The sequence below is a fragment of the Pseudorasbora parva genome, chromosome 18 (assembly GCF_024679245.1).
Source record: "Pseudorasbora parva isolate DD20220531a chromosome 18, ASM2467924v1, whole genome shotgun sequence".
Lineage (NCBI taxonomy): Eukaryota > Metazoa > Chordata > Actinopteri > Cypriniformes > Gobionidae > Pseudorasbora > Pseudorasbora parva.
The window spans coordinates 40,397,241-40,541,419 of NC_090189.1; the positions used below are offsets into that span (position 1 = coordinate 40,397,241).

Here is a 144,179-nt window from a genome sequence, read left to right on the forward strand (position 1 = left end):
CGGGTGTGTGTGTGTGTGTGTGGCTTACCTGAGGAACACATGGCCCCAGGATGCACTATGGGAAGAAGGCGAGCCGGCGGAGGCAGTGTGATGCTTTGGGCAATGTTCTGCTGGGAAACCTTGGGTCCTCCATCCATGTGGATGTTACTTTGACACGCTCCACCTACCTAAGCATTGCTGAGACCATGTTCAGCCTTTGATGGAAACGGTATTCTGGTGGCTGTGGCTCTTCCAGCAGGATAATGCTCCTGACACAAAGCACAAATGCTTCAGGAATGGTTTGAGGAGAACAACAACCAGTTTGAGGTGTTGACTCGGCCTCCTGATTCCCCAGATCTCAATCCAATCGAGCATCTGTGGGATGAGCTGAACAAACAAGTCTGATCCATGGAGGCCCCACCTCGCAACTTACAGGACATAAAGGATCTGCTTCTAACATCTTGGTGCCAGATACCACAGCACACCTTCAGGGGTCTAGTGGACTCTATGCCTCGACGGGTCAGGGCTGTTTCGTCTTTAAAAGGGGGACCAATACAATATTAGGAAGGTGTTTGTAATGTTATGCCTGATCAGTGTGTGTGTGTGTACACACATTATATTTACAAACTGATATGTTAGACATGATTAATCGATTCAACAGCACTATTTCAAAGAAATGCAAAACAGTCATTTTTTTAATCATATATGTTTTATTCTCAATACAGCAAAATACAAAGATGATTCGCAACAGACTCAGAAAATCCATTAGTAATACTTACTTCACCAAAAAAAAAAAAAAAGTGTTTAAATTACAAGTTATTACAAGTTTGGATAATCGAGGCTCATAAGAGTACCTTTTAATCATAGATCATATTGCATCCATATACGAATATATATATGTAGATTTCTTTTCGTCAATCTCTCGTCAATACTTTTAAAACTAAATTGATCTTATACTGTTTGCCGATGAATGCTTTGAGACCACTATCAAACGAGAACGACACACAGACGTCTAAACAGCTGGAGATCCTCGACTGCATCTGGCCCATTTTAACCTGACCAACATCACATTTGAACGACAGGAAGCTGTGTTCATATAGCACAGGAAACTGACTGACATTACCAACATACAGTGTTCTGTTGAAAAACAAATGTGCATTTAATATATTCACATTCTATGTACAATTAATACAAATGTTAAATCGTTGTAAAAATTTACCCTAAAAGAGATTTTTATGTACATCTGTACAGCTTAGTATTTAAATAGAAACATGCGAGTGTTATTTTTCAATTGGATGAAAGAATAATAATAATAATAATAATAATAAAAAGTATCTCACCCTGGGAAAAGTTATGATCGCCAAGAAAATTAAAGACGAGTTCAAATCAAATCCTAATCCTCTAAAAGCACTATCATGAAGTCTAGTAGAAAAGATAAAAACAGAGGGGAAAAGACACAGCACAACAACTTCATGTCTCGAGAAGCAAAAAAAGGCCATGGGAATATCATTTCAGCCAACCGTATTCATCTGCAGTCGCCTCCTCCTCGCCAGTCGGGTGCGGAAAATCACATTAGTGCACGAGTTCATTTACATAAAAGCACGTTTAGCAAACCTCTTGACAATCGAAACCAGATTTGTTCTGCATTAAACGTCCGGACAAACATCTGCATAGACGGATCAAATCAAAGCCAAACGGTTCGGGAGCCAATCGGAGGAGAGATCCTAGTGCAAGAGACGATATGTTTCCAGCATTTCATATGTTGGGGATTGACGTTTCACCTTCTGCGATCTGATTTGGGACAGCGCGAGCCGGTCTGCACTGAGATAACTGTAATATGTACATATATAAACGGCTAATCTCAACAGAACACATCATAAATATATCCTTACATGACTGATTTCTTTTAGAAGAACTGCAACACACAGGTGACTATGACACTATAAAGGCAACCTCAAGACTCACATTAAATATTTAAATATGATATTTTCATATACAATAGAAATACGTCTCTCATCTCGTATTGCAACCCTGTATCCATGCCGAAAATCCAAGAGTGAAATCCAAGTTATCTAAATAAAATCTATATTAGACCAGACGCGGTATTAAAATACTCCTGCGTTTAATACCAGAAACCCCACGCCGAGAAACGGACACCTATGCGAGCGCTACATTTCGGATATAAAAAGTCTTGGCCTGGGTGTTTTGTAGTAGCGACGAATACGAACCTGACTGGCTGGAACGGACTTCCTCGGATGTGTGCATGAGCCAGGCCGAACGAAACGAAACTCAACACAACACATTACGCAACACAACGCCTTGATATGATGCCGAACAGTCTTTTGGTCTGAGATCTCGTCTCTGCATCCATTAGAAGTTCTCGCCTCCCGTTCACAAGCCTTTGGCAATCCTCATCTCAACCTTTCCAGATGTGTATTTTCAAGATATTGTGTCTCTTAGTTTCCTGTATATCAAATACAAGGCACAATAAAATGATAAAAGGAGAAAAACCTCAATTTTTAAAGCACCTTTGGTTAAAGGGAGGTACTTTGGTTGAAATAAAAAGCTATAAACATCCAATTATTATTCATGTTTGCTTACAGCTAGCAAAACAACAGAACCCATTACAGTCAGAGAAAGTAAGAAGAGAGGCTTTTTTTGTGTTTGTTTTACCGAAACGAGCCAATGATATGAGCAGGACAATGAAGGCTCGGCAGACAGACATGCGATCTCCTCTCGTATAGGGTCTGTGGAGGAGGAGCGGGCCGCTGAGTGTTTTCGTTTTTTTGGCAAGCTGGTGTAGAAACGAACACAGTGTCACAGATGTCTGAGGCAGATCGAGTGTGTGAGTGTTTTGCGTAGGCATAGAGAGGGCTACGGGTGAAGCGCCGGGGCTCTATTGGACCAGCTTGGCGTCGAGTCTCAGCCAGTGCAGGCCTTGCCGTGTGAACCGCACCAGGTCCGTCATGCTGCTGGTGTTGAAGAGGAGCGGGCCCATCGCCTTGTCCAGTTCGGCGAAAAACTCTGTGAGAAAGAGCAAGAAGAAGCACATGACACGCTGTTCTTAAGAGCAAGAATACAGATTCGATAACGAATAACGTTTCACCGCTAGAGGTCATTATTCAAAACAAAGACGGCCCGTTGATTGGGCGGAGCTTTTATTCTGTCAGACGAGCGCTTCGGCTTTGTGTGTGCGTGGTAACGCAGCGCTGTTTTATCACATCACACACATCTTGCGCGATAGCCAGAAATATGATCAGAATAATAATCACACTCTGTGTGTTAATAGGCCAGAGGAGAACTGAGTCTGGTTTCTCCAGAGGTTTATTTTTCTCCATCATGCCCTGATGGAGTTTGGGTTCCTCACTGTCGCCTTTGTCTGGGTTGGCTCAGTTGGGGACACTAAAGCTTCGATGTAAGTTATTCAACTAAATATCCGAAAAGTTAATTTATTAGGTCTTATTTAATTGTATAAACTATAATACTGATCTGCCAACATTGTCGCTATATGATAAATTAAAATAAGCTGCTAACATCACTGTTCTCTCCAAAACGACTGTACAGCTGAATCATTATATGTTGTAATATTGTCCTGCTTAACACTGAAGCTGCTTTGACACAATCGCCATTATAAAAGCGCTGTATAAATAAAGCTGACTTGACATTTGAGTGTGTTAAAGTGATGTTATAATGCTCCTCTGGCGCTACTATGAGACACTCGTTCACACTGCAGTGAGTGAGATCATATCAGGCGGTAAAACACGGTACTCTGTGCGGTAAATCAAGAGATTTAAACAATAAGAATAACTGTGTTGAGCTGGAGAACAATCACTAGTTTCTGTCCATGAATGATCCAAACAGTTTGGAAAAAAAAAAAAAAAACAGCCAGTGTTATGCGTGCTTCTGTGTGTGTGTGTGTGTGTGTGTGTATGTGTGTGTGTGTGTGTGTGTGTGTTTGTGTGTGTGTGTGTGTGTGTGTGTGTGTGTGTATGTGTGTGTGTGTGTGTGTGTGTGTTTGTGTGTGTGTGTGTGTGTGTGTGTGTGTGTGTGTGTGTGTGTGTGTGTCTGTGTCTGTGTGTGTGTGGGGGGGGGTTAAATTAGACCGTTTTTAATCTACAGAGACACGCAGAACATTATTCAAATGATAAATGCTGCTTTGACACACTTTAACGTGGCGTGACTGATCACTGTACTTGTGAACGCGATCATCTCGTCATAGTCAAAGAATAAACATGAGTGAACATCTGAAGGTGTGTTGAGGATACACTAAAACTGAAACACAATGTGTGTGTAATCGCTCAATCAGTGTCTCAACGGCGGAGAGACGGCAATATAACAGCCTGAGAACAACGCGCATTTACCTCAGGAGTCGTTCAGTGTCCACAGCTGAGAGTTCACGAGAGAAATCAACTCTATACCTCAATATATGACCTCTATTAGCCTATATATTCACTATATTAGCCTATATATTCACTATATTAGCCTATATATTCACTATATTAGCCTATATATTCATTATATTAGCCTATATATTCACTATATTAGCCTATATATTCACTATATTAGCCTATATATTCACTATATTAGCCTATATGTTAAATTAAAACCACCGCGTAGCTTGCAGCATAGAGCAGGGGTTTTCAAACTGAGGTCCTCCAGAGGGTTCTAAGGGGTCCCCAGAAAAGTTCAGAAAATTAAAAAGACAAAGCAAAAATGGATAAAGTCTAGATATCATTCTGTTTAATTTCTAAATGTTTCTCTCTTTTCTTGTTGTACACATACTTTCCAGAACTGTATGTTTGCTTTGTGTCTTTAGTGTGTTTTTCTCACTATAGTCCCCTTTATCGTGCGCACTGGGGTTGTAAGGCGGTATTCTTAACGCAGTATGCAAGCTGCTTTTATACATTTAATGTGAAAGTTGCTTATATAAATTATTTTGAATTGAAAATATTCTTCTTCAGGTTTAAGATCCAACATTAAGTAAAGCCAATTTACGTTTGGAAACAATATGTTGTATTTATAATGTCACTCTCACTATTTATATAACGTCGTTTTTTTTCTAATACACACAAATATATAGATTAGGAAGAGGATCCCTTATAAAAGATTCATCATATTTGGGGCTCCTTGGCATCATAAAGTTTGAAAACCCCCGGCGTAGAGGATACGGCGTAGGTCCATCGCAGAAGTATAAATCAGACTTTAGAAACGAGTGACTGTGGAGGAGAGAAGGGCTGTGCGATATAGGAAAAAAAATGCGATGTGCAATATCTTGTTAAATAATGCGATATTCGATACGATATTGCTATTAGTGTGTAAAATCTATTATATATTATATATATTACAACAATTATTTTAAAATTGAGAATGATACCATTTATGTGTTTCCCATTCTCTCTGGGTAAAGAAAGCGTCGCTACAACTTTTTTAAACGTTTTTGCAAAAATGCATGTCATAAATCTGACATTATAACTTTAACATCAATATAAACAAACAAAAAATGTAATGGCAATATTTAAATACCAAAAACTCTTTGCTTGACTTGATAATATATAGTAAAATCAACGTAAAACTGAACATCAAGAACATCCAGATAAACAAAGAGTCCTGATCGATGGACGATTCAGTGGACGATCATTTTTATTTATCTTTGTTATTAAAAATAAGAACTAAAAACAGTAGTCTTCACATGAATTAAATATACACTTAATAAAGCTACAAAAGTTATTCGGCCGAGAGCGCTGAGTAATTTTCTCTTGTTCTTCTGTTGTTTGACAGACAGCGGCAGGTTTACTGTATTAGCCGCCTGTCACTTTAAGAGCTAATGCACAGATCCCATTGACACACATTCTTCCCTAAACTAATATGGTTCACTTAAAGCATAACTGACTGAGTTTACATGAATACTCATCAAGACAGCTGTTTTGACATAACTGTGTGTGTATATTCACAATGTTGAAGTAGCCTATTAAAATCATTCAGATATTGCACGCTGTTATGATTTACAGTAAATAATGCGATATGATAATTGCGATATCTTGCACAGCCCTAGAAGAGAGCCAGAAAAGGTGAGCACCACGCACCTCTCTGCTCTTTGGCGAGCTGCTCCGCCTGCTCCCACACCTCGGTGGCGTAGAGGAAGTTGGAGGTGACCTGCACGTAGCTGGCGGCCATCTGGTGTATGCGCTGAGGGATGGTGACGGAGGAGCTGGAGCTCTGGCTGGAGCTGCTGGAGGAGTAGCTGCCCGCGCTGCCGGGAGAAAGCTTCGGAGAGACCGGAGACGGCATCCCTGCGGTTTTACTGACAGAGAACAGGCCAGATCAGTCTGGGCATCAACATACAATCTGCACATATACATGAGATCCTGTCATGACAAATCCTGTCCGCTTATAGGACCCAACTCGACCCAGCTCGTATATAACTTATATACTTATATAAGCACTTATAGCTTCAGTTATATACTACTAGTATATGAAACATGATTTGTAAGACATCAAAGACTATCTTAACACAATTTAAACAACAACAAAATCAAAACGTGTATTTTGTAAGAATTGTAATCAGGCTCTGAACAGATTACCCATTAACAGTTCTTTCAGCCAATAGAATCGCTCTGGGGTCCTAAGCGGACACGATTTGTCGTGACACCGCTATATAACAGTGGAGCCATGTTACACAGTGCTGCATTTTTGTTACTAACTCTTTCCCCACCAGCGTTTGTAAAAATAAAATAATAAAATGCCAGCCACCACCAGGGTTTTTGACCATTTTCACCTAAATGTAATAGCCAATAAAATATTGTTTTATGAATATCTGAGCATGCAATATATCAGAATAAAGAGCAGACCCTTTTCTTCTAAACAACAACAAAAAACGTTTCATTCTAGCTTCTTGCATAACACTTGAATATGGGTAAGTTTCATAAAAAAAGCAACATTATGAACAGTCAAAGGAAGAGGATTGGTCCTGAACATTCATAACACATGAGAAAATCAAGCTTTTGTAAAAGACTGACTCCAGATCAGATTCAGAGATGATCAGACACAGATGAGGAGATCGAGTCCATCTACACCTCTAATGCTTCAGTCCTGCTCCTCATCCTGCTCCTCATCTCATTCTCTAACATTAGATAGATTAGATTTATATGATGATTAATGATCAGAGATGATCAGACACAGATGAGGAGATCGAGTCCATCTACACCTCTAATGCTTCAGTCCTGCTCCTCATCTCATTCTCTAACATTAGATAGATTAGATTTATATGATGATTAATGATCAGAGATGATCAGACACAGATGAGGAGATCGAGTCCATCTACACCTCTAATGCTTCAGTCCTGCTCCTCATCCTGCTCCTCATCTCATTCTCTAACATTAGATAGATTAGATTTATATGATGATTAATGATCAGAGATGATCAGACACAGATGAGGAGATCGAGTCCATCTACTCCTCTAATGCTTCAGTCCTGCTCCTCATCTCATTCTCTAACATTAGATAGATTAGATTTATATGATGATTAATGATCAGAGATGATCAGACACAGATGAGGAGATCGAGTCCATCTTCACCTCTAATGCTTCAGTCCTGGAGCTCATCCTGCTCCTCATCTCATTCACTAACATTAGATAGATTAGATTTATATGATGATTAATGATCAGAGATGATCAGACACAGATGAGGAGATCGAGTCCATCTACTCCTCTAATGCTTCAGTCCTGCTCCTCATCTCATTCTCTAACATTAGATAGATTAGATTCATATGATGATTAATGATCAGAGATGATCAGACACAGATGAGGAGATCGAGTCCATCTACACCTCTAATGCTTCAGTCCTGGAGCTCATCCTGCTCCTCATCTCATTCTCTAACATTAGATAGATTAGATTCATATGATGATTAATGATCAGAGATGATCAGACACAGATGAGGAGATCGAGTCCATCTTCACCTCTAATGCTTCAGTCCTGGAGCTCATCCTGCTCCTCATCTCATTCACTAACATTAGATAGATTAGATTTATATGATGATTAATGATCAGAGATGATCAGACACAGATGAGGAGATCGAGTCCATCTACACCTCTAATGCTTCAGTCCTGGAGCTCATCCTGCTCCTCATCTCATTCTCTAACATTAGATAGATTAGATTTATATGAGGTTTAATGATCAGAGATGATCACAGATGAGGAGATCGAGTCCATCTACACCTCTAATGCTTCAGTCCTGCTCCTCATCCTGCTCCTCATCTCATTCTCTAACATTAGATAGATTAGATTTATATGATGATTAATGATCAGAGATGATCAGACACAGATGAGGAGATCGAGTCCATCTACACCTCTAATGCTTCAGTCCTGGAGCTCATCCTGCTCCTCATCTCATTCTCTAACATTAGATAGATTAGATTTATATGATGATTAATGATCAGAGATGATCAGACACAGATGAGGAGATCGAGTCCATCTACACCTCTAATGCTTCAGTCCTGGAGCTCATCCTGCTCCTCATCTCATTCTCTAACATTAGATAGATTAGATTTATATGATGATTAATGATCAGAGATGATCAGACACAGATGAGGAGATCGAGTCCATCTACACCTCTAATGCTTCAGTCCTGGAGCTCATCCTGCTCCTCATCTCATTCTCTAACATTAGATAGATTAGATTTATATGATGATTAATGATCAGAGATGATCAGACACAGATGAGGAGATCGAGTCCATCTACACCTCTAATGCTTCAGTCCTGCTCCTCATCCTCATCCTGCTCCTCATCTCATTCACTAACATTAGATAGATTAGATTTATATGATGATTAATGATCAGAGATGATCAGACACAGATGAGGAGATCGAGTCCATCTACTCCTCTAATGCTTCAGTCCTGCTCCTCATCCTGCTCCTCATCTCATTCTCTAACATTAGATAGATTAGATTTATATGATGATTAATGATCAGAGATGATCAGACACAGATGAGGAGATCGAGTCCATCTACTCCTCTAATGCTTCAGTCCTGCTCCTCATCCTGCTCCTCATCTCATTCACTAACATTAGATAGATTAGATTTATATGATGATTAATGATCAGAGATGATCAGACACAGATGAGGAGATCGAGTCCATCTACACCTCTAATGCTTCAGTCCTGCCCTCATCCTGCTCCTCATCTCATTCTCTAACATTAGATAGATTAGATTCATATGATGATTAATGATCAGAGATGATCAGACACAGATGAGGAGATCGAGTCCATCTACTCCTCTAATGCTTCAGTCCTGCTCCTCATCCTGCTCCTCATCTCATTCACTAACATTAGATAGATTAGATTTATATGATGATTAATGATCAGAGATGATCAGACACAGATGAGGAGATCGAGTCCATCTACTCCTCTAATGCTTCAGTCCTGCTCCTCATCCTGCTCCTCATCTCATTCACTAACATTAGATAGATTAGATTTATATGATGATTAATGATCAGAGATGATCAGACACAGATGAGGAGATCGAGTCCATCTACTCCTCTAATGCTTCAGTCCTGCTCCTCATCCTGCTCCTCATCTCATTCACTAACATTAGATAGATTAATTGATCAGGAGATTCAGTTCACATTCAGAAGATGTGTAATAGCGCCCCCTAGTGTCTGGCAGTGAAAACACAAAATCACGTTTTTGGCGGGTAAAGAGTTAAAACGGTTTTAAACGTGTTGCTCTCATACCACCATCTATCTATACCACAATACATGAACCAATTTAAGGAACTTACTTTGCTACTCCAGGAGATGGTGCTTGCGTATTACTCAACGAATTCTGGGGAAAAAGACAACAAGTTTTGTATACATTATGTTCTTATTCTATTCGAAGACCTTTAAATAACCTCGGCACACCGTCGTAATTTAAAGGACAGGATATCACGTTACCTTCAAGTGTTCAGTGAGCGTTTTAGAGTATTTCAGTGCACTTTCTTTCCGTAGCTTGAAAAGCCTCAAATACAGGAGCGCCTGGCACCTCAGGCTGCAGAGAAACACACAAACAGATCCATCGGTTACACACACACACACACACACACACTAACAGCTTTAACACGGTTTACTGCTATAGTCAGAGTCAAAGGAAGATGATTAGTCCTTAACATTCATAACACACACACACACACACCGAGTACGCACTAACAGCTTTAACACCGTTTACTGTCTTAAGGAAGACGATTCTTACGAACATTTATAATACATTTTAATGCAATTCTGTTGGGAACATTTTATATAGTACGAAAAGTGGCATTGCTTGTTTTTAAGCCATTTTGTTTAACAAGGATTGTGAAATGACACTACAGTCCTGTTCACAGCTGGTGTTAAGATGCGTTTTGGTGGATCGGATCAGACACATTCCCGTCTCGTTTGTCTTGTTTCTAGTCAAAATATGTAACTAAATCAAGATGCATTTACTACTTAAAACAAGCAAACTGATCTGCCAATGGGGTGAGAGAAATAATCTTGTTTCTGATTGAAATCTTGTTTCTTGTTTCTGTCCCAAACAGAAATAAGATTATTTTTCTCACCGCATTGGCAGATAATTCTGCCTGTTTTAAGCCAAAACTCACGTCATTTTGATATTTTTCGGCAGAAAACAAGCAAAAATATCTAATGTCATTTTACAGATCTATTAAATGCATCTTGATTTAAGAATATTTAGATCTTTGGGCTGGAAACAAGAAAAAAAAAAACTACATAGGAAGAACATTTTTTGCCATGTTTAATGGATTTTAAACACAGATCTCTCCTCTTGTGTTCATTGAGAGGAGCCTGGCGTGATGCAGAATGATTGCGTCTCCATGCGGATACGTACCACAGCACCGCTAGCCTTTTGTCTGCAGACGTTGCATCTGGCGCCATGTAGCTCTTTAGCTTCATAGTGTACCTACACAACAAGCAAACAAGCACATTTGTGAGCAAACTCATGACTCCCAAAGCATTACACTGCAAAAAAAGCTCTTCCTATTTAGTATTTTCTTTCTTGTTTCCAGTCCAAATATCCAAATATTCTTAAATCAAGATTCATTTATTAGATCAGTAAAATGACATTAGATATTTTTGCTCGTTTTCTGGGGAAAAATATCAAGATGAAGAGAGTTTTTGCTTAAAACAGGCAAAATGATCTGCCAATGGGGTGAGAAATATAATCTTATTTCTGTTTTGGACGGAAACAAGAAACAAGATTTCAATCAGAAACAAGATTATTTCTCTCACCCCATTGGCGGATCATTTTGCCTGTTTTAAGCAAAAACTCTCTTCATCTTGATTTTATTTTTAAGAAAACAAGAAAAAATATAATGTCTTATGTCATTTTACTTATCTAGTAAACGCATCTTGATTTAAAAATATTAAGATATTTGGACTAAAAACAAGACAATTTTTTTTTGCAGTGTATATGAAGAGATATGCGTCTCAAATACGCTGACGTCTTACTTGATGAGCTCCACGGTTTCGGCATACATGGGGAAGGGGGACTTGGCCTCCTGGGCACTTTTCTCCAGGGCGTTTCCACATTCGATGAACGACACCACAGCGTCCAGATAGTACACGGCTTTCTCAAATCTGTCCATCTGTGGAACGGAGGACGCATGTGAGGGGGAAAACAATCCGAATCTGGCACTAGCGCACAGAAACTCAAATAAATCTTGCCATTGGCACAAACAGCACTGACCCATGAGTTTTAAAGGACAACTCCGGTGAGAAATGACCCTAGGGGTAATTAACAGATGGTTACCGAGTAGATTGGTCTCTGGGATGCGTTTTTATACATGTAAAGAGTTTTATCTCTAAAAACAGATTAGCTTATAACGCTTGTCTATGGGGCACAGAGTAAGTGAAGTTAAATCGCTAGTTAATGCCACTAACACGGCTCAAAATAGCCTCACACTAACACGGCCGCATCATGAGGGTCCCTACATGCAAACCGAAGCATTGAGAACTTTGTAAGAGTACAAACAGTTTAATAAGAAGATATCGACGAATCGATCTAAGAGCGCTGTGCTAAGAGATGAACTGTGACCTGGAGTCTCATATGGTCCGTTGTTTCCGGAAGCAAGCACTGAATGCAGCAAAGAAAATAAAATAAAAATTTAAAACGTCCATGTAATTCGATTTTACAAACTCACTTAGCACAGCGTTCTTGGCTCGACATGTCGAGACTGTTTTCCAAGATGGCTGCTGTCTGTAAACGCGTAATGGACTGTCTTTATAAAGTATCTTCTTATTAAACTGTTTGTACACTTACAAAGTTCTCAATGCTTCGGTTTGCATGTAGGGACCCTCATTATGCGGCCGTGTTAGTGTGAGGCTATTTTGAGCCGTGTTAGTGGCATTAACTAGCGATTTAACTTCACTTACTCTGTGCCCCATAGACGAGTGTTATGAGCTAATCTGTTTTTAGAGATAAAACTCTTTACATTCGATTTCCATGAAAACGCATCCCAGAGACCAATCTACTCGGTAACCATCTGTTAATTACATTTCTCACCGGAGTTGTGCTTTAAACATCGGCTCCCGTGTGAGGAGAGCACCTGTTGTGTCGCTCTCAATGGAGGAGTAACACAAAAGGTCAGGGGTCACAGAAATATCAAGCAGATTAACTGACACAGACGTGGAGAACCGTAATCCAGTAAACTAACCCTCACCAGAGCATCCGCGTTGTGTTTCAGCTTCTTCGCTTCTTGAAGGTAATGGTCAGCCGAATGAACCCTGCAATTCAGACGGAGGATTGGCCGTTACACTCACAGAACGAGCCACCAATGAGCAAGAGGACATGCATGAGGCTTAAAGGGTTAGTTCCCCCCAAAATGAAAATGCTGTCATTAATTCTTCTCCCTCATGTGGTTGGCCAGCCGTCAGACCTCCGTTCATCTTCACACACAGATGAAGATATTAGTGTTGAAATCCGATGGCTCAGAAAGGCCTTCATTGACACCAATGTCATTTCCTCTCTCAAGACCCATAAAGGCACTAAAGACGTCGTTACAAAGCCCATCTCACCACAGCGGCTCTACAATCATTTATGAAGCCACGACAATAGTTTGTGGGCAAAAAAACCCTAAATAATGACTTGTATAGTGATGGGCCGATTTCAAAACAATGTTTCGAATGGCTATGAATCAATCAGTGAACTGATTCATGATTCGGATCGCGTGTCAAACTGCTGAAATCACGTGACATTGGCGATCCGAATCATCGGATTTCAACACTAATATCTTCATCTGTGTCTGAAGATGAACGGAGGTCTGACGGGTGGCCAACCACATTAGGGAGAGGAATTAATGACAGCATTTGAATATTTGGGTGAACTAACCCTTTAAACTTGGGTCCAGATTATGGGAAACCAATGATAATTCTCTATTCACTGCTAAAAAAGTATTGTCGGAGTTGTAAATAAGTTACAATAATAGACAATCGGGACAAAAACTGATCTTAGAAAATAAATGAATTGGAGAAAAGATGAAAGTGTTCATACCGGTCCTCAAACAGGAGTTTGGATCTAGATTTAGATCCATCGGAGAGGTGCGGCACTGTGACGGGATTTTCGACAGCCGTTTTAGAGCTTTTCTCCTGGTAAAAACAAAACAAACATTGAGAAATGAGAAACTGGAAGTTCATAATGACCAACTTTGATGCTGAAATAAACTCTATACAATACTTTTGAATAAGTTCAATGGTTTCTGCGGGTCTTGTAAGGTAATTTAAAGAAAATGTAAGGAATAAATTGAAGGAAACACAATGAGTAGCATTAGGGACCATATCATCTAACAGTCAGGGAAGACGATGAACATAACATTTCTCAAGGGCAATTTTTGAAGGGGACAAATAAAAATATTAGCCTGGCTCTGCCCTCCTACGTACTTCCGCTCAATTTTCATTTTCCTTCAGTACTACGTCTGGGACTGCTGTGTAGTCGTAGGTTTTCTCCGAACAATTTTTTACCGGTCCAATCAGCGAACAGAGGGAGTGGCTGAGAACGATGACGTTGATGTCGAGCGCTAGTTGGAGATGTAACGTTAGATAATGGCGGCGGAGAAAGATGCAAACTAAACCATTCATTACATTGTGGGACCGCTGCCGAATATCCAAAAGTTAAAGCCGGAGCAATAACAGTCTTTGCTGGGGCTTGTTGGTGGCCATGATGTTGGGAGGGTAACTGTTTCTCGTGGGGTCGGAAGGTATTGCCATCATTTAAGTTACAGGGACTGGTCAGTTATTTTATATCCGTCTGTCTCTCAACACCCGAGTAAAAATCCCCGGCCGAGTTACCCAAGTTACTGCTTTTGACAAACGCAAGGCCGTGTTGATGTAACAGCAGTCCGAATCCACATCTCTGAGTTTTCAACAATATATCACTTCAAACTTCACTGTTTGTAATCATTTTTGACCACTGCAGAACACCATACGGTTGCTTTGCTGTTATTTGGATGCATTTATAGACTTATATTTCCTTAAAACGCTGGCAAGTATTTAAAAGAGCAATATATTTCATCAACGCTCAAACAAATTAAAATAAAAGCACTTAAACATTTGAATTGGTCCGTTATTTATAGCAGAATTTATTATCATACCAAGCATATTACATTTTATTTACAGCATACAATGATGTTACGGAGCACGTGAGCGCCGCGTTCCTGATCACAAACCTCTCCTCTCGACCGTGGCGTGAATAAATCACAATCCGAATGCACAAGTTTTAGGTTTTATCCTATAGTATTATTACTGAGGTGGCCTGCACATGTGCACTTTTATTTTGTCGGATTTCCATGAGTGAAACAGGCGAAGGGCGCATGACATACGTCACGACCAAATGTTAGCGATTGGTTATGGCAGATCCAATAGTTTTAAACCTCAACAGGATGCCCGCCTTCGCGGAAATAAACCCTCGTCAATGGAGAGTGGCCAGACTCTATGTACAAATGAAATGTACGAGAGTCTAGTAAAACCAGGCTATAAAAATATAGCCAAAATTGTACTTGTAAGGAAATGTGTGGCGTTTTTTCTTTTCTTTGTCGTTTTATCTGGCCAGCAACACAAAGCAATAGTCGTTAAAATATGAGTTATCATAGGTTCACTATGCGGTAATATAATTATTAAACGATGCTTCTTCCATCAATCAAAAAAGTGGACTAAATCTACACAGCCTAATATTAGTTCACTAATCGGCTTATCATCGTGTTAGTTGTAGTGGGTGACTTACAGCAAGCTATTAAACAACAATCGCTAAAACATCAGACTTGTAGAAAAATGTGTGTGAGTGTGTCCGTGAGTGAGCTGCAAATGAAACCACGCCATGCACCATTCATTCACACAGAACATGCAGGAGTAATATTGAAATAGTAGGGGGAAAATAATACTATGGAAGTCAATGGCTTCAGCTAACTGTTTGGTTACTGACATTCTTCAAATGATCTTTCCTTGTGTTCAGCTGAAGAAAGAAATTCGTGCAGGTTTGAAACAACTCGAGGGTGAGTAAAGGATGACAGAATTTTCGTTTTAAAGTGAACTATCCCTTTAAAGATGTGTGGAAAAGTGCAGACAGCAAAACATTGTATTATCATTTTGTCTGCGTCCAGGTCGCTTTTAAAAGATGATGTAAGCTTGTCGTCAAAAAAAACAAACGGATATAGTCACCAAATTGGACCTAAAGTTCGGACCTAAAGCATTAAGACAACGTTTAAATGCAGCCAATGTGTCAAAGTTTAGTGAGTAGTGATAGTAAACCTGCGTGTCTGTATGTACACGATACAGGATGTGTGAAGACGGTAAACACAGTGTGTGAAGGCGTGAGAAAGTGTTTGCTTGTGTAAAAGGGGTGGGGTGAGAAACTCAAACACACCTTGTTATCCCGGCGTAAGGGCTTGTCGTCGCCGCTTTTGCGGTGTTTGGAGTTGGAGCTGCTCTTGCTGCTGTCTTTGCTGCTGGGTACGGAGGCGGAGGACTGGCTCAGGGTGCGCTTGCGTCCCTGGTGCTCAGATTTGGGTGTGGCCTGCAGTGTGATGGAAGGAGAGGGCGCAGACTCCTTGTCCTTATCCTGAGCGCGCTTAGACGAGCTGTGGAAAACATTTGGGTTTAGTAGGGATGCCACAACTCTCAATAAAACATTGAACTGTTCGGTACAGCATTCACAGAACAATACGCGCTTGTGAATTGCGTTTTTTTCTTTTTTTAATAATTAATTTAATTAATCATTTCTCTTCGTTTGAAATATTTCTCTCCGTTTATTTCGGCTCTTTTTGAGTGTGCCTGTGAGTCTACGCGCTGATATCAGCAAATATCCAATCATATGCACTAAAGTTAGGGGGTGTTTAGTTGCGTTTTAAAGCCTTGCCGGTAAAACATTTCATTCGCGTTTTACATGCGCTGAGCGAACACGCGTGATTACTGACTGAGTCTTACTGCGCTAATACTGTCAAATATACACAAGGTTAACATATATAAACACAGTCGGTTATGTCTAAAGAGAAAGTAAAATCGTGTGTCTGTATGCGAGATGTGAGCAGATCTTAGCAGCGCAGTGATTGTGAACACTTGTCCTAAAAGGGACAGTTCACCTCTAAAATTGTGTTAATAAAACAACTAAAAACAAAGAGAACAATGTCACGTGATTTCAGCAGTTTGGACAATATTATAAGTCAATCCGCTGATTCATAACTTTGTTTTGGAAATCGGCCCATCACTATACAAGTAAAAAAAATTTTTGCGTACAAAAACTCTTCTGGTGTCTTCATAAATGATTGTAGAGCCGCTGTAGTGAGATGGGCTTTGTATCGACGTCTTTAGTGCCTTTATGGGTCTTGAGAGAGGAAATGACATTGGTGTCAATGAAGGCCTTTCTCAGCCATCGGATTTCAACACTAATATCTTCATCTGTGTGTGAAGATGAACGGAGGTCTGACGGGTGGCCAACCACAGGAGGGAGAATTTTCATTTTTGGGTGAACTAACCCTTTAATGACAGACATCTGACCCAGATCTGAATTGCATCTCATTTACTCACATTTGGGACATTAGACATTATAACATCTGTATAGTGTCCATGTGACACATTTAACTCTAGACAGCGATGTAATGTAGTATATCATTTAATATATCATTTAACAGTCCACACTCGTAAAGTGTTCGCTTGTGTGTGTCGACAGTTACAAATAAAGCCACAAGGTGATGGAGGGAACTTGTCAATCATATTGATGGACGACGTAGAAGAAACTGACCAATAAGAGGACAGTTGAACTCACATGTGACTTGCGTGAACACGTTATGGTACGCTTGAAAGGTTTCCTTGTGAAAGCGAACCAAACCAAGAAGAAAATGCAGTATTGTAAGAAATTAAGTCCCTGTTTCGGATACCAAAAACCAACGATATAAAGGTGTAAAAATTCCCTTATTTATTCCGATTGAAGAGCCAAACAGTTGCCTCATTCCCAAAAACACTGCACGTTGTATAAACACCAGTGTTTGAGGGGGAAAAAAATTCCCCTCAAGAAAACATGACAGTTGGAGAGAAGTATAAATTTGATAGTAGTCGGCAATATATAATATGAGGATTGTAAACATCGCGAGCAGCATTCGTTTAAGCATTAACACTTACAGTGCAAATAAAGAAGTAAGGGTTTAGGACTGTACAGTGAGAAACGTCAGTTTATAAATGCACAGGATTATTTGTTGACCCTAGGTAAACTGTGGGTTTGAAATGTAAAATAATGCACTGACAAGGTTTACCGATAATATTAGCATTTTTATGTTATACAAAAAAAACCTGTAAGCTGGGTAAAATGGGCCATTTTCCCCATTTCTGATCGCTGCTTAACAAAACTTTCCCGGTGCATGTGGGAACTCTGTTTAATGTGGAGGTCCTCAAACTTTAGGATTAAAGCAGAACAAACTCACTCTTTACTGCTGGACTTGTGCGAGGACTTCTCATCCAGTTTGGACTTCTTATTGTCTGGTTTGATACCGTCGTCATCATTCTGTGGGAGAAACAGAGGATTCAATTAAAAGCTACACTCTACCTTTCAAAAGTTTGGGGTCAGTAAGATTTTAAATGTCTTAAAAATGTGCATCTAGACATAGTGGAGGAAACAGAGTGAGCTGATGCAGGAAAGGGACATGATCCAAGTGCCCAAAACATGAGAACTGTTTACTTTAAGCTTCAAGCGAATGCAATAGTTTAACACACCCTGTCATGCGCTTTGACAGATGTGTATGTGTGTGTGTGTGTGTGTGTGTGTGTGTGTGTGTGTGTGTGTGTGTGTGTGTGTGTGTGTGTGTGTGTGTGTGTGTCTCCTCAGCACAAAACGTTCATTTTACAGGTTATATCCACTGATCTATATAGAAAAGCGTTATATCCTCATCTGTAAATGCTACTAATTCACGCATGTATTTCCATGTTGCATCAAAGCACGTCCTGACAGTGTGTTAAACTTCACTAAACGAGCGTGTGCATGCACGTCAAACAGACGAGAGAGAGACGGTTAATATTCAGTGCAAAAACATTAATTTAGCTGAAATATCTGCTGTTGGACGCTAAATTTAGGTTTCAAAGTCAACATGTAACTGAAGTATTTTATGAGAGTAGCGTCTGTAAAGGGATAAAGGCGTGTAAGTGAATATAAATGTAATTTCAGTAGGGATGGGAATTTGTGTCACTTTCTCATTTCGATCATCGATAGGTTTTAAAAACGACTACTTGATTAACCGTGGACGGGGCTTGTGCGGGTGTCTCCGTGATGGAGGTATAAAAACTATTTTAAGAAAATTGACATACAAACATGAGATGTCTATGAAATCATGAATGTTTTCAAATCCATAATGAGAAACAACTTTAAATACAACAGAGGTCTACTGTTAAAAAACATGAGAAGAAAACGCCACTGCTGCATTATCATCATCATCAATGATTTAACTAAAGAAGAAATCGCCTATCTAATAAGAATAAGACTCAAATAACCCAGAGTCGATAATGTCGGGCTGTTCGCATTTGAGCTGAAGCTGAAGAGAATGAACAACAGCGGATATAACGGCAGCGCTTTGCTTGCTGGTTATTAAACTCAACCAAACGTGTCCGATATGAGATTAATCAGATATAGACAACATAAAAGTAATCTTACAACTTTACAAAAGAAAAGGACTGACCGCTCTAGTCTGATGTAACTCATTGTGGATTTCTAAAGGAACTGAAGCACAGAGAATACAACATTATATCTCAATCGTGTTCTCATTATAATTATGTTTTTGACAGATTGGAGCTGCACATCTTGCACTATATTTCATGATCATTCGGTGCTTACATGCATCAGGCTACAGTTTCACTTTATTTCTCTGATGTGGAAGGCGTGCTGTCTAACGCTAACCAATCAGACCGCAGATACCGGCCAAAAGGCCACAATAACCAATCAGAAAATAGACAAATATATTTTTTTAAGTCAGGGCGATGATCATGATCAGTCGTTGCTGTCACATTCGAGTACTTGATCACTGTTGCCCATCCCTACAATTTGAATAATGTTTTTTGTCAATAAAATAAACTGATTAGATCGAATAATAATTGGCCAACTTATCCATCAAAATAATCGTTAGTTGCAGCCCTAGTCAAAACGCATTATTCAGCAAAAACGCATTAAATTGCTCAAAAAGTGACAGTAGAGACATTTAAAATGTTACCCAATTGTGATTTGTGAAAGCAACGTTACCATCTACCAAATTCACATCTCCACAGTCTTGGTGAAAAACACATTTTTTCACTGAGGTTGTTGCGATTGCATGTAAAGGATGCATGTAACGATCATGCCGTCTAAACTTCGGAAGTTTTCATTGCAGAAGTTCATGCTGTTCAAATGTGGCTTGATAGGATTTAGAACAGATCTAATATATCGTGTTTAAAGGTGACATATGCTTTTATATATTTTACCTTTCCTTCAGTGTGTAATATCGCTGTGTGTGCATGTAAATGATCTGCAAAGTTATCAAGCACAAAGTCCACAGCGAAGGGAGTGAATCTGTCTAACAGAAAACACCTGCCTAAGACTCCTCGTCTGTAGTCCTGCCATTGTTTCCATTACTTCACTTCATCAACATGTTTTTCTTTCACTACAAGGGCAAAAAACATTGTGTGGACTTCCACTTTAATTACCCTAAATATAATACTGTTTAAAGTGGCTCATGAAGCCTTAGAAATTGAAACTCAATTATGGTATAATTATGGGCGTATCATTTCTGACGCATGGTCTAAATGCCTGTTCACATGTAGGACGATATCGATACAAGTCGAAGAATCGTTCTAGATGTCGTCGAACTATATCATTCTCAATGTTTAAAAATTTCAAAGGGTGCCATGAGTGAAAAAAGGTTGGGAAACACCGTATCAGCAGACCTAATGTAAATAAACATAGTATGGGTATTTTCAATGCTACCCACAAAAACATCTCCCACCAACCTTGTGTTTAAAATACATTTGGGTCCAAAAATAACAAAAACTACGACTTTATTCGGCATTGTCTTCTCTTCTGCGTTTGTTTTAAATCCTCAAATAAAGATTCAAACGGTTATGAATCAGCGTATTGATTCATGATTCGGATCGCCAATGTCACGTGATTTCAGCAGTTTGACACGCGATCCGAATCATGAATCAATTCGCTGATTCATAAACGTTTGAATCTTTATTTGAGGTTTGAAAACAAACCCGGAAGAGAAGACAATGCTGAATAAAGTCGTAGTTTTTGTTATTTTTGGACCCAAATGTATTTTGGATGCTTCAAGAGACTCTAATTAACCCACTGATGTCTCATATGGACTACTGTGATGATGTTTTTATTCCCTTTCTGGAAATGGACAGTATAGTGTGCATACACTTGCATACGCTCTCGGACTAAATATAAAATATCTTAAACTGTGTGTGAAGATGAACGGAGGTCTTACGGGTGTGGAACGACATTAGGGTGAGGAGGTAATGACATGCATTTCATTTTTGGGTGAACTAACCCTTTAAATGCTACCCACAAAAACATCTCCCACCAACCTTGTGTTTTCTCTTCCCCTTGCTGGCTCCCTTTTCTCCGGGCTGCTTCTGCAACTCTTTCCCCTCGGCAGGCGAGCTCCTCTCCACTTTCAGCTCCGCTTCCTTGTAGAGTCGTCCTGGGACTCTGGACAGCAGGTTGAGGTCGATCTGAACCAGCAGTCTGGGCGGAAGCCTTCCTTCCGGGTCACTCAGAGGCGAAAGCATGGGCGAGATCAGGACAGACGGGTTTTCGGCGTATGGCTCTCTCGGCGTTTGCGAAGATGACGGGACGCTTGTGTTGCCATCAGAGTCCGATGATGAAGAATCGACGATCTCGCGGGACTTTTTGGGTGGTTTCTTGCGTTTGTCTGGTGCCGGTCGCGGAGATGAGGTTTTGGGCTCCTTTTTGATGTTGGGCTTTCGGGGGCCCTTATTGGCTGCACGGGCTCTTTGCGACGGGATCTCCGGCGAGGGTTCCGTCTCCACTTTCAGCCCTCCCTTTGGCTCCTCTACCACAGGCGGCTTTTCAGGCTTTTTGGGCTGCTTTTTGCCCACGACTCGTCGCCCACCCTGACTTCCGCCCTCACTTTGAGCCGGAGACTTCTGATTTCGCCTTTGCCAGCTTTCTGACCCCTTCTGGTTGGGCCGAAGATCACGTCCGCTTGAGGGTGTCGGGTCTTTAGATCCCTGGCCGCTGTAGACTCTGGAATCTCGGCCCTCTTTCTTATACTTTGTTGGCGTCGTGCTGTTCTCCACTGGAGAAGCCGGAGACCATTTGCTTTCTTTCTTGATCCAGTTGTCCAGCTGCCATTTGTTAGCAGGTGGCTGTTCCCGCTGTGATGTCAACCGAAGAAACTTGCAATGAGTGCGACATCAAACTCAGTTAAGCACAAAACAATTCTGGTTATGGATTTAATGTTGCATAATTGATCATAGGGGTGTGCGATATATATCGTCTGCGATAATATGGTAATTGTTGTTTTAACGATGTGCGATCTGACATTATCGAGTATATCCCTCACGCACACACCCAGAGTGTGTGTGTGCACTGCTCGCATACACTACGTGATGTAGTCTTTAATTGACTAGTGCGGTGACACGCTTTCACTGCATGTGAGTCTATATAATTTATAATTTGGTCAAACTTACGCGATCATAGAATATATTATGTAGATGCCTCATTCGGTCGATCCGCACAGACACTAATGAAGTGTCTGTCTGTCTGTCTGTCTGTCTATCTATCACTGCACCAGTTTGACCTTACCAGACAGAAGTAATATCGGATGGGAACACTACATGAGATTCGTCTGGATATGAGGTAAAGAATAACATAAATACTGTTGTGTTTCTCACAGAAACCGATCGGTCCGTGTCTTAAGACATCAATGTGTCGTCAGGAGCAGCAGGGTTTTTGTGCATGTTATCCAAGCATGTTTTTCCCTCTCATAAAATTGTTACCCACTCGCATGCATTATGACTGGTAGACTGAAACGGTTGAGTTAAAAATCTTCATTTGTGTTCTAACTGAAGAAACAAACACACCTACATGTTGGATGCACTGGGGGTCAGCAGATAAACATCACATTGTGTACAGTGTATAATAGTGAAGCAGTGCTCCTCTGTAGTAAAGAGTGTGTTAATGAGAAGGGTGTGTTTGAGCGCCTCACCTCAGGTGATGCGGTGCGAGGCGGCTCGTTGGTCTCGCTGTCTGTGGAGCTGCTTTCACTCTCGCTGTCTGAGCCGGAGCTGCTCTCGGAGCCGCTGTGACTGCTGGTGTCCTCTGGTTCAGCTCCCTCGCTGTTATTACTGTTGTTACTGAGGCAGACATACACATTTATTACCTTCTTATACTACGGGGCCGTTGAATGCTTGAATCAGCTTGGCTGATGAACGTTCTGAGGTGTGCAATTATTTTCTGGGAAACGCACAGCGAATGCAGTTCCAGGCAGCTCCCTCGTCCGCACTACAGTTCCAGATCACTTTGCATAGTTAACTGTAATAACTGAAACTTAAAGGACTAAAAAAACCAACATAAAGCAACTTAAAGACTAGAAATTACATTTTTTCACTAGCGAGGTAATAACAGTGCTGTTTAGAGACACACAGAGGTAGCCTTATTCACACAATCTCTCTCTCTGTCTATTTCTATTTACTTCATTAATAACTGCAGTAGAATGACATCAACAGCTCAAGCCTCCGTTAACAGCTTTAAAATGGCGTTTCGGAACTAGCAAAAGAGCCGCTGGATGAGGCGCGAAAGAAATAGTCCTACTCACAATAGCGATTTAAGTACAAAAAAACAGGCGAATCCCTTTAAATATATCATCGGATCGATGTCTTGAGGTGTGGTAACTGTAGTATAAGTGGAATATACTACAGTTGCTCCGCTTCCCGTCGTGACCACATCACGACCTTGGGTGTGCATTATTTTTCTAATAATTAAACGGCCCGTTGTCCATCATTCCTTACTTGTTGGCTGCATAGACTACCAAGAACTATGGCTGGGCGATATAATATTAGCGATAATATCGCAATAATTTTGACGACAATGTCAAATTTGAAAATATTGTGCATTATCGTGAATATCGAATATTTCAAATTCAACATGCTTTCCCAAAGCACGTTACCATATAACGCAGAGGTCAGCTTCCACCATTCACTAAACATGAGAAGCAAAAGCATTTTATTATATATATATATATATATATATATGTGCAGCGCATGACAACGAAAGCAACAGAAACACGCGCGCATGAGAGAAATAACGGGGACGAGACCTGAAGCACGCACACACACCTTTCAGACAACATGTGATCGCAGATTCAGTTCTTTCGTGGATTATTGGTTTCAATGGTCAAACAAATGTAAAAATGCACATCCTGGCGAGTATTCAGGTAAACACAGGAGTGTGTCTTTAAGTCTAAACAACTTCAGTGTAGCCTAAAGTTAATTTATATAGTTTAGAGTAGTTTTTTTTAAAATATATATTTGATATGTGATTTATTTCTTGACTTGCTACTGTTAAATAGACCTATAGCTGAAGAACAAAGCACTGTTTTTGTCATTTTGTTAGTAATTTGTTTATTTTTAAAATTAAAAGATCAAATTAAAAATCTATATTGTAATTATAAAAGTATATTTAAAAAATATCGAAATACTCGTATCATGATTTAAGATTTTGGTCATCCCAACCTGTTCAGTCAACGTAAACATTTTGTATTTAACTTAGTTCTATCTAAATAGTTTTTTTTTTTTTTTTTTTTTTTTTTTTTATGGGGGCAAAATAAAATATATATTTTTTAAGTTAAAAGCAACAGCAAACATATCGAGATATAAAAAAGCAAGTTAATTCCCCTAAAGCAGGATTCACGTTTGGCCTGTAGCACAAGTAACAACATAGCTCAAGATTTGACGTTACAACTTACCCACTACAAGAAAACGGCAACCAAAAATGTTTCTCATGTAGATGTCCATAAAAATAAATGTGCAGTCACCTCAGTGGTAAAACTTGTGCATTCGGATGGTGATTTATTCACGGTGAGTTTTGCGATCCTGCTCATGTGGTCAGTTGAATGATTGACTGCTGTTAAAATGTCATATGCTTGGAATAATAAGAATAAAATCATATTTAATTTAATAATAGGAAATTATGATTTATTTAAATATCCTGTTTAAAAATAGAAAGATATCCCTTTAATGAACACATTTTTGTAAAAACCTCAACTTCGACCAGAATTTACATTTTTTACTCGTTTTGCCAGCACAGCTCACGTATGAAGCCGTTTAGTCAAAATTTTCTGAAGAGACTCGATTGATTTATATGATTAAAAGCCTAAATTCAAACTGTTCTTTACATATAAACATTCATGCAACTCACACTTATGATACGACAATTGAAAGCTCAAGCATGCTTGCTTAATGTGTGAAACATTGAGTTTTGTTCTCGTGTGTTACAAAGCTCAAACATGCTGCACAACACACAAGAATAAACCTCTATGAACTCAAAGCTGTAGTTGTGTGGACGGTCAATGGAGGGGTCAGAGCTCTCAGATTTCATTAAAATGTCTTCATTTGTGTTTTGAAGATGAACGAAGGTCTTACGGGTTTGGAACGACATGAGAGAGTGATTTACTAAACTACCAGTGCATTGAAGAAATGTTTTATTTTGTCAGCCTGTCCCATGGACTCAAACTAATTAGGTATACCATCTCTCTAAATATCAGATGTAGTTTTGAGTGAAAGCAAACATAGGTGTGTCACCTTGCTGAGGTGTTTCGGGGAGTGTTTTTGGCAGGATCTTGCTCTCCATCACTGTCTTCGCTGGTGCTGAGCTTCAGATCATCCTGCAGCGTGCTAAAATGAGAGCAGGACGTCAGTTAAACGCCAGAGATATCTACATAATATATGTAGATATCATAATACATGGTGAAATCATCACATCTATTAGAGATATCTACAAGATAAAAACTGATTTCACCAAGATATAAAGCTACTGTAAAAACTACTGTAAGATATCAACACAGGATATATTCCGTTAGGACATTTCCAATTTCTATTGAAGGAATATCCCATGTTTTCTATGCCATGCTACAGCTTAAAACTAATTATAATTTAGAATAATTAAAAAATAAATAAATTCTGTTGTAACCAAAGATGCAGTCCACAAAACCGGACCTGAATCGCATAACACTAGGGGCCACAGGACAGGACAGGCTTAAAGTGATAGTTCACCCAAAAATGTAAATTCAGTAATTAATTAACTCACTCTCATGTCGTCCCAAACCCGTAAGACCTTCATTCATCTTCAGACACAAATGCAGCAAAAACAGCATTAAAATAGTCCATGTGTCTCCAGTGGCTCAACCCAAAATGCCACAAAAGAGACCATATCACTCCAATTTTACATTCCTTGAACTGGCTGCTGGTCCGATACCATATCGGCTACAAGATTTTGATATTCGTCTATAAAGCGCTCTATAATATATCTCCTAAATATCTCTCCAACCTGATTATCACGTACAATCCATCTAGATCACTTAGATCCTAAAATGGTTGTCTCTCGGCGGTATTTAAATTCATGTTAAAAACATTTTTTCCCCGTGCTTTTAATTCTTTGTCATTCGTATGTGTTCTCAGGCATTTATCTTCTCTATGTACAGCACTTTGGCTAACTCAAGTGATTTTTAAATTTGCTTTATAAATAAAATTGAATTTGAATTAATATTATGAAGTGAAGAAAATACTTTTGTGTGCAAAAACAAACAAAAATTATGTCTTTATTTAACAATTTTGTTCTAGCCTGAGTCAGTCTCCTATGCGATTCACTTTGTAAACTGCAGTGCTCTGGAGATCAACGGCAGCCAAACGGCTCACATGAAACAGGAGCTGCGCTGTAGTTACTAGGGGTATAACAAATCTATTTAATCACTTTTCATTATTTTATCACGGTTTTATGGTTACTGTTTCAGTGTGGTTCGGTATGTGCTATGTTATAAGCTATATTCAGCTATCAAATGAAAATTAGAACATATAATTAAACTACAAGCAACAACACAAAGTATTCAGTGCTTCACTTTATCCACATTTTATGTTACAGCCTTATTGGATTCAAATATTTTCCCCAAAATTTTACAAACAATTCCCCATAATGACAATGTAAAAATTTAGTTAGAAATCTTTGCGCATTTATAAAAAAAAAAAAATCACCATGACACTTAAAATTGATCTCAGTTGCATCCTGTTTCCACAGATCATCCTTAAGATGTTGATTGGAGTCCATCTGGACTCTCAAACCACGAGAAACAAGATTCTCTGGTCTGATGAAACAAAGATTGAACTCTCTGAGGAAACCAGGCACCGCTCATCACCTGGCCAATACCATCCATACAGTGAAGCATAGTGGTGGCAGCATCATGAAGTGGGGGTGTTTTTAATCAGCAGGAACTGGGAGACTAGTCGGGATCGAGGGAAAGATGAATGCAGCAATGTACAGAGACATCCTTGATGAAAAGCTGCTCCAGAGCGCTCTGGACCTCAGACTGGGGTGAAGGTTCATCTTCCAACAGGACAACGACCCGAAGCACACAGCCAAGATAACAAAGGAGGGGCTACGGGACAACTCTGGGAATGTCCTTTTGGCTCAGACTTGAACCCGATTGAACATCTCTGAGGTCTGAAAATGGCTGTGAACCGACGCCCCCCATCTAACCTGATGGAGCTTGAGAGGTCCTGCAAAGAAGAATGGGAGAATCTGCCCAAAAACAGGTGTGCCCAGCTCGTACCATCATACTCAACAACACTTGAGGCTGTGATTGGTGCCAAAGGAGCTTCAACCAAGTGCAGAGCAAAGACTGTGTAAATACTTATGGACATGTGAATTCTTTCGGGTTTTTAAAAAAAATAAATCTGCAAAGATTTCAAACAAACTTCTTTCACTATGGGGTATTTTTTGTAGAATGTTAAGGGAAATAATGAATTGAATCAATTTTGGAGTAAGGCTGAAGCATAACAAAATGTGGAAAAAGTGAAGCGCTGTGAATACTTTCTGGATGCACTGTACAATAGAGCAAAAATGCACATAAAATAAACAGTGTTTATCATGTACAGAAACTGAATAAAGAAATCAAACAACATTGCATATTACAATCTTCACTGTATAAATGAAATAAAGATGGATCATTATTGAAGTTACAAAAGTAAATTGAAGTTTGTTGTTTGATTAACATAAAAAAAAAGCAGACACGAGGGAAAGGCTTCTTTCCCTTTAAGACATAATGCACGTATGCAGCACATACAGTTACACATGAACACAGGTCTTTCTCAACTGTTTACATTTTACTGAAGACATAACCTTCAATGTTTGCTAGGATACTCGCCAAGATGGGCACGTTGACGTTACTTTGAACATTTTTGTGTGAATGTGTCCATTCAAGCGCAAGACTTTAAAGGGAACTCAATATTTGTGCGCTATCTGAGATGCGCCGTGCGCGCACTTCAGATGTGCTCTCACACACACACACACACACACACACACACACACACACACACACACACACACACACACACACACACACACACACACACACACACACACACACACAATGTGCAAGTTCTCTTTCACATCTTGCTCTTGAATGTTTAAACTGGCAAGGCTTAAAGATGTTTAGTTTAAACAAATAGCTCTGTTTTTGTGTGTGTGTGTTTACACAAACGTTTACACGACAGCAGTGTTTTTGATCATCGCTGTTATAATGTATTGGGAAGCCAGAATGTGTACCCATTGACAGAAACACACATTAGCCTAACTCTGTCTGTCTGTCTTGCGCATTATTTTCAACAAACCATATTATAGATGCGTCACCAGATTTGAGATGAACCGTGGGTGGGTAAGATTTTTTTAACCAATAACCGTTACACCCCTAGTATTACAATATAAACGCATAAGAGACTGACTCAGGCTAGAACAAAATTGTTGAATAAAGTTGATATTTTAGTTTGTTTTTGTGCACTAAAGTATTCTCGTCTCTTCATAACAAAGGCTGAGCCACTGGAGTCACATGGACTGTTTTAATGATGTCTTTACTGCCTTACTGGACCTTAAAAGTGTTCTTCAAATTGCTGTCTATGGTGGAGTCAGAGCTCTCAGATTTCATTAGAAGCCTTCATTTGTTTCTGAAGATGAACGAAGGTCTTATGGTTGTGGAACGACATGAGAGAGTTAATTAATGATTGAATTTACATTTTTGAGTGAACTATCTCTTTAAGCCAATTGCAAATCTAAAATGAATCTCAGATTGGTCTAGAATAATTGTTGAGATATTAAAACAGATCGCTCGGGTGCTTCTGACAGAAGAGGAAGATCTACTTCAGCGTATCAGAGACTCACGTGGACTGGTCGCTGTCGCATGGCTTCGACTGGTGACTGGTGGATGCGCTCTTCCCTGAGATTTTTTCTGAGAAAATGAAAATAAGCACAAAAATTACATCTCTATAAATGACTGAAGAAGCACTTTTGTCTCGTAAAATGATTGCTAGAACTTACTTTGTGCCCCAAAAGACAGGTGCTGGGCATCCTACAACAAAACAGGAACAAGTTGAATACACATATAAATCACAAATACATACAGTCAAACCAAACATGATTCAGACACAATGTTTGACTAGTGTGTGCAGGACACAATCGTTCATTTCTGTAAGTGAGGAGAGCAAAGTAAAGTAAACTGTGACTTATACCCAAACAGAGAGCAACAGAAATATTTAACGCATGCGATGTTCACAGCTCGCGCTCCATCCACGGACTGCCCACTCTTCAGCGTGCGTTCTGCCTTAAAGGAGAAGTACCCAATTCTACTTACATGCTTATTTTTCGGTTACTAATCGGGAGCTAGCGGGACAGTGATAAAGATCTACCAGTCGTTCGCGATCGAAGGGTTGACGGCCACTGATCTAGGCTATGTTGATAATGAAAAGTGCAGAGAAGGTCAGAAATTATTATGACCACTTTATTAACCCTCTGGTACTCTTCGTTTAGGGGTTGCATTGGTTTTCTTCCCGGTCATAAGTGACCGGACACCTAAAAATTTAACTTCCTCCACCCCAGTAGTCTCAAAGACTATTTATTATTTATTTATTTTGTTAAAAATGGTGATTTTTTTTTTCTGTGAATTTTTGTGCTTTTGCAGATTTCCCATTCATTTCCTAAGGTGGTCATATATAACCGAAGAGCACAAGGGGGATAGCCCAAAAATGAATTTGTGGGTAAATCCTACAAAACCTAAAAATTAATATGAAATTAAAGGGGTCATTACATGGATTATGTTTCATATGTTCCTTGAGGTTCACTTATAATGAAACAATATGCTGAAAAATGTTTTTTTAGGCTTTCCAGTAAACACCCACTGTTATGATTGGCTAAAGTTATTGTATTGGAAACAGTATCAACGCACACTCGCTATTGTATGCGAGTAAGTGTTTTGTCTGTATTAGGGTTGTGTGGTAGCCTGACAAGCCTGACCCACATCAAGATGTTTGGTCTGGAAACTCACCATTGACAGCTCAATCTGAGGGGCGGATAAACGGCCGTCTTTCAAACTCCCTCTGCACGCGATAGGATAGCGCTACAACCAACCAGAGCAACGAAGGTGAAACGGGGCTCGTTGACAGATTAAACATTCGCCGTATCCGGTCGGCTAAACTCCGTACACATCTTCCCTTCTTAAGAATGACTTCAGTGCCGTTCTTTGTTCTTTTCTCAGAGAAAAGCTTAACTCCAAGTCTTCCAGAGTCGCGGTCAAAGCTGATTCGAAAGACCGCCGCCGTTCGCCAGTTTCTGTGTTTACTAGAAGCATGCAAACGCAACTCGGCCGTCGTCATTATGGCCCCGCCCACCAACTCTATACACGATGTGATTGGCCCGGCAAGATTTTGGCGTTTAAAGCTCAGAAGGGAATTAAGAGTTGCTAGACGACACTCATGGGCAGATTAGATTTGCTGCCGCTAGGGTGCATCTAGATTTCTAGGCTACAAGTGGGAGTATTTTGTTTTACAACCATTTAGCATGCTTGAATCATGCCCTCAATTTTTTTGGTGTTTACAGACCTAATGCTAGAAAAGTCACCAAGTTACATATTCTGATGAAGCTATGATTTTTCAAAATTCCCAAATGTGATTCATAGGTTCAGTTTTTTTATAGGTGTGTGTGTGTGTGTGTTTGTGTGTGAGTGGATATGTCAGTAACACTCTTGATGTTTAAGAGTGTCACCCCTTTACTGCTGTGTACTTTTTTTCAGCACTGTGGTTAATTTGTACATTGTACACACAAATATTTGGAGAATTTTTGTATTTTTGACGATTTCCCATTAATTTCCCATGGTCGGTCATTTTTGACTGAAGACAATAAACGCTAGTTTTTTTTATTTTTTACTACAATTAGCATGCTTGAATCATGACCCTAATTTTTGTGTGTGTTTACATACTTAATGCTAGAAAAGTCACCAAGTTTCATATTGTTCCGATGAAGCTGTGATTTTTTTTTAAATTTCAAAACAGAAAATGTTCCAGTCAGAAATGACCGAAGAGCACCAGAGGGTTAAGTTTTAGTTTTATAGAAAGCCTTTCTTTAAAGTAAAATTCATTTTGTATAAATTGTATCTTAATTTTAATCAATGTTTCATCAGCCAATTGCCTGAGTTTAATAAACAAGAACCAAATAAGATGATAAAGCAGACAATAATTGTGACATGGAAGCACGAGAGCAATCCCTACGTTGCACATGAACTGGAGCGCGTCTCATAAATGATCCGAAACTCAACGTATAGGGTACTTGGCTACTTTTCCCAACTGGACTATTTGCCTTTATTTCCCCTTTACAACCGAGTTCCCACGGGATTCAGGACGAGACTACAGCTAGCCGTCTAAAACACTATTTAGCTGAATTTAAACAATGGCTAAGTGGCTAAACGCATCTCGCTGTCATGTGAGGGCCCTGTTCATGTTGGACACATTTTAAATGCATTTTGTGTCTGTTAAGAGGCACAAAGACACCCGTTACGTTTATGCCCCCATAGCTGCCGTTTTAGCTGAGGGGGGGCTCTGGGTATTAAAGAGGTCCCGTTCTTCGCGATCCCATCTTTCAAACTTTAGTTAGTGTGTAATGTTGCTGTTAGAGCATAAATAATACCTGTAAAATTATAAAGCTCAAAGATCAATGCCAAGCGAGATATTTTATTTAACAGAAGTTCAGCGAACGGCCGGTTAGGACTACAGCGCTGCACTTCCTGCTGTAATGACGTCACTAGAACCGTTTGTTGACGAACCCTCCGCCCACAAGAACACGCAAAATAGGGGGCGTGGTCTCGCTGCTCTCCCACGTGGAGAAGAGCGCGCATTCAGCGCTTGCATCTCCCCGTTATGGTAAGAGGCGGGACCTTTCTGGGCAAAGTGCGCTAAGCTGCTGTCCAATCACAACACGGGAAGCGCTGGCCCAATCAGAACTCGTTACGTGTTTCTGAAGGAGGGACATCATAGAAAAAGGAAATCATCAGGCTGTTTTTAGGACAGAGGAAACAGCGCTGTACAGATAAGTCAATTGTGTGAAAAATACAGTTTTTTTTCACGTGAAACATGAACTCATGTTATATTGCACACTGTAAACATAATCAAAGCTTCAAAAACACGCGAAGAACGGGACCTTTAACTGTAATAACTGTGTTGCCAGCACCAATATGTTTTTTTCTATAGACGGTACTCACAAAGATATAACAATCAAGATTAACTTAAAAATTCCCCGGAGTTGCCCACGATTTGGCGTCTGAGAAAAAATTATCAAATCCTAAAAGATTCCTCTGATCCTAGGCTAAAATCTGACGTCTTTAATCGTTAGTTTGACATGTTCACCGGCAGCCGATTAATGACCACTGCGATCAAATTTGACCTCAGATGAAATTCTGGCAGATTTGGCAAACAATCCTGCAGTGTGACTTCTACGACGGCCGTCAAATATCTCGGTTTTTCAAGACAAACTATGACCAAAACGAGAGCTAGAGATTTCTCTGTAGCCTCCATTTCAGTCCCGCGTGTAATGCAGCTCAACGCGACATTGATTGATGATATTAAACTCCGGACGAGTTTTCTTGTGTGTGTCCATCTTTACCGCGTCTTGAGTATCATACAGTCTGACATTAATGACAGCTGAGATCTTACAGTGTGGCTTACTGCGGAGATCATGTTCGTACAGTCTGACAAGCAACATTCACAAAGGATTTAAAAAAATAATAAATATCACTGTGCAGGACCCATAATCTGACCTTAGAGATGGAGAAGGGAAACTTGGAGGGCTCTGTCTTGCAGGGGGTGTGAATGGCTGTTAGTGGAGGAGGCCAGACCTGAGTCATTTCCTGGAGAAGAAAACACAATTGAATTGCAGAAAACAGAGATCAAGCTAGTGCATTTTGACACCATAATTTCTTCGGTCTGACTGTCTTCTAATGCATCTCAGCACCACTTACACAATACATGACAGTTCACAAACACATCTACAGCAGTCCTGCAACGGGTCAGGTACACACGGATACCCGCATAAAAGTGGCTAAAACGGGGGGATTGTGACATTCCTAAAATTCACACTGAAAAAAAATACTCTTATTTAGTGTAATTTTCTTGTTTTTTTATTTTCCAAATATCTAAATATTCCTCAATCAAGATGCATTTATTAGATAAGTAAAAACAAATTTTTTCTTGTTTTCTGGGGGAAAAAATATAAATGAAGTGAGATTTTGCTTAAAACAAGCAGAATTATCTGCCAATGGGGTGAGAAATAATCTTATTTCTGATTGGAAACAAAAAACAAGATTTCAAAAAGAAACAAGATTATTTTACTCACCCCATGGCAGATAATTCTGCTTGTTTTAAGCAAAATATCACTTCATTTAGATTTTATTTTCAACAAAACAAGAAAAAATATCTTATGTCATCTTACTTATCTAGTAAATGCATTTTGATTTAAGAATTGTTAGATAATTAGACTAGAAACAAGACAAAATGACTAAGTAAGAAGAGCATTTTTTGCAGTTTACGGGCAGGGATAATTTTACATCCTTGCGGGCGGGTTGTAGTGCGGATTAAAAATATGTGCAATATTTCTATGTCTAAATTACCATTACACACACGGAACGATTTGCCATTTGAGCCATCACGTCACCGCCACTGACACTTTTGCTGATGCTCTCGTAGCCCAGATGGAGCGAGCGTTGCAGGAGTAGCAATGGATGAAGTAAAAGTAAAGCTGGTGAGTGGAGTATATGAAATTGTTGACAGCGAGTCTTTAAAGCTACACTGTGTGATATTTCCCCCATCTAGCGGTGTAAAGGTATATGACCATCCAGGGAATATTAGTTTCTGTTCCACTCAATTCAGATTTCGTTTTAACTCCTACGGTGGCCGATTTAGTCCAAGATTAACATGGCAATCCCCCTCTTCACATTCGACACGGTGCCATCGAGTGTTAAAACGCGAAAGGCAAAGCTTGAATTTTCGGGTATGTCCCTCTTTGGCTACTGTACTTTCAAGATGGAGAGGCAACATGGCGATCCGCATTCGAACCCTTCACCCGTATGTATTTTCAATGGTACTTTATTATACTTTATTACTTGAAAGAAGTAAATATACATATTTTTGAAAGAACTAAGTGTTTTTAGCTAAGAATAAACTAAAAGAGTTACACAGTGTAGCTTTAAAGGCACTTTAGCCTGTTTCATTAGCCCATTCATGACGCTGTTGATGTTGAGAGAAGTGCAAGATAAAAAATAAAGCATTTTAATTGGAATGATTTTAGCACGTGAGATTTATCGCGGGCACAGATCGGGTAACGGGTCAAATATTAACAGGTATTTTATTATTTAATATATAATAAATATTACATTTTGATATTTTCATGGGGCACGGGCTGGATCTGGAGCTGAACTTTGCGGGTACGAGCGGGTCTCCAAAAATGGGCCCGTGGTAGAGGACTCTGATCTACAGGACCATACGTTACAAACATTAATATTTAACGCAAAAGTGCTTTCTGTCATTTCTAGCAGTTTATTGCTTTACTATCCCGCTGTGAAGGACAATGGGAGAAAAGAGTTTGTATCTTTAGGGAGAGTAATGAGAGTGAACCAGATAACTAACAAAGCCTTGTCTAAAGTTAAAGTAAAATAGCTTTAAGATCAAAAATCACAAAAACCCAGACCATGGGAATATTTTAGATCCCATTAGACTGCTAAGAACCCAGATTAGCATGTTTTACCTTATTGGTAGCAATGTTTGGATGTTTTAACACGTTAACATGTAGCATTTTGCTAAGCGTTTCTAACATGTCACTAAACACTGCTAGTCCGTTGTCAACATTTCAACATACTGTTAAGCAAGTTAGCATATTAACATTTACCATATTGCTAAGTGTTGCTAACATGTCACTAAACACTGTCAACATACTGCTAAGCATGTTAGCACTTAACATTGCTACATGTTGCTAACATGTTTCTAAGCATTGCTAGTCTGTTGTAAATATATTTTAATATATTGCTAGGCATTGTTAACATTAAATATTTTGCTTCATGTTGTGACATGGCGCTGTTAGGTTGTTACCATTACCATTCTGTTAGCATTTTGCTAAGTGTTGCTAACATGTCACTAAACACTGCTAGTCCACTGTCAACACTTCTACTGCTACTGCTAGGCCCTGTTAGCATTTACAATGTTACATGTTGCTAGGCTTTCCTAGTCTGTTGTCAGCATATTTTACACGCTAACATAAGATTATTAAATGTTGCCAAGCAGTAACAACAGTTGACAGCATATTTTTAGGCCTTGTTAACATCTTTTAGCATTTAATATTTTGCTTTCTAACAGGTTTTTGCTAGTCTGTTGTAAAGATATTTTAATAAGTTGCTAGTAGGGGTGTAACGGTTCACAAAATTCACGGTTCGGTTCGATACGATACACTGGTGTCACGGTTCGGTTCGGTACGTTTTAGATACAGCAAAAAGAAAAAATTGGCAGAAATTACCTTTTTTTATTATTATTTTATTAAAACTAACAAAGTATGATTTTTTGTTGTTGTATGATTTTACCCATCTTCTATGTAGTTACAGGAATAAGACATTAGCTCTTTACATTAGCGTGTGCGGTGCGTGTTGCGTTGCGTGTGCGTTGCAGGAGCCCCACACCCTGTAGTGCTTTACATATGCTGCGTTTGCAGTCCGCAACTGATCCGCTGTTGCACACCACAAACACAGCATTTATTCATTATTTTTTATTTAAGATCCAAAAGTTTTTACTGAACATGCCTCATCAGAATTCCAATTCTCTTTGTTTACTCTTTAATAGAAGTCAGGTTACGTAGCCTACTACATTTAAACAACATTTTATTAAATTCATTTATTCATATTAATATACTTTAGATTTAGCTCACACAAGTAGCAAAACATTTAAACATAGGTTATAGCCTTCAATCAAAAACATTTTAAATTAGAAACTTACAATAGTCTATTCAAAAACAGCCGACTCTCGTCTTTTCTTTCATTTTTACACCCAGGTCAAAAAGAACTTTGCTTTTCACCTCCAAGAAAGTACGAGTGCTCTCCATTATGGCACATTTTTTTAACCTAAATGCCAGGTAAGGTGTCGTTTTGTTGCTTTACTTGAGAAAAAAAAAGCCATGTGTTGACTTTGAAACAAGAGTATATTTTAAATGAGATGCATCTGTGGTGAAATTACTAGATTTTCGTGTCAGTACATGTTTATTTTAATGCGAGCAATGTTCTACCACTTTAATGCAGCAACGCAACGCAGCGCAGCAAAAAAATAGACTCGGTACGAAAACGATCCGTGCTCTGCTGCAGACGCAACGCACCTGGAACAGACTGACGGACCGCATCCGCATGCAGTGTGAAAGCTGACATCCGTTAACATGGGTACGGGAAAAAATACGCACCGGACACGCACTGCAGACGGAGTATGTGTGAAACGGGCGTTAGGTCTCATATCCGCGGCTATAAATGGACCACTCGCCGCGGTGATGTCTTTTGCCATTTGAATAAGTTGGAAATGTCTGTCTAAATGCTGCGGGGATAGTTTGTGGGATAGTTTGTGGCTGTTTCTCCTTTTTATCGTCTTGTTGTCGGCTTTGATTGACATGACATGAATTATTCCCGCTGCTGTACCATCAGCAAATGCGACATACCGTTGTTTTTTAATCCATCAATCTTGCCAACAACATCATAGCTTACCAAGAATCCAAAGTTCACCCAAACACCAGACCTGTTGGTTATTGGAGGATCTTCTATTTCTGGTTTGTTAAACGCAATTGCCATTTTGCCACGAGCATTCAGCGCGTAGCCTACTGAGTAAGCGAGCACCTGACTGAGCAGCCTAAAACATATTTGGTGTTTTTTTTTTTCTTTCACTTCGGCGGTGTCAGGGGCATTGCCTGTTATGTCGTTTTGGTTATTGGGCTACCTTGTTGAACGCATATTATTATATTTCACACACTTTTTTATTTTCCAAATCTAATTAATTAGTCCAAGAACCGTTCGGTACATAATGCGTACCGCGTACCGAACCGAAAGCCTCGCACCGAACGGTTGAATACGAATACGCGTATCGTTACACCCCTAGTTGCTAGGCATTGGGTCCATTTACATGCACACTAAGTGAGCTGATATCTAAAAAAAAAAATACAGCTTATTGAAATAACCAGTCTTCACCGTTTACATGCAAACCAGTAAACCGACAACGCTAGTAAACAGCGTTTACATGACTTTATTAATAAACCGCTTATTTCCTTGTAGTGCCGTCAGTAATAATAATGTCCGTATCTGACTCTGAGTTTTCCTTTATGTTTCGTCAGTTGTGATGTTAATAAAGCGTGTCAGCGGGAGATTTACGGCTCATATTATCCCTCATCAGCTCCAGATGCAGCGTTTAGACTGAACCTCTTCTACTGCCGCATGAGATGAGAAGAACACATCTTTACAACTGTCTGGGTCTCAAATGAGTCTGCGTTTGAGATAGATGTCCTTATTTCAGCCAAAACGCTCGCTCGCTCTGTCTGGATGTGTTTAAAGGTGGGATCAGGGCCGGCGCGTGCCTATAGGCGAACTAGGCAGCCGCCTAGGGCGGCGGCTCAGCCAGGGCGGCAAGAGAGAGAGAGAGTGTAACTGTAAGCGAGAGAGAGAATTAAAAAAAATATGTATTTGTTAGTTTTACATTAGGTAGGTTACAATTATGGCACTTATATCAACAACATTTTTTCCCACTCCATTAGTATAAATTTAAAAATAAAAATTTCCGCCCGGCCGCGCCCCCACCTCACTTAGAGCGGCATCGATTAGTATATGCGTGCAAAATACGCTCGACTGGCCATCCGTTCCGTGGAAGAGCGCTTTTCGCTGCTTCGAGACCATGGGCGCGTATTTGGGTTTTTATATGACATCACATCTCTCAAAGAAAAGGAGAATAGCCTACAATAGTTCTTCAGGATTGCTTAAGACTGGAAAAGGCCCTGACTCATGGAGACTCACGGGATGTTGATAGGTATAAATAGTTTGAAGAGCTGACTGCTTTGGGTAGACGCCTGGTTGCTGGATCTAAACCACTGGATGCGCTTAAATTCATCTATGAAAAAGGGATGGAATAAATTTTTCTGAGCCCGATCTCACGAAAATGCATAGCCTATAAATAGTTTTCAATCTCGTGGAATGTATACGCCAAAATGAGTTTTGGCATGCATATGGTAGGCTACGTGGTTTTTCGCGTGCATATGATACGCACTTTATGGCGTATTATATGAACCGTATTATTAGGGTTATGGCGTATTATACATACGCATAAAGTGCGTATCATATGCACGCAAAAAATATTTTACACTCTAAGTATTTATACGCATGACCATGAGATTGTGTTGATTTTTCCCAATGTTTTTATAGCATTGAGAGTGCTTCTCACTCTCCCCGTCACTGTGAGCTCAGTTTCTCAAAGCTTAAACTGATTAAAAATTATCTCCGACGTACAATGACACAAGACAGACTCAATGGACTAGCAATTGGACTACTAATTGCAATTGAGCACGAACTAGCTGAAAAAGTTAAACTCGAGGACGCAATCAAAGCCCTTTGCCGCTGCGAAAGCCCGACGAGCACGCTTCTGAAATGTAGGCTATTATGTGAATGTGTGTTTGTGTGTATCAGTCAAGAAAAAAATCGAAACCTCCAATGAGCTAAATATTTGTTTGCATATTGCATATGTTCTGCTGGTGGAAACAACAGGAGACCATAATAGCTAACGCGACTGTCAAGATATGGGCTGCATTTCCCGAAACCTTCTTAACTCTACGTCATTCTTAAGTTATACCTTAAGGTATCCCTTAACGTTAATATGTGTTTCCCGAAACGAACTTAGTTAAGAATACCTTCTTTAAGTCATACTTTCGTAAGGTTGGTCTGGACCACTCTTAGCTATAGCCTACCTTATCACTATTAAAAGTTAATTCCACTAGTGGCCACCACTGTGAAAAAAAGCTTCTTTATATGTCAGTCTATCCGAATATAATTCCGAAGTTGTAATATACACCCAGTGTTCAATTAGGCTAGTTGAATAGTTTTTTTTTTTTTTTTTTTTATGCAAGGATTAAAATTGTTATACGAAATTTCATAAATTTCTTTGTCATAAAATTTCATTACAAACACTAATGGTTGTTAGCTTTTTAATGATATTATCCAAAGGTACATCAGCTGGCAAACCATTAGACAGGAAAGGCTTAGGAGCCTATTTAAAGGGAATGATTGTGGAGGGGAGTTTAGTCAAACTTTGGCAGCGAGGCAGCGAATATAATTGTGCTAAATCAAAGACGGCGCTGTCCGCGGAGCCATTTAGTGTATGTGCACTATTTCATATGTGAAAACTTTAGTCCCTGGCTACCATGTCAGAAGCTGCTATTAAAAATTAATTTCGCCTACCACGACAGCAAATTCAGCAGCTTTTAGATCTTGTTGGATCAACTTTGTCGAGACAAACTGGACGGAGCTCAGCTACTAAAATCAGCTGCTGGCGGCTCTTCTCTTCTTTATTTTTTCTCCGCCATATAGTAGCAGCTGATTATATGTTTTGCGTGTTGCGTTTTTATTGAGTAGGCCATCTAATAATATAAATTAGTTATTTACACAATAATGTGATGCAGCTGCTGCATGGTCAATCATCCCTGGTTGTGGATTAAATCAAGACACTATGGAAAATATATTGTAATAATTTAAATGACGCGTGATGCTCATGAGAAGGGCTCAAATGGTGGTTGAGCATGAGATTCCTGGTTCGTGCACTCATTTCAGAATTATGTAAAATTTAGGTGCAATTTTGTATGATAAATGAAAGTTCAACTATTTCTGAAGTGTTTCTTTTATAAAGAACATAATTTTTCGCATAACACAGTGAAACAGCCCCTGCATAGAGTAAATAATCGATTCTTGAGCCATTGATAGAAGCCAATTCAGCACCGCCGCCACGAACAGCACCCGCTAACGTCGCACTTAAGAAGGTATACCTTAAGCAACCTCCTAAGGTATAGTTCGGGGAACACACCTAGAAATGGTATACCTTCAGTTAAGTTATACCTTTAGAGTCTTCGTAGCGCGCTAAGAGACAACGTTATCGGGAAATGCAGCCATGGCTCGCACAGTGTTCAGAGCATAAGTTCAGAGTCCGCGCCAGCAGCAGCAGCGCGCGTTTCTTGTAAGCGTGGCGTTTATGTTGCGTGTCATCCGTGGGGCGTCTGCTGATATTAATGTACAGGGAAGCCCTATACTTCATGTTAAATATAAATATATTGCCGATTGATACAGCAAAGACAACGCCGGCAGTATAGCCGGCCCATACCATATCCATGGTATTGACGGCAAAAGGCTACAGAATATTTCGTTCTGTATTGACTGGTTTAATATTTCAAAATCGATAATTATATTGTTTTTTATTATTACAATTCGGCCTATATCTGCATTTATGTACAGACTTTCAAACATGAAAATGTCATTTTTATTAATGTGTATTCGTGTCAAAATGGCATATACACATCTTTTCCTATTATATTTCGCCTGGAAACGCTTCCAACACGCTCGCGTGTCGCGTGAAAATAGGCGTAGGCCTATCTTCTATTTGAAGCATGCACGTATTTTCCGCGCGGCTCGGACCGACGTAGGCAGTATGCAAGCTCTAACCGTTTAACATGGGAGCCGAAATAAAAACGGACACGCCACGCAGCCGAGATGCTCACGACACGCTTGCAGTGTGTCCCCGGCGTTATGGCCTTTTCACAACTGGTTCCTTCATTCGTTATTTATAACAGGTATTTATCTGATTGCGAAATGACTAAATTATAGTGCGCTTAGGTCGCGCTCTCTCATATGTGGTCTTTGAATTTGAAATGAGCTGCTGAATAAAATGCATGTAATCTTGTGCTTTCGTTGCTGGCATACCACGGGAATTGAAGATCGGATTTATATTCATTTTGCGTAGGTGTAAGGTAGGCTATAAGACAACCTGCATGTTCTTTTTTTATTTTTATTTGTTTAGCTCCGTTTGCGAGAGCCGCGAGCATAGGCCTAATCAGCCTGCCGTCAAAATGCCTTTTACTGTGGTGGTAATAGTAGGCGAAATTAACTAACATTGTGATGCTTGAAGTGTTTTATATCTAGGCCTATGGATTTTATTATAGGCAAGACAAGCCAAGAGTTGATTTGAGAGACTAAATCGATTAAATATGCGGTTAACTCACTGTCGGCCGCTGGCCGCTTGGTCGTCACTTAAAAAAAATAAAACTTTAATTTAACAAACAAAAAAATGCTCTAAACATTTTTCTAAATTAACTTAATAAAGAAACGAAACGAAATATATCTACTTTGACATTAAAAACAAAACAGAACTGTTTTAATGGCTGCAACAATGTAAAAAAAAAAAAAAAAAAAAAAAACCCGGCCTCCAGTCGGTCCGAGAATTTTAATAAGCCTAGATTTGAGGCCCGTGCAGGGCTCTAGTTTTATTCTGTACACTGTCTATTATAAAACAGAAATGATATGCAGCTGTAGCACTGTGTACTTTTTTCACGTTGCAGAATGAAAAATAAAATCTGAAAACATGCCTGCACGTTTTTATTTTAGTGTCATTTCATAGATAAAGAACATATTAATTCGTATGTACATGCATCTTAAGGATACCTAATTGTGAGTGTGAGGTGGGGGGCGGCACGATCGTGCTCTGCCTAGAGCGGCATTTGAGCTTGCTCCGGCCCTGGGTGGGATAAGTGTTATTTCAAAACCGTTTTAGAAAAATGACTCGGGCCGAGTGGAATAACAAACTTGTAGCCAATCAGCAGGTAAGGGGCGTGTCTATGGTGAGACGAGAGCGCTCAGTGCACGTCATTATTCAAAACACACGAGTCACAGAAAGAAATAATATATGCTGCTTTTGCTTGAATATGCTCGTCATGTTCACTTGTTTGTCCATTTGCGATCATATTGTCGCTCACTTCAGCAATGATAAAGACCCGTTCATTTCCACACCGTATGGAGCATCTAAATCCCCTCAGTGTTTCAAGGGTTCAAGCGTCAGCTCACACAATGTGTTCGACAGGTAAGATACTATACTCCTAATATACCGGTATATTTGTTTCCTCATTACATCTATATTACCCATCCGGTCATAATTGTAATATGACGTTAGCTGGACTATCGAGCTTGTATAGCCTACTTACTTTATCGAGTTGTTCATGAGAACGGTTTGTGTTTTGTGATCGCTATAACTCTGATCTATGGAGGACCAACCCTGCACAAATTAAAAATAAATAAATGAATGAATGAATAAGTAAATAAATGAATGAATAAATAAATAAATATACACATATGTAAATTAATAAAAACATAAATAGATAAATAAATGTGATAATAGGAAAATAAATAACAGAATAAACAACTTGATAAAATAAATATGATTAATTTTTAATCAAATACAATTTTGTATTATCTTTCCCTTCATTTATTATTTTCTGCTTTTAAAGATATATATATTTTTTACCTTTATTTATTTGTTTATTAAATGTAACATTTATTATTATTATATTTATTTTTATATTTATGCGTTCATTTATTTTTCCCTCATGTATTTATTTTTACATTTATTGATCGATTGATTCATTTCTTTTTCTTTTTCCGTGTGCAACATGTAAATGAGGAGGGCGGTCCTTGTGGAGCTTCAGCGCATCATTGGTTGAGAGCTCACCACAGTCTATGAAGCTCACGCCCGCAGATCAGACCAGCTGAGGAGAGTTGTCAGTAAATGACGGCCGCATGGTTCTTTCACTAAACAAACGTATCGACGTTTCCAGCAGTTTGACCCATTGAGAGATACGTTTCAATGGTACTTATCAGAAGAAATGGCGATGGTTGTCACACCTTACTACCATCTGACTCACAGGTTTTGAATGTGCTGGGACACACAGTGTTTTGCAGCGTGTCTATTAATTATCACGGCAACATTTCAGTCTTTACTTCTATATCCATATCGGAATCTAACCCTCCTAAAACATCGATAAGCACATCTAGTTTTAACAACAGTAATTTGATGCGTTGTTTTCGACTTCATTTGCTAAGTAGCACAACTCTCTAACTAACGTTAGCTGATTGTGAAACGTCCGCCATAGTATACACATGCAAGAGCTGAACTTACAACCTGTCGAGTTCAAAATCACTACTATAAGGACCATTGAAACGTATCTCTCAATGGGTCAAACTGCTGGAAACGTCGAAACGTTTGTTTAGTGAAAGAACCATGCGGCCGTCATTTACTGACGACTCTCCTCAGCTGGTCTGATCTGCGGGCGTGAGCTTCATTGACTGTGGTGAGCTCTCAACCAATGATGCGCTGAAGCTACACAAGGACCGCCCTCCTCATTTACATGTTGCACACGGAAAAATAAATGAATCAATCGATCAATAAATGTAAAAATAAATACATGAGGGAAAAATAAATGAACGCATAAATATAAAAATAAATATAATAATAATAAATGTTACATTTAATAAACAAATAAATAAAGGTAAAAAATATATATATCTTTAAAAGCAGAAAATAATAAATGAAGGGAAAGATAATACAAAATTGTATTTGATTAAAAATGAATCATATTTATTTTATCAAGTCGTTTATTCTGTTATTTATTTTCCTATTATCACATTTATTTATCTATTTATGTTTTTATTAATTTACATATGTGTATATTTATTTATTTACTTATTCATTCATTCATTTATTTATTTTTAATTTGTGCAGGGTTGGTCCTCCATACTAATCTGGTCATAATTGTAATATGTCGTCAGCTGGACTGTCGGCTCATGTTCGAGTTGTTCATGAGAACGGTTTGTGTTTTTGTGATGGAAGGGGGGACTTTTTCATTGAATATTCGACCTGGATTAGTAAAACACAGATTCTGCCCATAGTCATTGGCTGGGTTACGTATGTGTGGGACGGAGCTATCAATATAGGGCCGAGACCCTTTTTGGGGGTAGGGGCGTGTTAGTTTTGGTGATTTGAAATATCAACAACGGTTACCAGATAGTACTTGTGCCACCTTTAAATCTGCTGTGAGTTTGTGTTTTTGTCACCCATCACATGCGCACTTCAATAAGTCAACAGAAAGCAGGTTAAAGCGTTTACATGCAGCGCAAAATCAGGGTAAGAGGCAAAAAACTCCCTGAGTCGACCGGTTTATGCTTACGCCGTTTATGAGCTTACTCCGATAAAAGAAAATGGGTTACCGCGTTTACATGACCGTGATCATTGTCCGCTTATTAGGCTTGATCGGCGTAAGAACGTGCATGTAAACGCACCCAGTGTTAGCATGCTTTTACGCATTGGTAGCATTTAATATTTGCTTTGTTGAGTAAATTATCAACTTCCATTTTTCTGTGTTCTGTTACTATTGAGAGCAAAGAATAAAACAATTCTTACCTTCAAAATTTCATCAACACAGCTCGCGTCTCCTCCCATTGAACCCTGCAATGAATGAGAGAAATCATGCAGATGTTTGCAGAGCAACCGAAGATTCAGCAAACGTACAGAGATGTTTATGACGACAGGTCAAGCATAACTTAATATCATTAAATCAATTATATTTAATCAATTCATGTCTTATTATTCTAATATCAGGTCCTTCTTATTTCCCTAACAGCTCATGTTTAGGGGCACAAAGTCAGCGAGGTCTTGCTGTGTTGTTGGCCAGCTGCAATAAATCCCCAAGACTAAACAAAACAAAACGGCCTGATGGCATTTTTCCCTTCCATGCGGTGTGTGATCCAACCAAATGGCCACATTTATACAACTAATTCACTACATATACACAAACACAATCTGAAGGCGTAAAAGTCATAACACTCGTTATTATGTTATTTATGGACACATCTGGAGTGTCTAACGGCATGTCATATAAACATTTGAGTGCGTGCTGGATAGCGTGTTCAGAACGTGGGTCAATGACGCCATTTTTGCTGTCCAGACCTATTATTTTAAGTTAAAAATCCTTGAAAGTGTAATTTTCATAGGTTGTAAAATGTCATGTCTGTCATGTCTTAGCTCAAAATAACGAACTGGTTTGATTAGAGCCAACTCAAATTAAACAAATTAGTTAATTAATTTATTGAGTATTTAGAACTTTCAATCCGAATTGGTTCATTGGTTTGAGTTTTACGACTTGTTTCTTTTAAATTTAGACAAACTTAAAGGAAACTGGGCTGGGATTTCGATTTCCCAGCATGCTTTGCCATGAGACTCAAAAGGGAGAGTAAATGCCAAAATGAAGTGTTATATAATGTTTTTTTTTTGTGCACTATTAACATTAAGTGGGATGTTTAATGTTTCGTTATGCTAATTTACAGGAGTTTCTGTTATTTGGGGTTTTTGCAGGGTTTCCATCATGTGACGAAGAGCATGAGTTTAGTTTGAGAGCACATTTATGATAAATGTGTTTTATTGTTGTCCTCATTAAACAAGTGCTATGCTAATGCTACCAAAGGAAGGTGTCATTTATTGAATTAGCTAGTTAAAGCTGGCCAAGTTTCCACTAGTAAAGTTGAGACTACATGATATTTTTAAAGTTAAATGTATGTATTAGCTAACTTAAATATTTTATTTTATTTTATTTAATGAGTACAAAATAAAAGTTCTGCTCGAGTTAAACCTTTTAGACCGAGATGTTTTTGCTGGCTAGTTTCGACTTGGGTGCACTACAGGATTCTGGGCTCATCCCAGAAATTAAAAATGAAATGAAACATACGACTTCAAGAGACTCGCAGAGCAACTGCTTTTCTGCAATCATAGCCTGATGGTGAAGTATACATATGGTTTATAGATCATAAATCGCTGAAATTAAGAAAGTCCTACATGACCTATACACAAAAAACATGGAATATCTGAGCAAGTAAGCAGAACATCTGTTGTTATAGTAGTTGGACCTTCTTAAATATATATAAAAAAATATATTAAAAAAAAAAATCACAAAATAACACATTATATACAATGATAAACCTCAGATTTCAGCCTAATAAATAAATGTTATCGTTGTGAAATTTTTCTGGAAGACATTTGGGTGAAAGAAATACATAAAATGAAGAAAAAAGCCAAATATTAAATATCACAGATGTATTTTGACTGAGTTATCCCTGTTTTTGTTGAGTCGGTCAAAATTACCATTTTAACATTTAACCGTTCAAAAATAGGACATAAGCACTTCTTGTGTTATTTTCCCCAAGTTTGCCTGCATGTAACTCAAGAAGTATTAAAGATATTTTTATATCCTTTTAGATTACCGTTCTTAAAACATTTTTCCTTTCGATTTCTAATGATATGGGATCTCAATGTGGCTCCATGAGTAATTTGTTCACATTTTTAGTGGTCAAAAACAAAATGTGGTTCACTTTTTATTCAACTACTTATATTTTATTCTTTTAAAGAGGAACATCTGAAGAACTAATAAACTAAAAAAATAATTCTTGCATAGAACATGTCTCTCTGAGTGCCATAAATAATATTATTTTTTAAAGGTTGTGTGCCTATAACTCTAAACATATTAAAGATATCTCATTATTAACAAACTCTTCATTTTAAAGGCCCCATGTGGTTCAATCCCAGAGATTTGGGGATCTAAATCTTACATTTTGCCCATTTTCAATGGCTAAAAAAAAAAATTGGTTAATTTTTCAAACAGATGATACTTAGTGAGTTTAAAAAGGAATGTCTTACGAACAAATAATACTGAAACTAGAAAAACTAGACATGTAACTTGCTTCCCTTCAGGGATTTAACAATTGCATACAACAATCTGAGCCCAAAAATAGGCCTAGCTAGCTTCAGAAGCTGTTAAATCTAATAAAATACTTTCTGCCAAATATCTCTAAAACTGATTCAAATATAGATTCTTATAAATACAATATTGAGCATCGCAAATACATCCACTAATGTGCATCAATTTGACCATTTCAGTTTTTTTGGCACTCAGAGAGGCATGTTCGGTGCAATTGAGCTGATAGGGACATTTTTTAAACATTTCTATTTCTAACATTATTTGTTCTTCAGAAGTTCCTCTTTAAATATAAAAAGTATCAGCTGTTTCCAAAGTGACCCACTTTTGGTTTTTGACCCCTGAACATTTTACCAAATTTACTCTCCAAATTACATCTCCAGAAACTAACCATTTAAGGTTTTACAAATGAAGACACCAGAAGAAAAGTTGATTAAGAACCAGAAACTAAAATGATATTAAGATATATTTAATACTTCTAGAGTTACAGGCATACAAACATGGGGAAAAGATCACAAGAAGTGCTTATTTCCCATTTTTGAACGGTCACCGGTGGCATATAATGCAGCAAAGCTTGATAAAGTCAACAGATTTCACTAATAGAGCTACCAATCTCTGTGTGAACATAAAATAATGATGCTGCCATCTTTCTAAAGTCATGTTTACCTCCTGTAATTTGGCTCCAAATCTCAGGTGAAAATGGACATTTTGACCGACTCAACATAGATGTATATTGACTGAGTGATCATTGTTTCTGATATTTAATAATCTGGCTTTCATCACTATTTATGTTTGTCTTTGTACAGAAAAATATCAACAAAATCAAACATTTTTAGACAGGGAAATTAATTCTGAATTGGGGTTTGACGCGGAGTGACCCATTTGCGTGAATCGTGCACGTGGCCTATTTTAAAGGGTTAGTTCACCCAAAAATGAAAACTCTGTCATTAATTCCTCTCCCTCCTGTGGTTGGCCACCCGTCAGACCTCCGTTCATCTTCACACACAGATGAAGATATTAGTGTTGAAATCCGATGGCTCAGAAAGGCCTTCATTGACACCAATGTCATTTCCTCTCTCAAGACCCATAAAGGCACTAAAGACGTCGTTACAAAGCCCATCTCACTACAGCGGCTCTACAATCATTTTATCAAGAGACCAGAAGAGTTTTTTTGCACAAAAACAAAACAAAATGATGACTTATATAGTGATGGGCCGATTTCAAAACAATGTTAACGGTTATGAATCAGCGGATTGATTCATGATGATTCGGATCGCCAATGTCACGTGATTTCAGCAGTTTGGACGAAAGCATGAATCGATTCACTGATTCCTAACCGTTCAAATCTTTGTTTTGAAATCGGCCCATCACAATACAAGTAGTTTTTTTGTGCACAACAACTTCTCGTGGGCTTTGTTACGACGTCTTTAGTGCCTTAATGGATCTTGAGAGAGGAAAACTCATCTCTTCCATTAGCACTTAATCTCATCATAAAAAAATACAATACAAAATTCTAACTCTTCCTCCTTTATTTTTCTCTTTCCCTACCTATTCTATTTTTTGCTACTCTGAGTAATATCCAAATCTTTGTATTTAGGGCACTTTTTGCGTTTTTTCGCCTCTTCATGACAGATCGCTTCCTGTACTCCTCAGTTGTAAATCGCTTTGGATAAAAGCGTCTGCTAAATGCCTAAATGTAAATGACATTGGTGTCAATGAAGGCCTTTCTGAGCCATCAGATTTCCACACAAATATCTGTGTCTGAAGAATAGACTGTAAAAAATATGGACGTAGTGTCCGTGACGCCACCCATAGGATTGCGATAAGCCGTTCTGTAGCATAAAGTAGGGGCGAGCTGGCCGTCGCCATCTTGCGAGCGAGTCATCGCGCGTCACTCCCGGATGACAGAAAATGGACAACAAAGCGAGATGTGGGCGGAGCTTAGGTGACGCAATGACTATAGACGGCGGATAAATGGCTATCCACCTGCCACTCAAAGTGGCCACGCCCCTTAATTATGCAGAACTTTAAGGCTTTATATAACGTAAACTAATGAGTTATACAAAATTCACCCCCCCTCACAGTTGTCATGAAGTTGCAAAATTAGCCGTATAGACCAAAATCACAATTTGTACCAGGCTGTAAACATGTTTTTTCTGCTGTAAAGTTGGGCATTTTAACATGAGGCTCAATAAGATTCTGCTCCTTCTGGAGCCGCTCTCTAGTGGCCAGTCGGGGAACTATAGTTTAAGTCACTTCCGTATTGGCTTCAAGAGAATTTTCATCTTTGGGTAAACTAACCATTTAAATTCAGAATGGCAAATCATCATCATCCAAAAAAGCTCTGACTGAAACTCAACGACAGAGGTAAAAGCATGCATGACTTACGTCGACAGGTTGCGTGGGAATCTTGAGCTTGGTGAGTGAAGCCTTGCCATTGGGCTTCATTTCTCCCACCGCACTGCTGTGCGATTGGCCACCGAATGACTCTGAGGAGGTTTTGGGCTCGGCCGTTTCCTGCCCGTCCATCGGCCGCACATAAGCCGTAGGTTTTTGGAGCATGGAGCTGGGTTTAATGAGTGAGGGCGGGAAGGTCTGGCTTGGATGTTGTCCGCTGGGGAAGGTGGGACCTCTTGAGGGCGAGTCCCAGTTGGGCTCTCGATCTCTGGGGGACTTTGTGCGACAGCGCGAGTGGCTGCTGGAGCTCATGGAGCCCTTGGCTGGGCTGGCGGTGGAGTGCGACTTGTGTTCGGAGCTGTGTTTGCTGGACTTCTTGCTGTAGTCTCGCTCGTGCCTTTGCCCTCCGGTACTCGAGCCGCTACGCTGGCCGCCGCCGTGGATGCCCTGCGCGGATGAACGCTTTTGTGAGGAAGAGGAGGAGGAGGAAGTGCAGGTTGTGGAAGAAATGCTGCCAGAAGCCGGGCCAACTGGAGTCCATTTACTGTTCTGACTCTGCGTGCCTCCGCGCTGGTCGCCGTACTGGCCGGATTTATCTTCGGAGGAGGAGCTGGAGGCTTTGGGAATGAGCTTGGACATTGGGGGTTCACCGATGGTCTCCTTCATTTCGTCGTAATTTCCCAGCATGCTCTGAATGCGACTTGAGAGTTTATCTTCCTTTGCCTGTTGGGAGAAAAGGACAGGGTGAAATAAGCACAAGAACGTCAAAATAAATCAGTTAATGGTCGCATTTTGGGGCCACTACTAAGTTTGCCAGCTCTCTTTGATTGAGTTTACTGTAATAACACTCCATTAAAGGGTTAGTTTACCCAAAAAGGAAAACTCTGTCATTAATTCCTCTCCCTAATGTGGTTGGACACCCGTCAGACCTCCGTTCATCTTCAGACACAGATGAAGATATTAGTGTTGAAATCCGATGGCTCAGAAAGGCCTTCATTGACACCAATGTCATTTCCTCTCTCAAGACCCATGAAGGCACTAAAGACGTCGATACAAAGCCCATCTCACTACAGTGGCTCTACAATCATTTATGAAGACACGAGAAGAGTTTTTGTACGCAAGAAAACTAAATAATGACCTATATAGTGATGGGCCGATTTTAAAACAGTGTTAACGGTTATGAATCAGTGAATCGATTGATGATTCAGATCGCATGTCATGAATCAATCCGCTGATTCATAACCGTTAACATTGTTTTGAAATCGGCCCATCACTATATAAGTCATTATTTAGTTTTTTTTTGTGCACAAAAACTCTTCTGGTCTCTTCATAAATGATTGTAGAGCCGCTGTAGTGAGATGGGCTTTGTAACGACGTCTTTAGTGCCTTTATGGGTCTTGAGAGAGGAAATGACATTGGTGTCAATGAAGGCCTTTCTGAGCCATCGGATTTCAACACTAATATCTTCATCTGTGTCTGAAGATGAACGGAGGTCTGACGGGTGTCCAACCACATTAGGGAGAGGAATTAATGACAGCATTTTTCTTTTTTGGTGAACTAGCCTTTTAACTGGCAGAAATAAATTAATATAGGCTGTTATTATATAGTTATTTCCTGACATTGATAAAATTCTGGCTTTACAAAATCTATTGATCCAAATGCGGTAAAAAAAAAAAAAAAAAAAAAAAAAGCAGCAGAAACAAGCGATACAAGCAAATGCACGCTTAAAAAAAAAAAAAAAAAATTCTCGCCCTTCGGTTCACAATGTTACTTCTTAAATATACCCACAATCAAATGTTTTGGTTAAAAAAAAAAGAATGCATGAAGCTAGAATAAAATTAGTTTTTGTTTGTTTAAAAGTAGAGGGTCTGTTCTCTATGATATATTGCATGTTTAGATAATTATATAACAAAATATTCTAGGGGCCATGAAAGTTGTGTGAAAATTATCAAATGCTGGCGATGGAAAGAGTTAAATATATTACCGAAGAAACTAAACTATGGCAGTGTCTGAATTTTGTAATATTTTAAATAATTTTAGTTAAAATTTGAGCAATTTTGTTGCGTGTTTTCCAGTTTTTTACTCATTTTTAGTTTATTGTTAGTACATAAAGTTGAAGATCATCTGCGTTTAAGGGAAGTTAAAAGAAAACATGATTGCTGGCAAAAGCAACCATTCATAAATCATTTGCATGTGTTTGTGTAAAGCTTGTAATATCATAGTTAGGACATAGTGCTGGGCACTCTTGGCAGTTCCTCCATTAGTTTTTTGATCCCTGCAAACATCAAACACTATTCAGAGATAACGTCATATGACAAATATAAGACACTAGAACTCAATATTTAGTTTTACAACATGATCTGTCCAGAATGTTCAAGTCAAGCACACCGGAGGAGATATTTACTACCACCAATGAGTTGATCCAAAATAAATAATGCGTCCTGTCCTAGCTCGAGCGGAGCAAATGTCAAAGCAGGGGTTTTCCACTGTTAGCACACAGCTTCATCGATCCTTCAGGGAATATACAGAAGAGGACGAGACAACCTGACAGCTTACATTACTTGCATCCTATGACAGGTTCACCACCGATGTGCAAAGCTGGTAAGCAGCAAAGATTAGACGGAGAAAGACCGTAATCTTCTTTACTGTAACGTGTGTGACTACAATATCTCTGTCCTTTCCCATCCGTTTCAGCTTTTATATCAGCCCAATTACAGTACAAAGAGAGGTCAATTAAACACCCCATGTGATGAAGGAAGTACACAATGTATTCAGAAAAATTCACACAGATTTAACAGACGTACACATTTACAATTGATCGTTTTGCAGGATGTTAACTACTGACTAAAATTAACTCAAGTCAACAACAAAACAGAACACGCTACAAAACAAAAACAAAGCCAAAGCTTCCTGTTTCATAGAGAAATGCTTGAGGTTTGTTAAAATCTGGTGATTTGCACAACACAATAACTACGAGTCAAAATCTGCGAAGGGTTAATAGTGAAAAATCTCTTCAAAACTGTTGTTCCATTATGGTTTACAGCATCTGCATTTTCATGAGCTTAAATAAGCGATTTTTATTGATATACTATAAAAATAAAAATAATTTTATTTTCAAAAGTCAACGAATTTAACATTTTTGTCAGTCTCTAGGTAACAATTTATTTAAGCCATGAATTATACTTCATCCTGTAAAATAAATATAAAGAATATTTACGCAAAAACATTTTGAAGGTCTCTCCAGCTTGTTTTATAATTACAAAAATATCAATGCTTATGCACTTTATCACATCCATCAAAAACTTAGGCTGGCTGTCGGTTGGAATATTACAACTAAAAACATCGACATGTGCATCAATCACTTCACTGAATACTTGCCGGGTAATAAATAAAAAATGTTTAGGGATGCACTGATTTTTGGTCGATACCAGTAACCGATAATATTTTCAGATTTGAAAGCTGGTAACCGATATATGGGCTGATAAAACACAATTATGATGTTCTCATTATAATTTTAAGTAGCAGATATGACAGACTTGCACCGCACGTTGCTCTGTACTGTATTTGACGTGATTTTAATCATATTTCAAGCAATTCATAACCATTATGGTGAACAGTGCACATCTTAAGTGTCTCAGCTGAAGGAAATAATACATTATCTATCCGACACATTTTCTTATCGAACCAAAAACATTAAAATTAACACATATCGGCCGATACTGATATAAAGTGACTGATATATTGTGCATCACTAATAATTATTACCTTGCTATCAATTAGTTTTAAACTCCACATAATTTCAATACCACAACACCGAGGTCTGTCACGGTACTATTTACCAAAGCAGAGGGAGTACATACATTTCCTGGAAAACAAAAACTACCGCTTTTGAATGTGATGAGAGAAAATGGTGGCCCAAACCTGTCAGAGACGATAACGTGTGGAATACATAATGCACACAAGCATAAATTTGTTCTTCACACGCTGAAATTAAACCAGATAGATCAGGAAACCGAGTGAAATACGTTACACTACAATATATATTATATATATATATATATATATATATATATATATATATATATATATATATATATATATATATATATATATATATATATATATATATATTATAAACTTGACATGTGATTTAAATAAGTAAATGTAGTTTGAATACCATCTCCGTTGTTAAAAAGATTAAGGCAATTATCAATGTGATAAAATTTTCCAGTAAAAGATGTTTGTGCATGATGCGTTACATTTAAGCAGATTTTGACTCATATTGTACATCCAGTTTAAACCAATTAGTTGAACTATGAATAGGGGTGGAAATCAGAATAAATTATAAAGTCGCACTTAACTATTCTATCAACTTAAGACATCATAAATATAGCACAAAGACCATACATATATCTCTCTCATCACACTGAATGCAGACTGCAAACTCACAGCTCCGATGATATTATCTGATGACAAATTATGAAATTACTTTGAGCAAGGCAATGAAAATGTTTCTCAAATGTCCCTTTCCTTCACACCAGGCAGAGTAAACTACACAATGTTTTTCCCTGTATAACTAGAAAGTGGGCAACATGCGATTTAGGAACGGAAGTGATGGCCACAAACCAACAGACGTTTTATATCAGCCAAAACAAGTCAAAACTGACACATCTAACAATGCAAGTACTTACCATAAAATGCCCTGCAATAACCGTAAGGGTTGAAATAGCAAATGACACCTGGCGCTAATAAAAACAGCAAAATGCATGGTCTTTGGGACACATACTATGGTATTTTTTGAAGCACAAAGGAGCAGCATGTAAACACCATTAGTGAGATATGACATTTAGCCATTTCGAGATTATTAGCATCGTTTGAACACCATTTCAATTGGATGATAGACAGAAACTGTCCCTCTGAAATCTACTGGCAGCTGTGACTGGATAAAGCACATGTTCAGATTTCTAAACACTTTTAATGAATTAATTTAATACGGCATAAAGTAGCCTACATGTGGCGGTTAAATCCAGCAATTGAAGCATTTTATTTTGTAGCTATCATTACATATTTTATATAGAGGCAAAATCTTTAGAAAATGTTAATGGTTAATATTAGAGCTGCACGATTAATCGTTAAAAGATTCTTGATCACGTTTGACAAGTCCGATCACAGCGAACATTCAGATCTGCGTCCGGAGCCACAGAGAGCCGTTGGCATATAGGTTTAAAACGGCTTCACAAACAGTCTTTTCAACCACACAGAATCATTATTGGATAAACAATGATGTCCACGGTAGAGTAAATCACCATGGCGCTTTAAATAATGATTTTATCAATTACGTTACACCAGTAGGTGGTGAGAAGTGACTAAAATGTATTTATCATGGAATCATTCACGAGATTTATTAAAACACAGATTCATCCAGTAATGAAATGAGTGAAGTGTTTATGAGTGAGTCATTGAATCATTTACTCAAGAGATTTGTTCAAACTCACTGATTCATCCAGTAATGAAATGAGTGAAGTGTTTATGAGTGAGTCATTGAATCATTTACTCAAGAGATTTGTTAAAACTCACTGATTCATCCAGTAATGAAATGAGTGAAGTGTTTATGAGTGAGTCATTGAATCATTTACTCAAGAGATTTGTTCAAACTCACTGATTCATCCAGTAATGAAATGAGTGAAGTGTTTATGAGTGAGTCATTGAATCATTTACTCAAGAGATTTGTTAAAACTCACTGATTCATCCAGTAATGAAATGAGTGAAGTGTTTATGAGTGAGTCATTGAATCATTTACTCAAGAGATTTGTTAAAACTCACTGATTCATCCAGTAATGAAATGAGTGAAGTGTTTATGAGTGAGTCATTGAATCATTTACTCAAGAGATTTGTTCAAACTCACTGATTCATCCAGTAATGAAATGAGTGAAGTGTTTATGAGTGAGTCATTGAATCATTTACTCAAGAGATTTGTTAAAACTCACTGATTCATCCAGTAATGAAATGAGTGAAGTGTTTATGAGTGAGTCATTGAATCATTTACTCAAGAGATTTGTTCAAACTCACTGATTCATCCAGTAATGAAATGAGTGAAGTGTTTATGAGTGAGTCATTGAATCATTTACTCAAGAGATTTGTTAAAACTCACTGATTCATCCAGTAATGAAATGAGTGAAGTGTTTATGAGTGAGTCATTGAATCATTTACTCAAGAGATTTGTTCAAACTCACTGATTCATCCAGTAATGAAATGAGTGAAGTGTTTATGAGTGAGTCATTGAATCATTTACTCAAGAGATTTGTTCAAACTCACTGATTCATCCAGTAATGAAATGAGTGAAGTGTTTATGAGTGAGTCATTGAATCATTTACTCAAGAGATCTGTTAAAACTCACTGATTCATCCAGTAATGAAACGAGTCAAGTGTTTATGAGTGAGTCATTGAATCATTTACTCAAGAGATTTGTTAAAACACAGATTCATCCAGTAATGAAATGAGTGAAGTGTTTATGAGTGAGTCATTGAATCATTTACTCAAGAGATTTGTTAAAACACAGATTCATCCAGTAATGAAATGAGTGAAGTGTTTATGAGTGAGTCATTGAATCATTTACTCAAGAGATTTGTTAAAACTCACCGATTCATCCAGTAATGAAATGAGTGAAGTGTTTATGAGTGAGTCATTGAATCATTTACTCAAGAGATTTGTTAAAACTCACCGATTCATCCAGTAATGAAATGAGTGAAGTGTTTATGAGTGAGTCATTGAATCATTTACTCAAGAGATTTGTTAAAACTCACTGATTCATCCAGTAATGAAACGAGTGAGCCATTGAATCATTTACTCAAGAGATCTGTTCAAAATCACAGATTCATCCAGTAATGAAACAAGTGAAGTCTTTATGAGCGATTCATTGACTCATTAATTCATTTAAATTAATTCAGATTAATAAAACATTTTAAATAGACTGCAGTTGTCAGAAGCTCTGGTAAATCATGTTATTTTGTTTAGTCGTCTGTTCAGAATCACGGGAGAATCATGCGCTCCACTTAAAGCAAAAACATCTCAATATATCCAGAATCGTGCAGCTCTAGTTAATATACACCAAGTTGTTTTTTTTAATCATTCTGTAATTATGGTCACTGTACAACTGTATCGCCACAAAGCTTATGAGTAATGTGTTGTCCTCTAATGAGCAAGATTAATATATCAGAATGTCAAAACCAAAAAGGAACAACCACCCAAGATGAAATGAGGTCTACAGGGCGAAAAAATAAATGAATAAAGAAAGGTAAAATGAAAAAAAGAAGAAACAAAATGAACTTACAACTTTATAAGGTTCAGGAAAGAGGGGGGAGTTAGCTGGAAAGGCCTCTCCTCCCTGCTGGATTTCTTGATTTCTCCTTTCCCTTTCTTTCATACGGAGCACATTCCGGTCTTCACGGTTCATGTTGCTAACAACAGAGACAGAGTCACTAAGCAGTGAAGAATCAAAGAAAAAATTGCTTCCTCACACCTTGAGCTACATTTAAACCAAGACAAAGTTACACATTTGAACAAATAAGACAGGATAACTGGAGTCGAGCAGAGATGTGCTCTCCCTGCTCTCATTTAGAAAACAAGGCTTGGCTATTTCACAGAATAAAAGAGAGGAGAGCGCAGTGTTAGCATTAAATTAGACACAGTTATTAGTGACACTAACTTTGAGTCTGTCCATCTGTGTTTTACGTACGTTATGTTTCATGCACACCATCATTAACCTCTGAATGACTACGTGTGGCCAAATAACGGCAGCAAAAGGAGTTACATGTTCGGCCAACATTTACCACAATGGAAATTCTGATGAAATAACAGCCAATGAAACTTCCTAAAAACTGTCAAACTTTGGCCTACATAGTTCAGTGAAACGTCATTCAAAAAGGCAGATTTTTCAATTGAAGATAAAACATTTCTTAACGGCTCAGGTTTGCTAAAATGTCATTCAAAAACCACAACAGGATGAAATCTACTCTCTCTGTGAAACACTGGTGATGTTACATAGGCGGTGTATTAAAGAGAGCGCTCACCCAAAAATAAAATAAAACTGTCATTTACTTCAGTTGTTGAGCACGAAAGAAGATATTTGGTTGACTGCCATAGTAAGTCAATGTGTGCCGTCAACATTCTTCGAAATATCTTCTTTTGTGCTCAACAGAAGAAACTCCTATAGGTTTGGAACGACTTGTAAATGACAAAGCGATCGTTTTTGGGTGAACTATCCCTTTAATGAACTCTGTAAGGCGCAGGACTACATGGGTCATAAAATACAGGTTTCTACTCGTTTTTCAAGTGAAGGCACAGAAAGTTGGCAATTAATTAGTAGTTATACTCACTGTACCTCCATAACAATGCCAAAACTACAGGTCGACTTTGCCTATGGCTTCGTTTCATAATCAGAAGTTAATGGAACAAAAGAAAGAGTTGAGAACAAAACATTGAAGGGATGAAAAATAGTGAAGACGCAAAAAAAATAAAATAAATAAGAATAAGAGAACAAAAGATGGGATGAAAGAGAGAGAAAAAAAAAGACAGTTAAAGGATGCTTTATTTAAAGTCATAGGGCTTTACAATTAATACAATTTTTAATTGTGATTATATTTACAGATGCCAGAATTACGAAACCGTTTAAAGGCGCAGTTAAAACGGATCTATCTATCTGTAGCCCTATTGAGTCTCTTTACAAAACCTATTATTCTTAGATTGTGAACCTATCACTAATTAAACGGTGTAAAGACCCTTGATATAATCAAATCTTAATGCAACACAACAAACATCGACGAAGCTCCTTTGGCTCGGGAAGCGTCCCTGATGAGAACAGTAAACGCTGAGGTGAGGTTTGGAGATGTGATTTGCCGGGTGTTTTTAGGTTCGGTTTCGAGGGGAGTCACTTTTGATACATAAGATCTTGTCAGGGTTGATAGCCGCGTCATGAAAGCTCAACGAATGAATGAATGTGCTAATGAGAGTGAGCATTTGCACGACAAAACCACTCAAATGGCCGATGCAAAGTGACACGCAGACACGTCGCTCAACCCAATCCAATTAGTCAAACCATTAACGGTCTTTGCTGAGGCACTGGCGTGTACACCTGAACCTCCCTCTCTCTCTCTCTCTCTCTCTCTCTCTCTTTCTCTGTCTCTCATTAAAGTGCCAACAGTCCAGTGAAAACTAAAAGGGCTAGTCTCCCAACACGCCCTACAGTTTTAATAATGCCTTGATGAACAACAAAAGGGTTAGTTCACACAATATTCACCCAAAATAGGGTTTTAAACCTGGTTTTGAGCTTTCTTTTTTTCTTTTTAGAGTGCAGTGCTTTCAAAGCATACTTGAGGAACTAGAAAATTCATTTTTTTCACAGCAAAAATCTGTTTAATTTTTTTCCAAATTCTATTTTTGCCCCTTTAGATTCCCGTTTTAATGGTTAAACAAAATTTTTGTCATCAAAAAAAGAAAGTCTTGAAATAATGAAAACATATACAACTACTATCTGTAGTAAAAATAAATATTATATATATAAAAACCCTCACTGACAGGCAGAACATGCAGAATTCAGGTTTAATTTGCAGCTTTACTATTCAAAACACTAGTTCATATCGCAGTTTAAAGGTGCAGTGTGTAAGTTTTAGCGACATCTGGTGCACATCCTGGAGTGTCTGCTGAGCCCGTGTCCATTATAGACCGTAAGGTGAAGCCGTTTTCCGTTTAATCCCGTTCCCATATTTGGGGCAGTAAATGATTTTAATTCTAATAAAAAGATCTATTGGCTTTGAGCGAGAACATAAAAGTTCTCCAGATTTAATCCTGCAGTTTATTTTTTATCAGTGTTTATAGTCGGCAATAGTTCCTTCCTCGCGTAATCATATTTTGATCATGAGTGATGAGGCTTCGCGGAACAATCGTCACGTGCTTCCCGCTAGACCAATAAGGTGGCTGCTTTTTGGAACGTTTAAACCGAAGTCCAGAATGTCGTCAATATTGAGTAGCGAAGAAGACGAAATTACGGCCAGACCTCCTTCAAATGTCCGTAAAAAGGATTATAAACAGTGCTATATGCATCTCACGTCCATAACGAAAGAAGAAACAAAGGATTTCACACACACGTTGGGATAGATTCAGAAGCGGCGTCAAACGGTGGCTTGGCTTGCAGGGTGAGAATCAGAGAACAGCAGAAACATACAGACATTGCCTATAAAATACAGTTACAAGCAAAACCAGCAGTGTTAAGGCCCTTTCACACCGGACGCCTAATGAAAAAGCAAAACGAAAAAGCTTATATTTTGCGTCAAAACCATTCACATCAGTCATGACACAAATTTGTGACGAAGTCTAAAACAATCGCGGACACAATGTTTAGAATTTTTTTTACAATTTATAAAAGGATATGTTATTGCTGTCTGTAGCATACAGTGGGCAAACACAGCTGCAGCTGAGAAATGGCATAACTGGCAAAGGTTAAAGTTGAGTGAATAGCTCGTGACATCAACTGGACATTTCGTCACCTTTGTTTCCTTTTATGTGATTGGTTGAAGCCGTTTTTGTCGCCGCGAGAGTAAAAAATAAATATCGTTTTTTCGCCTCAGCACATTCGTGTTCGGTGTGGAAGCGCTCCTTACACACACAGCTGATCGAAATATAAAACCATCGCGCAAATTATTCGCACGTCAAAATCGCGTCCAGTGTGAAAAGGCCTTAAGAATTTCGTTTTTTTCACTTCACAATTATATACATTTATAGATTGTGACAGAAAACTGCAGGATATGTTGTGGAGAACTTTTAACATAAAGTCCAAAAGGGTGTTGTCTATGCAAAAATGCATGTAAAAAGTAGGCCCAGGGGAACAAAAATCACTTTTTAGAGACTTTTTCCTAGTTCACCTTATGGCCAATTAGTGTTTCCTCTGAATCATCCTATATAAACCCGTCTCTGGCGTGATACCTCAAACTTTTGAATATCCCGATCTAATATGATTTCGGACCTGTAAGGTCTAACACCAACAGTGTCGCTCTATGATAAATTAAAATAAGCTGATAACATCACTGTTTTCTCCAGAACGACAGGTACAGCCAAATCATATTTTGTTGCAATATTGTCCTGTTTAACACTGTGAAGCTGCTTTGAAACAATCGTCATTGTAAAAGCGCTGTATAAATAAAGATGACTTGACTTGGCCTCTGGTAACCGCAGTGCGCGAGTCTAGTTTGGGCAGAAGAGCGACCTCTGACCCGAGACTCGACTCACGTACCATCACTAGCGGAAGCCAGTGATTATAGTTTATAAAGTTATAATTATGGATATAATTCTTCACTTCAGAAGACCTTTCTTAAACCCTGGAGCCGTGTGGTGTCCTTTTATGATGGATGGATGCACTTTTTTTTGGCACTGCCATTATAAAGCTTGGAAGAGCCAGGATATTATTCCTATAATTGTGTTCGTTTGAAAGAGGAAATACAGCTAGGATGGCTTTAGAGTGAGTAAATCATGGGCTAACTTGCATTTTTTTGCAATATAACATGAGTTCATGTTTCGTGTGGGAAAAAAAACACAGTATTTTTCACACAATTGACTTATCTGTACAGCGCTGTTTCCTCTGTCCTAAAAACGGCCTGATGATTTCCTTGTTCTATGAAGTTCCTCCTTCAGAAACACGTAACGAGTTCTGATTGGGCCAGCGCTTCCCGTGTTGTGATTGGACAGCAGCTTAGCGCACTTTGCCCGGAAAGGTCCCGCCTCTAACCATAACGGGGAGATGCAAGCGATGAATGTGCGCTCTTCTCCACGCGGGAGAGCAACGAGACCACGCCCCCTATTGTGCGTGTTCTTGTGGGCGAAGGGTTCGTCAACAAACGGCTCTAGTGACGTCATTACAGCAGGAAGTGCAGCGGTGTAGTCCAAACCGGCCGCTCGCTGTAGGCTTTGAAAGGGAACTTCTGTTAAATAAAATATCGCTTGGCATTGAACTTTGAGCTTTATAATTTTACAGGTATTATTTATGCTCCAACAGCAACATTACACACTAACTAAAGTTTGAAAGATGTGATCGCGAAGAACGGGACCTTTAATAAATCAGATTTGAATTAGATATGTGCATTTGCGTCTGCATTGTAAGCGGTCCAATCGGATATTCTCCAGTAAACGCGAGTCGTACGTCATTGAAGAAAGAGACGGAGGCGAATGACACGAACCGCGATCACAGGACACTAATGGCATGATGGAAGACGAGAGCAATGTTTTGCTGACATTTAAAGATACTCTAGAAAGCGAAACATGGAATAATCATCTCGTCTGTTTTCATATTGTGCCGTTTTACTTCCCTTTCTGGGTCAGAAGGTCTTGGGCTATTTCGCCAGTTTAAATGCAGAATATCCGATACGGGTCGCTTTTTAAAAAATTATGTAAGCGAGTGGTCAAAAAAAGCAGATATAGTCACCAAATTGGAATCGTGCGTCAAGACCTGCAGTGTAAATGCGGCCTAAGTCACTTGAATATACGCGGTGTCCATAAAATATAAAATCTGGATTTACAGCAAACACGTTCACATGAAAATTGGCGTATACTTCGGGCCTGATGTCCATATATTGACCAACACAAACGACACACTTCACATTCGCATCACAGGATGCAAGTGCCATCAAGTCGGGTGATCATAAGACACTGACACATCTTTTAACTGGAATGCTGTAATTTTCATGAGGATTAAAGAGTAAAGTAATTAAAGAGCGAAATACCTTAAACACATGGGTGTAGTCTTATATTTTCACATTAATTAAATTGTTTCTACATGCCCAGAAAATACTTTTTTTGGATAGTGCACATACACATATAGTTTAATATATTTAAAGGTGCTTCAGACAGAAATATAATCCAGACTATGATCCAGCCTACCTAGAATATTCTTTGGCAAAGCTAACCTAAAGTGCACTGCTCATTTTAAGGCCAACCTAAAAGACACACCTATTAAATAAAACTAAGCTAAAGAAATAATAGAAGAACGGTGGAGAAGGCCTAAAAGTTTGCCGTGCCTGCCACAGGAGCTCCTCACTGAAAACATGGCTGGTGCTAGAGCTTACCCTGACTGAGAGGCCATGGCCTCGACCAATGAACCATTGGAAGAGGATTGAGAGAAAATTCCAGACAACTCGATGGTTCTTTCCAGCTACGGCTCCCTCCGGTTTAGCACAGTCCACTTTGAGGCACAGTTTCTTGATCGGCAGCTTTCACACTTCAATCGTCTCTGCTGTATTTCCTGGGAGTTGAGATAAATCTGACTTTAGGGAGGGGAGGTTATAGACTGTCTGCCGAACGAACCACTTAGCTGAAGAGAGGAGGCACGGCTTCAACACACAGAGAGCCGAGGACATTACAATAAAAGACTGAAGTCTGCCATACCAAAACTGCAGTTTGATTAACCATTTGACCATCAAGTCTATTACCCAGATAATGCATCTAACTTAAGAAAACGCTCTGCTTCACAAAGCCTGCACTCATGACAAAACTCATCCTTCCACATTTTAAATCAAGAATACCTCTTAGATGAAGTCAAGTAATGTGACATTTATCTAGATAAATCCTTTAAAAACCCTGCTTCTCCAGGAAGGAACACCCCTCCGTGTGCTGTGGAGAATGGTGCAGTCCACCTCCGCCCTTATAAGGACATGTTATTTTATGCCAGTCGGCCCCTCCCCTCTGTGATGCAGAGGCTTACAGCAACCAATCAGCTGCTGTCTCTCAGTAAACACATGCCCTCCCCCACTTGGGTCTAAGCCAACACCAGCAGCCACAAGTTCCTTAAAGAGCCAGATGCAGTTTTTTCTGCAAGTCTAGAGGGAAAGCACGTTAAAAACATTAGTACACCCAAGTGGCCATGAGGCAATTAGATGCAATATGGGAATCACCAAAAACAATTGAGACTAACCATCCTGGTGTTTTATTTACTGTAAAAATAATAATTATTAGAATAAGTGAAGTTTAACAGAGTGATGCACTTGCAGGTAAATAGCAATTAGCCAGTAAACATGCATCCTAAAATAGGCTGGATTAATGGCACGCCATCTCTCACTGGTCAAGTACGATAAATGACATGCTTTTTATTTTATTTTAGATACTTGGATAGATAGATGGATGCAACAGAACAGCCGATTAAATCATTTTATGATTATATTAATATATTAGCATTTATATTAACTACAAAAATAATCCATTACTTTTCTGTGAATTTCAAGTTCTCTCATTTCCTTCACTGAAAAATAAATAAAAATAATAAATTGCCCTGATATTTCTAGCAGGACCGTAACCACTGTAGACATTGAAGGGGACAAGTCCCCCTCGAATAATTACAAATGGCCAAAATTTCCCCCCCAATATTTGACATTGTTGATGCTGCTCCATTACACACCGCTCTCTGATTGTTGACAAAAGTTGACAGCACTCGTCACTGCCGGAATGAGTGAGACGGCCAATCAAATTAAAGAAGGCGGGGCTTACGGTTAGTGCTAATTCAGACGCAATACTTTAGTTATAGCAGCGATAGAGTGCGTCATAAGATGCAAGTAGCAAAACATTTAATATCTGACAACTGCTTTACAACCCTCTAAGCACACCTTGGCAATAAAACCGCCATCGGCTAGTAAAAAATGTTGTTTAGTCGCCAGACTGATCTGATATATAATTTATATTATGACATATGAAATGCATACATACATATTTATTAATATCTTTGTAAAATGGCACAGCTTTTTAAATATCTGAACATAGACTCTTAACATCAGTCAATCAAGCATTAGACTATGTTATGATATTGTGACTATCAAGCAATATTTAATGATATAACTATAAATTAGAAATAATGAATTAATTAATTAATTTTTGTCATTTAACTGAACTTATGACTGGTGGTGGTGCTTAAGATATTGTTGGTGTTTCTAAAAAAGACAACAGATAATAATATACTATAAATAGTAATATAATAATAAGATAATAATAATTTTACTACTAATAACAATATACAACTCTCTAATATTAATGAACCCAGCAGCTCAATCACATTGACAGCTTTCGCTCAAACTGATTTGCTGAAATCAAAACAGGGACAGGAAAAGATGAGCGCCAGCCAATGAGATTGCTGTTTGCGCATTAGTCCCGCATCTTCTGCTTGTTCTTAAAAGCTGAATATTTCTAAATGAGCTGGTATTTTGACAGGAACATGCAACAAAGAATATTATTTAACTTGTAGCGCGTCAATTCTGCGGGGTATGTAAGACTTAAGATTTTTAACTCCAACCGTTGCTCGTATAATGCAGGCCAATGGTGTCTAATTCTAATTCAACCCCATTGACATGCATTATACGAGCAACAGTTAATTAAAAGTCTTCATTTGTGTTCTCCTGAAGAAACAAACACACCTACATGTTGGATGCCCTGGGGCTCAGCAAATAAACATTTTTATTTGTGGGTGAACTATCCCTTTAAATGAACACATTCATAAACAGTTATGAAAATTATTAAAAATTATTAAAAAAAATAAGTCACAGGTGTAACAGTATATTGGATCCGTGAATCCACTCTTAAAGTGACAGTAGCCTAATAAACCTGCCATTAATGTTAATCAAACAACAAAAGATGAGAAAAAATATCTGATTTAGTTGGATTCATTATAGGTATATTTAAAATTATACAATGAAAACTATGCAGTGTTTTACATCTGATTACTTTGTTGCTTGCCAATAAATAGTTGTCCATTCACGACACTTTCTTTTAAAATAAATTTTTTATACTTTATAGTTCATTGTTAAGAGCAGTATTATTTATTTCAGTGATTGGTATTGATGATCGTATCAGCCAATTCTGCTTCCAATTACATAAATGATCCCTAATAACTTTAATATATTAAATCCAAACGCTTCAAGCTTCTGCTCTAGTGAGGCTAACCGGCTCCTTAACCTTTCACATTGGGACACGCAGGCCTATGTAACATGCAAATGAAGGATTAAGGGTATAACCAATTTGTATGTTTTTTCATTTCTTTGTTAAAATGCAAATGCATACAAGTACACGAGATAACTTGTTCATGTTTTAGTTGTTGAAAAGCAATATTCTCTTATACTGGGAAACATTATGCCCCACATTTTATGCAACAATGCCCGGTGGATTAATTTATTGTCTTCATTTATAAAGTTTAAAGCATACAGACACAATATAGCACTTATGTCAGACAGTGTTTTAAAATGAATGACCTTAAAATACATGAACCCATTCATTACTCCCATTGCTAAATGATTAGCTAAATGATTTAAAAAAAAAGCTTTCATTATAAATTATAAGCCATGAATCAAACCAACCAGCTATGAGGAGAATCAGATTACAAACTTTGATTTGAAGCAAAAAAGCATTTCAAATTCAGGCCGAAAGACAAGACGGCTTTAGTGAGGGAAAGAACTACAATCCCATGATGCATTAATGAGCAAATTAAAAATAATGGAGAAGCATAAAACTACTCATAATACATTTTAAAGTTTAAGTAGAGAGTAGAGATCACGACTTTATAACGTAATTTGCAGCGCTTCATGTGAGTGGGCGGAGCTCACTGATTGGTGCAATTTTCTGCACAGCATCATGGGTAATGTAGTTTCTTACCAGAAATTCCACCGTCAAGAGTTATTATTTTAAAACCAAGTTAAAAAATACAGGCGGACGGCTCGAACAGAAGCAAAAAACATGAATTAACAACCTCATAGCTCACAGTGCATCTGTCTATAAAAGTTCAAGTTTCCCCATGGAGAAAATTAACAGTGTTCTTGATAAACCATGACAAAAAAACAAAATGATGGTTAGTATTACTATTTGAACTATCATTAAAACCATAAAGTCATCTTGCATAAATAAATTTGACAAATTAACTGTTGCAAATAACCAAACCAACATGTTTTTGTTAATTTAAAACCTGGCCATCAATGTTAAATGTTCTTATTTTAATGTTTATGCTAACAAAAAGTGCTGCTAGATTTGCTGAGCACAATACTTTTTGAACATTTCCAGTCCATTTGAACAATAACAGGATCATTTTGGTCACACTAATCCTATAAAATGTGCCATTTCATCTCTCACACACAGAGACGTGTGTCTAGCACAAGCTTGCCTGTGCAATATTAACTTCTTTAAGCCCTTTGCACTCAAAATGTAATGAACTGTAAAAAATTAACACTTTTTCAGAAGGCACTGGCACTTCCATGTTTATGTCATCCACACTTTATTTGTGAATTAATGCAAAAAAATGATCGTCATATCAAACGCAGAGAAACTCAAAAGATCTTCACAGCAACCCGTCAAAATAAAAGCTTGGTTTCACTTGAAAAAATTGTGACAAATATATTACTGTTGTACAGTAGAATTTAGCCGTCTCAAATGTAAATATTAAACTATTTTTAAGGAATAATCAATTTTTCTTCCCTGTTTTAATTTCAACAGCAAAGCTCTGTTGTGCAGCACTTTGTGTGACAAAGTTTAATTTCATGATTAAAAAAAGATCATTTAAATTAACGTTTTTGTTTTCCTTTATGACTTTTAGACATGCGTTTGGATTATTACAATTCAATTAAATCATTAAAATGGAATCCAGAAAAACTTAAAACTGATTTTATTTTATTTGTTAACCTTTTTAATAAACTGTTTTAAAATTGTATACGTTTCTACAACTAAAATAGAGTCAAAAAAGGGAATTAAAAAATAAATAAATGATAATATTAATTCGAAAATAAAAAATAAAAAAAAAGATTTGGGGGAAAAAATAAAGCTGCTTTCAAGGGTCATGAAGGAAACCTGAAAATAGGGAAGGGCAATGTTTTAAAACGACAACTGGTAGTAAAGCGTTGAAAGTGTGCACTTCTATGGTAGTTTATTGCAACGCTAGTGCCACAGCATAAAAAAAGCAAGTATGATAAATACGGACGCCCTTCGATTGAGTTGACCTGTCCATACACGCACAGCACACAAAAACACACACACAATGTCCAATTCAGTGGCTAAGGATCCATTAGGTCCGTTTCTTTAATGATTTATTTAAGTTACTGGGGTGAATCAGCTAAATGATTGCTTCACTGCCAGTTCGTGTCCCTTCAGTGACGTCCCTTTTTGTGTACCGAAAGCTCATGAAACTTACTGTAATTTCTGCCAAGCCCTGCTGTCACGTTCACATGTAGCACACCTGCCTGAGCTTGTGCCGCCAAACAAAGAGTTAGAAGGCAGTCATATCGGGATTAACCAGGGGTTGACGCTTAATTATATGCAAAGAAATTGTTTTTTTAAATTAGATATATGATTATATAACACAATTGGGTTCTGCATGGCAGGACAAAAGGTATTTTTCCCAAAAAACTGCCACATGGAGTTAAAAAAAAAAAATTATCTGAGGGGAAGAAAAGCAATTATAGCTCCTTTTACTTAAAGAGACAGCAGCCTAATAAACCTACTGGCGATTAGGGCTGTCATTTTTGAATTTTTTAAAATTCGAACGGATATCAAATATCAAGCAATGTATTCAAATATATTCAAATATCTACGACCCCATACATTTTTTTTTTTTTTAAATGGACACTGCTGTAACGAGATTCAATCACAAATGCATTAACAGTCTGACAGTCATAAACAGGACTCAGGTCACAGCCTGTATGAAAAATAAATTGTTAACTTAATGTTTGAAACAGCAGGTTATCAACGTAATCGATATAAATGCCACTATGCGAACATCCCAGCGTTCAGTTTGTCTACCGCATCAGATGCCATAGCAACTCTCAACGGACACCAGGACTTATACGGTTTAATAAAAGCTATTTATTTGTTGTGAAGTGTAATAATCATCTCAGAAAAAAATCAATTCTAATGTCAGGCGCAGTTGAAATAGTTGATTGTTTGCTTACATGTGTAGGTTTAGGGACAGTGTCATTATGCCAACATTATCTTCATAACTTCTTATGAAATAAAAAGTTTATCCCTCAGAAAAATGTACTTTCCTCTCTTGTCAACATGCTTGGTGCATGAGCGCGGCGCGCGCTCTTCAGTGGTGAAAGCGTGTGTACGTCACATGAGGACGCACACTCAAAAGTAATCCGCTCAGGTAGTTTACATGGTGAAATGTTTCGTTTGATCGATTCATGAAAAGGTTTATCCCACCCCTCTCAAAACGATTACAATTTCATTCAGTTTGGGCATTTTTATTACGATTGATGTGTTTATATGGAGCATTTTCATTCCGATTGGACTTTTAAACCGATTACAGTGCTCCTTGTAAACGCACCCGACTGTAAAAAATGGTGCTAAAAACCGGATAGTTTATTTATAGTTCGATTACGGATATTTCACGTCATGTTCGAATGCATATTCGAATATCGAATAAAAAGTGACAGCCCTACTGGGGATTGCGCTATAAATGTGAATCAAACAACAAAAGCCAAAGAGAAAGTTGTATATGTTATGAATACAATTTTGTCAGTTATATGAAACTGAACCTTTAATTTTACTTGCTCAAAGAAAACACGCTTCGTGAATGCATCAAACATCAAACAAAACTCAAGTCTGGGTTAGGGCTGGACAATAATTCAATATCAATATATATCGCGATATAATTTTTTTCAATAACGGTGATATGATTTTTAAACACATTTCCGATATTTCGATAAATATATTACAGCATTCCTCACTGACTGACGTTCAGGGCGCAGCCGTCAGAAAGAGCAGAACATGATTGGCTACTTGCGCGATGACGTACACCACAGAAACGCAGTCAGTGCTCAGCAGTAGTAGGCTGATAGATCCAACGCGGCAAGTTTTAGCTACAAAAGAGTTTCCCTGACCGCAACACAAATGTGACTGAACGACCTTCCACAAGTAAGGAGAAAGAAATAGTTGGGACGTGTCCCCCGCACTTTTAATAAAGTGTATTTTCATCCCCCGCACTTTTACTGGGTCTCACCGATCCTAGTCGACCCGCTCCGAGCCGGCGTTACCTTAGTGAGGGCGGTCAAGTTAACAGGGACGCTATAGCCCCTTTCTCTAACCTCGGTTGATTGCGCGCTTCTTGAGGTCACGGGCAAACATATTTATACATAGAAACCAACGTGAATACATCAAGATTTAAATTCAGAGACAAAAAATAATCTATGCATGACCTGTCATTTCATTCGTATCTAAATATGAGGAGGGCGCTCTCACACAGAAAGTCCAAAAGCGGATTCTTAGAAACTTACTGTCGCGCTGGAGCTGCAGCTGAAGGAAAACAATCGTTATGCAGAGGTGTCAAGTAACGAAGTACAAATACTTCGTTACCTTACTTAAGTAGAAATTTTGGGTATCTATACTTTACTGGAGTAATTATTTTTCTGCCTACTTTTTACTTCTACTCCTTACATTTTCACGCAATTATCTGTACTTTCTACTCCTTACTTTTTAAAAATAGCCTCGTTACTCCTCTTTTATTTCATCTTGTTTAAAAAAAAAAATCTATGCAGATAAATCGCGTCATCCGGATAGTGTGAATTTGATTGTGGTTGGATGAGAAGTGTAAACATCTACCATTCCAACAACCTATTGGTTACTACACGATCCGTCGCGCTTGCACATGATTCAAAGCACAAATCACACACGGTGTTGCCAGATAGGGCGGGTTCCAGCGGACGAGCACGCACTTTCAGTCAATCAGCAGGCAGACGCGCCTATTCATGACAGCCAGGTTTTTAGCGTGATAACTCGTTGTAGCCAGGGCTGGCGCTGTACTGGTAATCTGGCATCTATTTATCTATTTATTTATTATTTGAGCGTATGGAACTGCAAAATGCGAATATCCGCACAGTGCAGCCGCTGACGAACGTGCGCTGCGTTTAAATACTCTATCCGGCACTTTGACTCCGAATTTGTTTTATACAATCGTATGATATGGGAACATACCGGGTTCTGTGTTGAATCAGCTGTACAGCCGCGAGCATGTAGGCCTATTCATGACGAGGTAAAGTGAAAAACGGCAATACACACAAACGTTTCACTTTAGCAGAACCACAATTTACCTTGCAGCTAACAGCGAATAAATATGGTGTTTTGGAAGAAACATTTATTAAAAATGTTCCTATATTACTTAAATTAATATTGCAGAATATAAATGACTTTTATAGAGGCTGTTTTCATATTTTCTATAGGTGTTTACATTTTTTTTTAATTACAAATATAATAGTTTATTATATAGGCTATGTTTTATATATTTTAGAAACCATATAGCCATATAATGAGGAAGATTTTTACAGTCTTATGTGTTTTACCCTGTGACTACCATGATCTCTTACATTTAAATGAAACTGGCCTACAGTTAATCTACAGTCTATAAAATAGCTTTAAAATAAGGATCCCATGAAGGACAAAGTTTTTTTTCCTCTTTAAAAGTTGTATTAACTTTTTTATTAAGTAATTACATTATATTTCAATGATAGCCTCATTAAAGATAGATATCAGTGTCTTACTTAAATCATGTTTTAACTCTTGAAAAATATGACTGTTTTTAAAGGGGTAGTTCAACCCAAAAATGTGATCATTTACTCACCCTAATGTCCTTCCAAACCTAAATGAATTTATTTCTGTGTAGCATTAAATAAAATAATTTGAGTGTGTTTTTTTTGTTCAATATTCAAAGCCTAATGGTTTGGTTGCCAACATTCTTCAACACCTTTCACAGAAGTCATACAGGTTTGAAAAGGACACGAGAGTGACCGCATTTAGTTCTCAATTCTAGGCCCTAGCACGGCCCGAGTCCGACTGGAGCCCGTTTAGTTTCTTTTTTTGAATCCTCCTTATGACATACTCCTGCATTCATTAAAATAGTTCAGCTTTGTTTTGTTTAATTTCTTTATTAAGTTAATTTAGAAAAATGTTTTTTTTGTTTGTTAAATTAAAGTTTTTATTTTTTTAAAGTAACAATCAAGCAGTCAGCGGCCAACAGTGGGTATGAAGTGAAAATGGGCCCGAAGCCTGGCCCTAGGGGCGTAAAAAAGTCAGGGTCCGTCGGGTTCGGGCAGAAATGCAGGGCTCTAAATCGTCTACCCAATCTGGCAACACTGATCGCACATGTAGCCTACATTTACATTCCAGTAAAGGTTATTAATAACATGCCTCTGAAGTTTGAATTTTTGTACCATTACATTACTTATAGGCTATATGTAATGGTACAAAAATTCAATAGGCAACTAGTCATCATATCTTTCGCTTCAGGAAACATGTTAATGCTCAGCAGTACACATTTGGTATATGTCCATTGTACTAAAATGCATTCATTTTCAATGGGTATATATGTGAATGAAACAGGTAGCCAATGCATCCCAAATTTTTCAACATTTACATATTAATATAACATTATAGTCATTATGGCCTTTAGAAAAATGTTTTTTGAGGAGGTGGGGTAGTGCACTATAGGCCCCTGTGGTGTGGCCTAAGCTTGTCTTGCATTTTCTTACATTACTTTTACTTTTATACTTTAAGTAGTTTTGAAACCAGTACTTTTACACTTTTACTTAAGTAAAAAGCTTGAGTTGATACTTCAACTTCTACAGAAGTATTTTTTAACCCTAGTATCTATACTTCCACTTGAGTAATGAATGTGAGTACTTTTGACACCTCTGTCGTTATGAGCTGAAAGGTGACGACGACAGTCAGACGATTGCGACAATATATGAAAGCAATGAAGGAGCATCATGAGCAACAAACCTGTTTTCAACACTGATAATAATCATATGTTTGTTGAGCATCAAATCCTAATATGAGAATGATGAGTGACACTGAAGACTGGAGAAATGATGATAAATTCAGCTTTGATCACAGAAATAAATGACACTTTACTATATATTCACGTAGTGAACAGATGATGTGGATCAGAATAATATTTCACTGTATTACGTTTGTCACTGCATTTTTAATTAAATAACTGCAGCATTAAATATATGCTATAGTTTTCCATAAAAGGAAAATAGAGCGCTATGAATTGTTCTTCACTGAAATTTAAAACTTAAAAGAAAATGCTCAATAAACTGCGTCTGCGGCATAGGAGCGCTGTACGCTGTGACTGCATTGCTTCTATAGCGCATCATTTTGCACACAGGATGCACATTAAGTGCGTTTTGCCGCTCTGTATTGAGGTTATGCACGTGACATTACCGTCAGCTGGAAGATATCAAATCGGTTCCACTATCTGAAGAAGATCCATCCGCTAGAGTATTCTGAGAGTCAGGCTGAATCCTGGCTGAAGCACTTTTGTTTAATCTATATTAAGAATAATATAATCAGCCTATGTTGTAGTTTAAACTTAAAGATATTAATATTAATAAAGTGATTCATTAAAGATTATGTTTATTTGATGTTGATTTCACATTTCTTGTTCATATAAAGGCTAAATACAAATAAAAGGTGAACATATTTGTACTGGTTTTATTTCTAAAATATGATATAGTTTTATAGGAGGACTATTCATAGACTTGGCAAATACATTTTTCAGAAGTTTGTAGGTACAGACATCCTTTGTGGCAGCTCTTAGTAGTTTTTTCTAAAGCTTTTATATAGTTCATATCGATATCGGAATTATATCGTATCGACCGAAATTAAGAAAAATATTGTGATATGAATTTTGGCCATATCGTCCAGCCCTAGTCTGGGTTAGGGCTGAAACGTTTAGTCGACACTGTCGACAATTAAAAACTGTTGACAAATATCTTTGTTGTCGAGTAGTCGTTTGATCTCACGTGACCTAACGTAAGGGTCTGCAATATCGCAATTTGACCGCTGTGCGATGTGAGGCTAGAGAGTAATGCAGCCCTTACAAATGCTATTGTGGTAGAAGAAAACATTCAGACACCAGTTCTCTTCTGTCTTGTCGTGTGTGTGTGTGTGTGTGTGTGTGTGTCATAGACAGGACATTCACAGATGCCGGTTCTCTTCTGTCTTGTCGTGTGTGTGTGTGTGTGTGTGTGTGTGTGTGTGCGTGCGTGTGCGTGTGCGTGTGTGCGCGCGCACGTGTGTGTCATAGACAGGAAATTCACAGACGCCGGTTCTCTTCTGTCTTGTCGTGAGTGTGTGTGTGTGTGTGTGTGTCATAGACAGGACATTCACAGATGCCGGTTCTCTTCTGTCTTGTCGTGTGTGTGTGTGTGCGTGCGTGTGCGCGCGCACGTGTGTGTCATAGACAGGAAATTCACAGACGCCGGTTCTCTTCTGTCTTGTCGTGAGTGTGTGTGTCCTAGACAGGACATTCACAGATGCCGGTTCTCTTCTGTCTTGTCGTGTGTGTGTGTGTGTATGTGTGTGTGTGAGTGTCATAGACAGGACATTCACAGATGCCGGTTCTCTTCTGTCTTGTCGTGTGTGTGTGTGTGTGTGTGTGTGTGTGTGTGTGTGTGTGTGTGTGTGTGTGTGTGTGTGTGTGTGTGAGTGTCATAGACAGGACATTCACAGATGCCGGTTCTCTTCTGTCTTGTCGTGTGTGTGTGTGTCATAGACAGGACATTCACAGATGCCGGTTCTCTTCTGTCTTGTCGTGTGTGTGTGTGTCATAGACAGGACATTCACAGATGCCGGTTCTCTTCTGTCTTGTCGTGTGTGTGTGTGTCATAGACAGGACATTCACAGACGCCGGTTCTCTTCTGTCTTGTCGTGAGTGTGTGTGTGTGTGTGTGTGTGTCATAGACAGGACATTCACAGATGCCGGTTCTCTTCTGTCTTGTCGTGTGTGTGTGTGTGTGCGTGCGTGTGCGCGCGCACGTGTGTGTCATAGACAGGAAATTCACAGACGCCGGTTCTCTTCTGTCTTGTCGTGAGTGTGTGTGTCCTAGACAGGACATTCACAGATGCCGGTTCTCTTCTGTCTTGTCGTGTGTGTGTGTGTGTGTGTGTGTGCGTGCGTGTGCGCGCGCACGTGTGTGTCATAGACAGGACATTCACAGATGCCGGTTCTCTTCTGTCTTGTCGTGTGTGTGTGTGTATGTGTGTGTGTGAGTGTCATAGACAGGACATTCACAGATGCCGGTTCTCTTCTGTCTTGTCTTGTCTTGTCGTGTGTGTGTGTGTGTGTGTGTGTGTGTGTGTGAGTGTCATAGACAGGACATTCACAGATGCCGGTTCTCTTCTGTCTTGTCGTGTGTGTGTGTCATAGACAGGACATTCACAGATGCCGGTTCTCTTCTGTCTTGTCGTGTGTGTGTGTGTCATAGACAGGACATTCACAGATGCCGGTTCTCTTCTGTCTTGTCGTGAGTGTGTGTGTCATAGACAGGACATTCACAGATGCCGGTTCTCTTCTGTCTTGTCGTGTGTGTGTGTGTCATAGACAGGACATTCACAGACGCCGGTTCTCTTCTGTCTTGTCGTGAGTGTGTGTGTCATAGACAGGACATTCACAGATGCCGGTTCTCTTCTGTCTTGTCGTGTGTGTGTGTGTCATAGACAGGACATTCACAGATGCCGGTTCTCTTCTGTCTTGAATAGGGCTGAAACGATTCATCGAGTAACTCGAGTTAATCGAATCAAAAAAATCCTCGAGGCAAAATCATCTGCCTCGACGCTTCGCTTAGTCCATTTAACTACACACAGATGTTGCAGAAAGACATTTTTTGTGTAAGGACTCGGAGTATGAGCGGATTGCGGTTATATCCGTGGTTCAGGTGCGTAAACATCCCAAAAATTGCAGGTGAATGAGAGAAATCGTTAATATGTTGATTTTAACGCGGAACTCTCATATCACGGTAAAACGCAATGAATGCGTGTCGTTCTTTAACTTTCGTTTTCAGCTCATGTCGAGATCAAAGACCGCAATGCGAGAGAGAGAGAGAGAGAGAGAGAGAGAGAGAGAGAGAGGGCGGGCGGGCGGGCATCAGCACTGGTAATATCATTTAATATCGCTGTTTTTAAATGAAGACAACTGTGTGTTGAGCTTCAGGATGCGACGCTGAACATTTAAGTTTCATTTGCGGCAGTACACGCGTCAGCTGAGGAGATACGCGCAACTCCAAACACATGAACACGCTTTGCACAAGGATCACCGTCATTGTGATGTGTGTGAAACCTTTAATGAGACTATATATCCTACTTGATAATATCTTCGAAATGCACCATTAGATGTTCTCAATGCTAGGCGCAACAAACATCAGAACAAGCTGTAACGCGTGCGTGTTTGTGATGAGCAGCGCTTGTGCTTTCAGAGCTCAGAGCTGCGTGCTTTCATTGATTTGTGTAATTTAATCACACTTTAATCATATTTATAGCTACTAACTTAAAACAAGCTGTGTTACAATGATGAATGATTAGCTCAAAAGATCAGCATGTGTGATGTACTTTACCTGAATTAAACATCTCGCGTTTGATCACGTTCTAGCGGTTATTCCTCCGTGTGATGTATAGGTTGTCGACCCTGGTTTATGTAAATGTAATTTTGCCAAATAAGTGTTTTTGTTTTGTTTAGCAACCTACTTCAGTGTAGCTAATATGTGACGATAGCATCGCGCTTAACACGGAGGATTTGAAGTTGTGACTACCGGGTGCGGGAGGATGGTTTGCTTCTAACAGCTGATTCGGTGACGATAGAGCTGATCCGCCGCGGGCATCTCTTATTCCAAGTTAACCTGTCCAATATGTTTTGCTTCAGTAAAGGAGTAAATAAGACAGTAAATGCTTATGTCATGCCGGAGCTGAAGCATGAAAGTTAAGTTGCACAACATAAATACAATGTTTAGTTATTTATATTATATACAGAATATTAGAATATTTATATTATATAGAATATTTATATTATTTATATTGGCATTATTGTTATTTATATTACTACTATTTAGATTTATTGGTTGTAGGTTTAGTTTTAGATTGAACTATGTTTACCTTTTTAAAGTAATTTGAAATAGATTTTTATTTATTATAATATGGCAATTGTATGCATTAAAATTGTTTAGTTTCACAGTTATTAATGTATGCAATTTCAGCAATAAAACTTAATTTTTCTAAAAAGAAAACAAATTAGATGTTAATTTTAAGATACCCGTCTTAGTGTCTCTTATTGCTCTTTAATAAAGAAAAAGTAATTATTATCCGATTAATCGATCGATTAAGTGGTAGATTAATCGATTACGAAAAGAATCGATAGCTGCAGCCCTAGTCTTGAATGCTTTGAAAAGCATTTGCATAAATAAGAACGTTATTATATAATGTAATGCAAGCTAAAGGAAAAAAACAGATGCTGCGTTTAATATTTTTAACACGTTACACTGGGAAAAAAATTATTACAAAAAACGCAAAGAACCAATAAGATTATCGTTAAAGTACCGGCTTGATGAACAGTATCAGTAAGAGTAGTAATACTGTTACACTTACTCACACTGTTTGTCAAACGAGTAAATGAAAAGTAAAACTCTTCATTACTGGTCTAACCTAAATGTTTGCAGGAATATCCTGATTTATAATCGCGATACCTGTGGGAATGTGTAAAATATTGTGCAATACCTGCAATCCCGCACCAAAAGGCTCCAATTCGCAGAACTTAAATCAAGTAAACCCAGGACAGCTTTTCAAACTATTTCCAAGAAATTTGCAGGCACAGCAACAAAAAAGGTCAATCGCATCTTGACAAACAGGCTTTAACTCCTTTTACTGTGAATGCGCCGCAGTAAAAGATTGCCTCCAGCTATTCTGACCTCAACCAGCCCTGCTGAAGTCGCAAGCACAACAACAAACGTTGTCCTCAAAATTAAAAGGGAACATGTATCATGACCAGTTATATCCCTTCACAACAAGCTTTTATAAACTGACAATGGCAAGCAAGCGTCGGCCACATTCTTTCAAGTCATAAACACAGACAGAGGAAATGGACAACTCAAGCCACGGACCACAACAGGAAGTGTGTCAAGACCTGTAATGTTATTTACACACGGGCTTATCAATGAACATGCTGGACTCACAGGGATCACAGCATACGGGTCAGAGACGTGAGAGCACACGCGTGTTTAGTTTGGTTACATAAGTTGCACAAGGTCTGTCCCAGCTCCAGATACATCTGTGCCAGAGGCCTGGAGCAATGCATGAGTTCGCCGGCTAATTATTCACTTCATTATTACGCTATACAGCACAGCAGCTAACGTTGGGATGGGGTTACTATAATATATACCATAAACTGCCTACTACAACCTATTAAAAATGGATGTGAAACTGTAGTATTTATGAGTTTTCATTCATACAAAAAAAAAAGAGCTAACTTTAGCCTGTCCTAACTTTAAAAAGGCTTTTCATTTCCACCACTCTGGAAATAGAGCATGGGTTTTCAGAGCTATTTTTCCATTCATTTTTCTCATTTTTCTCCATAGGGATTTTTTTAATGAGTTATAAAACCAGGAGCCAAACCAATCATCTACGAGGTGATTCACGAAATTACAATCTTTGAAAATCAGACAAAAAAAAAAAGACAAAACTGTGAAATGAACAGCTTTAGTAAGGAGGATTTCACTACAATCCCATGATGCCTTTGCGAAAGACAATCGAATTTAAAACGACAGCTACATTTAAACAATTCATAGATGCTTATTATCTATATACTATAGAAACAAACATTTATACAAATATTTAACCCTTAATTTAAAAAAGTTACACATAGGTCCATAGAGGAAAAAAAAAAAGTCATAAAAAATTAATCTTGGGAGCACAGACTTAAGTTCGGTCTCATTTTAAAGAAGACCCGTGGCGGATTATTTTTTTAAGACAAAAAAAAAGTTATAGGTTTAAGTATATGAAAATGATTTATGAATAATTTTTTATTAAAAAAAATAATTTTTTGAAACTCTGTTGAGCTCTAAAACTGCTAGAAAATCAAAGCCATGAATCTAAAAAAAAGCTGTTTCAAATTTGAGGTTGACATCTCAAAAAATGAGCTCTCAGTAAGATTTTGTCTGGGCGCAGTGCCAACTTCTCCCCATTAGATGCCAGCAAACCTCCACTGGTGCACAGAGTTTTTGGATTTATGCTTTGCAGTTCTAGCCTGACAAGCCAGAGCCACATCAAGATGTTTGGTCTGGAAACTCCCCATTGACAGCTCAATCCGAGGGGCGGATAAACGGTTGTCTTTCAAACTCCCTCTGCACGCGATAGGATAGCGCTACACCAACCAGAGCAACGAAGAAGGTGAAGCAGAGCTGACAGACTAAACTTTCACCGTATCCGGTCGGCTAAACTCCGAACACATCTTCCCTTCTTAAGAATGACTTCAGTGCCGTTCTTTGTTCTTGTCTCAGAGTAAAGCTGAACTCAAAGTCTTCCAGAGTCGCAGTCAAAGCTGATTCGAAAGACAGCCGCCGTTCGCCAGTTTCTGTGTTTACTAGAAGCACGCAAACGCAACTCGCATACTTTATATGTATAAACAGAAAACAAGAATAAAAGTGAGTATTTGCTTTATACCCCAAACCTGAAAAAAAGGGCACCATCTGGTAAAAAAAAATTAGTACAAATTAATATTTTGAAGCCTTGCCAACAAAATAAAAGCCTAATAACAAAGACTGCATTATTTTATATTTAAACGGCAATGGGATTAAAAATCGCAAGCAGATTATTGGGTTTCAATTTGTCCAAAAGGGGCTGAGGGGAAGTATTTTGTAGTGCAAAATAGTTTTTATTTTATTTTATTTATTTAAAGGAAATGGTGGTGAAATATTAAAATTCCAATAAAAAAAGCACACCTGTGGCAAATTGTATGCAGTTAGCATTACCACAGGCAACGTTATCAAAAAACAATACTGAAAAAGCCAAAAATGTCCATAGGGATGCACAAGAGTTAACGTCACCATGAAATTAAAATGGAATATTGCAGTGTTTATTATAAATTATTTATCCTTGCACATCATTGTTTTTAATTAATGTGTCTCATAATCTTGGATCAGAATAACTTCCCCTCCCTCTCGATGACCGCCCCAAAGTGCTTTTAGCCAGCTGAAAACACCCAACATGTTTTCAGTTATTATGGCATTATATTATATTATATTGCCATTATATTACATTATTCCGTTATTAAGCTTGTTGTTGTCATCTGTTGACACTGTACAAGCAGAATGCGGTGGTTAGTCTGTGTTGTATTTGTCCAGCCCCTCCTCCACTGTGATTGGATGGCTGGGTTTAACAAGAGTGGTTGTTATTATTAATCCACAGTATTGTGATGTATTTATTATTTTAAGTATTTATATTGATAATGTGTAGTAAATTACCACAAAGTGTGTTAAGACTAGAATAAGCTGAAACCAAAACAACGCAAGTTTTTGATAGGTGGCTGATAATTTCTTTGACTGATTACTTCGGATCTATATAGCCTATAGTTATAATATAGCAATTTGTTATTGTATTATTATAAGTATAAAATAAATTTACATTTATGAAAAACAAAAACAAAATCCTTTAGCCTGTTGATGACTTTCCAATGGCTCATGTGAATTTGTGAATATAGGGCTAGGTTGATCACCTTGCAATTCAATTCTGAAACTACACATAGTTTTGTAGTCTTTAAAAGATTTCACTGAAGAGTAACTCATTTTTAAATTGTAAAAGCGTGTGGTGTTGCAATGCGGCCTGCGAGTGCAACACCACGCGCTGATGTTGATGTGAGGTATGCAAAATAAGTTCAATTAATGTAATGATGATAATAATAATAATTACTATGATTATAATATTTTTATTTATTAATTAAAAACGCATTTAAGTTGTATTCATGTGGAGCGAGCCAAATATCATTTTGAAATTGCCAACAGCTTCAGCTCTCTGCGATCTCACTGCTAATCATCGATACACTACTATCGTCAAAACCCTTCCAGCCGCACGAAAAAACACATCTGCAGAAGCTTACTTTACTTCAGTCATACCCAAAAACAACTCTCAGAAACAACGGTCACACATCTGGTGTACTTTACACCCACACACAACAGCCTAGTAGCCGCTACACAGTGGAAAATTGATTCTCACCCAATTTTTTACCATGACAACTTGTGTGTAGCACTCTCTACTTCCTGAAAAGTGATGTACTGATTCACACTTGTTTCCAATGCCATTTGCATTGCCCTTCGGACTGAGAATACACACTCCCTAATCACTTAAGATAGCCAAACACACTATGAAGTCCACTTTGCAGGGCCACACGTGTACCACAAATGCAATGGTGCAAACACAGTTCCAGTATTCCTTCCTTTGCATACTACGCTGAGAATGCCTACTATATACCACAGCAAGTAATAAAGTAAGAGTGCAATTCATAACAAAGCCTAGTTCCTACTCTAGCTACTGACTTTAAAATGGCCTCCAAACATGGATAGGCAAATGCAAGTCTTATCTTGGTAGCTCAATGATGGAATTAGTTACCACAGTAAATTATGACTAGGAACAGTAGATTTGCCCTAAAATTACAATACTGACACCTGTGTCAACAACCAAGGTGGAATAGATAAAAACAAATTGTTTTTTTTTTTTTGCTCTTTAAAGTGGTAATCCCAATACAAATTTCTAAATTACAACCAAATGTGCAAGTTATTCTCAACTGTAACTAGCCTGAACTGAATCGTACTCACCAAGCAAATACCATTTTGACAGTTTTTGATTTCTATCTGCCATTTTGACTTTTTTTTTTGTTTCTAACTACATTTTGATGCTTTAAAATGCTATTTTAACTTTTATTTTTAACTGCCATTTTGAGTTTTTACATTTTGTCAAGTTGCTGGTGCAAACATTTTTACGCCGTGAGATCCAAAGCACTGATGTAACAGTCAAAAAAGTTAACAGAATATAATTATAATAATAATAACAGCAACATAAAATTAAAAAGTATTCCTTTCTTTGCATACTATGCCGAGCTCACCTATAGCACAGTATGTAATTGTAAGAGTGCAACTTCAAACAAAGCCTAGTTCCTGCTCTAGCTAACTTACTGACTTTAAAATGGCCTCCAAAAATGGATAGACAAATGCAGTTCTCATCTTAGATTTTATTTATGGTGGTTCAACGATGGAATAAGTGTTACCACAGTAAATTATGACTGTGAACAGCAGATTTGCCCTTAAATTAGACCTACATGAATGGAGTAAGCACTATCAATGATACATCAACAAACATGTCCGAGTAAAGAGTTTAAAACAAGAATAATAACACATGTGTCAAAAAAAAAATACGGTGGAAAGATAAACACTTTAATTTGCTCTTTAAGGTGTTTATCCCAATTAAAATGTCAAAATTACAAGCAAACGTGCGAGTTATTCTCACCTGTAACTAGTCTGAACAGAATTGTACTCACCGAGCAACTGCCATTTTGACGGCTTTTGTTTATTAACTGCCATTTTGACGGTTTTTGTTCATTAACTCCCATTTTCACGGCTTTTGTATTAACTGCCATTTTAACCGTGTTTACGTTTTGTCAAGTTGCTGACGTAAACATTTACGCCGTGACGTCCGAAGCACTGACGTCACAGTCAAAAAAAGTTAACAGACTATAATATTAATAATAATAATAATAAAATAAAGCATTTGAACTCCTGAACGTGACTCTCCCATTAGCATGTAACGTTTGTGTGAAAGTTAAAACTCCAACGCCAATTTAATTTAAACGTCGGTTGAATTGTGCATCAAGCTGAAATGTCCACTTCTAGTAGTAAACTTGCCAAAAATGGCATCAAATATGGACTCTGCATTTGAATATAGAAGGGTTTATCTATAATGACACATTAGCAACTGGCCACGATCGAAAGTATAAAATTTGATAATTCCTAGTCGATGGCATGTGAGATCAGGATTGGACAGTTCGCATGTTGGCTACACACTTCAACACACTCGCTGAAAGAGATACAACGCTCGCTAACAACTTGTTACAATTCATCTCATGAATAAATGATCTAATGTTACAATACACAGATCATTTCGATTATGTAATCGCTCGACTTATGGCCCACTTACCTCTTGGCTTCTTTTAGGCCCGAAGCATTCTAGCTATGAAAGCCTTTCCCTTTGTTCACACGGATCTGCTGTAGCGTCCCAATAAATATGTCACCCACCAGCAAGAAACGCGTAACTGATCTAAAAGACACCGCTCGCTTAGGTGAGCCATACCGCCGAGGGTCGTCTGCTCGTCATGGTTGTGTCGGACAGATTTTTCCAGCAGATCACGATCATTTTTTTAGGAGATCATCGCGTCTCTGGCTCTGGCTGATTTCGGCTTGGTAAACTAACGTGGTCACGTGACGAGCGCGTCCTCTCAGGCGGCCGTGTCTCAAAGCTAGCGAGCAGCCTACCTAGACAACTTAAAAGCAGACTTTTTTTTATTTATTTATTTTTTACGATGTACAGTATCCAATTGTGGGTATTTCCCCGATACTCTAATTATTTCTTATTCATCATTTAAATAAAACTATAAACCGCAGGTTCTTGCGGTTGTTCTTGCGGTTGACCGTTATTACACTAACGGTCAACTGTTTAAAACATTTTTTTAAAACTGATTTTGTGTGACGTGATCCTTCACAAATCTTTTATTTTTATTTTTAATAAAGAAATCAAGGTAACACTTTACAATACGGGTGCGCTTATACGCTATTCATGCTTAACTAATGCACAGATAATCATGAGTTAATGTATTACTAATGGTGAACTAACCCATTTATTAATGATTACTGCATCAGCAACTAATGAACATTCATCATGATCAATAGATTCAATTATCATTAAATTATTATTAGTTACATGAACGGGTCAAAGCCATTTATTAATGATTACTGCATCAGTAACTAATGAACATTCATCATGATTAATAGATTAAGTTATCATTAAATTATTATTAGTTAAATGAACGGGTCAAAGCCGTTTATTAATGATTACTGCATCAGGACCTAATGAAGGTTCATCATGATCAATAGATTAAGTAATCATTAAATTGCTATTAGTTACATGTGTCATAATGTATTAATTCCTTAATAACATAGTCTATTATATTAACTAATAACGTAAATTAATGTGTTAATTACCACAACGGGTCAAAGCCTTGCATTTCAACTTCCAGTGTCTGCTTTAATTAATCATCAGCTAATGATTTATAAAGGTGTCATATCATAATGATACCTTTATAAATCATTAGCTGATGATTAACTCATGATTATCTGTGCATTAGTTAAGCATGAATTAATGCATATTAGTGCACCGTATTGTAAAGTGTTACCGAAATCAAATGCTTAAATTCTTCAGTTACACAATAAATTGGTCCAAAGTGACAGTAAAGACTTTTATAATGTTTGAAATAATTTAACCTGAAATAATTGTCACGTGATCCTTCACAAATCATTGCAATAAAATTATTTGCTACTCAATAATGTATAAACCAGTCCATTTTGTGTAGAAATCGCAGTAGACTATTTAAAAGTGTTGGGTAAATAAATGTTTTTAAATAAAGAAAGCAAATGTTTTTAATTATTCAATGACGCATTAAATGGATCCCAAGCATCAGTAAAGACATTTATAATGTCACGAAATATTTCTATTTTAAATAAACATTGTTCTTGTTTATTTATCAAAGTGTCATGAGAAAAGTACCACAAAAATATCAAACACAGTTTTGGCAAGAGAAACAATTATTAATAATCAAGCATCAAATCATCCTATTAGAATGATTTCTGAAGGATCTTGTGACACTGAAGACTGGAGTATTGATAAATTCAGCACAGGAATAAACTACATATTAATATAAATTCATAAAAATAGCTATATTACACTGTAATAATATTCCACGATATTACAGTTTGCAATTTAACAATAGTTTATGTATCTAAATAATAATCTATTGCTTAATATTTAGTGATTTCTCTAATATTATTTAACTTCAACACAAATAAATCATTAGACAATACAAATATATGCTTTATAAATATTTTATATTTTAAGCAATTTGCAAAAATACATAGCTTCGGATCAAACGTTCTGTGACTCTCGCCTTTTTGATGAGAAGGGTTACTTGTGATTTAACTGCGATATTGATAATATTACTCACAAAAGCTATGTTTCCATGTATAAGAAATCAGTTTATTTCACATTAAACCATCTTTAAATTTTAAAACAACCCAGCCTATTTTTTTATGGCATCACTTCAACCAAAACCTTCCAAACATAACTAACAAGAAGCAAAAAATGGATCATTTATGTTAGAAAAAAAGATCCAAAATAATGCTAAATAACTGAACTTGTATCAGATGATCATTACAGCGCTTTAATGTATAAGTTTGAGACACCACTACACTCTGGCAAGAAGGGAAAATAAAGCTGCATTGGTCTCAAGGTAAAAAAGTGAATGTGTGTGATTTTTACATTGTACAAAACAAGATGACAATATATCTCGCTTTCTTTACACGTATGACACGAGTTCTGTGTTTGGATGAAATCATTTCTTCTTCTTTCTCTTTTTTGGAGGGCCTTGATCCGAACTGCTTGAGGAATCGGAATCAGAGTCAGAGCTGGAGGAAGACGAGGAGGATGAGGAAGAGGAGGAGGAAGGGCTGGAGCTTTCCTCGCCGTCACTGCTGCTGTCTTCAGATGAGGATGAGGAGCTGGACGAATCGCTGCTGTCGGAGGTAGAGTCACTGGAAGAGCTGGACGAATCACTGCTGCCGGAGCTGGAGGAGGACCTCAAAGAAAACAGCATATCGACATGTCAAGTCATGTGCTTTAAAGTGTTAGTTCACCCAAAAATGAAATGTATGTCATTATCTCCTCTCCCTAATGTCGTTCCACACCCGTAAGACCTCCGTTCATCTTCACACACAGTTTAAGATATTTTATATTTAGTCTGAGAGCGTATGCAAGTGTATGCACACTATACTGTCCATGTCCAGAAAGGGAATAAAAACATTATCAAAGTAGTCCATATGAGACATCAGTGGGTTAATTAGAGTCTCTTGAAGCATCCAAAATACATTTGGGTCCAAAAATAACAAAAACTACGACTTTATTCAGCTTTGTCTTCTCTTCTGGGTTTGTTTTCAATCCTCAAATAAAGACTGGAACGGTTATGAATCAGCGAATTGATTCATGATTCGGATCGCCAGTGTCACGTGATTTCAGCAGTTTGACACGCAATCCGAATCATGAATCAATACGCTGACTCATAACCGTTTGAATCTTTATTGATCCTTTCTGCACATGGACAGTATAGTGTGCATACACTTGCATACGCTCTCAGACTAAATATAAAATATCTTAAACTGTGTGTGAAGATGAACGGAGGTCTTACGGGTGAGGAGCGACATTAGGGAGAGGAGTTAATGACAGACATTTCATTTTTGGGTGAACTAACCCTTTAATTGTGAAAAATCTTGTATTAATAATAAAAAAAATGTTTGAAAAACTTTCTCTCACAATTCTAACTTTTTTAAGGTTATAAAGTCAGGATATATATATATATAGAGGCCACTTTATATAAATAAAAGGACTTCCATTAACTGTATACTTTTGTGACTCAATTATTGTTTTGGACAAATTTAAAGGACTAGTTCACTTTTAAATAAACTTTTACTGATAATTTACTCACCCTCATGTCATCCAAAATGTCCACGTCGTTCTTTTTTCAGTCGAAAATAAATGAAGGTTTTTGATGAAAACATTCCAGGATTATTCTCCATATAATGGACTTCAATGGGAACCAAACGGTTCAAGGTCCAAATGACAAATACAGAGCAGCTTCAAAGGGCTTTAAACAACACCAGACGATGAATATGGGTCTTTTTGTCAGTTTATCGCTGAAAAACCTTTTTCCGAACACTTGTAAACACTGACTCGATACTTCCGCCTCTGTCAAGCGTGATGTTTTCAGCGTAATTGTGTATTACGTGACGTCACAGAACGCGTATCACAGAACAGCCAGCATTTGTACTTATAAAACAAACCTTTTTATTAGTCTTTTTTTAAATGACTGATTGTTTGGCTAGATAAGACCCTTATTCGCTGTCTGGTGTCGTTTAAAGCTACTCTGAATCTGTCATTTGGACCTTGAACTGTTTGGTTCCCATTGATGTACATTATATGGAGAATAATCCTGGGATGTTTTCATCAAAAGCCTTCATTTCTTTTCGACTGAAGAAAGAAAGACATGAACATCTGTGATGACATAGGGGTGAGTAAACTATCAGCAAAAGTTTATTTAAAAGTGAACTAATTCTTTAATACCGGTAGTTAGTTGTGCAGAACTGAGATACAAGTGCAATTAAATAAAATGTATACCAGACCTAGCATGTGATAAGTTTAATGGTTCCCTAAAAGCAGATAAAACATCCTAATATTTAACTTCATAAAGTGGTTATAATGCATCAGTCATAACATGTTTATACTGCTAACACAAGCAATGACTTACCTTTTTTTCTTTGTTTTTTTCTCACTGCGCGCCGTTATTCCAGGTCTAAAAAGTGTCAAGAAACTACAGTTGAAATGCACACTTGTGTGAATGATTGAAAAACACACAACACATGGAAATAATTAATATTTTTGTAACATTTTATACTAGAAACAGACGCAGTCTACAATTCTGCATTCTTCACTTTCGTCTCAATTTGGCGCTGTTCCTCTCCCTCATGTCGTTCCAAACCTGTAAGACTTTCGTTCATTTTCAGAACACAAATTAAGATATTTTTGATTAAATCTGAAAGCGTTCGGTCCCTCCATTGACAGCTATGCAACTACAACTTTGATGCTTCAAAAAGTTAATAAAGAGATCGTAAAACGAATCCTTATGAATTAGGTGGTTTGGTTCAAATTTTCTGAAAAGACTCGATCTTTATATGATGAACAGATTTAATTTAGGCTTTTATTAATATATAATGGTTGATCAGTGAACATGAACTCAACCGAGCCTGCTTGATGCGTGAGAACTAAACTCAGAAAGAAGCTCAAACGTGATGCGTAACACGAGAATGAACCTCATTGGTTCTCGCTGAAGCTCAAACGTGCTGCGTAACACGAGAATGAACCTCATTGGTTCTCTCTGAAGCTCAAACGTGCTGCGTAACATGAGAATGAACCTCATTGGTTCTCGCTGAAGCTCAAACGTGATGCGTAACACGAGAATGAACCTCATTGGTTCTCGCTGAAGCTCAAACGTGATGCGTAACACGAGAATGAACCTCATTGGTTCTCGCTGAAGCTCAAACGTGCTGCGTAACACGAGAATGAACCTCATTGGTTCTCGCTGAAGCTCAAACGTGATGCGTAACACGAGAATGAACCTCATTGGTTCTCACTGAAGCTCAAACGTGCTGCGTAACACGAGAATGAACCTCATTGGTTCTCGCTGAAGCTCAAACGTGATGCGTAACACGAGAGTGAACCTCATTGGTTCTTGCTGAAGCTCAAACGTGCTGCGTAACACGAGAATGAACCTCATTGGTTCTCGCTGAAGCTCAAACGTGATGCTTAACACGAGAATGAACCTCATTGGTTCTCGCTGAAGCTCAAACATGCTGCGTAACACAAGAATGAACGTCATTGGTTCTCGCTGAAGCTCAAACGTGCGGCGTTACACGAGAATGAACCTCATTGGTTCTCGCTGAAGCTCAAACGTGCTGCGTAACACGAGAATGAACCTCATTGGTTCTCGCTGAAGCTCAAACGTGCTGCGTAACACGAGAATGAACCTCATTGGTTCTCGCTGAAGCTCAAACGTGCAGCGTAACACGAGAATGAACCTCATTGGTTCTCGCTGAAGCTCAAACGTGATGCGTAACACGAGAGTGAACCTCATTGGTTCTCGCTGAAGCTCAAACGTGCTGCGTAACACCAGAGTGAACCTCATTGGTTCTCGCTGAAGCTCAAACGTGATGCGTAACACCAGAGTGAACCTCATTGGTTCTCGCTGAAGCTCAAACGTTCTGCGTAACATGAGAATGAACCTCATTGGTTCTCGCTGAAGCTCAAACGTGCTGCGTAAAACGAGAATGAACCTCATTGGTTCTCGCTGAAGCTCAAACATGCTGCGTAACACGAGAGTGAACCTCATTGGTTCTCGCTGAAGCTCAAACGTGATGCGTAACACGAGAATGAACCTCATTGGTTCTCGCTGAAGCTCAAACGTGATGCGTAACACGAGAATGAACCTCATTGGTTCTCGCTGAAGCTCAAACGTGCTGCGTAACACGAGAATGAACCTCATTGGTTCTCGCTGAAGCTCAAACGTGCTGCGTAACACGAGAATGAACCTCATTGGTTCTCGCTGAAGCTCAAACGTGCTGCGTAACACGAGAATGAACCTCATTGGTTCTCGCTGAAGCTCAAACGTGATGCGTAACACGAGAATGAACCTCATTGGTTCTCGCTGAAGCTCAAACGTGATGCGTAACACGAGAATGAACCTCATTGGTTCTCGCTGAAGCTCAAACGTGCTGCGTAACACGAGAATGAACCTCATTGGTTCTCGCTGAAGCTCAAACGTGATGCGTAACACGAGAATGAACCTCATTGGTTCTCGCTGAAGCTCAAACGTGCTGCGTAACACAAGAATGAACCTCATTGGTTCTCACTGAAGCTCAAACGTGCTGCGTAACACGAGAATGAACCTCATTGGTTCTCGCTGAAGCTCAAACGTGCTGCGTAACACGAGAATGAACCTCATTGGTTCTCGCTGAAGCTCAAACGTGCTGCGTAACACGAGAATGAACCTCATTGGTTCTCGCTGAAACTCAAACGTGCTGCGTAACACGAGAATGAACCTCATTGGTTCTCGCTGAAACTCAAACGTGCTGCGTAACACGAGAGTGAACCTCATTGGTTCTTGAGAAGCTCAAACGCAATGCGTAACACGAGAATGAACCTCATTGGTTCTCGCTGAAGCTCAAACGTGATGCGTAACACGAGAATGAACCTCATTGGTTCTCGCTGAAGCTCAAACGTGATGCGTAACACGAGAATGAACCTCATTGGTTCTCGCTGAAGCTCAAACGTGCTGCGTAACACGAGAATGAACCTCATTGGTTCTCGCTGAAGCTCAAACGGGATGAGTAACACGAGAATGAACCTCATTGGTTCTCGCTGAAGCTCAAACGTGCTGCGTAACACGAGAATGAACCTCATTGGTTCTCGCTGAAGCTCAAACGTGATGCGTAACACGAGAGTGAACCTCATTGGTTCTTGCTGAAGCTCAAACGTGCTGCGTAACACGAGAATGAACCTCATTGGTTCTCGCTGAAGCTCAAACGTGATGCTTAACACGAGAATGAACCTCATTGGTTCTCGCTGAAGCTCAAACATGCTGCGTAACACAAGAATGAACGTCATTGGTTCTCGCTGAAGCTCAAACGTGCGGCGTTACACGAGAATGAACCTCATTGGTTCTCGCTGAAGCTCAAACGTGCTGCGTAACACGAGAATGAACCTCATTGGTTCTCGCTGAAGCTCAAACGTGCTGCGTAACACGAGAATGAACCTCATTGGTTCTCGCTGAAGCTCAAACGTGCTGCGTAACACGAGAATGAACCTCATTGGTTCTCGCTGAAGCTCAAACGTGATGCGTAACACGAGAGTGAACCTCATTGGTTCTCGCTGAAGCTCAAACGTGCTGCGTAACACGAGAATGAACCTCATTGGTTCTTGAGGAGCTCAAACGTGCTGCGTAATACCAGAATGAACCTCATTGGTTCTCGCTGAAGCTCAAACGTGCTGCGTAACACGAGAATGAACCTCATTGGTTCTTGAGGAGCTCAAACGTGCTGCGTAATACCAGAATGAACCTCATTGGTTCTCGCTGAAGCTCAAACGTGCTGCGTAACACGAGAATGAACCTCATTGGTTCTCACCGAAGCTCAAACGTGCTGCGTAACACGAGAATGAACCTCATTGGTTCTCGCTGAAGCTCAAACGTGCTGCGTAACACGAGAATGAACCTCATTGGTTCTCACCGAAGCTCAAACGTGCTGCGTAACACGAGAATGAACCTCATTGGTTCTCACCGAAGCTCAAACGTGCTGCGTAACACGAGAATGAACCTCATTGGTTCTCGCTGAAGCTCAAACGTGCTGCGTAACACGAGAATGAACCTCATTGGTTCTCACCGAAGCTCAAACGTGCTGCGTAACACGAGAATGAACCTCACTGGTTCTCGCTGAAGCTCAAACGTGCTGCGTAACACGAGAATGAACCTCATTGGTTCTCGCCTAAGCTCAAACGTGATGCGTAACACGAGAGTGAACCTCATTGGTTCTTGCTGAAGCTCAAACGTGCTGCATAACACGAGAGTGAACCTCATTGGTTCTCGCTGAAGCTCAAATGTGCTGCGTAACACGAGAATGAACCTCATTGGTTCTCGCTGAAGCTCAAACGTGCTGCGTAACACGAGAATGAACCTCATTGGTTCTCGCTGAAGCTCAAACGTGCTGCGTAACACGAGAGTGAACCTCATTGGTTCTCGCTGAAGCTCAAACGTGCTGCGTAACACGAGAGTGAACCTCATTGGTTCTCGCTGAAGCTCAAACGTGCTGCGTAACACGAGAGTGAACCTCATTGGTTCTCGCTGAAGCTCAAACGTGCTGCTTAACACGAGAATGAACCTCATTGGTTCTCGCTGAAGCTCAAACGTGCTGCTTAACACGAGAATGAACCTCATTGGTTCTCGCTGAAGCTCAAACGTGATGCTTAACACGAGAATGAACCTCATTGGTTCTCGCTGAAGCTCAAACGTGATGCGTAACACGAGAATGAACCTCATTGGTTCTCGCTGAAGCTCAAACGTGATGCGTAACACGAGAGTGAACCTCATTGGTTCTGGAACTGATGTGTTGATGAACGTTATATGTAAATAAAAGCCTTAAGTAAACCTTTTAATTACAAAGGGATCATGCTTCTTTAGAAAATTTGGACTAAACCACTCAATTCATATGGATAAATTTTACATTTTCTTTATGAACTCAAATGGAGGAACAGAACACAGAATTTTGATTTCATCAAACATTACATGAGAGAGAGGAATCAATGAGAGAGTATATTCATATTTGGGTGAACTATTCTTTTAACATAACTTCACGAGATTACTCAATTTGAAACATTCGTACAAGTAAGTTTTTATCGCAAGGCGTTGACTGATAAATTTAGTAAACTAGTAATCAGGCATTCAATATTAAGTTACTACGCACGTCTGTGAATGCGTTGCGTTTCTTACCCCAAATCATCTGAAGGATTGTTCTCCTTGTCTTTCAGCTTCTTTTTTAACTCAGTTGTCCTGGAAGGTCTATAAAGATACTTTCTTTTCCCAGTGCATTCGTAGGACCAGTGTCCATATTCCAGACATTTCTGACAGCGAACGTGTTGTTTGTTTGCCTCCCTGTGGAAATGTGAGAAGTCACATATACACAGTTGAAACCTCGTGTTAAAACAACGAAAACTCAAACAGACGACTAATAAGATACACAAAATACAGCGAATACATTACAAATGTTATTTAGAACTCAAAAATCGTATAATGTGTAAAATAACTCACGCTTGTCTTCGAGCGATCAATCTATGCATGGGCGTCGCCATTTTGGAAGCGATCGTGTGCGCCGTCGCGACGCGAGAATGAAAACAAAAAGAGTGCCATCTAAAGCTTGGGAGAGGCTTTAGCTTTCTATTGTACATATTTTGTATATTTATTGGTCTATTCGTCTGAATTAAAGTACCGGTACAGCATGTTATACATCAATATAGAGGAAACCACGAAAAGGTCATAAAACACAAACGCTTCTTTATTGTTTAATTCTTATTATTTATTCTTAAGTTTCGGGGTGTGTGGGTTCAGAGAGACATTTAATCGTGTGAAAAGAGAATTCTTCCTAAAATGATATTCTCATTTAAATCGGCAAATATAAATCGGCAAAAATATGTATTTTTTTAATTCATTTTAATAATAATAACAACCATAATATTTATAATGATTTATAATATAAACAATAAGTATTATAATATTATAACTTATTATAAATGTTATTTTTTATTAAAGACAGACCATGTAACGAACATAGCATAAAATAAAGCAATACAAAAATAAATTGGTAACAGGGAATCCATTTTAAACATGTTACTTAAAAAAATTACAGAAGACATAAAACAATCAAATTCCACTACAAACACCTTAAACATCGGGATATATACAATTTTACCAGCATTATTAATTATTAATAACAATAATATACCCTTGTTAACATAGCTAGTTTTCATAATATTTTCAAAAACTTTTTGGAACTCTATTGATAGCATTAGGAAGACTGATTGGTTAATCTCATTCAAATGTTGTAATGATAATAAACTACAAAAAATACATTTGAAATAATTATTATCTGAACGGTCGCATCACTTTTTTTTAGACATATTTATAATATACAGGCTTGCATACAGTACACAAAATGTATGAATAATATGTTCAATGTCATCAGAATAAAAAAGGACACAAAATAATTAACAATAAATGATTAAAGATTGTGGTAAAAAAAAAAAAAAAAAAAAAAAAAAACAGAAGAGAAAGAGAAAAAGAACCATACGTGACCAAAAATATACGTCTTTAAAAGTTATGGATATGCCTTGCTGGATATATCATTAGCCTCACTATTTTTCCAAAGTTGTTTAGTATAATAACATGACCAAAATATTGTTTCTGTGTGGACTTGACGAAATCTCCATCTTGTATCAAGACTTTTTTTCCCTCAATTATGTTTTATTTAAAAAATTTTTTTTTTTTTTTTTTTTTTTTTACAAAGGTTTCACATAGGCTATAATTCTTTGGACATTTCCATAAGACCATGAAGCCATAGTAAAAAAAAAAACAACCAAAAAAAAAAACATAACATAACATAAAAAATTATAATAATAACAAAAAAACAAAAGTGTATAAATGGGCATAAAGGAGTTTAATTGTTTGTAAATGCCCATAGTTCTTGGGGCTTTGTGGTTTGAGAGTCCTTGTAAAGTTTCAAAATAAATCTTCATGTCAGCCTTAAAATGGGAGATATTGGGAATTCTTTCAGACCATTTACATTGTGTATGTAGAAATTACCAAGTAACATTATAAGATTTAATATCTACAAGCATGAGTCTTTTCTATATCTTTTTGTCATAATAAAAAATCAAATAGCATCTCTTTTCTTTATGTTAATTTTGGTTCCACTTAACATATTAAATAAATATTCTACATCAACCCAAAATAATTGAACATACATATATTAAAAAAAACCCCGAAAGATGCAAAATAGTTTCAGGGTTCTCGTATCAAGACGTCCATCATCGATCGTTTTGGGCTTGTCGTCATGGTTACGTCATGTAAGGAAAGCTCCAGAGCCATCTAGAACTCACGAACTCTCGCGATAAAACCGTTGACTTCGGCGTGAACTCCGGCTTACCCATTACATTCAGCCTTCAGCCGGTGTGCTTCAACTCAGTCAACGGACATTCGGGAACTATGAAATCGCGTTAAACCTGAGTTTTATGAATCAAACCACTCCGTGACTGTTATATATACATCTATATGTTTTAAAAGGACACTTCCTGCTGGTGTTGAGTGTTTTAGCTGGGCTGTGCTTGTGATTTCCAGTGAAGATGTCAGTGGTGGGATTTGATGTGGGCTTCCAGAGCTGTTATGTTGCTGTCGCTCGCGCCGGCGGAATAGAGACTGTTGCAAACGAGTACAGCGACCGATGCACACCGTAAGTCTGCTTATAATGTCCATTAACTGTTTTCAGACACTGCGTGCATTTCTCTCTGACATGTCACACAATGACAACCACGTTAAGACGCGTGTTTTCTTTCATTATGTCATTCCATTGGATCTAAATTATGTCAAATGAGTTGACACATGCTCTACTTGCCTTAATTGACAGCTAATATTGTGAGGATCTATTCTGCACGTTAGGCTAGTATGATATCTAGGTGTTTAGCGTATATATGACTGAATTTGATGAGAGCGGAGTGATGAACGGGTCGGTTAGCTGAATGCTACAGCGTGCTCGTGCTCGCGCTCGCGCTGCTGCCGTGACGTCACGCCGGGCGGCCGCTGGAACATTCTAGCACATTTTTTAAGGCCGCTTTTTAATACACATTTTAATAACCGACCGACAGTCTCTTTACAGGACTAATTATTATACATTTCTCGATTAATGGTTTTCCACTGAATAATATATATATATTTTTTTAATGAATATACTAGTATACTTTTTATCTCTCAATTCTGACTTTTCCCTTTTCCGCCATCAGAAATGTGAAATATAAAGTCGCAGTTGCGAGTTATGATCTAGAAACTAGAGCGTAAAATAAACCAAAGATAGTTGTCTTGTATTTTACTTTACATAATGTAATTAAATGCTCTAAAAATGTACACACTTTAATAAAACGATAGTGGATTTTACCAATAACGATAACAAGGTTTTGCCGCAATTGTCCGCTAACCGATTAAAAAAGTGCTGAACTACATTACAATTTTTTTTTTTTTTTTTACTGAACCACACAAATTTACTGTTAAAAAAAAATGTATGTCTATATTTTTATGTGACCCTGTGCCACAAAACCAGTCATAAAGGTTTTTTTTTTTTTTTAAATTGAGATTTATATATAATCTGAAAGCTGAATTAATACGTTTGCCATTGATGTATGATCTGTTAGAAGATAGATTTGGCTGAGATGTATCCAGAACATCTGGAATCTGAGGATGCAAAACATCGCCTTCAAAGGATTAGTTCACTTCCAAATGAAAATGTCCTGGTATTTTACTAACATCTATCCCACCCAAGGTCTTTTTCCTCAGTTGCAAAGAAATTAAGTTTTTTTTTTTTTTTTTTTTTTGGGAGGAAAACATTCCAGGATTTTTCCTCCACGTAATGGACTTCAATGGGAACCAACAGTTGAAGGTCCAAATCAATGCAGTTTCAGAGGAAGGGTGTCAGAGTCTGCACGATCCCAGGCGAGGAATAGGGTCTGATCTAGACAAGCCATCAGACAATGTTTTTTTTATTATCTTGACATTTTCAAGACGACAACTTGAAGAAAAAAAAAACTTTAACCTAAAATGTGTTTTATTTTATTTTTTGGTCTTGAAATTGTCTTATGGTTTGTCTAGATCAGACCCTGTTCTTTATCCGGGATCGTGCAGAGCCTCTTAAGCCCTTCCTTTGAAACTGCATTGGACCTTCAACTGTTGGTTGCCATTGAAGTCCATTATGTGAGAATATCATAATTGTGTGCTTGGGACAAGGATTTAATGTGTGCGTATAATATTTCTGTGTTATTGTTAAGCCCCAGTGCCCCACAAAAACATTATAAAGCATCATCAAATATTCGTGCACTATATTATACGTGTTCAGAAGCCATCCCATAGTTTAATGTGAGTACAGATAAATATTTAAGTCATTAAACTCAAGTTCACGTCAATGCATGCTTCCCTCCGCTGTCAGTCACTCTCCATCCAGCGTTAAACTGTGTGTCGCGTTCTGTTACGACAGTCAACTCAATGAAACTCTCTCCATGATTATTCATTGTTTCTGTTATTATGTGCATACGCGCTTTGAGCCGCTCTGTATTATAATAATACTTTTGCTATGAAAGTTTAACCTTAAAAAAGTCTAACCCTATAATATAATCTATAATATATTATATATATATATATATATATATATATATATATATATATATATATATATATATATATATATATATATATATATATAATCCTATAAATATATTCACTTGTTTTTCATGAATGTATTTTGTGTAACATTTTACCAGCTTTACAGCTACACTTATTCACTTTCATGGTATTCATTATTTTTTTCCCCACTAAAGGTTTAGATTTTATACAATTATTGTGCACTCGTGATTTTGTAACTTTTGCTTCAGAATTATTCACGAATCTAATTTATTCACCATCTAGACTAGAGTATAGTAGTATTTTTGTCATAGAGTGTTATATATATATAATACATTTTTTCCTTTAAAATTAAATTTTCTTTATTTAGTAGATTGTGAGTTTAACTCACAAAAGATTGATTATCAGTTCAACAGACTGAAGTATAGAAATTCTACATATAATCTTTAAACAAAACTGCATTGGTATCGGATTGGTATCGGTTTAGTATCGGTATCGACCGATACTCCGAATTTTTTATATCGGATCGGTTCTGAAAAAATGGTATCGGTGCATCCCTAGTGAAAATGCTGTTGTGATAAGCTGAGTGGCTAGTAGATTTGGAAAACCACTAGCCACAGTGGCTGGTGAGCTAAAACAGTCATTGTAGCGCCCTATGTAGTGTAGTATCTAATGATGTGCTCTTTTCAGGTCATTTGTATCATTCGGTCCTCGGAATCGTTCGATTGGGGCAGCAGCCAAAAGCCAGGTAAACATTTAGTTTAAATAAGCAGGAAAGCACATTGCATGGAGGGAAGTTGTAGTTATAATTTCTGCTCTCTCAACAAGGTGGTCACAAACTGCAAGAACACTGTGCAGGGTTTTAAGCGATTCCATGGCAGGGCGTTCAGTGACCCTTACATCCAGACGGCAAAGTCCAGCCTGGTCTATGATCTCGCTCAGATGCCGACTGGAACCACTGGCATTAAGGTAAGACTAATTAAACAGTAGTGATAAAGTTGTTACACTGAGGAAATGGCTGCTTTATTCTATCATATATGTTAATCAGATGCTGCTGTAGGTATCGCAGTGCTTTATGCTGTCCGTCTCCACAGGTCATGTATATGGAGGAGGAGAAGCTGTTCAGCATTGAGCAGGTCACTGCTATGCTGCTGACCAAACTGAAAGAAACCGCTGAAGCTGCACTCAAGAAGCCAGTGGCAGACTGCGTCATCTCCGTACGCATATTCTCTTTTACACACCTATTTCTAAATATACTCAATATAAAGTTCACTGCATAATAGCATAATCACTTCTCACTGTACTGTTTTCATTTTTGAGTGAACTATCCCTTTAATATCAATCAAACAACAAAAGACAGAGAAAATCACTTGTATTGCTAACAAAGATATTTATATATATATACATATATACACACAGTACAGGCCAAAAGTTTGGACACATTACTATTTGTAATGTTTTTGAAAGAAGTTTCTTCTGCTCATCAAGCCTGCATTTATTTGATCAAAAATACTGAAAAATAGAAATATTGTGATATATTATTACAATTTAAAATAATTGTTTTTCAATGTATTATACTTTAAATGCTGATTTATTTCTGTGATCAAAGCTGAATTTTCAGGATGGTTCCTCCAGTCTTCAGTGATCATGATCCTTCAGAAATCATTCTCATAAGAGGATTCATTTTCAAAGTTGGAAACGGTTCTGTTGCTTAATATTTTTTCATAATCTGTGATACTTTTTTATAATACTTCGATGAATAAAAAAGAAAAAAAAGAAGCAAATGTTTTAAAAATATAAATCTTTTGTAACAACAATATACACTACTGGTCAGTCATTTTTTTTCTTTCTTTTTTTGAAATAAATCAATAATTGTATTCAGCAGGGATGTGTTAAATTGATAAAAATTATAGTAAAGGATATTTGTATTATTTGAAAATAGGTTTTTATTTAGAATAAATGCAGTTCTTTTGAACCTTTTATTCATCAAATATATATGGCAGCAGAACCGTTTCCAGCACTCATAATAAATCCTCAAATGAGAATGATTTCTGAAGGATCATGATCACTGAAGACTGGAGGAACCATCCTGAAAATTCAGCTTTGCATCACAGAAATAAATGATAATTTAAAGTATAATAAATTGAAAACCAAATATTTTAAATTGCAGTAATATATCACAATATAGGGGGAAAAAATCTGTATTTTTTATCAAATAAATGCAGGCTTGATGAGCAGAAGAAACTTCTTTCAAAAACATTACAACTAGAAATGGGCGGCAGTGGCTCAGTGGGTCACGTAGGTTGTCTACAAACCGAAAGGTTGGTGGTTCAATCCCCGGTTCCACCTGACCAAGTGTCAAAGTGTCCATGAGCAAGACACCTAACCCCAGCTGCTCCCGACGAGCTGGATGGCACCTTACATGGCTGACATCGCCGTCGGTGTAAGAATGGGTGAATGCGAGGCATATATATATATATATATGCTTGTAATTTATTTAAAGGGGGGGTGAAACACTCAGTTTCAGTCAGTGTCATGTCAATCTTGAGTACCTATAGAGTAGCATTGCATCCTGCATATCTCCGAAAAGTCTTTAGTTTTTTTATAATTATATAAGAAAGATGCGCTGTTCCGAGTCTTTCCGAAAAAAGCCGAGCGGGTGGGGGCGTGTCGTGTGAGCGGAGCTAAATAATGACATGGGCTCGCTGCTGCTATTGTGTTGAGTCGAGTGCGTCGTAAAGCTGTGTCATCCCTAACAGCGGGAAAAAAACTTTATTCAAAATAAAAAATATGGCTTTTAATCAGATACAGCCATACATCTATGATCCGGAATCAGACCCAGAGGCTGCAGTTGAACAGGAGCAGCAGCAAAAACGACTAGAGCAGGACGTCTCTATGTGGTACAAGTTATACACTAACTATATAATATGCTTAGCAACTTGTGTTATTTACATATTTATACTTTTGAAGGTGTAGATGTGGGAAGTGCACTTCTTGCTAGACTACAATCAAACCGTTATTCCACGATTTTAACTTTAACGTCACGTTTTTAGAACACCATGTCAAGCGCAAGTGTTACAACGTGTGTGTGTGTGTGTGTGTGTTACGCGTGGTTTGTGTAGACAATTGTAGCACGGCAGGCTAGTGTTTACATAGAAAGACATGGAATAGTAGCGCATTTGAATGAAGAAGCGTGCTTATTTAGTTCATCATATTTCCCCCCTCTTTGTGTATTGTTGTTTGGAGTGCTTTTACAATACACAAACATAAAGTTACACATATAGTGGCCAGCTAAACAAATGTACACGCACTACACATCGCATGCTCCATTGATCAATTAACTATACGTGATCATGTTTGGGCTAACGTTACTTGATGGGCATAGGCAAAAACACAGACATTTGAAGCAGTCTTACTCACCGCCTGCGGTTCTAACGTTGGGACCTTTATCGTTGGGACTGCTCCATCCTTCAGCATTAGGCGATCGGAAAATCCGGCGTCGAGCTGGGCCTTGTTTATGAAACAGTCGGCACCGAAATGCAGTGAACAGACATAAACCTTTGCGCAACTCAGTTGCTGATCCGGAAAAGCAAATTCCATCCACTGTTGCCTTACCGCAGGGTTTTTGGGGAATCTGTGCAGGACTGTCTTGGTCTGGCAACCAAAAACGCACTTTTTTGGTGACATTGTTAATTTCTTGAAGTCACATCACCTGTGCAGCGCAGCCTACGAGCCAGCGCTTTGATGGTAGCCTGTTGCTTTCCCTCTCTCTCTCACGCGCTTCCGGTAGAATTGTCCGTAAGGCCCATACAAGGAAATTCCGCCCCCATTAACGTCAAAGGGGACGCATGATCTCAAAAAACTTGCCGAAACTTATGACTAACCGGAAGTAGTATTTTTGACAAAGAAATACTCCCATCAAACGTCCACCTTAACTTTTGAAACTTTGTCCATGTTTAGTATGGGATTCCAAGTCTTTAACAGTGTAAAAAGATCAGTATGCATGAAACAGCATTTCACCCCCCCTTTAATATTTTCTTTGCAGATTCACTTCCCCAGAAAAAAATCACCCAATAATTTTAGAATTATTCATTCTAGAGCTATTCTAATCTCTGGTCAAACCAATCACAATATATAACAATGTATACTTTTATTTAAAAAGTAGATTAGATTAAAAAAAAAATCTAAAAACTAAAAATCACAATGCCATTTTTTTCCATTATCGTGCAGCCCTAATATATATATATATGTATGCACGATTGCAGTTGTACCCAAAGTAATCGCATGGCATCTTTTTAATACATCTAACCACAGTGAAAGTGCACAAACTGGGTTTACTGAAGCTCCTTTACTATTGGCAGATTTTGAAACTCACTGCCTTCACCTAGGGCTGGGGGATGTATATTGAACATTAGCATTAATAGTGCAATCATTTCGATTGAATATTTCAAATTTAAGCACACTTGCCCAAAGAACGTTACCAAGATAACTTAGATCAGGGTTCCTACGGGGACTTAAAAAGTCTTTATTTTCAAAATAAAAATGTAAGTCCTTAAATAGTCTAAAATTCGCGGAAGGCTCGAGTTCTAGGTCTTAAATCATTTTAAAAAGGCCTTAATTTTCCTACGTCTATGTAATGCTTCCTCCGTAGTGTGTGTGTGTTTATTTATACCAGGGTGTTGTTGTTCTTTCTTTCGCTAATCCAACTACTGTTCGCTGTGTTACGACTACGAATGAGACCAACATGCGTATGTGTGGCTGTTGTAGTTAGTATGTAATGAATGTGAATAATCAGACGAGTTAAAGTTGTCTTGTTTTCCTCATGCAGGTCCCCAGCTTCTTCACTGATGCTGAGAGACGATCAGTCATGGATGCTGCACAGATCACAGGCCTTAACTGTCTCAGACTCATGAACGACACTACAGCAGGTGAAATACTTGTAATGGATTCGGTTCACCCAAAAATGACCCACCTGTCGTTGCTTACTCTCCTTCCGATTATGCCTGACTTACATAATGGAAGGTGGCATCCAAAATCACATTACTTTTTTTGATGCGCATCAAGGAGTTTATTTGGTAAATGTGTTTGTCGTAGTTTATACGCATGTTTTTTTATCAAATAAATGTATCCGACTCAAGCGAGCATACAAGTATTTTTAACAAGCATCTTGGCGTTTCCATCCAGCGGTTTTTGATGCAAAAAATAGGTGGATGGAAACAGCTATTGTCAGGCCCCCAAAAGTTTAAAACAAATTTGGGGTGTCATAGTGTTGCACAATATACCGGTACTAGAAAAGTATTGCGATACCCTGCTATTACTAACGGCACTATTTGGAATTTTATTAGTACCGGTACTTTAAGGAGGACAGCGCCTAAATGAGCTGCATTTCTTAATTTGCGTCGATGTGTGACAGCAGGTGTCAGGATGTGTGTGCACAGTAGGATATTTCTTTAGTGAATGTATAGAGTTGAGGTATTTAGATCCGTGCAGGTCTTAAGCCAGACCTCATATTCTGTGTGATTAATGTTAAAGGTGTACTAGAATGAGTTATGTTATTAACATATGAGTTATGAACAATATGTTAAATTGTTCTCTGATATCTACATAGAGGGTATGTGGCTTATTTAAGGGCAAAAAATTGTCCAGATACAGTTTTACAGGTCCACTTACATCCCTATAAATTGTCCCTAGGATGTAATGCTCTGTTTTTGCCTTATTTGGAAGAGTCATGAATATTAATGTTGAGCTCTGCTCTGATTGGCTTATTTCAGCAGCTCACAGCAGTTCAGTGAAGCGGCTCGTGAGTCTGACCGTCCTGACACAACACAGACCGACTGAATGACACTTTAAGCAGAACATCTCAAATGGAGATTGATAAAATGCAGCTTACTTGTTTATTGGTGTTTTCAGATCATCCGCGCGCGGGAAAGAGCTCGCGTTCATGCGGTTGCCAGATTTCAGTAAAGAAATCCCCCAAACAGCTTTGATGTGAAAAGGAACCATACAAAATAATATTAACCTGTCATTAGACACACTATTTAGTTTTGTATGGTACTTGGAGTTTCCTATTGTTACTGTACTAGCATCTTGCATCATCTAGACAATGCTGTCTCTAAGAAACTTTCAATTTAATCAGAAATTGTTTAAACGGCCAATAAGTGGATAAAATCGCTACTTACTGCTTGCTGGAATAAAGTCGCCACTTTCTTCAGTTTAAGACGCTGAGCGACGCTTGCTTGAAATGGGCCGAACATACGAACGATCTTGAATTAAATTATTGTGGTATCGGATTATGAACATCAACCATGACTGTTGACATTTTTTATCTGTGGGAAGGGTAGACAAGTTTCCTGAACAGCCTGGAACATGACGCGAGCAACTTGTACCCGATGATTCGCTCCAGTTCCGCCTGACAATGAACTTGTTTGGACAGATGCAAATGTTGGGGGCGTGGATTTTAATGATCCCCAACGATTGTGTCACGGTTGGGTTTATGTTGAGAAGCACTTTTTTTTCCCGTGGTGTTTTTGATTCACGAGATTAACATAAGAAGGAGGAGGCAATGGTGTTTGAGACTCACAGTATGAGATGTCCATGCACTGAACTCTTATTATTTCACTATGGCAAGGTTAATACAGTTTTTTCATTCTAGGGCACCAAACAACTATGAAAAATAGAAAACCACCACATGCTTGGCTAAATAAATAAAATATTAAATAAGTGATTATTTAATTTCTTTCTTGACTTGCTACTGTTAAATAGACCTAATGTAGCTGAAAACTAAAGCACTGCATTTGTCATATTGTTTGTAATTTGCATTTTTTGCTTATTTCTAAAAACAAAGATACAATTAAAAATCTATATTTTAAAAATATTAAATTACTCGTATCATAAAATAAGTTTTTGGTCATCCCAACCTGTTGAGAAGTGAAAGGTTAGTGAATGATAACATGATTGATAATGAGATCTCTGTAAGATGTTCAAACCGGCATGTAGTTATTATAGCAATAAGAGGAGGGGGTGGTCAAAAACCAGGGCAGGAACACGCTGGCCAAGTGGAGTTTTAGTAATAAAACAAAACAATGAATAATAAGTTCTGTTGTCATATTATTCAATTACTTTTACTGGGTTTTATTTATTTATTTATTTCTTTTTTTGACCGTGGTACCGATTCAGTATCGGTATCGAGGCATTTTAGTCTGGTATTGTATCCAAGTCATAATTTTGGTATTGTGACAACGCTAGGCTGTTACTAACGATTATTTTCATAATAGTTAAATCAGCCAATTTTATTGACAATTAATTGAATAGAATTTAATTAAATAAATATGTAAAAACAATGAGGCAATACTATTAGTAAAGTATTAAAAAAGCAAGTAATCATATAGTTTTATAGAACAACACTGCTAAACTAAATAATCATAATCAAAACAATCAACATTATGTATTATAACAAAGACCTGCAGAGGGCGCCAATGTTCTGGTGTTGTTACACTTTACAGCAGATCAAATTCTGGTTAAATGTTGGCCAAACGATATTTAATTTAAATATCCACTTAATCTTCAATATTTGGCCACGTCTTTACGACAGAAATGCTACAGCCACTGTCGTTTCTTGAACAAGAAACACGTAGACATCAAACTCAGAGCGAGGGTTTAAACTGATTTTGAAATTGAACATTTTGCTGTGACACTTGTGATAATCGATTGTGATCGGTGATAATTGTAATAATTAGATTAACCTGATGGCTTCTAATTGCTTGTCCATCTAGAAAAAGTGATTGTCTTTTGTATTTTGATCACTGAGGAGAGCAACCTACTGAAACGTTTCACCTGCGTTTCCACCTGCACTTTGCACTTTATTGCACCATGCTGATTTAAATTGAACAGTTCACATATTTAGAAAAACATTGACAAGATTCCAGATGAGCGTTATAAGCAACCCAAACTCAGATCATATGCAGAGATGGAGATTGAGCCGTGCTTCTGTGGATGATAAGTTCATGTGGAGCAGCATTTACTGTGAACGGAGCCACTCTGAGACGCACCTAACCTACATCCATGGAAATGATTAAAGTGCTTATATATGTTAAACCCATAGGGCATGTTTATTTAATTGAATCTGTAGTGAATTAACTCAGATGGGAAATATACATTTTTACTAACTACACAGAGATTTGGATATCGTACATTACTTGCATTTAGCCTGAGAGTCTCTGAGGTGAAATTGCAGGAGAAAGTCTTGATAGTTCGATCCGATGGTGTTGAAGTTACAATCGTTTTCTTCTGGATTTGCATAAAGAAGATGCGTTTAATTGAGTATTTTAATTTTAAAGGTCCCATGTCATGGGTTGTTTTATTGTTTTATAATGTGTCTTGGGGTGTGCTTATATTGTTAGTATGGTTTTTACATCAAAAAATGTCATAATTTAGAAATAAAAGGCATGTTTTCTATACTGATATTAGCCCTCTGTTTGGATTGCTCTGTTTCAAGAGGCGTGTCTGCTGTGAGTCATCAGTGAAAACACCCACTGCTGTGATTGGCTGACATCTGCATTTGAGAGCGCAAGTTTATTTTGTTTTTCTCTGAGAGCTCTGAATAAACAAGTGAACTTTGCAACGTTATTTCTCTCACAAAATGCTTTCACCACAGCTAACAACAAACACGACATCGACATGAATACAGTAAGAGCTTCTGTTGAGCATAATGAGCAGCGTCATTCAAGCGTGTGATTGACCGATCCGAACATTATAAAGAGTGTTCTTTGAATGCTCTCTGTAGTTTAATCATTTAAATAACAGATTTGTCTCATGCTGCTAACAGAAACGAGTGAAGTTGTTGGTTTTAGTCACTGGCTTGCTTCACTGATGCATCAAGATGGCCAGCTGCAGGACTAACAGTTTTAAATGATTTAGAAAGAAAGTCTGTGTGAACTTGAATGATTAGCTACACATCAGAACTCACTGATCCCAGATCAGGCATTAATAAGCACTCTTACTCACTGTTTGTGGCGGTGCTGTTGAATCCTTATGGTAAAGCCTGTGCTGCTGATGTCCACTGATAAACTGAATCCTTAATCCTTACTGATTATAATTTTCTGGAACCGAGTTAACTAGTGTTGTCACGATACCAAAATTATGACTTCGATACGATATCAGACTAAAATATCGATATATCGATACCACAGTAAAAAAATATATAAATAAATAAGATAAGATGCTTAATATGACAACAGAACTTGTTTTTATTCATTGTTATTTTTAACTAAAAATTCATGTGGCCAGCATGTTCCTTAGGGTTGGGCATCGTTTTGATTTAAACAATTATTGATCAATTACTATTAAAATTCTCTAACACATTTTTGCTATCTCAATGTATTTTTTACAATAGGGTAATTGTGTTGCAATAGCTTACACACAGCACAAGGAAGCTTGATTTCAAATGGTAAATTGAATTTAAAAAGACGAATAAACAGTAATAAAATAAGAACAAATGAACAGATTACAAACAATAGCACAAATAAATGCAATAGAATAGAAGATACAAATTAAATAGACTGCTTTATTTTTCAGGTAGGTCTAACATTTAGATAAGAAACTGAATTAAAAAAATGCATAGTAATTACATTTAAAACAACATTGGATAATGTTCTTTGTAAAAAAATTCAATAGCGTACAGATGAAACTATTGAAGTTACACGAGTTGATCAGTCAAGAGCAATTGATCGTTTGTCTTTTTGTAGTTTGAATAGCAAATGACTGCGGCCCCTTTAAGACTAACGGACGCATGGATCCTAAACACTGTTCCTGTTACTCGTTCTTCCTGAACTGTTTGCGACTGTGTTTACGTTAATACTCTTCCAGATGTGCACTGATAGTTCTTTGAGTGTATTTGACCAATAATAAGCTGGAAAAGGAAGCAAATGTTTGCACTTATCATGTCAGAGGCGGCTTTATTACGGTAGGCTATGTGTGTGCGCTTCAGATGTGGAGCACGAAATCTGCGGGGATTAGTAGAATTAATTTATGTGCAATCCCGCGCGAAATTCAGACCGATCACACACTAACACTAACACACTGTCATGAGGAAAAAGTCCAGCATAACGCGCGCTCGCCGTGCTCAGAGGTTAACCGGGCTGAGTGAGAATATGCCGGTGTGTGTGTCAACTCGCTTTCGGTCGGAGAGGAGAGCGCAGCTGATATCGATACTGTAAAAACTGAGAATCGTATCGTTTCAGATATTCCAGTATCGATACATATCGAAATATCGATATTTTTGACAACACTAGAGTTAACCATAAACGGTAGCCATTGATCTCTACGTACAGCGTCCGTGGGAAGGCCAAACAAAGGTGATTTGACTCCGGGATGAAAATAACAGCGTTTCAATGGCATGGCGACAAACACACTCTACAAAAACAACGCTTCCTATTCTCGACCTGCGAGAGCAAAAGGACAACGCCCCCGAATTTGCGTGTTCTTGTGGGCGGAGGGTTCGTCAACAAACGGTTCTAGTGACGTCACTACAGCAGGAAGTGCAGCGGTGTAGTCCAAACCGGCCGCTCGCTGTAGGCTTTGAAAGGGAACTTCTGTTAAATAAAATATCTCGCTTAGCATTGAACTTTGAGCTTTATAATTTGACAGGTATTATTTATGCTCCAACAGCAACATTACACACTAACTAAAGTTTGAAAGAAGGAATCGCAAAGAAGGGGACCTTAAATCAAGGAATCGTGACAGTCCTAAAAGCATATAGGCACATTTAAGTATTTCCATATGCAGTCCCTCCAGTTTTTCGCGATTCTGAGAAATCGCTGAATACAACGCGAAATGTCACAAATAACTTGAAATCGCAAAAAAAAAAAAGTAGCTACTTATACGTAGAGCACTGTTTGTATCTGTAGCTTTGTTGTATTTATTTGTCTTCCTATCATTTGTTTATTATTTTATTAATGTCCCTTTCTTGATTTAATAATTATTTGAGATCTTTTTTACTTATATTAGACGTTTGCTTATTGCTGTGATTTACTTTTCCCAGTCATATTTCTTAGTGGTCTAAGCGTAAGATCATGTTATTAAAGCTGTCCACCACTGAATTAGCCTTTTTAGTAAGATACCAAAATAAACAAGATTTCTGCATTTTGGTTTGTTCTATTGTCATGTATGAATATTGTGCATCTAACACAATACATTATTTGGTAAATGTGGTATCCTAATTATTTTAAAAAAAGTTTTTTGCACATTTCTGGAAATTACCACCAAAAAATCTTGTGACATCTTGGAGGGACTGCATATGACTTGTGCACCCAATTCCAAGTCTCCTAAAGCCGTATAATAGTTTTGTTTGGGAAACAGACCAAACAATAACTAATAAGACCAACTAATAAGTCTTGCCCTCCTCTGTAGCTCTGAAATGCTTTGTCTAATGTTCAAAACAATTAAATGATGGAAGCTAGCTGTGATGGTCCTCATTTTAGGTGAACGGGAAGAGTGACAGTAATGAGTCTAAAACTGTTCTAACAGTTTGTGTTAACTGTGATTTATAGTTGCACTGGCATATGGGATCTACAAACAGGACCTGCCTGCTCCTGAGGAAAAGCCCAGGATTGTGGTGTTTGTGGATGTTGGCCATGCTAGTTACCAGGTCTCTGCTTGTGCCTTTAACAAGGGGAAGTTGAAGGTAAGGTTTTTTTGTCCACATACTTTATAACTATATCATTAAAGGGTTAGTTCACCCCAGAAATGAAATGTATGTCATTAACTCCTCCCCCTAATGTCGTTCCACACCCGTAAGACCTCCATCTTCACACACAGTTTAAGATATTTTATATTTAGTCCGAGAGCGTATGCAAGTGTATGCACACTATACTGTCCATGTCCAGAAAGGGAATAATAACATCATCACAGTAGTCCATATGAGACATCAGTGGGTTAATTAGAGTCTCTTGAAGCATCCAAAATACATTTGGGTCCAAAAATAACAAAAACTACGACTTTATTCAGCATTGTCTTCTCTTCCGGGTTTGTTTTCAATCCTCAAATAAAGATTCAAACAGTTATGAATCAGCGAATTGATTCATATCGCGTGTCAAACTGCTGAAATCACGTGACATTGGCGATCCAAATCATGAATACGCTGATTCAACACCAAACACGTAATTTTCCGTGTTTTCACTGCCAGACGCTAGGGGGCGCTATTACACATCTTCTTAATGAGCACTGAATCTCCTGATAAAAACACACGCGAGGAAGATGCAGTAAAACGAGCGACCGCATGAAATCATATGCATATGAAAAATAACATGATCATAATCATTAATCATCATATAAATCTAATCTATCTAATGTTAGAGAATGAGATGAGGAGCAGGATGAGGATGAGGAGCAGGACTGAAGCATTAGAGGTGTAGATGGACTCGATCTCCTCATCTGTGTCTGATCATCTCTGATCATTAATCATCATATAAATCTAATCTATCTAATGTTAGAGAATGAGATGAGGAGCAGGATGAGCTCCAGGACTGAAGCATTAGAGGTGAAGATGGACTCGATCTCCTCATCTGTGTCTGATCATCTCTGATCATTAATCATCATATAAATCTAATCTATCTAATGTTAGAGAATGAGATGAGGAGCAGGATGAGCTCCAGGACTGAAGCATTAGAGGTGTAGATGGACTCGATCTCCTCATCTGTGTCTGATCATCTCTGATCATTAATCATCATATAAATCTAATCTATCTAATGTTAGAGAATGAGATGAGGAGCAGGATGAGCTCCAGGACTGAAGCATTAGAGGTGTAGATGGACTCGATCTCCTCATCTGTGTCTGATCATCTCTGATCATTAATCATCATATAAATCTAATCTATCTAATGTTAGAGAATGAGATGAGGAGCAGGACTGAAGCATTAGAGGAGTAGATGGACTCGATCTCCTCATCTGTGTCTGATCATCTCTGATCATTAATCATCATATAAATCTAATCTATCTAATGTTAGAGAATGAGATGAGGAGCAGGATGAGCTCCAGGACTGAAGCATTAGAGGTGTAGATGGACTCGATCTCCTCATCTGTGTTTAATTATCTCTGAATCTGATCTGGAGTCAGTCTTTCACAAACGTGTGATTTTGCAGCTTTTCATTCAAAATGTTGCTTTTTTAAGAGTTAAAAAAAGGAATAAAATAGGAATTAAAGAAGCTAGAATAAAGCGGGGGGGGGGGGGGGGGGGTTTGTTTAAAAGAAGAGGGTCAGCTCTTTCTTTTGATATATTGCATGCTCAGATATTAATAAAACAAAATATTCTATGGGCTATTACATTTTTGTGAAAATGGTCAAAAACCCTGGTGGTGGCTGGCAACTTTTTTTTTTTTTTTTTACGCTGGCTTGGAAAGAGTTTAGATGACTTCAAGTCAAAATAATTACAAAGTGTACATGCTATTTGAATGCCTCTTTTGAAATTGTTTTCAAAGTCTATAACTTAGTACAGCACTAACTGTATTGTTTGCCCCTCTCACACCTGATTAATGTAGGTTCTGGGTTCTGCGTTTGACCCTGAGCTGGGCGGTAAAGACTTCGATGAGGTGCTGGTCAAGTATTTCTGTGAGGAGTTTGCTCAGAAATACAAGCTGGACGTGCGATCGAAGCCCCGTGCTCTGGTGCGACTCTACCAGGAGTGCGAGAAGCTGAAAAAACTCATGAGCGCCAACGCCTCGGACTTGCCGCTCAATATTGAATGCTTCATGAATGACATCGATGTCAGCGGCACACTCAACAGGTTCGTATCCAGAGGCAATGCCAGGAGCTAAATCGGGTGCTCGATGTCAGCGCCGTAAATTAGGCACTGAGCAGTGAAGGGGAAATGTGAGGTTAATTTGTTAAAATACCATGTCTAATAATATCTTGATGACTCTTCTGTTCCAGGGTCAAGTTTGAGGAGCTCTGTGCAGGGCTGTTGGCCAAGGTGGAGGGTCCTCTGCGCAGCATCATGGAGCAGACCAGTGAGCACAAACGCTTTTCCTTCTTGCACCATTAATGTGTGTTTAAAGGCCCACTGAATTGCCTTGAAACGCCGCATTATTCAATGTGTTGACGTGATTTCCCCTGAAAACAGGGTCCCTGCGGAGTCTTAAAAAGTATTAAATTTCAAAATCGAAATATAAGGCCTTAAAAAGTCTTAAATTCGCAGAAGCATTGCGTTCTAGGTCTTAAATAATGTTAAACAGGTCTTAATTCTCCTACGTCCATGTAACGCTACCTCATTAAAATGCTCTCGCCTCCCCCAGCAAGCACGCACACAAGCGTGGGTGTGTGTGTGTGTGTGTGTGTGTTTGTTCCGTGGTGTTTGTAGTTCTTTCTTTCGCTAGACCAACTATTGTCCGCTCTTACAACTACACATTAGACAAGCATGCATCTTGTATTGCAGCCAATCAGCTTTCGTGTTATTGGCACAAGCCTCTTTCTGATCGTATCCCACAGACGCATAAAACAGATTTTATTTTTCAGCTGAGTCTGACGGTTCTTGCAGTTCTGCAATCGTGAACGCGAAGGCGAATCTTTCTCACCATCTTGCTTTATGACCAAATAAAAGTATAATATACCCGATTGCACTAAAAGAGTTAATAACAGTGATGTATACTCCGAACTCTGATGTCAGGCTGCGTGTGTTTGCTGTCTGTCAGCGCTCGCGCGAGTGTATTGAATGTGTTATTTCTATGCTCATTAGCCCAACGTTACTCTTGAACGATCAAATACACACATTATGCATATGTCTATATCCTGACTTGAGTTAAAAAGTTTCAGTAAGTGTCAGTAAGTACTGGATCTGTGCATTAGTAAGTTCTCAAAGTGAAAGCAAACTAATATAGCCTAACAACACAAACGGGGAAAACAGCGCTTACACTTAAAGGAGCACTCCAACTGTTTTAGAAATAGGGCTTATTCTACTTTGCTACATTTAGATATGTGGGGAAATGCATTTTAATATTTTTTTTAAATGTATTTGAACCCTCTTGGCACCACGGTCGAGTTTAATCGACAAGATGCGTCACTGAATAAAACGGCCGATTTTGTCAAATAGGGTGTCAAATTTCATTCAACTTCCCCTCCACTAGATGGTAGACATGTCATACATCATCCCTGACTCTTACAAATATCATTAATCTATACAAAATATACGAGCAAGAGCGCAATGAATCAGTGCAAACAAACGCGGAGCTGACGTGCGAGTGAGCTGTTTTATCAGAGCATTGTCAACGTCAGCGAGTATTTGCATTAGTTTATTATTACTATTATTATTTTCTAATGGCATCAATAAAGCTCACCTGCAATGAAGTGTTGGGTCTTCTATTCGCGGACCCTGATTCTGAAGGGAAATATGAAATGACAGTGATTCTGAAAGTGAAACTAAACCTAACTTTACACTAAGCACAAACGGTGGATCATTTGCCCAATGTAGATGGTCCTTTGCCCAATGTCAAAGGTGGGAATAATGTTTCCCGGGGTCCGAGTGTTCATCGCGAAGTTAGCAGGTGTGTTAGTGTTGGGAATGAGGCGGCCGCGGGAGATTTTTCCGCGCGCCTTTCCGCGGTCGAAGTATTCAAAAGCAAGTTCGAGGGCAACGTGGAGGCAGGGTGGGCAGTCAAAATGACAATAACAGTGGCCGTGCACACTCGGCGGCCGCGCGATCAGATCTGGACGCGAGCAGACGCGCTGTGACACGAGGCAGAGGGGCTATTATGCATAATATATAATATATAACATATATGTGCCCTATATATGGAATCAGAGTGCTTACTGTATGTAGTAAATGGAAAATCGTTACAGCAAAAGGCAAACCGCTACATGCATTCGGTTTGTTTCTACCATTTATTAGCAATGATTTACACAGTTTGTTTACTATTTACCTGAATAATCAGTATTGTGCAATATAGCACACAGAAGGTGAGGGACATTTTGGGGGGAAAGAAGTGCTGCATTTTATCATTTAATCATGTGGCTTTTCATGAAAATTCTATAATCCAAGATTAACCCCACGTTATGACGTTATAATATGCAAATTAGATGGGAAAATGAAATCTCTGCATAAACTTAGAGAAATATTATTGCTCCTTAATATTTCTCTAATTTACAGAAAGTTTCTATCTTTTATCACTTTTAAGATATAGCCTTTTGAAATTAAGATGTCAAAATCGAACGTTTTAGGAAAAAACCTCTGCAGGGTTAAATGCATTTCACATAACTTTTTTTATGTGGGGAAATGCATGCAAATATGTTGATCATATTTCCCACCCCAAGCGATCGTGTTATTAAAGATAGATAGCACACCACTGGACCAGCCTTTTTTTGTAATACCAAACAAGATTCATGCATTTTGTTAATTGTATTGCCATGTGTGACTATTGTGCATCTAACATAATAATATGGTTAATGTTGCATCCTAATTATATAAAAAAATAGTGACCACCACAAAAAAAATAATATATATATGCATGCTAATCCTGGTGGGATTGAGCTATGAATAATAAGTTTACTAATACTTTGGTCAATTTAAGTAAATTAAATAATATAAGTTTAAGTAGCCTAATTGAGTGATTCTGCATTTCCTATGCATGTTTTTTTTATTGTGCGATATAGGTCTTACATTTTATTCATAATGGTCTTAAAAAGTCTTAAATTTGACTTGGTGAAACCTGCAGATACCCTGTGAAAAGGCTCCAGCTGTTAGCAGCTCCTCCACTTTTTTGAAACAGCCAATTGACCCTTCGCTAAGCCACGCCCTTAAAGCGCAACAGGCCAATCGTGGCTTAGCGACAGTAACTAGGCGCGGAAGGTCTGTCAAGCTTTCGAGCGAGGGAAACATACCGATGCGAACTTGTGCATATGGATTGTGCAAATATATGATCCTAAAAGTTTGGACGGAGGGTGGAATTTTTTCTTCCTTCCCAAACCTGAAACCCATGGTGAGAAATGCCAGGTGTGAATCAAACAGTGTGTGAGGAGGCCCCATTCACAACTAAATGTCCACAGGATTAACAAAAACGTTAGCCTACGTTTGCTCCAACGAACTAAAAAAAACGAGATTTTTGACTGATCCAAATTTATACATATGATCAGGGCTGTGCGATATTGAAGAAGAATGCGATATGCAATTTCTTGTCAAATAATGCAATATTCAATATGCGATACGATAATGCAATTAGTTTGTAAAATCTATTTAAATTATTTTAAAAAAATATTTAAAAACTGAGAATTACAACATTTGTGTTTCACATTCTTTCTGGGAAAAGAGCATCGCTACAACTTCTGAAAGTGACCAGCAGTGTCGTTCACTTTTCTGTGTGTGTGTGTGTGTGTGTGTGTGTGTGTGTGTGTGTGTGTGTGTGTGTGTGTGTGTGTGTGTGTGTGTGTCACATGCACTGCAGTCTGTGATGATGTCATTTAGTGCTGCAACGACGCGTCACGGAAATACGTCGACGTTCGTGAAATGCGTTGGCGCGTCGTGTCACACATTCATCTCGCATAATGTTTGCTTCTGCTCCTGGGAATGGAGGAAGTTCTCCATTCTATCACAAAAACCTAGACCACGAATATCAAAAGTATGGGAATACTTCAAATAGAGGCCAAACAGTGTTTCCCACACAGACTAATTTGTGGCGGATCGCCACATAATCAATAACGGCCGCCACATATTGATTCGTCATTCATTCATTTTTACGCTATTTAAAAGACGCACGCATATTCGTTTAGCTGCATTTCCTTAAGTTCTCTCTCCGCCCTTTTGCGCGTCTCTTACTCACTCACACACACACCCGTTGCATTCGACCGTAAAACAAGTTTTATTGCATTTTGGCGCATTTAGTGTGACAGCTTTTAAAACCAAAGCAGTTGAATAACAGAGTTGTTGCGACACGCCTTCATCAGGCGGCAGCGCGCGGTCACGGTGCTCATTATAGTTGTAAACAAACCAGCGCGGTGTCAATCAATACAGACCAGTGTTTCCCAACCGGGATCCCGAGCAAAAGGTGCCGGGACACACTCACACCGCGGTTCATCTCACATCTGATGACACACCTTTAATATGGGTTGTAACTTGAAAATAATGCTGTATGTATGTTTCTGTCGATGGATACACGTGCTGATTCCTCAGGTATACACTACAACAACAGCGATAATAAAAGAAAAACGTGGGCAAAACGGTCTCTCTTTGTAAACTTTATAAAACGCATGCGAGTGCTGCCGTACGTCCGAATATGAGCAGTCGTTTTCACAGTCATCACCCCCGTGTAGCCAGGAGACGCGAATGAGAAGATCTGTCTCTGTGCACTCGTCCCAAAGCACGCAAATATTGAGTTATCTTTCAAATCCTGTGCTTAAACGGACAAACTCACACAAAAAGTATTTCAAAATGTCATAGCCTACTCTATGCCTTAAGTGAACTTTATACAGAAAATAGGACGACTATCCGTGGGTCTTAAAGGGGCAGTAGCCTTCACTGCTGTCTGTTTAATGTCAAACAAAAGATAAAGACATCACTCACTGCTCCTGACTGAATAGCTTTTGTAAGTTTAATAAGGATAATTTTTTTTAATTTTAAACAGTTAAATGTGTGGTTATTTTACATTTGATTACTTTGTTCCATTTCTCTACCTAAAAACTAATGTTAGACCCTCCTGAAAAACCTGAAAAGCATTGTTTATTTTTTTCTCATCTTTGCTCAATAGTATTTATTTGTGCTGCTGCTTCTATTTAAGTTATCTGTTCTTATTTGTTTTATTTTCATTTGACAGTAATCCTTTTTCCCCTGAACATAGCAAATACCTGTAATATTTAATAACTGTATAATAATAACTGGACTGAAACGTGAACCTAAAACTGTGATACAAAGTGAACCGTGAGCAGTGTGTACTGTTACACCTCTAGCGTAAGTTATGCGAGGGGGTGCCGCAGAATTGTGAAAAATTTCAAAGGGTAAAAAAAATTGTTAGATTAGTCGACAGAAAAAAATAATCGTTAGTTGCAGCTCTAATGTCATTAAAATCTGTCATTTGTTTTAACGGAAGTCAGAGACTTTAAGTTTTGAATGCTTCTATCTCCTAAATGCAAATTTTATCATTGTTTTGAAACATATCAGCTTATTCATAACTTTTATGCTGTGTTCACACTGCACGCGAATGACGCAAATAAATCGCGCTATTCGCACGAAGTTGGACGCGTGAACAATTTGAATCCATTCGCTTCGTTCGTGCGTGAAATTCGCTTCATTCGCGTGTGACATTCACTACACAACAGACGCAAATTCGCGTCATGGGAGGGGGTTCTGCCAGGCAGCGGCAGTCGGCAGAAGGACGAGCCGAGTTAAGGCTGCTCTCACCGGGGTTGATGAGCGCTGAGCTCCGGTGATCGCCTGGGTCTCACACCTCCGAAAACACCAGATTAAATGTTCCAATAGGAGCTCTCTTAAAGCCCCACTTGGCTACTTTTGCTCTCGGGGTCCCCCTACAGTTTGGAAAAAATAATGTCCTCAACTACTGTCGTAAGCGCTGTAATCCTACAACAGGGGATGCCATCGCGCGTGCATTTGTTGACATGACAACCCTGATAGCCCTGAACTAGTGATGCGTGGCTCGTCTCATAACCCGCGGACCCCGTATGTCTATTTAATGGTCGCGGGTGCGCGGCGGGTTGTAAAAATATATACAGTGGTGCTGTGCCGGCCAAATAACTTCATAAAAGTGGCGCTGCGGATCGGTGCAGCACATGGTGCAGCACTAACAGTTCCCCTGAACACTGCAAGAGGATTTCGAGTTCTTCTGGCGGCGCGTGTGAAATGTCTTCATCCCAGGTACAGTCAGTGGCATATGTTTCAGCATGTCTTATGAATATAATTTCATGGCTTTTATTTTTTTCAAACGCCAAATAATCACGATGCTCACGTTTACAAGCCAGCGTCATTATAGTAGTCTATTGGTTACCGTTTTACAGAATCTATATGATACTTCAGTTCAATGTTTGAGTGGTAGCTCACCGTAACAAGCATGACAGCATCGGTCGGGCACGCCTCCTTCAGCTCACGCCGACGAGCAAACCCTGGTCACATTTTGATCCTAGTCCTGCCTTTAATCCCATCACTTTTTCGTTTCCTCTTATTGCTTTCCTCCAACAAAACATTTTCTTTCTTATTTGTCTCTGCTGCTTCGGACATGACTATATTATCCAACGAACAAACTTGGGCTCGCACGTCTGAATGTAAGGAAGTGTGTGTGTTGGTGGAGGTGACGTATATGCCGTAAAGCAGTCGAATTTTGTAGTTCTTTTTGTTCTCGGGTTACTACCCGAAACCCGAAGTTTAAAAGTACGATTAAAAACGATACAGACCCCATCAGGCTATGGCAGACGTGTCATTCAATCTATTGTAAGTCGATTTATCATCACAAGAGTCTTAAAAAATATATTATGAAGGTTGAAAAGTTACCTAGTGCTGCTTTAATAAATAAATCACATATTTGAGCTTTAAACAACTACATTCTCACCTGAAAAACTATTAAAACTACATTTTGTGACACAATACAGTAGTATTATTAAATTACTCTGGCCTCGGGGTTTCCCCTATGGGTTTCCCATCCGTCACTTCACCACGTGACAGCAGTAAGCAGGCTCCTCATTGGTTAACGCGGCGCAAATATCTGCCAAAGTTCAGATTTTTCAACTTGAGCCTCATTCGCGCGAATCGCGCCGCAGAATGCCTATTCACGTCTCTGCATTGACTTAACATGTAAATCACTCGCGCGAATCGCGTCATTCGCGTGCGGTGTGAACGCAGCATTAGGCTAACACAGCTAAAAAACTTCAATTTTGATTTCAGTGGGCCCTTTAATGTTAGTGTTAATGTTTTTTCCCCCTCCTCCAACCAGGACTGAAAAAAGAGGACATCTATGCAGTGGAGATCGTAGGCGGTGCCTCCAGGATTCCAGCCATCAAAGAAAAAATCAGCAAATTTTTCGGAAAGGAGCTGAGCATGACGTTGAATGCGGATGAAGCTGTGGCCAGAGGATGTGCGCTACAAGTTAGTGCTTCAGTTATTTAATTGCCTCATTTTGTCTGAATGGGATGGGTGTGTCTCAGTATTGGGGCCGCACGATATATCGAAATATTGCACCTGTACATATTGTGATGCATATCGCAGCGGCTTGCAATAGCTGCGTGATTTTAATACTCCAAAAGATTACAAAATGTCCAAGTTCTAGGTCAACGCAAACAGCAGAGTGTAGACTGGCCACTTGACTCTTACATACATGTGACCGGGCTCTAGAGTGCAACTAAAGTTTATAAGGGTGCGACTAAAATGGTTCCTAGGTCACACTGGTGCACCTAACGGCCTGGCATCCGCTGCCTCTCCATGAACAAAGCTTTTGTTCTCCTTTGAGGGAACTCGCACTCATGGTTGGATCATATCGTGGTCTAAACCAATCAGAGACAGCAGGGCTCAATGCTAAGGATTTTTTTCTACTGGCCCGGTCGGGGCAGTGGTTCACATTTTATTTGCCCTGCCGAAATTTAAACTGGCCCCATCACAAGAAAGTAATAGGCCTAGTTATTGCTTTTGTTGTTTTTGATCCATGTAACCTTAATAAATAAGGTTGACTCCAGAAATCCTAACTCATAAGAAAAAATAAATATATATATATACAGTGATTCCAGCTAACTTGAATGTTTGTCTTTCCTCAGTGTGCGATCCTGTCTCCCGCCTTTAAAGTGCGTGAGTTTTCCATCACAGACGTGGTGCCGTACTCCATCTCTCTAAAATGGACCTCAGCAGCAGATGAAGGCGTCAGGTGAGCTCTTGTCTCTCTCTGTGTGACTTGATTAACTCAACATTAATTAGTTCACCATTTTAATCGTGCTGTCTTGTACTGCAGTGATTGTGAAGTTTTCCCAAAGAACCATGCCGCACCATTCTCTAAAGTGTTAAGTTTCTACCGGAAGGATCCCTTCACTTTGGAGGCCTATTACAACAATCCAAAGGAGCTGCCGTATCCAGATCCTACCATAGGTGTGTTGGGAATGCTCTTTGCTTTGCTTAACCTGTTAACTCTAACCCCCTTTTTGAAAAATACATGAAATTATTGCGCTAGTGAAATCAAAGTGAAAAAATTAAAGTATAAAAAAGTAATGGAAGTTTTAAATTTACGGTAAATCAAATAAACTGTACTAGATATTGAATTAAAAAATATATAATGAGGACAAGCAGAAACTATGATAATAGTTATTAGGCCAGAGGAGAACTGAGTCTGGTTTCTCCAGAGGTTTATTTTTCTCCATCATGTCCTGATGGAGTTTGGGTTCCTCACTGTCGCCTTTGGCTTGGCTTGCTACAGTTGGGGACACTAATATTATGATCTAAGTTATTCAACTAAATATACAAATAAAAATAATTTATTAGGTCTTAAATCTACACTAGGTAACTTTTCAACCTTCATAATGACATGAATGGCACGTCTGCCATTGCCTGATGGGGGTCTGTATCGTTTTTAATCGTACTTTTAAACTTCGGGTTTCGGGTAGTAACCCGAGAACAAAAAGAACTACAAAATTCGACTGCTTTACGGCATATACGTCACTTAATAAACACACACACTTCCTTACATTCGGACGAGCCCAGCTAGTGTTTGTTTGTCGGATGTTATAGTCATGTCCGAAGCAGCACAGAAAAATAAGAAAACAGGTTTTGTTGGAGGAAAGCAATAAGAGGAAACAAAAAAGTGGTCTGATTAAAGGCAGGACGAGGATCAACACTGGGCCAGCGTTTGCTCGTTGGCGTGAGCTGAAGGAGGCGTGCCCGACCAATGCTGACTCGGCTGTCATGCTTGCTATGGTTATTATTACCTACCACTCAAACATTGAACCCCGAGAGCAAAAGTTACCCAGTGCTGCTTTAATTAATTGTATAAACTATGATTCTAATCTTCCAACATTGTCGCTATATGAAAAATTAAAATAAGCTGATGACATCACTGTTTTCTCCAGAACGACTGTACAGCCAAATCAGATTTTGTTGCAATTTTGTCCTGTTTAACACTGAAGCTGCTTTGAAACAATCGGCATTGTATAAGCGCTGTATAAATAAAGATGGTTGATTGATTGAATTTTACACCCCTATTGACTAACTTGTGCCTGTCTGCAGGCCAGTTTAGCGTCCAGAAGGTGGTTCCTCAGCCGTCGGGCGAGAGCTCGAAGGTGAAGGTGAAGGTGCGTGTGAATGTGCACGGGGTCTTCAGCGTCTCCAGCGCCTCCCTGGTGGAGGTGGTAAAAACTGCAGAGGGAGAAGAGCCCATGGAGACGGACACTCCAGCCAAAGAGGACGAGGTAAAGCATCACCATCTCTACCTCTCACATCAACCTGATGTCAAACGAGCAATCGCTCTAAAAACGAAGTTCAACTTGAGTTTAAGAACATTCATTGTATTTGCTCCTTAAAGAACAAGATGCACGTGGATCAAGAAGCACAGAAGTCTCAAGGTGATGAACAGAAAGAACACGCAGACAAGAAATCAGACACTGAAGACATGGAGGTGTGTGAATACACTTACACACCAGCACCAAATATACAACATTACTACAAATGCAAAGGATTTAAAAGCATGCGTTTCAAAATGACAGCATTGTCAGCGTCCAGTTAGGATGGATTGCCGATATCATTACTAATATTGGAAAATATGGCAGATAGTTTTTAAAATCAATTATATGAACATGATATGTATAATAGTGCAAATTAACTTTAATCACAGATATAGAAGCGTTTTCCATAAGTGGCAATCTCCCCCAGTTTCTGTTAAAGCCAATATGGAAGTGACTTAAACTGCAATTCCTCAACTGGCCACTAGGGACAGGCTCCAGAAGGAGCAGAATCTCATTGAGCCTCATGTTAAAATGCCCATCTTTACAGCAGAAAAAACACGTTTACAGCCTGGTACAAATTGTGATTTTGGTCTATACGGCTAATTTTGCCCTTAATGACAACTGTGAGGGGGGTGAATCTTTTTATAACTCATTTGTTTACATTACATAAAGCCTTAAAGTTCTGCATAATTAAGGGCGTGGCCACTTTGATTGGCAGGTGGATAGCCATTTATCCGCTGTTTGTTAGTCATTGCGTCACCTAAGCTCCGATCACGTCCCGCCTCTTTGCCCATTTTCTGTTATCCGGGCGATGACGCCAAGATGGCGATGGTTAGCTCGTCTCTACTTTACGCTTCAAAACTGCTCCAGAATCCTATGGGTGACGTCATGGACACTTCTATTTTATTTACAGTCGGTGGTTTTCACACTGCTCTGCAACACTTAGTTCACACTTGTCATGTTTGGTTGGATTAAAACAAACCCTGGTTCGATTGCTCGGTTAGTGCGGTTCATTTGAACATATGTGAACGCTGCCATCCGAACCCTGGTGCGCACCAAACAAGCGGACCGAGAGCACTATAAAGACGGGTCTCGGTCCGCTTCCAAACGAACTCTGGTGCGGATCGATTGATATATGAACGCAACACGGACCAAAGACATGTAGACGGACCAAAAACAGGACGTGATGTCACAAGATGCGATGCATAGTCAGCTGATTTGACGACGCTGAAAGATCGGTGTATCCAAAATGAGTAACGTTAACGTTAGAGGGCAAACGTGGAGCAACGAGGAGGTGCCTAATCAATATTTGGGCCGACGAGCATGTTTCGAAAATGCTAGAAAAAATGCACAAAAAGCAAACCTGGCTCTTCTCATCAAAGGACCTGTTGCCCATTAGTCGGTAAAGACGACAAAACGGCCGTCTCTTTTCTGCACAACGGAGGAAATCCTGGAGCGGTTTTGAATGTTTTGAACATTTTATGAGCTCTTCATGAGTTCTCATTGGGTAAAATAATGCCCATGCATAAAATGATGGCGTTTAATCAGCACAGCATTGTTTTGAATGTTCGGTAAGCAGCTCCTCCGTCATATAAGCCGACCAATCAGGTTGTGGCCGTCTCCCTGAGCCTTTGGTTCGGTAACTTTAGGTTCGCTGTTAAAAATGCCAGTGTGAACGCTAAGCGGACCAGGACTAAGGGTGCGTTCACACTTGTCATGTTTGGTTCGATTAAAACGAACCCTGGTTCGATTGCTCGGTTAGTGCGGTTCATTTGAACATCTGTGAACGCTGCCATCCGAACCCTGGTGCGCACCAAACAAGCAGACCGAGAGCGCTAAAGAGATGGGTCTCGGTCCGCTTCCAAACGAACTCTGGTGCGGTTCGATTGATATATGAACGCAACACGGACCAAAGACATGTAAACGGACCAAAAACCGGACGTAATGTCACAAGATGCGACGCATAATGCAGCTGATTTGACGACGCGGAAAGATCGGTGTATCCAAAATGAGTAACTTTAACATTAGAGGGCAAACGTGGAGCAACGAGGAGGTGCCTCATCAATATTTGGTCAGACGAGCATGTTTCGAAAATGCTAGAAAAACACACAAAAAGCAAACCTGGCTCTTCTCATCAAAGTTCCTGTGTTGCCCATTATTAGCAGGTACAGACGACAGCGGCCGTCTCTGTTCTGCACAACGGAGCAAATCCTGCTGCTGTTTTGAATGTTTTGAACATTTTATGAGCTCTTCATGAGTTCTCAGCGGGTAAAAATAATGCCACATGTACACGCATAAAATGATTGCGTTTAATCCAGCACACAGCGTTGTTTTGAACATTTCATGAGCTCTTCATGAGTTCTCTGGTAAGAAATAATGCCAAATGTGTTACACGCATAAAATGATCGCGTTTAATCCAGCACACAGCGTTGTTTTGAATGTTTTGAACATTTCATGAGCTCTTCATGAGTTCTTTGGTAAAAAATAATACCATGTACACGCATAAAATGCCCGCGCGTGTAATCCGCACACAGCATTGTTCTGAATGTTCGGTAAGCGAGCTCCTACGTCATATAAGCCGACCAATCAGGTTGTGAGCGTCTCCCTGTGCCTTTGGTTCGGTAACTTTAGGTTCGCTGTTAAAAATGCCCGTGTGAACGCTAAGCGGACCAGGACTATTATGTTTGTTTTTGTTTTTTGGTCCGGACCAAACGAACCAAACGAACCGAACTACAAGTGTGAACGCACCCTAAGTTTTGTTTTTGTTTTTTGGTCCGGACCAAACTAACCGAACTACAAGTGTGAACGCACCCTTAGTGCCAGATTTACTAACAGCTCCAGCACAAACCGTCTTTTGGCGTTATAAACTACTGTCAGGATTCACTAAAGACACGCAGTGATAAATTAGCGCTGAAAGGCGTGGACAGGGTTATTTTTACGGCTGATCTTACTGCATAGGCATTTGTAGGAGTTTCCCTTTCAGACGCAGTGTTTATGGGAGGAGAGTATTTAAATTAATCATGTGAGGTCTAAAGCCCTTTTCACACAACGCTTCTAAAAAAAATACACTGATAATGTGTTTGATATTGGTTCATTCAAACTGCCAGGGATTATCTGGAATCTGTGTGTGCGTTCACACACACATCCGGATATGACATGCAATTTCTCCACAAAGTCTTATGTAGGGCACAATTAAATTGTTTTTATTTCTTCCCAAATTCCGTTTTTTAGATTCCTTTAAAAAAATTAAAAAAAAATGTATTCACTGCCATTATAAAGCTTGGAAGAGCCAGGATATTTTTAATATAACAGAAAAAAGAAAGTCATCTACACCTAGGATGGCTTGAGGGGGAGTAAATCAGGCTAGTTTTCATTTTTGGGGGAACTATCCCTTTAAACCAGACGCTAATTTGAGCTCTTATTAGATTGTTTTCCTGGTTTCTGTTTTTTTTTTTTTTTTTCACTGCCATTATAAAGCCTTTTTTAATATAACTCTCTAATTGTATTCGTCAGAATGTCATATACACCTAGGATGGCTTGAGGGAGAGTAAATCATGGGCTAATTTTCATTTTTGGTTGATCTATCCCTTTAAACCAGACACTAGTTTGTGCTGCTCATGGTAGATTGTGGTCATTATGGAAATGATCCGGCTGTGTCTCTGTTCTTTCATTTGCTCGTCATTATTAAATCACGAGCAGAAGTCTCCACTCCCATCGACGCTCTCACGCTAATGTGCCTTGTTTAGTAAATCTGGTACTTAATGTTTCCATTGGAAAATTCACTATGACCATAATCCCTTTTTAGACTTCACCAGAGGACAACAAACAGGAGAAGAAGAACGATCTGCCTCCACAGGCCAAGAAAGCCAAAGTCAAAACAAAGACGGTGGATCTGCCCATAGAGAACAGTCTGCACTGGCAGCTGGCCGGCGACATGCTCAATCTGTTCATGGAGAATGAGGTACAGCTCAAAGCCTTCACTTCTAGCCGTCTCTTCTAGAATTGAATTCTGACTCTGTGTTCTTGCGTACAGGGGAAGATGATAATGCAGGATAAGCTGGAGAAAGAAAGGAATGATTCAAAGAACTATGTGGAGGAGTACGTTTATGAAATGAGAGACAAACTGCATGGAGTGCTGGAGAACTTTGTCAGTGAGGCGGTGAGTGTTTGTTTAATTTTCATAAAGATACCTATGCTTATAACTTATGAGCAGGGCCATGGAGTCTGGGGACTTTTGGAACTGAAAGCATTACAAATAAAATATTAAATATTCACTTCTTAACTTTCCAAAAAGGAATCCAAAAGGAATTGTTTTTTTTGTTTTTTAAGCAAAGCTTGATCTCTTATTGTTGGCTACATCAGCTAAAAGACTAATAAAATATTGCTTTATTAATTGTATTGTAGACAAATCATTAAATAAACAATTTCATATCATTCAACAATAAAGCAAAATAAATAAATACCTACTGAAGTAAATAAATTAACTATTTTTAATAGCTACTTTTTGTAGACAAGTTATGTTTCCTTAAAGAGGTGGTTCCGGTTTTTTTTTTCTAGGCTTGGTTGTGTTTATGGGGTGTAGTATAACATGTCTTAAAGGGTTAGTTCACCCAAAAATGAAAATTATTTCATTAATTACTCACCCTCATGTCGTTGGAGACCTGTTAGACCTTCGTTGAAGCTGAGAAAGGCTTCAAAAAGGCCTACATTGGGATTTAGTACATTTCGACTGACCCACTCACAAGACCCATAAAAGGCACTAAAGACTTCGTTACAAAGTCCATCTCACTACAGTGGCTGTACAATCATTTTACAATGCGACGAAAATAGTTAGTGCGCACAAAAATCTAAATAACGATATAATCCACCAAATTATTGACGTGAACTCACCTGACCTGACGCATGCGCGAGAATGTGACGCAGCTCTGCCGTTCGAATCATAGTGAATACATGACCCGGAAGAGGAGGAGCGCCGCTATCGTGTGAGTTCACGTCCGAGACCTACACGGAAGACAATATCTTGGCAGATAAAGTCATTATTTTGATTTTTTTTGCGCACAAAAACTGTTCTCGCCACTTGGTACAGTATTGTAAATATTGTAATTTTTTACAATATTGTACAGCCACTGTAGTGAGATGGACTTTGTAACGAAGTCTTCAGTGCCTTTATGGGTCTTGTGAGTGGGTCAGTGGGAATGTACTGAATGCCAATGGAGGCCTTTCTGAAGCCTTTCTCAGCTTTCAACAAAAATATCTTCATTTGTGTTCTGAAGATGAACGAAGGTGTTACAGGTGTCCAACGACATGAGGGTGAGTAATTCATGAAATAATTTTCATTTTTGGGTGAACTAACCCTTTAATACTTCTTTTTTTTTAAACGCTGTATTTTTCTTCTATTCTCCCTTTATTCCCCACCGCTGTCTCCACTGTCCTCTGAACGGCTCGTCTGCTTCCTGCTTCTATGAAGCCCATCCCTCTGAAAAACGCAATGGTCTTAGATTGGTTAGATGGCCAAATGTAGTTTCCTGTATTTTTATTGGCTGAAGGGCCAAGCACAGGTTGCCGGAAACGCCACGCCCCTTCCCATTACGGGCAGAAGTCACATCTGCGGAGACTAGCGAGGGTTTATGATGTCACCAACCCAGGAAGAAGCTCGCTGTAGTCCGTTTTTGTAGGCAATAAACTGCAGTAACTTTAAAAGACAATATCTCCGTTTGCAGTGAACTTTCAGCGCTGAAACTTTGCTGTTTATGCTCAAGCAGCGACATTACACACTAACTAAAGTTAAAAAAGTGAAATCACATGTAACCACCCCTTTAACTCCTCCGCGGTCAATTTTATTTTTACTCACAAAAAAAAATTCACAATAATAAGCGCAGCCTACTACCCCTCACGATCACGCAGGCAATTGTGTAAGCTTCTCAAATGACGGACAATTCAATCCGCGGAGATTTCTGCGTAATTCTGCGTGCGCAGATTCCACGTGGGCCTGCTTTTAAGGGATGGTTTTAATTAATCAAGCAATGTTTTTCAATTCAGGAACGAGATGCTTTCTCCTTAAAACTGGAGGACACTGAAAACTGGTTGTATGAAGAAGGAGAGGACCAGCAGAAGCAAGTGTACATTGATAAACTGGCTGAGTTGAAGGTAAACATGGACGTGTTGATATTTGAAACTGTTAGAAAGAAAGAAAAAATGAATGAATGAATAAACACAAACCCTTTCCTCCTAGAAACTGGGAGAGCCTATTCAGAACCGATATGTTGAGAGCGAGGAGCGGCCGAAAGCGTTCGAAGAGCTCGGAAGGCAAATCCAGCAGTACATGAAAGTTGTAGAGGCTTTTAAGGCAAAGGTAATCCACATGCTCAAATTCGTAGGGGTGTGAGCATGCACTTAGCTTACGAAACACGATATTAGGTTCATGAGAATGAGATGTAATTTTGAAAGCCCCTCTGTAATCAATCATTTTATCATTTAAAGGGATAGTTCACCCAAAGGTGAGACTGATGTTTATCTGCTGACCCCCAGGGCATCTGAGATGTAGGTGTGTTTGTTTCTTCAGGAGAACACAAATATTGTATAATGCATGTCAATGGGGTGTATTTCTGTGAGAGTAAAAAACACACAGACATACGAATCCATATTAAACCCTGTGGCTCGTGGCGACACATTGATGTCTTAAGACACAAAACCATCGGCTTCTGCCAGAAACACAACAGTATTTGTTATTTTTTTACCTCATTGAAGCCCCATTCGACCGATCCATGCAGACATGAGGAATATATATGTATGTATATCTTTGACCTTCTCTTTATATAGGCTATTTATATTAATTTTAACAAAGTGCCAATTAATGATTGATTAACTTAAATGATAAATGTGTAATTGATGAAGGGTATAATAATTACAGAAATTATATCTGAATCAGCCAAAATTATTATTATTATAAATAAGCATCGCTAAAAGCCAGGCACTTTAGTCTTTAAAGCCATTTGCTATAGTGACCTTTAATTTGGAGTAGAAACAGGGGGAGTGGCTTTACTGCATCAGAGGTGTGTCCCTTTACTCACAGCTGATTGGCCCAATTTCAGTTTGAGCTCTCTAATCCAGAACATAACCTGCCCTGGAGCAGGTTAGCCGTGGAGCGTAAGTTACTATGGCGATGAACACAGCTAAAAGCCAAACCACTTTACACAACAGTATTTATGTTATTTTTTTACCTCGTATCCCGACGAGTCTCATCAAGTTTTTCCATCGGATGTGACTTCCGTCTGGTTAGGTCAAAAACCGGCACAATCATAGATATACAATATTTAGATCCTCATCCATGTAGATTCCGCACAGGCATTAATGAGAATCTATATATATATATATATTAGGGATGTCAACGATTAATCGATGATCGATTAATTGTCGATAAGACATTTGATCGATAAGACTTATCGATCATCGATTAAGCAGGGTCATTCGCGTGCGTGCGGCTCAACCACGAAACGGGAGGAAAAATGATGCGAGCCGCGAGCGTGCCCGAGTTCTGTTTGGGACCATTTTACAGCTGGAGTCACACCTTCATCATGACTGCAAGTTGGCATGTGCATTCGCAGCCTTTTGTTGTGCAAATGTAAGTTGTAATATTGTGTTTATTATGTGCAGGCCTATCTATAGCTGATTTATCTCATACGGATGCATTTGGTTAATAATTAACGTTAGAGGTGAGCGGTAGTAAAAGCGTGGCGGTGATCAGCTTCAGCGTGCAGCTCCAACAGCACTAATAATGACTATGATTGGGACTGTCATATTACACAACATTAATGAGAACAGTATTGTAATAAAATATTGTGATTGTTAAGTATTTGGGTTTATTTGCCGTGTGTTTCATTGCGTTGATCCAGAAAGAGCGCATTCACAACATGAGTCACACACCCTGACTCGCGCATGTAACTTAGTTCGAGTGCACTTGTGCATTCGCATCAGATTGTGCTGAAGTAATTTGTAATATTACATTTATTTTGTAACGTTATATATGTGATCAATCATATAGGATGCGTTTCTTTTAGCGAAATAAAACGCACTAGCAAATGGCTTCAGTCAGTGATGGCTACCGGTTTTCATTCAGTGCTTCAGCTTTAGCGCATACAGAGCAATGCATAATAACGATGATTGGGACGATCATATTATATAACAGAAATGAGAACACTATTTTAATAAGTGGTTGTAAAGTCATTGGGTTTAGGTGCCGTGTTCAGAGCGTTGTTCCTAGAGCGCGTGAACACCACGCGTCTCCCATTCTGAATATGAATATCAGCAACTCAATTCAAGTTCACTTGTGCATTCGCATCATTTTGTGAAGATATATAATTTGTAATATTTTGTTAACTTTATATAAATCTGATTAATCTCATATAGGAAGCTTTTTGTTGAGTTAAATAATGCGCTAGCAAAGCTTCAGTGTAACTTACCAGTGTTGATTCAGCGCATCAGTTTCAGCTCGCGCAGTTCAAACAGCAACGCGCGACTAATAATAACTATGATTGGGACTGTCACATTACATAACATTAATGAAAACAATATTTAATAGATCGTTTTGAATTAATTGGGTTTAGGTGACGTTTGAGCACGTTGTTCTTGGAAGAGCGTCCACAGATTCTGAATAACAGATCTGAGGCGGCGTTGGTGTTGTATTACATGTTATATTTGGTTATTAAATAAGTCATTTAATTAAATTATAAATAACATCGACTAATTTTACAGTCCCATAGCCCTTTGTTTAGATAAAAAAATCCTTCTCATTCATTTGGTGAAGAACATGGCGTTTTGAGCAGCATTGCACTTAGGCCTACTGTAATGCTGTCGGCTGTAAGCCACTGCTGTAGACGCATATTGCAGTATTATGGTTAACGATTAATCGATTAATTGATCGTTAATTTAAACGACGATCGATCATGGGAATTTGTGAAAATTGACATCCGTAATATATATATATATGATCACGCCAGTTTTTGACCTCCCCAGATGGAAGTCACAGCCGATGGGAAAACTTGATGAGACTCGTCGGGATATGAGGTAAAGAATAACATAAATACTGTTGTGTTTCTCACAGAAACCGATCGGTTCGTGTTTTAAGACATCAATGTGTCGTCAGGAGCAGCAGGGTTTTTGTGCACGTTGTCTAAGCATGTTTTTTTTGTTTGTTTGTTTTGCTCTCAGAGAATTGTTACCCATTGCATGCATTATGACTAGCACACTGCAACGGTTGAGTTAAAAATCTTCATTTGTGTTCTACTGAAGGAACAAACACACCTACATGTTGGATGCACTGGGTCAGCAGATAAACATCACATTTTCATTTTTGGACTATCCCTTTAATGGTACCTAAAACCCAGCATTGGCTCAAACTAAGCTTAAACATATCTGGCTAGCCTGCTAAACCGGCTTCATGGTACAGGCCCCTGATCATGTGTCTCTAAACTCAGGATGAGCTGTATGATCATCTGGATGAGCTGGAGATGATGAAGGTGGAGAAGCAGGTGAATGAAGCCATGACCTGGATGAACAACAAAATGAACCTGCAGAGCAAACAGAGTCTCAGCCAGGACCCAGCGGTGAAAGCCCAAGAGATTCAGGCCAAAACAAAGGTGCGAACTTCACTAATGCTTGATATTTGGTAGGGATGCACCGAAATCAAAATGCTTGGCCGAAACCAAAAAAGAGGAAACCAAGGCCCAAAACCGAAACACCGGAAAACATTATGCCAATTATTAGTAATTGTAACCAATAGTAACCATTGCATTTATGGCTATGAATGTCTAACTTGACTAAAAATCATGGCATTGCAATTACATAAATTAATATTAAAGTTTCAAATAATAAATCAATTACAAATTATGCAAATATTTATTTAGCACATTGCAACAATGCACAGTGTAAAATAAAATTCAAACTAATATGTTTAACTTGACCTTAGTCATGTGTACATTAAATAATAATGCACAGGCCTAGGCCTGCAGAAAGGTACAGAAACTGAATTAAGTAATCAAATGTAAAATAACTGCATATTAAGCTGTTTAATACGACGCGCTGCCGCTCTGACGTAGATCGAATGTTTTTTCTTTTTTTAAACTGTATTTAAAGAGGCCACAAATCAAACGAGCATGTTGATGGGCAGACTGACCACAAGTAGGGAATAAATGAACCTCATGAAATCGTTTAAATGTGAAAGTAAGAATGAATTGCACACCCACTGAACAACGAGCGTTCTAGCGCCTATAAAATAGTGTTGCGCGACTTCTTAACGAATTAAACATCACTATGAATGATCTCGCCATAAATGATAGGGAAAGCCGCACAGCAATGATCAACTTCTCTATTTTGCTGGGAACTAATGTGGTCGGAACCAAAGTTTACAGGCCTGCGTCCTCTGGATTTCTCTCAAGCGGAGCATTTCTACATGCCAATTGGTGGCCGTTGGTTGGACCCGAACCGCGTCATAGCTTATTACCATAAAGTTGAGCTGATTTCAACTCTCCTCGACGCCCAAATTGTCCAATACGCGCCACGCCGCTCTCGCCAGAGCTTGCCGCCGGCTCCCATTGAAAATGAATGACTTCGTGCCACCTTGCCGCTCTCGCCGCCGGCGGTGTGAACGCACAGTTAAGGCATACTGACTATGTCTGCTTGGATACTCTTCAAGATGGACATGCTGACATATTTTTTGTGTGAGTTTGTCCGTTTAAGCGCAAGACTTGAAAGAGAACTCAATATTTGCGCGCAGTGAGACGAGTGTGTGCTTTCGGATGAGTGCACAGACAGATCTTCTCATTCGCGTCTTCTGGCTCTACACGCGGGTAATGTCGGAGAACATGACTGCTCATATTCAGACATACTGCACTCGCGTGCATTGATCACAGTTTACAAAGAGACCGTTTTGCCCGTTTTTCTTTTATCACTGTTGTAATGTACCACTGAAGAGCCTGCACATGTATCCTTTGGCAAAAACATGCATAAAGCATTATTTTTAAGTCACAACCCATATTATTGATGCCTCATCAGATATGAGATGAACCGCATACGTCCACACTGCAGATATGTTGCTTTAGTCGAGCACGTGCAGGTCGTGGTTTCTGTCTGCGTCATCAAAACATTTTGGCCGTATTGTTTCGGTGATAAAAGTCTTTCGGACGTAAACCGAAAATGTGCTTTTGGTCCATTCTTGGTGGCTGAACATTCGGTGCATCCCTAATATTTGGATTATGCATACATGTCTGAGTTTTCTAAGCATCTCTTCCATCATACAGGAGCTGTATTCTTCTTGCAATCATATTGTCAGCAAACCTAAGCCCAAAGTGGAGCCTCCAAAGGAGGAGACGGCAGCCGAACAGAACGGCCCTGTTAACGGACAGGAGGCTTCAGAGGCCCAGCCGGGCGGCCCAGAAAAGGGCCGGGCCGCACCAGAAACAACAGAGGCCAAACTTCCTGAAATGGACATTGACTAACTGAGCTCGGGCCTCTTCTGTGTCTGCACCAGCCTCTTTTACACGCCTCTGCGTTCAGATTCAAAAACATTACCAAATTCAGCAAATGTTCTCTTGCTCTTGGTGGCATGTTTCTTTCTTTGTGTTTCGCTGTTTAAAAACAGGAGATCCAATCTACTTTTCTTTTTCTTTAACCATGTTTCAGGTATAGAAAGAGAACTCTGTCTTTGACTCCTGGACAGATGGGATTATAAAGTAAGATGGGCTGGTTTAGTTGATAACACCTTTCTGTTCTATTCTACTATTAAAAGGGTTTATTGGCATTGGAGATTAGACTAACTATATACGTGAAATTCTTGTTGAAAGTTTCCAACCACCAGAAGCACTGAAACTGCGGAGGAAGAACCTGAACATTCGCTGACAGAAGATTTCTGGTGGCAGAGGCGATGAGCTGCACTGTATGTCGAAGTAGAGCTGAGTTACTGTTATGCAGTATTTGGTTGTAAAAGGTGCGTCTTTCTGTGGCTGCGGCCCGTGTGTGGACGCTTTTGGGTTTAGCCATGTTTGTTTTACTTTTACTTTTCTACTCTTGAGACCTGTGAGAAGGGTGGAGACTACTTTGGTGTCCATCTAGTCATAAATAAGGATGAGAATTATAAATAAACCATTCATTTTGGTATACAGACAAGGATTTATTGGAATGTATAACTCTTATGAGATCTTGGATGTACATACTGGTTCACTGTCAGTGTAATTATAGTGTCAGTTTACTGAGGTGAAATAAAATCATTTGGAGGTATTTCCACCATCACATCTGCTGAGCTGTCTGAAAATGAAAAAGGTAGATGCATTGAATACCTGAAAAAATTTATTTAATTTTTTTTTTTTAATCCATTTATAATTGTTCAAAAGTTTGAATATTATGAAGTCAACTTTTATATTGATATTTATAGTGTCAATGTATTTATATTGATATTTATAAGTATCAGTTTGGTCCTTCCTATACACAAAGTATGCACGTTTCCCTGAAGAACGTTGCTCTCTGATATAAGTTGGGTCATTCCTATTATTAGGTGCCTTTTGGCCTGCATAAAATGTAGAAAATCAAACTTAGTTTTTGTGTAAAAAGAAAACCCCCACCTAATCTGAGACCAAGACAAGTGTGTGTTGAGAGACCAAGACAGGAAGAGACCCGACTAGCACTCCTTAAATTAATAGAGCTGTAACCAATCAAATGAAATCATTAACAAAAAAAATTATCTTTGCGCTACAGAGGTGTTACAGAAGATGCATCTGAATTGGTAAACTATAAATACATAAATAATGTCGAGGATAATGTTTTTTTTTATTGATTGTTTTTTTAAAGCAAAATGTTTGCAGTCATGCTCAAAGTTGTGAAAACTGCTTTCTTGCTCTTGTGATTGGTTAATTGTATCACGTTATTAATCTTTATCTTGAATTTTGTGAGCCTTTGTATTAATTTGTTGTGACATTTTTGACACAATCCCAAATTAATTTCAGAATTGGCACAATAAATAAATCAAATTAGATATAAGTTATTGATTGCATCTGAAGCAGTAAGTTTTACATCCAATCACATTAATGATATTAATAAAGAAATCAGGCAATGCACTGGCAATTTAGTGCTATCCCAGCAGTTGTGGTCTTGAAACGAAATCACGAGTCCCTTAATTCTGAGACCAAGAGAAGACAGTACAAATGTGGTCGAGACCAGACCAAAACCCTCAAAAAATGGCCAAGACCTGTCTCAAATACAACACTAGGACAAAGTGATAATGGACAAAATAACAGGATGGACAAAGTGATAACAGGGTGGACAAAATGATAACAGAGTGGACAAAGTGATAACAGGGTGGACAAAGTGATAACAGGGTGGACAAAATGATAGAGTGGACAAAGTGATAACAGGGTGGACAAAATGATAACAGAGTGGACAAAGTGATAACAGGGTGGACAAAATGATAACAGAGTGGACAAAGTGATAGCAGAGTGGACAAAATAATAACAGTTGACAAAGTGATAACGGTGTACAAAGTGGTAACAGGGTGGACAAAGTGATAGCAGAGTGGACAAAATAATAACAGTTGACATAGTGATAACAGGGTGGACAAAATGATAACAGAGTGGACAAAGTGATGACAAAGTGGTAACAGGGTGGACAAAGAGGTAACAGAGTGGACAAAATAATAACAGGGTGGACAAAGTGATAACAGAGTGGACAAAATGATAACAAAGTGGACAAAGTGATAACAGGGTGGACAAACTGATAACAGAGTGGACAAAGTGATAACAGGGTGGACAAAATGATAACAGAGTGGACAAAGTGATAACGGTGGACAAACTGATAACAGCGTGGACAAAATAATAACAGGGTGGACAAAGTGATAGCAGAGTGGACAAAATAATAACAGTTGACAAAGTGATAACAGGGTGGACAAAATGATAACAGAGTGGACAAAGTGATAACAGAGTGGACAAAGTGGTAACAGGGTGGACAAAGAGGTAACAGAGTGGACAAAATAATAACAGGGTGGACAAAGTGATAACAGAGTGGACAAAATGATAACAGAGTGGACAAAGTGATAACAGGGTGGACAAACTGATAACAGAGTGGACAAAGTGATAACAGGGTGGACAAAATGATAACAGAGTGGACAAAGTGATAATAGGGTGGACAAAGTGATAACAGAGTGGACAAAATGATAACAGAGTGGACAAAATGATAACAGAGTGGACAAAGTGATAACAGAGTGGACAAAATAATAACAGGGTGGACAAAGTGATAACAGAGTGGACAAAATAATAACAGGGTGGACAAAGTGATAACAGAGTTGACAAAATGATAACAGAGTGGACAAAGTGATAACAGAGTGGACAATATAATAACAGAGTGGAAAAAGTGATAACAGAGTGGACAAAATGATAACGGAGTGGAAAAAATAATAACGGTGAACAAAGGGGTAACAGAGTAGACAAAATAACGGTGGGCAAAATAACAGGGTGGTAACAGGATGGACAAAGTGATAACAGAGTGGACAAAATAATAACAGGGTGGACAAAGTGATAACAGAGTGGACAAAATAATAACAGGGTGGACAAAGTGATAACAGAGTGGACAAAATAATAACAGGGTGGACAAAATGATAACAGACTGGACAAAATGATAACAGAGTGGACAAAGTGATAACAGACTGGACAAAATGATAGAGTGGAGAAAATGATAACAGAGCGGACATAGTGATAACAGAGCGGACATAGTGATAACGGAGCGGATAACGTAATACAGAGTGGACAAAATGATAACAGATTGGACAAAAGGATAACAGAGTGGACAAAATAATAACAGATTGGACAAAATGATAACAGAGTGGACAAAATAATAACATATTGGACAAAGTGATAACAGAGTGGACAAAATAATAACAGGGTGGACAAAGTGATAACAGAGTGGACAAAATAATAACAGGGTGGACAAAGTGATAACAGAGTGGACAAAATGATAACAGAGTGGACAAAGTGATAACAGGGTGGACAAACTGATAACAGAGTGGACAAAGTGATAACAGGGTGGACAAAATGATAACAGAGTGGACAAAGTGATAATAGGGTGGACAAAGTGATAACAGAGTGGACAAAATGATAACAGAGTGGACAAAATGATAACAGAGTGGACAAAGTGATAACAGAGTGGACAAAATAATAACAGGGTGGACAAAGTGATAACAGAGTGGACAAAATAATAACAGGGTGGACAAAGTGATAACAGAGTTGACAAAATGATAACAGAGTGGACAAAGTGATAACAGAGTGGACAATATAATAACAGAGTGGAAAAAGTGATAACAGAGTGGACAAAATGATAACGGAGTGGAAAAAATAATAACGGTGAACAAAGGGGTAACAGAGTAGACAAAATAACGGTGGGCAAAATAACAGGGTGGTAACAGGATGGACAAAGTGATAACAGAGTGGACAAAATAATAACAGGGTGGACAAAGTGATAACAGAGTGGACAAAATAATAACAGGGTGGACAAAGTGATAACAGAGTGGACAAAATAATAACAGGGTGGACAAAATGATAACAGACTGGACAAAATGATAACAGAGTGGACAAAGTGATAACAGACTGGACAAAATGATAGAGTGGAGAAAATGATAACAGAGCGGACATAGTGATAACAGAGCGGACATAGTGATAACGGAGCGGATAACGTAATACAGAGTGGACAAAATGATAACAGATTGGACAAAAGGATAACAGAGTGGACAAAATAATAACAGATTGGACAAAATGATAACAGAGTGGACAAAATAATAACATATTGGACAAAATGATGACAGAGTGGACAAAATAATAACAGAGAGGACAAAGTGATAACAGAGCGGACAAAGTGATAACAGAGTGGACAAAGTGATAACAGAGCGGACAAAGTGATAACAGAGTGGACAAAATAATAACAGATTGGACAAAGTGATAACAGAGCGGACAAAATAATAACAGAGAGGACAAAGTGACAACAGAGCGGACAAAGTGATAACAGAGAGGACAAAATGATAACAGAGTGGACAAAGTGATAACAGAGTGGACAAAATTATAACAGAGTGGACAAAATTATAACAGAGTGGACAAAGTGATAACAGGGTGGACAAAGTGATAACAGAGTGGACAAAATGATAACAGAGTGGACAAAGTGATAACAGAGTGGACAAAATAATAACAGAGTGGACAAAGTGATAACAGAGTGGACAAAATAATAACAGAGTGGACAAAATAATAACAGAGCGGACAAAGTGATAACAGAGTGGACAAAGTGATAACAGAGTGGACAAAATAACAGATTGGACAAAGTGATAACAGAGCGGACAAAATAATAACAGAGTGGACAAAATAATAACAGAGAGGACAAAGTGATAACAGAGTGGACAAAGTGATAACAGAGTGGACAAAATAATAACAGAGTGGACAAAGTGATAACAGAGTGGACAAAATGATAACAGAGAGGACAAAATGATAACAGAGTGGACAAAATTATAACAGAGTGGACAAAGTGATAACAGAGTGGACAAAATGATAACAGAGTGGACAAAATAATAACAGAGTGGACAAAGTGATAACAGAGTGGACAAAGTGATAACAGAGTGGACAAAGTGATAACAGAGAGGACAAAATGATAACAGAGTGGACAAAATGATAACAGAGTGGACAAAGTGATAACAGAGTGGACAAAATAATAACAGAGTGGACAAAATGATAACAGAGTGTACAAAATAATAACAGAGAGGACAAACTGATAACGCAGCAGACAAAGTGATAACAGAGTGGACAAAGTGATAACAGGGTGGACAAAGTGATAACAGAGCGGACAAAATAATAACAGAGAGGACAAAGTGACAACAGAGCGGACAAAGTGATAACAGAGAGGACAAAATGATAACAGAGTGGACAAAGTGATAACAGAGTGGACAAAATTATAACAGAGTGGACAAAATTATAACAGAGTGGACAAAGTGATAACAGGGTGGACAAAGTGATAACAGAGTGGACAAAATGATAACAGAGTGGACAAAGTGATAACAGAGTGGACAAAGTGATAACAGAGTGGACAAAGTGATAACAGAGTGGACAAAATAATAACAGAGCGGACAAAGTGATAACAGAGTGGACAAAGTGATAACAGAGTGGACAAAATAACAGATTGGACAAAGTGATAACAGAGCGGACAAAATAATAACAGAGTGGTCAAAATAATAACAGAGAGGACAAAGTGATAACAGAGTGGACAAAATAATAACAGAGAGGACAAAGTGATAACAGAGTGGACAAAATAATAACAGAGTGGACAAAGTGATAACAGAGTGGACAAAATTATAACAGAGAGGACAAAGTGATAACAGAGTGGACAAAATAATAACAGAGCGGACAAAGTGATAACAGAGTGGACAAAATAATAACAGAGTGGACAAAATGATAACAGAGTGTACAAAATAATAACAGAGAGGACAAACTGATAACGCAGCAGACAAAGTGATAACAGAGTGGACAAAGTGATAACAGAGAGGACAAAATGATAACAGAGTGTACAAAATTATAACAGAGTGGACAAAATAATAACAGAGCGGACAAAATGATAACAGAGTGTACAAAATAATAACAGAGTTGACAAACTGATAACAGGGTGGACAAAGTGATAACAGAGTGGACAAAGTGATAACAGAGCGGACAAAATGATAACAGAGTGTACAAAATAATAACAGAGTTGACAAACTGATAACAGGGTGGACAAAGTAATACAGTATTTCACAATTGCTAAAACACATTTCTTGAAACCTTAAAAAGTAATATATATTGAACTGTCTGATCATGATATATTGAACAGTCGCTTATCAAAAATAGTCAGTAAGTCTAACATATTCATGCTTGATTCATATTTTGCCAATTCATTTTAATTTGACAAATTTGCCTCTTCAAAAAAAAGAGAAAAAAAAACTAGTGGTATATTCAGATGATAAAATAACACTGATGATAAGGCTCTAAAACACAGCGGAATTGTGTATTTTAATGTAAACCAAGTGCTTGGACTCACAGAGTGCATTCAAATATAATATTTGTATTATATTTGAATGCACTATACATATTTTATAATATATATATATATATATATATATATATATATATATATATATATATATATATATATATATATATATATATATATATATATATATATATATATATATATAATTTTTTTTTTTTTTTTTTTTTTTTAAACAGTGACTTTTATTTTGACTTTTCTAGCGCTTAGCTGTTGCTGAGCTCACGGAAGTCTTCACACCGTGTTGGTGCTGGAGTCTATAGACGATGAGTGATCGGTTTGTTAAACCAGGTAAGATAGAAAAAAAAAAGTATATGTATTTAAAACATAATTCATAAGCTACACATGATGTGTCGGTGTCAGGTTCGTGTGACTAAGAAGCAGAAGTTATGAAGTTAATGTTGTCATCACGGTGTCTTTCTTCACTCTCATTCATTCCTTTCAACTTTTCATGTCATTTACTGTGAGCTGTAAACAAGGACAGGAACTAATGCAGAAATCCGCGATCTAGAACAATAATCAACTTAATACTCATTGACCATTAGAGAAATGTGTAAGAGTGTTTCCATTTGACAGCTCATGTTCTGAGACGTGGCACCCGGTGTTTAATGTCTCAGTTAAAGCTACAGTGAAAACACAATGACATCTGAAACTATCACAGCAGTGTTGCCTGGTCATTTTAAAACCGAACAAAGCGAGCTAGCACAACATTGTTAAAGCTCAGTGCGATTCCCACCAGAACAGTAAAAATATTTGTATTCTGCTTATTAAGTTTTGCCCTATTGTGTCTAGTACAAGGCACACCTAAAATTGCACACCTTGTACTTTTAATAACTCCCAAAGTGTATGATTGCAGAATTTTATATATATATATATATATATATATATATATATATATATATATATATATATATATATATATATATATATATATATATATATATATATATATATGTTTGTAGTGGACATTCATGGAGCAACATCTTTTGTGTGAAAATAAATCATAAAAGTGTCTTATATAATATTGTTTTTTTTTAAATTATACATTTACCCCACAGACACAGGGCAAACTCAGCATATGTGTTTTTAATAATGTCTAAGTTAATATGTGTTCAAAACAATCAGGTTAGCTAAGTTTGAACTATTTTCTGTTTATTTTGATGAATAAAATAATTCATTTTTCAATAAATATACTGTCATTGAAATTTTAACATCAAGATATATTTAAAAAAAATAAAGAAATACAATTATTTATTCAAGTTAAAAATCATGAAAGTATTGAAGGAGATCCCATACTATTTTAATATTTACAGTAGTGACAATAAATTATACTTGATTAAATTGTATGATTAATATCATATATATATATTATTATTATTATTATTTTTTTATTTTTTTTATTTGATTTTTCCAATCTAAATCTAGCAATGTCATGTCAATAAATTAAAAAGTCATCAATCTTTGTCGTCCATCCCCAAGTCTTTGTCGTCCATCCCCAAGTCTTTGTCGTCCATCCCCAAGGCTTTGTCGTCCATCCCCAAGTCTTTGTCGTCCATCCCCAAGGCTTTGTCGTCCATCCCCAAGGCTTTGTCGTCCATCCCCAAGTCTTTGTCGTCCATTCCCAAGGCTTTGTCGTCCATCCCCAAGTCTTTGTCGTCCATCCCCAAGGCTTTGTCGTCCATCCCCAAGTCTTTGTCGTCCATCCCCAAGGCTTTGTCGTCCATCCCCAAGTCTTTGTCGTCCATTCCCAAGGCTTTGTCGTCCATCCCCAAGGCTTTGTCGTCCATTCCCAAGTCTTTGTCGTCCATTCCCAAGTCTTTGTCGTCCATTCCCAAGTCTTTGTCGTCCATTCCCAAGTCTTTGTCGTCCATCCCCAAGTCTTTGTCGTCCATCCCCAAGGCTTTGTCGTCCATCCCCAAGGCTTTGTCGTCCATTCCCAAGTCTTTGTCGTCCATTCCCAAGTCTTTGTCGTCCATTCCCAAGTCTTTGTCGTCCATCCCCAAGTCTTTGTCGTCCATTCCCAAGTCTTTGTCGTCCATTCCCAAGTCTTTGTCGTCCATTCCCAAGTCTTTGTCGTCCATTCCCAAGTCTTTGTCGTCCATCCCCAAGTCTTTGTCGTCCATCCCCAAGGCTTTGTCGTCCATTCCCAAGTCTTTGTCGTCCATTCCCAAGTCTTTGTCGTCCATTCCCAAGTCTTTGTCGTCCATCCCCAAGGCTTTGTCGTCCATCCCCAAGTCTTTGTCGTCCATCCCCAAGTCTTTGTCGTCCATCCCCAAGTCTTTGTCGTCCATCCCCAAGTCTTTATCGTCCATCCCCAAGTCTTTGTCGTCCATTCCCAAGTCTTTGTCGTCCATCCCCAAGTCTTTGTCGTCCATCCCCAAGTCTTTGTCGTCCATCCCCAAGTCTTTGTCGTCCATCCCCAAGTCTTTGTCGTCCATCCCCAAGTCTTTGTCGTCCATTCCCAAGTCTTTGTCGTCCATCCCCAAGTCTTTGTCGTCCATCCCCAAGGCTTTGTCGTCCATTCCCAAGTCTTTGTCGTCCATCCCCAAGTCTTTGTCGTCCATTCCCAAGTCTTTGTCGTCCATCCCCAAGGCTTTTTCGTCCATCCCCAAGGCTTTTTCGTCCATCCCCAAGTCTTTGTCGTCCATCCCCAAGTCTTTGTCGTCCATCCCCAAGTCTTTGTCGTCCATCCCCAAGTCTTTGTCGTCCATCCCCAAGTCTTTGTCGTCCATCCCCAAGGCTTTGTCGTCCATCCCCAAGTCTTTGTCGTCCATGCCCAAGTCTTTGTCCAAGCTTTTTTCCTTTGGGTTTAATGGCACAATCTTTTCATGTTTAATTTTATTGGCCTTGTTTAGTGTCATTTTTAGCTCCATGCTTTTTTTATAAGCAGGTGTGCCATCAGCGATGTATCACGATATAAAAATTTGACGATATGTATCATTGATGGAAACGATATGATTGTTGTTTTATCCAAGTTGTTTTATCCAAAGCTCAACTCGCTGTAGTAGGCATATTTATGAGGTGAATAACTCACCCAAACACAAATTTACAAATGTACCACAAATGTTAACTCTGTCATCATGTACTCACCATCAAGTTGTTTTTTACTATACAGTTGTGGTCTGTGCAGGCTGGTGGTGGTGGTGTAATGGTGTGGGGATGTTTTCTTGGCCCAGATCTGTCGTTTAAATGCCACGGCCTACCTGAGCATTGTTTCTGACCATGTCCATCCCTTTATGACCTACATGATGGTCACCCATCCTCTGATGGCTACTTCCAGCAGGATAATGCACCATGTCACAAAGCTTGAATCCTTTCAAATTGCTTTCTTGAACATGACAATGAGTTCACTGTACTAAAATGGCCGCCACAGTCTCCAGATCTCAACCCAATAGAGCATCTTTGGGATGTGGTGGAACGGGAGCTTCGTACCCTGGATGTGCATCCCACAAATCTAAAAACGAACTGCGTATTTTGGTGCTCAAACTCAGGGAGTGAAACGGGGGTTTAGAATAAATTAGCTACTTTAGGATTCACGATTATGAGACCCCAGGATCAGTGTACACAAAAAAGTCCAACCATAGCTGTAACACCATAAGCTGGTGTTTGGACTTTATTAGTTTTTTTCTGGGAAATGAAGTGATTTTAATAATAATGTTGCTTTTGGCACAGGCAATCAGGAGCATGGATGGAACGACCCACCACAGTTTTCCTATGGCTTGCAGAAGGACACAGGTGGACCAAAGCGGAATATTCTCAACAAGAGGGTACATGCACCCCAACTCACAGGTCAAGCTTATCCCCCAGATTAAATGTTCTTATTCTACATCTGGATTGACCTATTTACGTGTTTGCAACAGATGACTAATTGTATTTTTGCAACTATTGTACTATACAGTTATGGTCAGAATTATTGGTCTCCTTGGTAAATATGATCAAAGATGATTCTAAAATAATATTCTAATAAATATTAGATTCTAATAAATCTGCGTTGTTTATCCTTCTCAGTTCTCAAAATTGTAACCTTTCATTTAAGTAAAAAAATTAAAAGTGGAACAGGGGAAATCACATTATGAAAGGTTTTTCTGTAAAACATGTTAAACACAGTAATAATAGCTTTATTTTTATTTGCACAATAGAACTTTTATTCTAGAATAAAATATAGAGTAAAATATCTCTGAAGTATATTCCCATTCATGAAATAGAGCATGAAATTGTCCAGCCATGACTTCCTGTTCCACAGGAGTATAAATATAAGGAAACACAAAGGCCAAATTTCCTTAATCATCATCACAGTGAGTAAAACCACAGAATATAGCTCTGATGTGCAAAAGATTGTTGAGCTTCACAAAATAAAAAAGTGGCTATAAGTAAATAGTTAAAGCATTAAAAATCCCCATTTCACCATCAGGGCAATAATTAGGCTAAGTAGTTCCAGTCAACTAAAGATGTTACGAATCTGCCTAAAAAGGATGCGTGTATATCGTCCTAATAAACGAGAGGAGGAGAGTTTGAGTGGACAAAATTTGATGGAGAGTTAGTGGAGTCTTGGGGTCAGAAAGCTTAAAAATAATAATAACAACCCCTCCATCACCACATGTTGTTTGGGAGGGTTTCAAGAAAAATCCTCCTCGCCCATCCTGAAACAAACTCCCACATATTCAGTTCAGACACGACTGGAGCTTCAGATGGGACCTGCTTCTGTGCTCAGATGACACTAAAACAAGAGCTCTTAGGCACAAACACCAGATGGGTTTGATGCAAACAGGGATAAAAAGCACCCCATGCCCACGGCTAAAAATACAGCTGGATATTTAATGTTGATGGCCAATTTTTTTAGCTGGAGGTCCTGGACATCTTGTTCAGATACATGGTATAATGGATTCTAGCACACACCAAAAGATAAAAAAATCAAAACCTGATGGCCTCTGCTAGAAATCATGGTAACACTTTATTTTAAGGTTCAGTTATTAACTATTAACTAATAGCTTATTATCATGCATATTACTAGGATATTGGCTGTTTATTAGCACTTATAAAGCAGATATTAATGCCTTATTCTGCATGACCTTACTCTACATCCCTTAATCCGACCCAATACCTAAACTTAAATGCTACAAAAACTACCGTACTAACTATTAATAAGCAGTAAATTAGGAGTTTATAGAGGTAAAAGTCATAGCTAATAGTGAATATGTGTTCCCTATACTAAAGTGATACCGAAATCTTATAATGGGCCGTGGTTGGATCTTCCATCAGGATAGTGATCCAAAACAAGCATCAAAATCAACACACAAGTGTGTCACTGAACACAAAATGAAGCTAAGCCATGGACGTCCCAATCCCTGACCTGCCGACAGAGAATGAGTGATGAACGGAAGAGAAGAGCTGGAAATCTGAAGGATTTGGAGAGATGATCTCTGGTCTCCAAACTCATCAGGCATTGAGGAAAGGAGGAAAGGACGTTGCAAAAAGTATTTAATAAAAGGGTGCCAATAATTATGTCCAACGTGTTTTGGAGAAAAACATTCATTTCACAAAGAGATTTCCCCACATTTCAATGAAAGGTTAGATTTTTGTGATGTTTTATTTTTATGAAAGATCAAAAGGATAAACAATGCATATTTACTTTTACAGTGTTCATATTTACCAAGGGGGCAAGAATTATGACCAGGATTGTTTGGGTTGGTTAATCTTTTATATGCCTTTGATTGATACAAAATATAACAAATGCATCACTCTTTGGAACAAAAACAAAAACAAAGGTGGCTAATGTGTTCTCTGGAGCACATTACATATGACATTTTGGGCTTTGAAGGATTAAGAGTATTTCAGCAAAGCTCAAAATATTAACATAAATGTAAAGTAGTTGATTATGTTATGAATTTAACCGTTTTTTTGTTTTGTTGTTTTTTGCATCCGTTAGCATTTCTACCACAGAAAATACATATTCAATTCCAAAGTTGCAAGTGTAAGGATGAAAAAAAGAGATGGTTAATCTGCAACTTCACAACACAAACGTAAACACAAAATTGTAAAATGACAATCCACTGACTATAAGGAACTTTGTTACCAAATGTCATCTTATTCTACTTACTCTAACAGTCTACTAATGGTCTAATGAGAGTTATTTGACAAGTTACGTATAACTAGTAGAATGTCTAACCGAAAGACAGAATGACACACAAAATAAAGTGTAGCCTAAATTATTGATGCCCATGTAGGTCCAGGTTTCGAGATGCAATCCACACCAGTGGCGGGGATAACTCCTCCCCGGGGAATAAATCCTCCTCCGATGGACAGCCTCACTCCGCCTTCCATGTGTCCCAGAGTTCCCTCGGATGAAACGGCACAGGCGGTAAAACTGGATGCAGAGCCATGCATCGAGGATGTGCAAGAACCGCTGTATTGGGCGTTGAATGCATGTAGACATACTGTAAAGGTAAAGTCAATGTTGACCATAATGTTCAGTGCCCGGTTGCATTAAACAACTTAAGTTTTTCCCTTAAATATGAGACCATAGACCGTAAAAAAATATGGACGACTCAACATCATCCGTTTCCGCTTGCCATAGTTGAAGCTTTCAGGCGGCCTGCGCGGCGCTGACATCTTGGGACCGAGTCTGCGCAGTAGCGATTTCAGGACCGGAGTTGCGGAGTAGAGAGCAGGAAGTAGAGCAGGAAGTACAGCTGCGTTATCAAAAGCCCGCCCACACTCTTGCAGATGCAGAACAATTAATTATGTTGGT

General features: G+C 38.5%; 4 protein-coding genes across 9 annotated transcripts in view; 2 read left to right on the plus strand and 2 right to left on the minus strand.

Moving 5' to 3' along the window:
* Positions 1-666: 666 nt before the first annotated feature.
* On the minus strand, positions 667-82,567 carry aff4 (AF4/FMR2 family, member 4). Of its 6 annotated transcripts, none has more exons than XM_067423787.1 (20): positions 82,289-82,567; positions 56,613-56,739; positions 49,274-50,005; positions 44,542-44,586; positions 32,814-32,903; positions 29,051-29,081; positions 28,895-28,961; positions 25,270-25,362; positions 22,677-22,824; positions 21,031-21,843; positions 17,904-17,983; positions 15,854-16,067; positions 13,490-13,584; positions 12,654-12,723; positions 11,449-11,585; positions 10,829-10,900; positions 9,904-9,997; positions 9,750-9,793; positions 6,063-6,280; positions 667-3,003 (listed from the first exon to the last, which is right to left on the minus strand). In XM_067423787.1, the coding sequence occupies exons 2-20, from the start codon at positions 56,733-56,735 to the stop codon at positions 2,876-2,878; spliced, it is 3,294 nt and encodes a 1,097-aa protein (XP_067279888.1). In that variant the 5' UTR covers positions 56,736-56,739; positions 82,289-82,567; the 3' UTR covers positions 667-2,875. The 6 variants fall into 6 exon arrangements, with proteins under 6 accessions (XP_067279888.1, XP_067279886.1, XP_067279887.1 ...); XM_067423785.1 differs by lacking the exon at positions 82,289-82,567 and adding an exon at positions 62,392-62,730; XM_067423786.1 differs by lacking the exon at positions 82,289-82,567 and adding an exon at positions 62,392-62,726 and having other exon boundaries at positions 12,660-12,723.
* A 1,665-nt stretch (positions 82,568-84,232) lies between these two features.
* zcchc10 (zinc finger, CCHC domain containing 10) lies at positions 84,233-91,932 on the minus strand. The gene is made up of 4 exons (XM_067423289.1): positions 91,824-91,932; positions 91,506-91,667; positions 86,718-86,762; positions 84,233-84,996 (listed from the first exon to the last, which is right to left on the minus strand). The coding sequence occupies exons 1-4, from the start codon at positions 91,862-91,864 to the stop codon at positions 84,753-84,755; spliced, it is 492 nt and encodes a 163-aa protein (XP_067279390.1). The 5' UTR covers positions 91,865-91,932; the 3' UTR covers positions 84,233-84,752.
* A 1,766-nt stretch (positions 91,933-93,698) lies between these two features.
* On the plus strand, positions 93,699-131,626 carry hspa4a (heat shock protein 4a). Its single transcript, XM_067423345.1, has 19 exons — positions 93,699-94,017; positions 96,639-96,696; positions 96,777-96,917; positions 97,043-97,165; positions 100,777-100,876; positions 107,495-107,628; positions 109,480-109,724; positions 109,871-109,947; positions 116,860-117,011; positions 117,674-117,780; positions 117,865-117,998; positions 119,130-119,311; positions 119,425-119,517; positions 123,150-123,305; positions 123,378-123,503; positions 125,384-125,491; positions 125,577-125,696; positions 128,818-128,979; positions 130,639-131,626. Exons 1-19 carry the CDS (start codon positions 93,911-93,913, stop codon positions 130,834-130,836), a joined length of 2,523 nt encoding a protein of 840 aa, XP_067279446.1. The 5' UTR covers positions 93,699-93,910; the 3' UTR covers positions 130,837-131,626.
* Positions 131,627-137,632: 6,006 nt separating this feature from the next.
* sra1 (steroid receptor RNA activator 1) overlaps positions 137,633-144,179 on the plus strand; it is a 13,563-nt gene continuing 7,016 nt past the window's right edge. The window contains exons 1-3 of the mRNA XM_067423518.1: positions 137,633-137,722; positions 141,104-141,220; positions 143,656-143,873. Coding sequence (XP_067279619.1) covers positions 137,698-137,722; positions 141,104-141,220; positions 143,656-143,873 — 360 coding nt within the window. The 5' untranslated portion in view covers positions 137,633-137,697. The remainder of the gene's footprint in view (positions 137,723-141,103; positions 141,221-143,655; positions 143,874-144,179) is intronic.

Bases quoted from the DNA above. Each gene is read 5' to 3' on its own strand.
- zcchc10 (XM_067423289.1), bottom strand. From the start codon at position 91,864: ATGGCGACGCCCATGCATAGATTGATCGCTCGAAGACAAGC. The intron at 91,668-91,823 runs GTGAGTTATTTT...ACATTTCCACAG, and splicing joins TTGATCGCTCGAAGACAAGC to GGAGGCAAACAAACAACACG. The intron at 84,997-86,717 runs GTAAGTCATTGC...GTTTTCTTTGAG, and splicing joins AAAAAAACAAAGAAAAAAAG to GTCCTCCTCCAGCTCCGGCA.
- hspa4a (XM_067423345.1), top strand. From the start codon at position 93,911: ATGTCAGTGGTGGGATTTGATGTGGGCTTCCAGAGCTGTTATGTTGCT. The intron at 96,697-96,776 runs GTAAACATTTAG...TCTCTCAACAAG, and splicing joins GGGCAGCAGCCAAAAGCCAG to GTGGTCACAAACTGCAAGAA. The intron at 125,697-128,817 runs GTAATCCACATG...CTCTAAACTCAG, and splicing joins TAGAGGCTTTTAAGGCAAAG to GATGAGCTGTATGATCATCT.
- aff4 (XM_067423785.1), bottom strand. The intron at 9,794-9,903 runs GTAACGTGATAT...CTTTTTCCCCAG, and splicing joins CGCTCACTGAACACTTGAAG to AATTCGTTGAGTAATACGCA. The intron at 6,281-9,749 runs GTAAGTTCCTTA...GTTCTCTGTCAG, and splicing joins CCATCTCCTGGAGTAGCAAA to TAAAACCGCAGGGATGCCGT.